General features: G+C 44.9%; 1 protein-coding gene across 1 annotated transcript; it reads right to left on the bottom strand.

Annotated features, from left to right (window-relative positions):
* Positions 1–33,230: 33,230 nt before the first annotated feature.
* Positions 33,231–141,095, bottom strand: PIP4K2C (phosphatidylinositol-5-phosphate 4-kinase type 2 gamma). Its single transcript, XM_069758569.1, has 10 exons — positions 140,748–141,095; positions 111,659–111,756; positions 101,370–101,466; positions 97,254–97,400; positions 95,219–95,365; positions 73,412–73,450; positions 65,735–65,848; positions 57,958–58,204; positions 47,696–47,799; positions 33,231–36,113 (listed from the first exon to the last, which is right to left on the bottom strand). The coding sequence occupies exons 1-10, from the start codon at positions 141,093–141,095 to the stop codon at positions 36,033–36,035; spliced, it is 1,422 nt and encodes a 473-aa protein (XP_069614670.1). The 3' UTR covers positions 33,231–36,032.
* Between the last annotated feature and the right edge of the window lie 3,084 nt (positions 141,096–144,179).

Raw genomic sequence — 144,179 nt, 5'->3', positions numbered from 1 at the left:
GCCACCCCCCACCATCAAGGTGATAAAGGGATCCAAACCCTAACCCTAGGGATCCAAACCCTAACCCTAGCCCTAACCCTAACCCTAGGGATCCAAACCCTAACCCTAACCCTAGGGATCCAAACCCTAACCCTAGCCCTAACCCTACCCCTAACCCTAACCCTAGGGATCCTAACCCTAACCCTAGGGATCCAAACCCTAACCCTAGCCATTTCTATTTATAGTGGGTTTTTTAGTTGATTTTTATGATTGGCAGCTGTCACACACTAAAGACGCTTTTTATTCCAAAAAATATTTTTTGCGTTACCACATTTTGAGAGCTACAATTTTTCCATATTTTGGTCCACAGAGTCATGTCACACGCCCTCTGTAGTCCCATTGGCGGTGTCTGGATCTTGATTTTTCTCTTGTGAAATTTCTCATCATGCGTATCAAAAACGCAAACGCAGGAAAAAACGCATGTAAACGAATAAAAACGTGGCTTTTTTTACCACATACGAAAACGCATGCGTCTAAAAAATGCAGCGTTTGTACGCGTTTACATGCGTTTTTTTCACCACCTGCGGATGCGTTTTAAACGCTGTGTTTTTAAACGCAAATGTGAAAGTAGCCTAAAAAAGCCAAACAAAAAACAAGTGTGGGATTTCACTTTTTTTGCAATTTCACAGCACTTGGAATTTTTTTCCCGTTCAAAAGTACCACTCATCTCACAAAAAAAAACAAAGCCCTCACACGGCCATATTGACGGAAAAATAAAAGTTAAGGCTCTGAGAAGAAAGGGAGCGAAAAACGAAAACGCAAAAACAAAAATACCTCCGGGAGTCAAGGGGTTAAACTAGAAAGTGGTAACTTCACCACAGTAGAAATAGTCTAATAGGGACCAACAGGTCTTCCACTACACCCAATCCAGCAGATGGACACCCACCCAGGAATGTTCACATTTCCAAAAATTAATGGCAGACAACACCAAAGTGGCATCAATTTCACCACAGTAGAAATAGTATAATAGGGACCAACAGGTCTTTCACTACATCCAATCCAGCAGATGAACACCCAAGCAGGAGTGTTCACATAAAAAAAAAATGAGGGCCCAACAGCACTGGAGTGGAATAACTGTCACGAGAATAGAAATAGTATAATTGGGATGGCACGTATTCCACTACAGCTAACCCAGCAGATGCAGACCAACCATGACTGTTCACATTTCCACAAATTTGTGTTAACATCCGCAGCAGCCACACTAAAGATATCACAGAGTGCAGTTGCGTGACCATTTGTTGGCCTAATGCATATTGATCTGTATGTATTGCAACAACTATTGTTTGTTTAATATGATGTGATTTATATATCTGCATGCACATTTTTTTTTTTTTTACTTTGTTGACATGTGAACAGAGTCCTCATTTACAGACAGGATGCTCCTCCTCCCCTTTTTCTTTCTGAGCACATTCGTGTGTGTGCAGCTGAAGCTGAAGGTCACAGCAGCTCTCTCTCTCTCTCAGAAACCAGATTGATCCTGTTCTCATGTTGTAAGCTGGATGTTCTTGATTCTTAATAAATGAACATTCTCTGTTGCTCGTTGTGGACATCACGCTGATTAACCCGCTGCTAACAGGTTATGGGCCCAGGAGTCAAAGCAATCCCAAACCTCCAGAGCACAGAGATAGAAAGACAACAGCAAACTGAGAAGAAGTAAAATGGCCGCCAGCAGCAACTCAACAAAGTTTACAGTGCCAAGCCTGAATAACCAGAACTACCAATCCTGGAAATTCAAGTTGAAGATGCTGCTGATAAGAGAAGGTATGTAGAAATACACTCAGGAGGACCCTAAGCCTGACCCAGTACCACAGGAATGGCTAGAAATGGATCAGAAATCACAGAGCACCATATCACTCAGTATAGAGCAGGGGTCGGGAACCTATGGCTCGCGAGCCAGATATGGCTCTTTTGATGGCCGTATCTGGCTCGCAGACAGGGGGCCCGGGGCCGGCAAGTCAGACGCCCCTGGTCACCGCACTATGTCCGCCTCCTGCTCCCGCACACTTCCGTCACTTACTTCCAGGGGCGGATTATCAGAGGGTCAATATGGGCGGTAGCCCAGGGCCCAGTGGTCTGGGGGGGCCCTGGGCTACCGCAGATTAACCCTCTGATAATCATTTGTGAATGCCGGCCCGTGCCGGCCGCCACCGCCGGCGTTTATGTGCCCCCCGGACCCGGTGGGCGGAGAGAGGGGGCCGCATCGGGCCCCTTCTCATCTGCTCACCGGGCCCCTTGCAGCGCTGCGGCGGTTTCCTATTGATGTGCGGGCGCGCGCCCGCACATCAATAGTTAACAACAACAGCCGCCAGCCAATTGGAGGCTGGCGGCTGATGTCGGCCGCAGCGCACACGTCGCCGGCGTCTGACGTCATTGTCAGTCGCCGGCGAGTGTGCGCTGCTGCAGGGAGCTCGCCGCCTGGAGCGCGGACAGGTGAGGAGACTGCTTGTTTTTGTTTTTTTTTTTTTGGATCAGTTATCGGTGGACACACTGGGGGAGTGGGGGGCAATGCTGGAGGACACACTGGGGGGCAATGCTGGAGACACTGGGGCAGATTGGAGGACACACTGGGGGCAATGATGGAGACAGTGAGGCAGATTGGAGGACACACTGGGGGGGCAATGCTGGAGGACACAGTGGGGCAGATTGCTGGAGACAGTGGGGCAGATTGCTGGAGACAGTGAGGCAGATTGGAGGACACACTGGGGGGGCAATGCTGGAGACACTGGGGCAGATTGGAGGACACACTAAGGGCAATGCTGGAGACACTGGGGCAGATTGGAGGACACACTGGGGGCAATGCTGGAGACAGTGAGGCAGATTGGAGGACACACTGGGGGCAATGCTGGAGACAGTGGGGCAGATTGGAGGACACACTGGGGGCAGATTGCTGGAGACACTGGGGGCAGATTGCTGGAGACACTGGGGGCAGATTGCTGGAGACACTGGGGCAGATTGCTGGAGACACTGGGGCAGATTGCTGGAGACACTGGGGCAGATTGCTGGAGACACTGGGGCAGATGATTGCTGGACACACTGGGGCAATGCTGGATACACTGGGGCAATGCTGGAGACACTGGGCCAGATTGCTGGACACACTGGTGGTAATATGCTGGACACACTGGGGCAGATTGCTGGACACACTGTCTGGGGGCAATATGCTGGACATACTGGGGCAGATTGCTGGACACACTGGGGGTAATATGCTGGACACACTGGGGGTAATATGCTGGACACACTGGGGGCAGGACTGGAGGCATGGGCAGAATGTAGACACGGGGCATGATTGGAGACATGGGGCAGGATGGATACAATAATAAAATAGACAATTGACATAACTGACAATGCGTTGTGTGACATGTCCAACATTCCAGCTTCTTTCTTCTGCGAATGCCTCAAAGCTGGCATTCTCTCAACATCAGGTGGGAAGAATGCCAGCTTCCAGTCATGCGCAGGAAAAAGAAGAAGCCAGACTGCTGGACTGATGTCATGCATCGCAAGCTCACAATGTAAGTTATTTATTTAATTTTTTACTGCTAATTACCATTGTTTCAGTCCAGTTGTGGCTTTATACAGAAGGGAGGAGCATTCCTTGCTGTACTAAGTGAACATTGGAGCGATTGATCTGTCAATGGCCCTTTAAACATATTGTACGGCTCTCGCGGAATTATATTTCAAAATATGTGGCGTTTACGGCTCTCTTAGCCAAAAAGGTTCCTGACCCCTGGTATAGAGGATGATCATGTGCATGTGTGTAAGTGTGAATCTGCAAAGGAAATGTGGGAGCAGTTGCAGAAAGTACATGAGAGAATAAAGTGAAGTAATAAACTCTATCTAATGAGAAACTGTATCAGTCTAAGCTACACAATGACCAGGACATGCAGAACTACATTAGAAATACTCTGGAGACCGTAGAGCGCCTGCGGGGCATTGGGGAAGATATGAAAGACTTCCATGTAGCAGCACTATTACTTAGTGGTCTCCCAGAAAGCTATGACACGCTTGTAACTGCACTAGATGCACGCCCAGATGATGAGCTGACATTGGAATACGTCAGAGGAAAGCTTGTAGATGAATATAAGAGAAAGGCAGAAAATGTGAGCAGCAAGATATGTAACAAGGAAACTGCTTTACAAACACATGATGTGCCCACCAGCAGAAACCACCCTGAAGAGACACGTGAATGTTTTGTATGCAAGAAGCCAGGTCATTTAAAAGCTGAATGCAGAGTCTGGAAAGCTAAAATGAATCAGCTGAAAAAGCAAAACAGCCAACAGAGAGTTAAGAATGCTGTATCTGGAAACAATGATTCGGCAAATACTGAAGCTGCATTCACATCAGTCAATGCATTTAAATCAAAGCATGCGTGGTGTATAGATTCTGGTGCAACCAGTCACATGACCAATGACAGAGACTTCTTTACTAAGTTTAACCAAAATAAGTCAGAGAAAGGGATAATGGCAAACGGTCAGTGCATGAACTCAGAAGGCATAGGAGACGGTTATATTGATTGTAACATCTCTGCAACACAAAGTAGAAGGATCCATGTAAAAGATGTACTATATGTGCCTAGTCTTGAAAGTAATCTATTATCTGTGAAAAAGCTCACAAAATAAGGTAATGAAGTTACATTTAAGGAAGATAGCTGCATCATCTCAAAGGAGGGTCACACATTAGCAAAAGGAAAAATCAGAGATGAACTGTATCAGTTGAAATGAAAAGAGTGTGTATGCACAGCTAAGCAAGAACTGCACAAGAACTGTATTCATGTATGGCACAGGCGGCTTGCGCATAGAGACCCAGAAGCAATAAGAAAGTTATTTCAAGAACAATTAGCTGATAATATTACAATTGATTCATGTAATCAGACAATGAGGTGTTCCAGCTGTATCAAAGGGAAAATGTCCAGAAAGGCCTTTCCTAAGAAAAGTACTACAAGAACAGAACAACCACTAGATTTAGTACACATGGATATCTGTGGTCCAATGCGTACTCAGACCCCTGGAAAGAAGAGATATTTTCTTACATTTATTGATGACAATTCAAGATATACAGTTGTCTATTTACTTCACAGCAAAAATGAAGTTCCAGAGAAATTTGGAATATATCTAGCTGAAGTACACAACAAGTTTGGAAGAATGCCAAAAACTTTACGTCCAGATAATGGAACTGAGTATACAAGTAATGAAACACAGAGCATTTTAAAGAAAAATGGAATCATATTTCAAACTACTGTACCATACAACCCTGAGCAAAACGGTGTAGCAGAAAGAAGCAACCGGACACTCTGTGAAAGCGCAAGGAGTATGTTATTTGATGCAAATTTGCCTACAGTATATTGGGGCGAAGCTATTATGACTAGGGTTGAGCGAAACGGGTCGGCCAGATTCAGAAGTCGCCGACTTTTGGCAAAGTCGGGTTTCATGAAACCCGACCCAACCCCTGTGTGGGGTCGGCCATGAGGTCGGCGATCTTCTGATCTGGAATCGGAATTCCGATACCGAGTTCCGATATGTTTAAGATATCGGGAATCGGTATCGGAATTCATATTTAAGTGTAAAATAAAGAATAAAATAAATATTGATATACTCACCCTCGGAGTCGCCCTGGTTCTCACCGGCAGCCTTCCTTCCTAAGAATGAGCGCCTGAAGGGCCTTCGATGACGTCGCGGCTTGTGATTGGTCGCGTGAGCGGTCACATGGGCGTCACGCGACCAATCACAAGCCGCGACGTCATCTAAGGTCCTTCAGGCGCTAATTCTTAGGAAGGAAGCATCCGAGGGCGCGTCCGAGGGTGAGTATATTCCTAATAGGTATATACTCACCCTCGGATGCGCCCTGGTTCTAACCCGCAGCCTTCCTTCCTAAGAATCAGCACCTGAAGGACCTTAGATGACGTCGCGGCTTGTGATTGGTCTCGTGACGCCCATGTGACCGCTCACGCGACCAATCACAAGCCGCGACGTCATCGAAGTTCCTTCAGGCGCTCATTCTTAGGAAGGAAGGCTGCCGGTGAGAACCAGGGCGCGTCTGAGGGTAAGTATATCAATATTTTTTATTTTGATTCTTTATTTTACACTTAAATATGGATCCCAGGGCCTGAAGGAGAGTTTTCTCTCCTTCAGACCCTGGGAACCATTAGAAACCCAATGCACTGCATTGGGTTTCGTGTTTCGGCCGAACCCGACTTTTCTATAGGATCGGCCGATTTGACTCGACCCGACTTTTGAAAAAGTCGGGTTTTGTGAAACCCGACCCGATCCTATAAAAAGAAAAGTCGCTCAACCCTAATTATGACGGCTTGTTATCTTCACAACAGACTACCAAGTAAAGCGACAGAGAAAACTCCATTTGAGCAATGGAATGGTACAAAACCAAAACTACAACACATAAGGATTTTCGGAAGTAAAGCATTTGCACATGTTCCCAAAGAAAAACAAACTAAGTGGGAATCTCATGCCAAGGAAGGCATCCTGGTAGGCTACAGTGAAACCCAGAAAGGTTATAGAATTTTACACCCAGAGACAAACAAGGTCACAATAAGTAAAGATGTAGTGTTTGATGAAAACTTCGTGTCACCCAAGTTTTATGACATTATGCCAGTAGTCCAGATGAAGCAACAACAACAATCTCAATCACAATTACAAGACAACGAAGAAAAGAATGTAGAAGTCTGGCTGGACTCTTCAACCACTGAAGGAACAACAAAAGGCCTAAAGGTACCTTCACACATAACGATATCGTTAAGGATATCGTTGCAACGTCACGCTATTTGTGACGTAGCAACGATCCCGCTAACTATCTCGTTAGGTGTGACAGCGACCAACGATCAGGCCCCTGCTGGGAGATCGTTGGTCGTGGGGAATGATCAGGACCTTTTTTTGGTCGCTGATCACCCCGGTGTCATCGCTAGATCGGCGTGTGTGACGCCGATCTATTATTATTATTATTTATTTATATAGCACCATTGATTCCATGGTGCTGTACATGAGAAGGGGTTACATACAAGTTACAGATATCACATACAGTAAACAAACTAACAATGACGGACTGATACAGAGGGGCGAGGACCCTGCCCTTGCGGGCTTACATTCTACAGCTCCCCAGGGACCACACAACGACTTACCAACGATCACGGCCAGGTCGTATCGCTGGTCATGATCGTTGGTAAATCGTTTAGTGTAACGGTACCTTAAGTGAACCTGAAATTAGACGGTCGTCAAGATCAAACAAAGGAATACCAGCTAAATGTTTATCCTACATTGTGAAGACACTGCCTGAGTCAGAACCACAGTCATGGGATGAAATGCAGAAACTACCCGCCCATGAAAGAACAAAGTGGATCAATGCCGCGAATGAAGAAATGAACTCAATTCATCAACTTCAAACTTGGAAACTCACTGAGTTACCACAGGATTAAAAAAGCAATTACCGTATATACTCGAGTATAAGCCGACCTGAGTATAAGCGGACCCCCTAATTTTGCCACAAAAAACTGGGAAAACTTATTGACTCGAGTATAAGCCTAGGGTGGAAATGCAGCATTTACCGGTGAATTTCAAAAATAAAAATAGATCATTCTTGCCCCATAGCTGTGCCATATAGTGCTCTGCATGTTCATTATTGCCCCATAGCTGTGCCATATAGTGCTCTGCACCGTTCATATTTCCCCATAGCTGTGCCATATAGTGCTCTGCACCGTTCATATTGCCCCATAGCTGTGCCATATAGTGCTCTGCACCGTTCATATTTCCTCATAGCTCTGCCATATAGTGCTCTACACCGTTCATATTGCCCCATAGCTCTGCCATATAATGCTCTGCACCGTTCATATTTCCCCATAGCTCTGCCATATAGTTCTCTGCACCGTTCATATTTCCCCATAGCTGTGCCATATAGTGCTCTGCACCATTCATATTTCCCCATAGCTCTGCCACATAGTGCTCTGCACCGTTCATATTGCCCCATAGCTCTGCCATATAGTGCTTGCACCGTTCATATTTCCCCATAGCTGTGCCCCATATAGTGCTCTGCACCGTTCATGTTTCCCCATAGCTCTGCCATATAGTGCTCTGCACCGTTCATATTGCCCCATAGCTCTGCCATATAGTGCTCTGCACCGTTCATATTTCCCCATAGATGTGCCATATAGTGCTCTGCACCGTTCATATTTCCCCGTAGCTGTGCCCCATATAGTGCTCTGCACCGTTCATATTGCCCCATAGCTCTGCCATATAGTGCTCTGCACCGTTCATATTTCCCCATAGCTGTGCCCCATATAGTGCTCTGCACCGTTCATATTTCCCTATAGCTCTGCCATATAGTGCTCTGCACCGTTCATATTTCCCCATAGCTCTGCCACATAGTGCTCTGCACCGTTCATATTGCCCCATAGCTCTGCCATATAGTGCTCTGCACCGTTCATATTTCCCCATAGCTGTGCCCCATATAGTGCTCTGCACCGTTCATATTGCCCCATAGATGCTCCACATAAATCTCTGCCATTGCTGCTGCTGCTGCTGCTGCAATAAAAAAAAAAAATGCCATACTCACCTCTCTTGCTTGCAGCTCCCAGCGTCCGGTCCCAGCGTCTCTCCGCTCTGACTGATCAGGCAGAGGGCGCCGCGCACACTATATGCATCATCGCGCCCTCTGACCTGCACAGTCAGTGCAGATAGACGCCGGGAAGATGGAGCGGCGCCCGGCGGCTGGAACGTGGACAGGTAAATATGCGATACTTACCTGCTCCCGGCGTCCGGCTCCTTCTCCCGGACAGCTGGTCTTCGGTGCCGCAGCTTCTTCCTCTATCAGCGGTCACCGTTACCGCTGATTAGAGAAATTAATATGTGGCTCCACCCCTATGGGAGGTGGAGCCGCTTATTCATTTCTCTAATGAGCGGTCCCACGTGACCGCTGAACAGTGGAAGAGCTGCAGCACCGAAGACCGTGGGACAGGCGGGGAGTGCCAGGATCGCTGGAAGCAGGTAAGTATGCCTCAGCGCCCTCACCCGCCGACCCTGCCACCCACCTTGACTCGAGTATAAGCCGAGAGGGGCACTTTCAGCCCAAAAATTTGGTCGCAAAAGGATATTCTCAAAAATATGGCGAAGACTATGATGCTACTTTTTCCCCGGTGGCTAAGCAGACAACATTTAGAGCCTTGTTGGCGGTAGCTGCAGTCAGGGCCGCCATCAGGGCATTACAGCCGTGACTGGCGTATGGGGCCCGGTGAGCAGAGGGGGCCCGCATCGGACCCCGTCTCATCTGCTCACCGGGCCCCCCCTGCAGGCGCTGCGGCACGCTATTGACGTGCGGGCCCGCGCCCGCACGTCAATAGTTAACAGCCGCCAGCCAGTCTGAGGCTGGCAGCTGAATAGGGCCGCAGTGCGCACGCGCCGGCGTCTGACGTCATTGTCAGCCGCCGGGCCCGGCGAGTGCGTCTGCGTGGAGCCTGGAGGGAGCTTCGCCCGGCGCAGGAGCATGGCCAGGTAAGAACTATTGTTTTTTTTTTCTTTGAGAGCAGCGATCCCGACACAGTGGGGCAGAATGCTATAGACACAGTGGGGCAGAATGCTATAGACACTGGGGCAGAATGCTATGGACACAGTGGGGCAGAATGCTATAGACGCTGGGGCAGAATGCTATGGACACAGTGGGGCAGAATGCTATAGACACAGTGGGGCAGAATGCTATGGACACACTGGGGCAGAAATGCTGGACACAGTGGGGCAGAATGCTATGGACACAGTGGGGCAGAATGCTATGGACACAGTGGGGCAGAATGCTGGACACAGTGACAGGGGCAGTATGCTGGACACAGGGGCAGACTGTGAGACCCGGGGGCAGAATGCTGGACACACTGGGGCAGAATGCTGGACACAGTGACAGGGGCAGAATGCTGGACTGGGGGGGGGGCAGAAATGCTGGACACAGTGGGGCAGAATGCTATGGACACAGTGGGGCAGATTGCTATGGACACAGTGGGGCAGAATGCTATGGACACAGTGGGGCAGAATACTATGGACACAGTGGGGCAGAAATGCTGTAGACACTGGGGCAGAATGCTATGGACACAGTGGGGCAGAATGCTATGGACACAGTGGGGCAGAATGCTATGGACACAGTGGGGCAGAATGCTATGGACACAGTGGGGCAGAATGCTATAGACACAGTGGGGCAGAAATGCTATGGACACAGTGGGGCAGAATGCTATAGACACTGGGGCAGAATGCTATGGACACAGTGGGGCAGAATTCTATAGACACTGGGGCAGAATGCTATGGACACAGTGGGGCAGAAATGCTGGACACAGTGGGGCAGAATGCTATGGACACAGTGGGGCAGAATGCTATGGACACAGTGGGGCAGAATGCTATGGACACAGTGGGGCAGAATGCTATGGACACAGTGGGGAAGAATGCTATAGACACTGGGGCAGAATGCTATGGACACAGTGGGGCAGAATGCTATAGACACTGGGGCAGAATGCTATGGACGCAGTGGGGCAGAAATGCTGGACACAGTGGGGCAGAATGCTATGGACACACTGGGGCAGAATGCTATAGACACTGGGGCAGAAATGCTATGGACACAGTGGGGCAGAATGCTATGGACACAGTGGGGCAGAATGCTATAGACACTGGGGCAGAATGCTATGGACACAGTGGGGCAGAATGCTGGACACAGTGGGGCAGAATGCTGGACACAGTGGGGCAGAATGCTGGACACAGTGACAGGGGCAGTATGCTGGACACAGGGGCAGACTGTGAGACCCGGGGGCAGAATGCTGGACACACTGGGGCAGAATGCTGGACACACTGGGGCAGAATGCTGGACACAGTGACAGGGGCAGAATGCTGGACACAGGGGCAGACTGTGAGACCCGGGGGCAGAATGCTGGACATTGGGGCAGAATGCTGGACATTGGGGCAGAATGCGAGACACGGGGCAGAATGGAGATACGGGGCATGATTGGAGACACGGGGCAGGATGAAAGACATGGGGGCATGACTGGAGACAGATGGGGCAGAATGGAGACACAGGGGGCATGATTGGAGACAAGTGTCAGGATTGCAGACATGGGGGCATGGTTGGAGACATAGGGGGCAGAATTGGAGACAGATCGTGCAGGATCATGGGGCAGGATGGCTATGATGGAGACAGATGGGGCAGGATGGAGAGACCACATGGGGCGATCATATGGGGCAGGATGGGGAGATCATATGGGGCAGAATGGATACTCATGAGGGCAGGATGGGAGAACATGTGGCTGACGCCAGGAATGAGACACACGGTGGCCAGGATGGGGAATATTATTACCATAGGGGCTAATTTAGGGATATTATTACTGCAGTGATGTATTTTTTTTTTTTTTTTTGAGGACACGGTTTTAAATGGGGGGGCGGTCCTGTTACTGTGTAGAGTGACACTATGTCGCCTCTTTTTCTTCATGTGGTGTAATGTAGAAGTTGGGAAAAATTAAGTAATGTATTCTACAAGCGGAGCTCGAGATAACTGTGTTATTTCCTGCAGAGAGAAGTCCTGGCTGGATGAAATGATGGCGGTCTGTGCTGGATGAAAGATGAAGGACTTCACCTAGAGACGTCACTGGTGAGTCAGTGTGTTACCTATACACTGACACTATACACTGTATACTGTATACAGAGCTCCTGTGTCTAATTTCACTAGTGATCACTGTATTATCTGTACACAGACACTGCATACTAAGTACAGATCTCCTGTGTATAATGGCATTTATGGTGATAGTATGGTGCTTTTTTTTAATTACTGATCAGAATTGTAGCATTCAGTCACTATGTGGTGGTAATATGTGGTCTGGACATGGTGTTGCGGTATTTGTTCCTTGTATGTGATATTATTCGATCACTGTGGTGGTAATATGCGGTCTGGTCATGATGTAGCGGTATTTGTTCCTTGTATGTGATATTATTGGTCATTTTAAAAATTGAAAAATAAATAAAAATATACCTAAATTGTATTGCATATTTTAACAAATATTTAATAGGTTACAGTAGAGTAGGGCCCGGCCAAAAGTGTCTACCGTGTTATGGTGGCGGCTTAAAAAATCTTTTGGCCAAAACAAAAGTTGCCGGCTATGTATGTGATCTGGTGATGGGAACTGTTAATGTGTGATAGGTGAGAAGTGGAGTTTTTCCAAGAGAGAGCGGTGGGACTGTGGACAGTTTGAGGGGTGGAGCCTGGAGGCGGGGCTGGGGTGGAGCCTGGGCGGAGTCTCAAGGGGCCCCGAAAATGTTGCCAGTATGGGGCCCCGAAATTTCTAGTGGCAGCCCTGGCTGCAGTACAAAGGATGTTTGTCAGACATTTGGATATCAAAACTGCATTTTTTAATGGTGACATTGAGGAGGACTTATACATGACTCAACCTGAAGGTTATGTAAAGGAAGGTGAACAGAATCTTGTTTGCAAACTACAAAAATCTCTTTATGGTCTTAAGCAATCGGCGAGAGCATGGAACACTAAAATGAACAAAGTCTTGTTAGAAGAAGGATTTAAAAGAGGTCAAGCGGATCCATGCCTGTACACGAGATATACAGATGGAAAATGGATGTATATTCTCTTATATGTGGACAATGTAATTGTAGTTCATCAAGAAGAAGCTGAAATTGGGAAAATTACTAAAATTTTGAACCAGCATTTTGAAACGAAAGACCTAGGAAATGTGACATATTATCTAGGAATCCACATCCAGAGAGAGGAAGATGGAAGTTTTCTTTTAAATCAAAGTGCAAAGATTACTTCAATTTTGGATCAGTTCAGAATGACGGAGGCCAAAGGTGTATCAACGCCAATGGAATCATCCTACCTGAAACTGGAAGAAGATGACCTGTTGCCTAACAACAATATTGACAGGCAGTGGGGGCACTTCTATATATATCAACTATGACTCGACCGGATATTACAAAAGCAGTTGGAATATTGTGCAGATATGTGGAGAAACCGCGCCAAAAGGACTGGAATGCCGTTAAAAGAGTTCTCCAATATTTAAAAGGGACATAAGGTGTAAATTTAAAAATATCTGCAGCAGGAAATCTAAAACTCACCGGCTATGTTGACTCAGATTGGGCTGGTGATTCACAAGATCGTAAATCCACAAGCGGATACGTATTTAAACTTGGAGAAAGTTCAATCTCCTGGTCTAGTAGAAAACAAGTATCTGTTGCTTTGTCATCTACAGAAGCTGAGTATGTATCCGCAGCCTATGCAAGTCAGGAGATCATTTGGCTAAGACAACTGATGGACGATCTTGGTAAACCGTTAACTCAGCCCACAGTGATATATGAGGACAACCAAGGATGCATTAAACTTGCATGCAGTGAAAAGATCAGTACTAGAACTAAGCACATCGACGTCAGATGTCATCATCTACGTGATTTAATAGATCGTGGCGTAATTCAATTTGTTTATTGTGAAACTGATAAAATGTTAGCTGATATTTTGACCAAGCCATTGCCACGACATAGGTTCCAAGAATTGAGAACCACTATGGGACTGACAGAATAAGTAGTTGTTGAGTGGGGATGTTGGCATAATGCATATTGATCTGTATGTATTGCAACAACTATTGTTTGTTTAATATGATGTGATTTATATATCTGCATGCACATTGTTCACATGTCAACAAAGTTAAAAAAAAAAAAAAAAAGTCATCATTTACGGACAGGATGTTCCTCCTCCCCTTTTTCTTTCTGAGCACATTCATGTGTGCAGCTGAAGCTGAAGGTCACAGCAGCTCTCTCTCTCTCTCTCTCTCTCTCTCTCTCTCTCTCAGAAACCAGGTTGATCCTGTTCTCATGTTGTAAGCTGGATGTTCTTGATTCTTAATAATTGAACATTCTCTGTTGCTCGTTGTGAACATCACGCTGATTAACCTGCTGCTAACACCATTAATGAATCACACTAAAAAATGCAATATCACCTAGTCTGTACAGTCTGCGATTGGGGTGCAAAAGTCCTTGGAGTTCCATGACTAATCTTAATGAAATTTAGGCGGTCTACACATTCAGGGGACAGCCGTATGCACTTATCTGTCAGGACACCACCAGCAAAGCTGAAGACACGTTCTGAGAGAAGCTGGCTGCCGGGCACAATAAAACCTCCAAAGCTCTCTTAAGGTTGTGTAAAAGCGTGTTTCACTACTCCAGCATTCGTGGGTCTCTTTCTAGGGCCAAAATCATCTATCAAAATTTGGTTTTATAATATGGATCTAATAAAGAGGCAATCCAGTAGTTACCATTATTCCTAATCATAATTATACCGGGATCACATTGCAGCAAGCATTGCAGCAAGAAGGCACTCATATGTCGGGCTCTACCATGAGGTCCGAGCCCATGTTGTGTTGGTGGCTGGGTAACAATGAGGCTCGTTTCCTCCGTCCCCTCCCACCAACCACGAACAACAGAGAGGGGATTATCCTTTTCAACCAACAGTTGCGCGTCCATCACCTCTTTCTCCATTTGTTTCTCGGATCTTACACCGTCGATAACATTTTAACAGTTTGTCTGTTATCACCAGCCCCCCTCGATCGCAGCAATCCACTCTACCTTGGCACCCGCATGTGTGACAACAGTTTTGAACTTCGGGACAATGTTATCCCTTCCACAGCCTCCTCTGCTTCTGGGACCACCATCTCTTCCCGCAGGCTATTCAAAGTCTGCTCCAGCATATAGATGACCGGAATAGCGCTAATCATCTTAGTAGCTAATTTAGAAGGGTGCAGAGGTCCTTAATCTGTGTCCACTGTGTAAATGTGATATGCGTCATGTTTGTACTGCGTTGACCCAGGCTATACGACATGACATACTGCGTCAGGCCTTGTTACTGCTGCCACAGTCGCTGCAACATGTGCAGAGTGGAAATCCACCGTGTCGGCATATCGCATATCAACCTCTTAACTGGCATGGACAAAGACCTCTGTATCGATGCAAGTCGAGGAGCAGAGGGGTGCGAACAGCGGAAATGAGCACACAGCTTACGTGCTTTCTGGAGCAGCTTACCCAGGCCAAGATAGTGGCTGAGAAAACGCTGTACCACCAGGTTGAGGAGATGAGCCATGCAAGGCACGTATGTGAGCTTGCCTTGCCATAGGGCCGCCACCAAGTTCACACCGTTATCAGACACAGCCTTCCCTGGATGCAGGTTCAGTGGAGACAGCCATTGACCAAACTGAGCCTGGAGAGCTTTCCACAACTCTTCAGCTGTATGACTGCGATCTCCAAGGCATATCAAGTTTAAGACTGCCTGATTGTGGTGAGCCCTGGCTGCGCAATACGGAGGTGTTGGGGGTTCGCTCGGCACTGTTGGAGTGCGTGTCTCATTAAGGCAGAGGTTGAGGACGCAGATGGAGGCCCTAGAGGAGGCAGAAGCAGTGGAGGAAGTGTTAAATGTAGAGGTTTGTCCTGCAAACCTTGGGGATTCCAAGACTTGAGGAGCAGCGCCTGACCCCACAGTCACCCAGTGCCCAGTCAGCGAGATGTAACACCCTTGGCCATGCTTACTCGTCCAAGTGTCTGTGGTGAAATGCACCCTGGCAGACATAGATTTTTTCAAGGAATGGGTGATGTTGTCTGTGACATGCTGGTGTAGCGCAGGCACAGCTTTCTTAGCCAAGTAATGGCGACTGGGTAATTGTTACTGGGGGACTGCGATGGCCATCAGCTTTCGGAAACAGTCTGTATCTACCAGGACGAAAGGAAGCATTTCCGTGGCCAACAATTGGAGATGGTGGAGTTCAACCGCTTAGCTTTGTCATGCGTAGGAGGAAACAATCTTTTGTGTGACCACAACTGCGGAACTGTGGGTTGGCTGCAGTTCTGTGGGAGGGCGGAGTACGGTGATCCGGACACACTGTTGGATCATGAGAGAAACCCCTTACTGTATGACATTAATAACTCATTTCCTTGTAAACGTGGAGCTCTTTAATTAAATTTTGAAATTGGGTAAAAATGTGATCTCCCTGGAGTTGTAGTTAAAGGGAACATGTCAGCAGGATTGTGCACAGGAACCTACAGTGTCAGGTCGGCGCCGTTATGTTAAAAATGATACCTTGGTTGATGAAATCCGTCTTGTGGTTGTTGTTTAGTCTTTATTTTTGTGTTAATGATATGCCAGTGCTTCGGGGCGGCCTGTGTGGGGATGTCTTCATGTGGTGCTCTGCTTAGGTATTCATAATGGAGTCGGCTGACAGGTCACTGATTCCTCAGTGACCTGTCCCCTAGTTTGCATAATGAATATATGTACACTACCATTCAAAAGTTTAGGGTCACACAGACATTTTCGTGTTTTCCATGAAAACTTTAACTTTTATTAATCAAATGAGTTGCCAAATGAATTTAAAATCTAGTCCAGACATTGACAAGGTTCGAAAAAAATATTTTTATTTGAAATAATAATTTTCTCCTTCAAACTTGGCTTTCGTCAAAGAATGCTCTCTTTGCAGCAATTACAGCATTGTAGACCTTTGGCATTCTAGCAGTTAATTTGCTGAGGCAATCTGGAGAAATTTCACCCCATGCTTCCATAAGCCCCTCCCACATGTTGGTTTGCCTTGATGGGCACTTCTTGCCTACCATACGGTAAAGCTACTCCCACAACAGCTCAATGGGGTTGAGATCTGGTGACTGCGTTGTCCACTTCATTACATATAGAATACCAGCTGTCTGCTTCTTCCCTAAATAGTTCTTGCATAATTTGGAGGTGTGATTTGGGTCATTGTCATGTTGTAGGATGAAATTGGCTCCAATCAAGCGCTGTCCACAGGGTAAGGCATGGCGTTGTAAAATCCTTCCTTATTCAATATCCATTTTACCTTGTGCAAATCTCCCACTTTACCAGCACCAAAGCAACCCCAGATCATCACATTACCTCCACCATGCTTGACAGATGGCGTCAGGCACTCTTCCAGCATCTTTTCAGTTGTTCTGTATCTCACAAATGTTCTTCTGTGTGATCCAAACACCTCAAACTTGGATTTGTCTGTCCAAAACACTTTTTTTCCCAATCTTCCTCTGTACAATGTCTGTGTTCTTTTGCCCATATTAATCTTTTCCTTTTATCAGCCAGTCTCAGATATGGCTTGTTCTTTGCCACTTTGCCCTGAAGGCCAGCATCCCGGAATTGCCTCTTCACTGACGTTGGCATTGGTGTTTTGCGTGTACTATTTAATGCCAGTTCAGGACCTGTGAGGCGTCGATTTCTCAAACTACAGACTCTAATGTACTTGTCTTGTTGCTCAGTTGTGCAGCAAGGCCTCCCATTTCTCTTTCTACTCTGGTCAGAGCCTGTTTGTGCTCTCCTCTGAAGGGAGTAGTACACACCATTGTACGAAATCTTCAGTTTCTTGTCAATTTCTCACATGGAATAGCCTTCATTTCTAAGAACAAGAATAGACTGTAGAGTTTCACATGAAAGTTCTTTTTTTCTGGCCATTTTGAGAGTTTAATGGAACCAACAAATGTAATGCTCCAGATTCTCAACTAGCTCAAAGGAAGGGAGGTTTATAGGTTCCCTAATCAGCCAAACTGTTTTCAGCTGTGCCAACATACTTGCACAAGGGTTTTCAAGGGTATTCTAACCATCCATTAGCCTTCTTACACAGTTAGCAAACACAAAGTACCATAAGAACACTGGAGTGATGGTTGTTGGAAATGGGCCTCTACACACCTATAAACATATTGCATTACAAAGAAGACGTTAGCAGCTAGAATAGTCATTTACCACATTAACAATGTATAGAGTATTTCTGAATCATTTAATGTTAGCTTCATTGGAAAAAACTGTGCTTTTCTTTCAAAAATAAGGAAATTTCTAAGTGACCCTAAACTTTTGAACGGTAGTATATATAAATATATATCTTCTGCTGGCAGGTACCAGTCGTGGCACCTGTGCTGCAGCAAGCATTATCGCCTAAGCATACTTACAGCTCTGGCAAAAATTAAGAGACCACCACATCAAAACCCTTTCATGGGTAGCCCTATCTCCAGACCTGAACCCCATTGAAGACCTCTGGAATGTAATCAAGAGGAAGATGGATAGTCACGAGCCATCAAACAAAGAACTACTTAAAGGGAACCTGTCACCCTCAAAATCGAAGATGAGCTAAGCCCACCAGCATCAGGGGCTTATCTAGAGCATTCTGGAATGCTGTAGATAAGCCAACGATGTATCCTGAAAGATGAGAAAAAGAGGTTATATTATACTCACCTGGGTGGGCGGTCTGATCCGATGGGCGTCGCGGTCCGGGGTTTCCTATCTTCATAGGATGACGTCCTCTTCTGGTCTTCACGCTGCGGCTCCGGGGCAGGCGTAATTTGTCTGCCCTGTTGAGGGCAGAGCAAAGTACTGCAGTGCGCAGGTGGCGGGCCTCTTTGACCTTTCCCGGCACCTGCGCACTGCAGTACTTTGCTCTGCCCTCAACAGGGCAGAAAAAGTATGCCTGCGCCGGAGCCACAGCATCAATACAAGAAGAGGACGTCATCGTAAGAAGATGGGAAGCCTCTGGGTGAGTATAAACTAACCTCTTTTTCTCATCTTTCAGGATACATCGGGGGCTTATCTACAGCATTCCAGAATGCTGTAGATAAGCCCCTGATATGCTGGTGGGCTTAGCTCATCTTCGATTTTGGGGGTGACAGGTTCCCTTTAAATTCTGGCTCAAGAAGCAGTGTGAAAGACTGGTGGAAAGCATGCAAAGACGCATGAAAGCTGGATTAAAAATCATGGTTATTCCACAAACTAGTGATTTCTGAACTCCTCCTGAGTTAAAACATTAGAATTGTTGTTTCTAAAGGATTCTGAACTTGTTTTCTTTGCATTATTTGAGGTCTGAAAGCAGTGTGTGTTTGTTTGTTTGTTTTTTTAATTTTGACCATTTCTCCTTTTCACAAAAAAATACAAAATGTACTGCTTGGAAATTCGGAGACATGTCTGAAGTTTATAGAATAAATGAACAATATATAGGTATATTTTTTAGTAAAATGTAAAGAGAAAAATCAGACAAACTGAACATTTTGCAGGGATTTTTGTGTACTCACCCTAAAATCCTTCTCTCCAAGCCACTCATTGGGGGACACAGGACCATGGGTGTTATGCTGTTGCCACTAGGAGGCGGACAATAAGAAAACAAAGATTAGCTCCTCCTCCACAGTATACACCCACACACTGGAACCAGTTCAGTGACAAAGCAGTAGGAGATCATGAACGTCACATGAAAGAATAAAATATTAAACCAAAGAATATGCTCAATCCATCAGGCCAACAGGGTGGGTGCTGTGCCCCCCAATGAGTGGCTCGGAGAGAAGAATTTTACAGTGAGTACACAAAAACCCATTTCTCCTTCACCCCATTGGGGGGACACAGGACCATGGGACGTCCTAAAGCAATCCTTGGGTGGGAAAACAGGACAGACAAAACCTCACGCACCAACTGCCTAGAGATGCATTACTGTCGCCTGAAAGATCCATCTTCCCAGGCTCGCATCTGCTGAGGCCTGAGTGTGAATGTTGTAGTGCTTTGAGAAGGTGTGCAGACTGGACCAAGTTGCAGCCCTGCAAACCTGTTCCGATGACGCCTGGCGCCGAATGGCCCAGGAAGCACCCACCAAATGAGTGGCGTGTGCATTAATCCCCACTTTGATAAGCTTGCCTCTGACATGGTAAGACTCCTGAATAGCCGAGCATATCCACCTGGCTATTGTGGACTTGGAAGTGGCTAGTCCCTTCCTGTGACCCTCAGGAAGAGCGAATAAGGCATGTGTCTTGTGGAAGGACGCCGTCCTGAAGATGTATCTTCTGAGAGCCTGTCATGATCCCAATGGCAGGGGATCACAAAAGGACAAGCACAAAAAACAAAACAAGCTCTAGGGTGATGGAAACTGAGCTGACCGCGATCCTGAACCTAAACACACAACTAGCTGTAGCCGGGGAACGTGCCTACGATGATTCCTAGACGTCTCGCGCCAGCCGAAGGACTAACTTCCCCTATTAGAAGAAACACAGACCTCTCTTGCCTCCAGAGAAACACCCCACAGAAATAGCAGCCCCCCACATGTAATGACGGTGAAATGAGAGGAAAGCACATACGTAGTTATGAAAACAGATTCAGCAAAATGAGGCCCGCTAAAGCTAGATAGCAGAGGATACAAAAGTGAACTGCGCGGTCAGCGAAAAACCCTACAAAAAACCATCCTGAAATTACTTGAACTCATGTGCCAACTCATGGAACATGAGGAGTAATATCAGCCCACTAGAGCAACCAGCAAAAAGGAATCACATATCTGCAAGCTGGACTAAGACAAAAATTAAGCAAAACGTGGAACAGGAAAATCAAAAACTTAGCTTGTCCTGAAGATTACAGAAGCGGGAAGCAGAGGTAACAAGACACACTGATTACATTGATAGCCGGCGAGGAAATGACAAGAAAGCCAGGTTAAATAGGAAACTCCCATATCCTGATAGAACAGGTGGACACCAGAGACCGCAGAGAACACAAGTCACCCAGTACCATCTGTAACCACCAGAGGGAGCCCAAAAACAGAATCCACAACAAGAGCCCTCATGAGATCTAGCGTGTAGAGAGCCCTCTCAAAACCGTATTGGTGGCGAGCAAAACGAGGGCATGACAATGTCCCTGTTAAAGTACAAGGAAAAGACCACCTTTTGTAAAAAAGGACAGGGACTGTTGGAGAACCATCTTGGTCTGGTGAAAAAAGAAAATCAGCTCGACAGGAAAGAGAGGCTAGGTCCGATACCCGCCTGATCTAAGCCACCACAACCAGGAAGGTAACCTTCCAGGAAAGGTGAGTCAGATGTCCTACAGCGGCTCAGACGGAGCCTCCTGTGGAAGACCCAGGACCAAGTTAAGGCCCCAGGTGTCCAACAGCCCTCTGTAGGGGGATACTATGTGGGAGACCCCCTGAATGAAGTCTTCGCCTGCAGCTTAGAAGAAATCCAGCACGGAGACAAAACTGATAACGCAGAGATCTGTCCTTTGAGGAAACTAAGAGCTAAGCCTGATTCCAGCCCATTCTGAAGTATCTGCAAAATAGAACAATGGCACTCCCTGAATGCAAAAACTGCTTTCCAGGTGTGGCGATAAATGCGCCCCTATGCAGGTTTCTGAGCGCTAAACATAGTGGAAACCACTTCTCAGGAGAATTCAACTTGGGTTAGGACCCAGGATTCATTGCACAGGGCCCCTGAGATCTGGTGGCAAATCGAACCCTGGGAAAACATATCTGGTTGATCCCGTAGCCGCCAGGGAACGTTGATGATGAGCTGAACCAACTCTGCGTACCACGCCCGGCGAGGCCAGTCCAGAGCGACAAGTATCACCGGAATCCCTTCTGCCTTGATCTTCCTGAAAACTCTCAGAAGTAACTGACAAATCTGTTGATAAGGAACAACTGAATCGCCCGGATCTCCAAAACATTGATCGGAAGAGGGAACTTCTGAGGCGACCAGAACCCCTGAGCCGTGTGATGATGAAAGACAGCCTGCCCCACAAGAGGGCTGGCATCGGTGGTGGTCACCAGCTATTGCACTGGGAGATTTTCCCTGGGTGAGGGAAGACCGTAAAGTTCACCACCTGAGTGCATGCGTGACCTGGGGAGACAAGCTGCATAGATGGTCGAGAAAGAATGGATTCCTGTCCCAGGCCAATAGTAAGGAAATGGGCGACAAAGTGTCTGGGCCCCCTGTTGAAGGGCTAGGTCCGTGTTTCGAGGGCAAATTACCAACCCTCGGGAGGTGTGCAAGGCCATACCTAAAAAGGGATCGGGAAAGATCTGTTTAATTTTATCAGCTAGCCCAGGAGAGAAAATGTGTCTGAAGAGATACGAACGCCTCCGCGCAGGCTTAGAAAGATGACTCCTTGATCAGGAGGTTGTCTAGGAATAGCAGAACGACCATGCCCCAAGTACAGAATGGCCATGAGAACCACCATGAACTTTGTGAATGCCTAGGGAGCGGTGGCGAGGCCGAAGGGCAAAGCTGTAAACTGGAAATGTTCCTCTCGGACGGTGAAGCGTAGGGACCTTTAGTAGTGATGACAGAGCAGAGGGACTCCATCCTGAACTGCCGAATCTTGACGAACTTGTTATTATTATTTATTGTTATAGCGCCATTTATTCCATGGCGCTTTACATGTGAGGAGGGGTATACATAATGAAAACAAGTACAATAATCTTAAACAATACAAGTCATAACTGGTACAGGAGGAATGAGGACCCTGCCCGCGAAGGCTCACAATCTACAAGGGATGGGTGAGAATACAGTAGGTGAGGGTAGAGATGGTCATGCAGCGGTTTGGTCGATCGGTGGTAACTGCAGGTTGTAGGCTTGTCTGAAGAGGTGGGTCTTCAGGTTGTTGAGTAACTTCAGGTACAGGATGGGCTGTACCGTTCCATCCTTCCTTGGGACGAGTGAGATCGAGTAGAACCCCTAGAAACATCTCGCTTTCTGGAACCAGAATGACGGCCACGTCTAAAAAAAGTGATGGCTCGGTAGAAAGGCCGAGCCCACGCAATTGTTCGGGGGATGAGAAGGGAAGAATCGTGCTGGAGGCCAGGACAAAACTATCTTGTATCCAGAAGATACTGGGAACGACAGAGGGCCAGATATATCGAAGTAGGAGTAGACGTCTACCTACCCTCTGGAGTCGACCGGTTAAGACAGTGAGTCATTAGGTCGAAAATCTGTGGGACTTGCGTCCCTTAGATCTAGTTTGCCTGTTCCGGCCCTTCCATGACTGGTTGATTTTAAGCGGGACCTGGGTACTCCTGTCCCCATGAGGGAAATGCTCCAAGCTGGAAGAGGTGGTCGTATTAGTCCAGCCAGAATTGCTAAGAAAGGACCAGAAGTGTGTCTGTTGTTGACGACGAATAAGGACGCCATTTTTTTGCTGTGGAGGGAATTTACATTTCCTCCTGTGACGTCATAGTTAAACTCATCCAGCTTCTTGCTGAATAAACGCCCGCTCTGGTAAGGCAGAAACCTCAAGGACTTTTTTGGATGCAGAGTCCGCTCGCCATTCCCTGAGCCACAGTGCCCATTGGATGGTGATGGCATTTGCAGCTGTAAGCACAGCACAGTTAGCCGTGTCTAGGGACACGTGCAACAAATATTCCCCCGCTGAGATGTGATTGGCTAGTTTTGCTGCTTCCAGAGGAAGGTCACTGTCCTGTATGGTCCTGCACAGCGTATCAGCCCAAGAGACCAAAGCTTTAGATACTCATACCATGGCAAAAGAGGGGGAGTGTGCCAAGCCCGAAACCTCGAAAAACTGAACGGGCCAGGTTCTCTATCTGCCGGTCCGTGGGGTCTTTAATTGAGGAAGCATCTGGTAAGGACAGAAGGGTTTTCGAGGCCAAGCGGGTGACAAGAGGATCCACAGGAAGGGATTCTTACCATTCCTTCCGCAATCAGGGGAAAGGAGTATCTCACCTCTATAGGCTTATGACTTGTGACACGTTTGTCCGGTCGCTCGCTGTGCCAGTGACCCATGTCCTAGCCTTCCATCTACCCAGAGGAGAGAAGGACCATCAGCCTTCCTGCCATCGCCCCTGTTCATCAGGGGCGATGGAGAGGGGGCCGCATGGACGCTGTAAATGCCTCTGGACATCCAAGGGGCTAACACCCTGGAATTAAGCTGGGTGCAGAGGGGGCTACATGGAGGTGACACTCGGCGTTACCGCCTAATGTAGGTTTGGAGAGAACGGAGCCCTTAAGGCACTGTTCCCCAACGCAGATCCTCAAGAGCCACCAACAGGTCTTGTTTTTAGGATTTCCTTAGTATTGCCCAAGTGATAATTGCATCACCTTCACAGGCAATAATTCCATCACCTGTGAAATACTAAGGAGATCCTGAAAACATGACCTGTTGGTGGCTCTTGAGGACTGGAGTTCGGGAACACTCTTAACCCCTTCCCGACCTGTGACGCCACGTAGGCATCATGAAAGTCGGTGCCAATTCGACCTGTGACGCCTATGTGGCGTCATGGAGGGATCGCGTCCCTGCAGATCGGGTGAAAGGGTTAGCTCCAATTTCACCCGATCTGCAGGGACAGGGGGAGTGGTACTTCAGCCCAGGGGGGCTTCACCCCCCCCCCCCGTGGCTACGATCACTCTGATTGGCTGTTGAAAGTGAAACTGCCAGAGTGATTTGTAATATTTCACCTATGAAAACTGGTGAAATATTACAATCCAGCCATGGCCAATGCTGCAATATCATCGGCCGTGGCTGGAAACCCTGATCTGCCCCTCCCCACACCACCGATCTCCTCCCTAGTCCTCTGTCCTGTGCTTCGCTCCTCTCCGTCATCCTGTCCGCTCCCCCCCCGTGCTCCGATCTCCCCCCTCATACTTACCAAGCCTCCCGGTGTCCGTCAGTCTTCTCCATGGGCACCACCATCCTCCAAAAGGTATATTTTGATCACTGATAAAACCACACATCATCACAGTGATCAAAATAAAGAAAATAGTAAATGACACCCCCCTTTATCACCCCCATAGGTAGGGACAATAATAAAATAAAGAAAAAAAAAATATATATTTTTTCCGTTAGGGTTAGGCTATGTGCTCACGGGGCAGATTTGGCTGCGGATCCGCAGCGAATTCGTAGCAGTTTTCCATCAGGTTTACAGTACCATATAAACCTATGGAAAACCAAATCCACTGTGCCCATAGTGCGGAAAATACAGCGTGGAAAAGCTGCGTTGTATTTTCCGCAGCATGTCAACTCTTTGTGCAGATTCCGCAGCGTTTTACACCTCTTCCTCAATAGGAATCCGCAGGTGAAATCCGCAGGTAAAACGCAGTGCCTTTTACCTGCGGATTTTTCAAAAATCGTGCGGAAAAATCTCACACGAATCCGCAATGTGGGCACATAGCCTTAGGGCTAGGGTTGGAAATAGGGTTAAGATTAGGCTTGTGGTTAGGGTTATGGTTAGGGGTGTGTTGGGGTTAAAGTTGTGGTTAGGGTTGGGATTAGGGTCAGGATTAGGGTTGGGATTGGGGTTACGGGTGTGTTGGGGTTAGGGTTGTGGTTAGGGGTGTGTTGGGGTTAGTGTTGAAGTTAGATTTGAGGGGTTTCCACTATTTAGGCACATCAGGGGTCTCCAAACGCAACATGGCGCCACCATTGATTCCAGCCAATCTTGCATTCAAAAAGTCAAATGGTGCTCCCTCCCTTCCGAGCCCTGACGTGCAACCAAACAGTGATTTACCCCCACATGGGGTACCAGCGTACTAAGGACAAACTGGGCAACAACTATTGGGGTCCAATTTCTCCTGTTACCATTGCGAAAATAAAAAATTGCTTGCTAAAACAATTTTTCAGGAAAGAAAAATGATTTTTTATTTTCACGGCTCTGCGTTGTAAACTTCTGTGAAGCACTTGGGGGTTCAAAGTTCTCACCACATATGTAGATAAGTTCCTTGGGGGGTCTAGTTTCCAAAATGGGGTCACTTGTGGGGGGTTTCTACTGTTTAGGCACATCAGGGGCTCTGCAAATGCAACGTGACGCCCGCAAACCATTCCATCAAAGTCTGCATTTCAAAACATCACTACTTCCCTTCTGAGCCCCGACGTGTGCCCAAACAGTGGTTTACCCCCACATATGGGGTACCAGCATACTCTGGACAAACTGTGCAGCAACTATTGGGGTCCAATTTCTCCTGTTGGCCTTGTGAAAATAAAAATTTCTGGCTAAAAAATTTTTGAGTAAAGAAAAATGAATTTTTATTTTACCGGCTCTGCGTTATAAACTTCTGTGAAGCACTTGGGGTGTTTAAAGTGGTCACTGCACATCTAGATTAGTTCCATGGGAGGTCTAGTTTCCAAAATGGGGTCACATGTGGGGGAGCTCCAATGTTTAGGCACACAGGGGCTCTCCAAACGTGACATGGTGTCCGCTAACGATTGGAGCTAATTTTTCATTCAAAAAGTCAAATGGCGTTCCTTCCCTTCCGAGCCCTGCCGTGTGCCGAAACAGTGGTTTACCCCCACATGTGAGGTATCCGTGTACTCAGGAGAAATTGCCCAATAAATTTTAGGATCCATTTTATCCTGCTGCCCATGTGGAAATGAACAAATTGTGGCTAAAAGAATTTTTTGTGAAAAAAAAAGTACTTTTTTATTTTTACGGATCAATTTGTGAAGCACCTGGGGGTTCAAAGTGCTCACTATGCATCTAAATAAGCTCATTGGGGGTCTAGTTTCCAAAATGGGGTCACTTGTGGGGGAGCTCCAATGTTTAGGCACACAGGGGCTCTCCAAACGCAACATGGTGTCCGCTAAAGATTGGAGCCAATTTTTCATTGAAAAAGTCAAATGGCCCTCCTTCCCTTCCGAGCCCTGTCGTGCGCCCAAACAGTGGTTCCCCCCCACATATGGGGTATCTGCGTTCTCAAGACAAATTGTACAATAACTTTTGAGGTCCAGTTTCTGTTTTTACCCTTGGGAAAATAAATAAATTGTTGCTAAAAGATCATTTTTGTGACTAAAAAGTTAAATGTTCATTTTTTCCTTCCATGTTGTTTCTGCTGCTGTGAAGCACCTGAACGGTTAATAAACTTTTTGAATGTGGTTTTGAGCACCTTGAGAGGTGGTTTTTAGAATGGTGTCACTTTTGGGTATTTTCAGCCATATAGATTCCTCAAACTGACTTCAAATGTGAGGTGGTGCCTAAAAAAAAATTTTTTTTTGCAAATTTCATTGTAAAAATGAGAAATCGCTAGTGAAATTTTAACCCTTAAGTTCCTAGCAAAAAAAAAATGTTTCCAAAATTGTGCTGATGTAAAGTAGACATGTGGGTAATGTTATTTATTAACTATTTTGTGTCACATAACTCTCGTTTAACAGAATAAAAATTCAAAATTTGAAAATTGAAAACTGCGAAATTTTCAAAATTTTCACCAAATTTCCATTTTTTTCACAAAAATGCACAAATTATCGACCTAAATTTACCACTAACATGAAGCCCAATATGTCACGAAAAAACAATCTCAGAACCGCTAGGATCCGTTGAAGCGTTCCTGAGTTATTACCTCATAAAGGGACACTGGTCAGAATTGCAAAAAAACAGCCAGGTCATTAAGGTCAAAATAGGCTGGGTCATGAAGGAGTTAAGGGATCTGTCGGCCTTCTTTAGTCCAATGAAAAAGATGTAAAATAAAGAAAAAAAGAAAAGTCAGAGCTGTGGTCTGAAAGTCAGACCACATGTGCCTCATTCTGACGGTCAACGGTGCAGGAGAGGGAACGTGGAGGCGACACTCCACGTTACTGCCTGTTGGTTTGGGGAGATCCGAACCCTGAAGCAATCAGTCGCCCCCTGTAATCCTTGAAAAAGATTAAAGAATAAAAAAAAATGAAAAAGGAGATTTTTGTGTACTCACTGTAAAATCTTTTTCTCTGAGCCAATCATTGGGGGACACAGGACCATGGGTGTTATGCTGCTTGCCACTAGGAGGACACTAAGTAAAACACAAAGAATTAACTGCTCCTCTGCAGTATACACCCCTTGACTGGCCAGTAATGACTCAGTTCGGTAGTAAAGCAGTAGGAGTATAAGAAAAACCAAGACAAGTAAACTATGTCAAAAACTGAGGAACAAACCACAACAACAACCAGCCAATAGGCAAATAGGGTGGTTGCCATGTCCCCCAATGATTGGCTCGGATAAAAAGATTTTACGGTGAGTACACAAAAATCTCCTTCTCTCCTATGCCTCATTTGGGGACACAGGACATCCTAAAGCAGTCCCTGGGTGGGGAGCAATTGCACTGCAAAAACTCCCATGTACTACTGGCGTACTGAGGTACCGCTGTCTGCAGAATGCGCCTGCCAAGGGCAGCGTCTGCCGAAGCCTGGGTATGAATGTGATAGTGCTTCGTGAAGGTATGCAGACTGGACCAAGTCGTAGCTTTGCAAAGCTGTTGTGCTGACGCCTGGTGCCAAATGGCCCAAGAAGCACCGACCGACCGAGTCGAATGAGCCTTAATCCCTGCTGGGACAGGGGTGTGTTCCTGACGCGGTAGGATTCCTGGATAGTCGAGCGAATCCACTCTGCTAGAGTGGCCTTTGAGGCAGGTAGACCTTTCCTATGTCCTTCCGGAAGCACGAACAGGACATCCGACTTACGGATGGGAGCTTTGCGAGATATGTACCGCCGAAATGCTCTAACTACATCCAGAGTATGGAGAGCTTTCTCAATACGATCGGTTGATGCCTGTCAGAATGACAGCACTGTGGTTTTTTTTTTACTTTAACGATGGTAACCAGGGTAAACATCGGGTTACTAAGCGCGGCCCTGCGCTTAATAACCCGATGTTTACCCTGGTTACCAGCGAAGACATCGCTGAATCGGCGTCACACACGCCGATTCAGCGATGTCAGCAGGAGAGCCAGCGACGAAATAAAGTCCTGGCCTTTCTGCCCCGACCAGCGATATCACAGCAGGGGCCTGATCGCTGCTGCGTGTCACACTGGACGATATCGCTATCCAGGACGCTGCAACGTCACGGATCGCTAGCGATATCGTCCAGTGTGACGGTACCTTAAGGCCGCTATTTGGATGTGAATTGCTATGACAAACATCAGGACCACACAATCATGATCTGAGGGCACCAATTTGGATAAAGAGGAAGCCCCCACACTCTGTTAACCATTTATAATGATGTAGTCACTATTGACAGCAGCATCTAAGGGGTTAAACAGAGTTGGACGGTGCAAACACTGATCGTGGCTGATACAGCAAGTTGTCAGCTATAGTGGACAGCCGACAGCTACTGGATTGTCACCTATATGGGGAGGCTATTCTCTTATATCTCAGGTCAGTTAAAAGACGTATTGGCTGTCATTAAGGGGTTAAAAGACACGACGTGTTCCTGAGTGGATACAGATTCCTCGTCCACCATTAGTGTTTTGTTGACTGCCTCAATAAGGGACAAAGGTAAAAGAAGGAGCAGCATCCATTCCAGGTGAATAGCATCCAAAAAGATCTTTATTCTGCCATCATAAGAATACGTTTCGGCCGGCATGGCCTTCCGGCCGAAACGTTGTATTCTTATGATGGCAGAATAAAGATCTTTTTGGATACTATTCATCTGGAATGGATGCTGCTCCTTCTTTTACTTTTGTGGCTATTAGTCCAGTTGGATCCTTGGACTTTGGAGCGTGCACCCTTCATCTGAGTGCTGTTGGTTGACTTCTCTACACAATTTGCCTCAATAAGGGAGTCAAGCGTCTCCTGACCGATCGAGGAGTCTTGGGTTAAAGATTCCTTCGACTCGTATTCCGAGTCATGTACGCTGCGACCCTCGGGGGAGCGAGAAGATGAGCTCGCAGATGCTGAAACTCGAGCGTGTTCTGGGGACGAGGGATGGGTTCTTTTCGTGGAACCCTGAGATTCCCGTAGTACAGTACACCCCCTATGGTCAGACGGCCCCGTACCGGCCCCAGATTCTGTCACGGTCGACGGAGGGGAGTTCTGGCTTAGGGAGGATCCCCAGAAAGAGTCCAATGCCCTGGCCAAAGAATCCATTGAACATGACAGGGATGTGGCCCACTCAGGGGGGTTAGGCCCGACGGGGGTCGGTGGAGACATTGGAGGTGGAGGCAGAAGGCGGCTGCGCACAGGCCGGGTCACAGTTCTGGCACAGAGGGGTATTGTGGGCATGTGGCAACGCAGAATTGCAAGTGGCACATGAAGTAAACAGTGTGCTTTTTATTGCCCATTTTAGCCTCCTTAGGTTGAGACATAGTGTATGTCTATTCTCCAATAACTGCGATAGCAGGGCTATGGGTGAAGAGAAGGGGTTAAGCTTTTCCCTATGGAGTGGAGCAGCTTACCCATGGTCCTGTGCTGGTGTCCCCGGGGAGGAAGAGAGGGAAGGTAGCGTTTTCGGCTGAATTCCCTGCAGAAGTGGAGTCCCAAGATGGCGCTCGAGATTTGCAGGGCTCTTCTCCGTCAGAGCGAGAAGCGTCTGAGTAGTAGGAGGGTCTCCGGCGGTGGGCGGGAATTTTAACTGTGGCCTAGTCCGGCTGAAGAAGCCGGGGACTAAATTTATGGAGCCAGCGGAACACGCCGGCGGCTGCAACGCCGCGCTTAATGACGGCCGCTAGCGTCTAGCCAGCGGTACCTCTCCCCACGCAAGCAGCATGAGGAAGGGTAGTACTCACCGAGGAGGGATGTCGCCTGCAGCTCAATCGATCCTCCCTATGCCGGGGTATGGAGAGCGACTGTGCATCTTCAGATGTGCTTGCCGCAGGGGACCGACGGCTACTGTGGGGACTACATGACGCCGAGGTGAGGGCTTGAATGCCCGGGAGCCTGGGAGATGCACATAAGAGGTATACTCTATGTGCTCGCCATCTTACAGGGGGGAGATCAGGACCATATAGGAACCGTCACCCTAGCGTAGATTAGGCGTGCCCCATTCGTCGCAGGAGAGGCATGGGGAGGTATACTCGCCGCGCTCGCCTGTTGATGGTTCGGGGGAGAGCAGACCCTAGAAAGGAATCCGTCACCCCCTTCACTCCGTTAATTAAAATTTACAGAAAATAAAAATAAAAAACGGTGGGGTCTGAAAACAGACCCAAGTGCCTCCTACAGACACTAAGCAAGAACTGGGTCATTACTGGCCAGTCAAGGGGTGTATACTGCAGAGGAGGAATGAATTCTTTGTGTTTACTTAGTGTCCTCCTAGTGGCAAGCAGCATAACACCCATGGTCCTGTGTCCTCCAATGAGGCGTAGGAGAAATAAAAAATTATGGTCTGAAGACCAGACCCATGTGCCTCCTAAAGACACTAAGCATGAACTGGTTCGGCTAGAGCAAGTGTTTGGGTGTATACTGCAGAGGAGGAGCTAATCGTTTAGTTTTTTCTTAGCGTCAGCCTCCTATAGTGGAAGCAGTATATCACCCACGGTCCTGTGTGCCCCAATAAGTGAAGGAGAAAATCCATTTTAAAATGGCACCAGTGCAGTAGCAGCTATCGGTGTAATTTTTTTTTTTTTTTAAATACGCTGAGGAAATAACATAGCACATTTATTAACTGCACATTAAACATGCGATTATGCTGCAGCTCAGGCAACACAGCTGGCACCTGCCTGCAGAAGGGCTTTCTTTCAATATGTACATATATTCATTATGCAAAATAAGGGGTAGGTCACTGAGGGATCAGTGACCTGTCAGAAACCATAATGATGAATACCTCAAAGCACCACATGAAGACCCCCCCCCCACAAGCCGCCCGAAGCACGCGCATGTCATTAATACAAAACTATAACAGTATAACAGTGCCAACCTGATAGTGTCTGTAGGTTACTGTGCACAATCCTGCTGACAGGTTCCCTTTAAAAGGCAATCGGTCACCAGGATTTTGCCGCCTGAGAGCAGCATAATGCCAGATAGACATGGATTCCCGCAATGTGTCACCTATTTGGCTGCTTGCTGTAATTTTGATAAAATCAGTTTCATCAGCATGAGATTACGACTAGTGGACATATAAACATGCTGCCATGTAGTCCTCCATATTCATAAACGCTGTATAACCCCGCCACCCACCTTTGACTGGCAGATTTCTGAACATGCACAGTGTACACAGAATGTTGTCAATCAATGGTTTGGGCAGGGTTATACAGAGTTCAGCATTAAGAGAACTGCTAGATTTTATCAAAACTGTAGCAAGCAGTCTAGTGATATTACACCAAAATTGGGGACTTTGACCTTCCAGCATTTCACCTTTTCTCGATCCATAGACTTTTATAGGCAGGAGATATAATTTGATCCAGGCAGATCTGTAGACAGATATGAGCAGTTAAGAGTGAATGATCAGTACAGTAAACAAAGTGATGTGGAGTAAGATTTTTTTCATCTTTGGAAATTGTGTCACGCTAATAACACTAGGCATGTTGGACGTTTCTGTTCATTTCACCAGTTCATGTCTGGCATAAATGTACAGAAATATCTTGCTCTGTATGTTAAGGTAGGTGTAAAAAAAAAAAAAAAAAAAAAAAAAAAAAAAACACATTAGTGGACACATAATTGCACTTCTCAGAAAATCAGAAGCAGGAATATTGTACTCAATCTGTTCAGCTAGTAGTAGTAATTTTTCCCCTATGTTTGGTCCATGATGGCGTATGGAAAAGAACAATAAAAACAGAGCTTACTGTTGTACTACTTTTATGACTCAATCTAGGTGCGCACAAGGAAAACTGCTCACTTTTGGTGTTGTGCACCAAACAATACATCAGGGTAGAATGAACTCAGTGCACACAGTACTGCATAATCCCAGGTTATGGAAGAAAGGTGAAAATCAATCTCAAGCACAGTACCATAAGGTAAGACACCTATGAGTTAGGCCTGGTGATACTACTGCCATATATACCTAGATGACTAGAATTAAGTGTCCTTCTTCCCATACTGTTGTGTTAGCTGCCAAAGTGTTGATTGACATATTGTCAAGACTGCAGCATAACGGCTCCTGCCAGCTAGGTCTCTGAATGCTACAGCGGTCCTCTTGGTACCATGGTTAAGAATAATGGTGCACATCTACAACTGTATTATTTCTGCTGTTCTGCTCTAGTATAGGAGCAGAATAGCAAAAAAGGGCAGTGTCAGATCTGCTGGAAGGCACTGACTTATGCCATGTTCTCATATTGCATTTTTTTAATGCAAAATTTAAAAGGGAATTTGTCACCTGAATTTGGCGGGACCGGTTTTCGGTCATATGGACGGAGTTTTCGGGTGTTTGATTCACCCTTTCCTTAAAAACCGGTCCCGCCAAATTCAGGTGACAGGTTCCCTTTAAGCTGCTTACAAAAAGCAGGTTTTGCTTAGCTTGTGTGGTGTTTTATCAGGGTTCATTTGTCTTTTGTGCATGCCGATAAAGAATAGTGTATAAAAAACATCTTCACAGACTTGCATAGACTTTGATGTTGAGCATGGTGCCCCGCACGTTCACATGAGAATCTCCAGCCTCCCTCGTGACATGACAAGTTGCTAAGGATGGGGGAGGATGTCCGTGGATATTTATGGTGCATATTACCGATACAGAAATGGCAGAATTTCTCTTTTAACCACTATGTAATAATGAGGATCTAGAATGGTCATTAGGAAAGATTTAAATTCTACACAAAATTACCAATTCAGGAGCAAATGTTGTTTGGATTCTTTATTCTACTTTTATTCATACATTTTTTTTTACAACAAATAATGGGAAAATACTGTAACTGGCTGTTACCATTCCACAGGCGGATACAGACAGCACTGACTGTACCTTGTCAGCCTATTCAGATTCTCTTTAAGAACACCTAAAACCGGGTGAAATGGAAAAAGACTAAAACACCCCAAAACAGGACATATCACAAAATGTCTTTTGTAACATAAAATAGAAAGACAACATTTTGTTCCAGTTTTAGCGTTGCGATTTAATTGCACAAATGATTATATTTGTAAAGAAGAAAAACTATTTACAGAACGACATAAGGCACTTCTATAGAGAGAACAGTAAGATAGCCACCAGACACACTAACAGCGAGGCCTGCAGACGTGTTTTATGGTGCGATGCATTATGTTGGAAGTCTTGCAAGAAACTGGCTCAAGAGAGCAACAGAGACACATTCGGGAATTACAAAAGGTGAACCAAAAAGTAGGGATTTACATTGCTGGAACTTAGTCCCCATGTATACATATATACTTTTTGAACAAATGAATGAAATCAGAAGCAAATATTTGTGGATATTTTTTGACATATGCCGATATAACACTTAGGATTATGTAGATAACAAGGAGAACTACTTCTGTTTTAGTAGTATATAATCTCATACAGCTCCACTCCTCGCATAAAGGACTACTGGCATATTCAACAATGTATACCTGACAACATATAGAAGTGTTTTGTTCATGCACTGGGACTTCTCCATCCACATGGACGCTTACTAGTGATGAGCGAGCATGCTCTGATAAGGTGTTATCCGAGCACGCTTGTGTCCTACTCGACTATTTTCAGCGTGCTCGAAAAAAAAAAAAGGCTTCAGTTCTCTCGGGTAGTGATGAGCGAATATACTCGTTACTCAAGATTTCCCAAGCACACTCGGGTGACCTCCGAGTATTTGTTATTGCTCGGAGATATAGTTTTCATCCCCTCAGTTGCATGATTTACGGCTTCCAGATACGCTGAATACATGTGAGGAATGCCTGTTTGTTAAGGAATTCCCACATGTATTCAGTGTATCTGGAAGCCGTAAATCATACAACTGAGGCGATGAAAACTATATCTCCGAGCAATAACAAATACTCGGAGGTCACCCGAGCAACGAGCATACTCGCTCATCACTACTCTCGGCTGCATGTATCACAGCCGCAACACATGTAGGGATTGCCTAACAGTCAATGCCTGCATGTGTTACGGCTGTTAACCAGCGGCGGCTCATGCATTCCCTCCCCAAGCATGCCAAAAATACTGGATTAGGACAGGAGCATGCTCGGATAACACCTTATCAGAGCACGCGCGCTCATCTCCTTCTCTATTGCCAACTGCATCATAAAAAGGCAACTGCACATTGCCATTTTATTCCAGGTTTATTAAGGCAGCCATTCTTAATCTTTGCTCAGCTTCAGTGAAATTATATTCTATACACCTTCGACCACCATTTCCCCTTGTATACATGTATAAACTGTCAGTAGCTGATGGGTATATAGACTGTATTCATTTGCAATGTATATCAGAGTTGGTAAAACATTTTTACCAGTAGATTAATTCACATCAATTAAAAACAAAGTTAGGTGCCAGCAGTAAGCTGGTAAGTTAGGGCTGCATGGCAGGTTTAGACAGATGTGGTTTGGCTTCTAAAATAGAAGAAAGTCAGAGCCAGATTGCAAGCAAGTTGCCGTTAACTACAAATTTCATTTGTGGCCTTTGTAGTAAAATTGCATGCAACGCAAAATGCATGAGGTTTAGATATCTGGGGATTGCGGCATTTTGCAGACCTCTTTATACTCATTGGATGTGCTGTACATATTCAGTATCCAAAGTTGCTGTGTAGCCCTAGCCTTCGCTGTATTGGCTACCGAACTCCCAGGGAGAAACCATGGCCTAGAAACAAAATATTTCAACAAAGGAAAACCATTCTTAATCGTCTTAAATATAAAACCCAGACTCCGCATAAATATAGGTTTATATCCTCTAAAATACAGCACAATAAGTCAGCTCCAAGTACTGAACCCAAAACAGGCACTCAAAGATAAATTATGAAACATGAATGTGTACATCGATATAAACAATAGTAATAACTAATAACCTACGAAGGAAGAGAAGGATTCTGTTTCCATATACCAACCCCAGTGCACGGGCACATAAAAAACCCAGAAAACTAGGAGCATCCATAGAAGTTAATGATGTGTATACACAGCTGTATTTTTGGCCTTTGATCCCATCCTTTTTATTTTGCCAAAAACAGAACTGTGGTCTCAGCAGAGAGAATGTGGAAAAGTAAGCGCTAACCCAAAGCAAAATGACTAAAATCAGAGAGGTAGAAAACTACCTCCCATTAGACTGTAATGTTTCCAAACATGGTCCTCCACCATTGGTAATCTGTGTGGCCACTCACTCCAGAACATAAGAAACTGGATATAGCACGTACAAAAATGGCAGATTCAATTCATGCACATTGCTGCCGTCTTGCAAAAAAAATGGTGGAAATGTAAAGGAAGTGTGAAAATACTTTAACTGTGTGCATAGAGCATTTTTTATGTTCAGTGAACATATTTTTTTCTTGCTCCAACTCTAGTACCCATAATGGCCTCATGTACTGATTTATGGCTATTTTGCCAGTGTTACTGTGACAACATCCACAACGCCTCCAGGATAGCATCTAAATTGGGGTGAGCACAGATGAGGAATCCATGTTCAATTCAGTCAGACCAATAAATCCACGTGAAAAAAGTCTAGAGTGACGTTTTATGCAAAGATGTTTGTGACAAACTCCAAAAATCGCTTTCCATACTGATCTGGATGCACAGTAGAAATCTCAGCACCAGCCTAGACCAAAAAAAAAAAAAAAAAAGACAGGAAAAACTTGTAAGATATTTTACAAAGGCAAAAACAGTAATGAAAATGAATAAGTGAATGAATGAATGAATGAATGTCTAAAAACTGAAGTGAAATAGTAAATGGCCTATACCGCAAACTGGAAGCGTTCACAGTCACAGGATCCCCATAGAAAAACACGGTTGACTTCAACAAACATTAAAAAAAAAAAAATTGTAAGAAGAGTATTGTATGAAGGGGCGTCCCCAGCATGAGGCATTTTCCCCCAAACTCTCCAACCTCCTGTGGTGCCCATAGCTGCCTCCATTATGCAAGTCAGGCCATCTTGTAACTTTTCTCTCCAGGGCTTTGTCATTTCTCTAGCGGTTAGAGGGGAAAATGAACGGTCCAGCACAGCTTGCTATGTGACTACCAATGTTCATTTTGGAAACTACAAGTCCCAAGCAGTAGCATGTGTCTCTAGGCAGCATAAGGCTTCATAGTCCCCAATCATTTGGTGTCCATGGTGGCCGCCACGGTCTACTCTGTATAAAATAAGGAGAACAAGTTCCTTCTTGGCACAGTCAGGGCGCTCCTCAGTGGGGATTGCATCTCCCTCAGTTTGTGAAGTGCTTGTAGCTCTGATGTGGCTAAGGCCTGTTGTTCACACTACAGTGCTGCTGCCGCTCTTTCATCCACATCTGCCCAATAGCAGGGAAAGCCTGACCTTTCCTCTATAGAAACTGCTGTGCAATATAAGATGGTTGCTACTAAAACAGAGGAGACAGTTTTCTCCTCATCACTCTGCATAGGGACAAAGCTGTTAATGAGGGGAAGAAATGCGCATATTGGACTAAGATCACAGCACAGTGTCACACACTACGGCGTGATGCAGCTTTTGGTCACCACAGTGCACTATTCTCACATCTGACAAGGAACGGTGTAAGCGTCATAGACGCCGGTATAGTTGAATGCGGTGACGGCACTGGCGGGGGGAGGGGCGGAAAGAGTGCAGCGGCCCACTACTGGCACCGGCCCTTCTGGCATTTGCCAGAAGTGCCCGATGGCCAGTCCGGCCCTGCTGGTGAACACCACAAATTGGCTAATGTTCTTTAATGTGAGCTCAGATTAAGATGTGGGCATTACCGTTTAAATTATATACGTAGGAGAGATTTATTAAAGGGAACCTGTGACCCCCCACAGGGCTTATTAATCCCTTCACCCCAAAGCCTGTTTTCACCTAAGTGACAGGGCCAATTTTTACAATTCTGACCACTGTCACTTTATAAGGTCATAACTCTGAAACGCTTCAACGGATCCTGGCGATTCTGACACTGTTTTCTCGTGACATATTGTACTTCATGATATTGGTAAAACTTCTTCGATATGACTTGCATTTATTTGTGAAAAAAACAAAAATTTGTCGGAAATTATGAAAATTTAGTAATTTTCAAACTCTTGGTTTTTATGCCCTTAAATTAGAAAGTTATATCACATAATATAGTTAATAAACAACATTTCCCACATGTCTGCTTTACATCAGCACAATTTTGGAAACATAATTTTTTTTTGTTAGGACGTTATAAGGGTTAAAAGTTGACCAGCGATTTCTCATTTTTGCAACAAAATTTGCAAAACCATTTTTTTGCGGACCACCTCACACTTGAAGTGACTTTGAGGGGTCTATATGACAGAAAATGCCCAAAAGTGACACCATTCTAAAAACTGCACCCCTCAAGGTACTCAAAACCACATTCAAAAAGTTTATTAACCCTTCAGGTGCTTCACAGGAATTTTTTGAATGTTTAAAAAAATTGAACATTTAACTTTTTTTTCACAAAATTTTTACTTCAGGTCCAATTTGTTTCATTTTACCAAGGGTAACAGGAGAAATTGGACCACAAAAGTCGTTGTACAATTTGTCCTGAGTACGCCGATACCCCATATGTGAGGGTAAACCACTGTTTGGGCACATGGCAGAGCTCGGAAGGGAAGGAGCGCCATTTGACTTTTCAATGCAAGATTTGCTGGAATTGAGATCGGAGCCCATGTCACGATTGGAGAGCCCCTGATGTGCCTAAACAGTGGAAACCCCCACAAGTGACACCATTTTGGAAAGTAGACCCCCTAAGGAACTAATCTAGATGTGTGGTGAGCACTTTGAACCTCCAAGTGCTTCACAGAAGTTTATAATGTAGAGCCGTAAAAAAATTTTTTTTATTAATTTTCACAAAAAATGATCTTTTTGCCCCAAATTTTTTATTTTCCCAAGGGTAAAAGGATAAATTGGACCCCAAAAGTTGTTGTGCAATTTGTCCTGAGTACGTCGATACTTCATATATGGGGATAAACCACTGTTTGAGCGCATGGCAGAGCTCGGAAGGGAAGGAGTGCCATTTGACTTTTCAATGCAAAATTGGCTGGAATTGAGATCGGACGCCATGTCGCATTTGGAGCGCCCCTGACGTGCCTTAACAGTGGAAACCCCCCACAAGTGACCCTATTTTGGAAATTATCTAGATGTGTGGTGAGCACTTTTAACCCCCAATTGTTTCACTAAAGTTTAGAATGTAGCATTGTGAAAATTAAAAAAATCATTTTTTCTTTCCACAAAATGATGTTTTAGCCCGCAATTTTTTTTTTCCCAAGGGTAACAGGAGAAATTGGACCACAAATGTTATTGTCCAATTTGTCCTGAGTACGCTGATACCCCACATGTGGGGGGGAACCACCGTTTGAGTGCATGGCAGAGCTCGGAAGGGAAGGAGCACCATTTGAAATGCAGACTTAGATGGAATGGACTGCAGGTGTCATGTTGCATTTGCAGAGCCCCTGATGTACCTAAACAGTAGAAACCCACCACAAGTGACCCCATATTGGAAACTAGACCCCCCAAGGAACTTATCTAGATGTGTTGTGAGAGTTTTGATCCAACAAGTGTTTCACTACAGTTTATAACGCAGAGCCGTGAAAATAAAAAATATTTTTTTTTCCACGAAAATGATATTTTATCCCCTATGTTTTTATTTTCCCAAGGGTAACAGGACAAATTGGACCCCAAAAGTTGTTGTCCAACTTGTCCTGAGATCGCTGATACCCCATATGTTGGGGGGAACCACTGTTTGGGTGCACGGCAGAGCTCGGAAAGGAAGGAGCGCCATTTGAAATGCAGACTTAGATGGATTGGTCTGCAGGCGTCATGTTGCATTTGCAGAGCCCCTGATGTACCTAAACAGTAGAAACCCCCCACAAGTGACCCCATATTGGAAACTAGACCCCCAAAGGAACTTATCTAGATGTGTTGTGAGAGCTTTGAACCAACAAGTGTTTCACTGCAGTTTATAACGCAGAGCCGTGAAAATAAAAAATATTTTTTTTTCCACGAAAATGATATTTTATCCCCTATGTTTTTATTTTCCCAAGGGTAACAGGACAAATTGGACCACAAAAGTTGTTGTCCAACTTGTCCTGAGAACGCTGATACCCCACATGTTGGGGGGAACCACTGTTTGGGCACACAGGAGAACTCGGAAGGGAAGGAGCCCTGTTTTACTTTTTCAAAGCAGAATTGGCTGGAATTGAGATCGGACGCCATGTCGCGTTTGGAGAGCCCCTGATGTGCCTAAACAGTGGAAACCCCCAATTATAACTGAAACCCTAACCCCAACCCTAACCCTAGCCCTAACCCTAACCCCAACCCTAACCCTAGCCCTAACTCTAGCCCTAGCCCTAACCCTAGCCCTAACAGGAAAATGGAAATAAATACATTTTTTTACATTTTATTATTTTTCCCTAACTAAGGGGGTGATGAAGGGGGGTTTGATTTACTTTTATAGCGTTTTTTTGGCGGATTTTTATGATTGGCAGCTGTCACACACTAAAAGACGCTTTTTATTGCAAAAAATAGTTTTTGCATCACCACATTTTGAGAGCTATAATTTATCCATATTTTGGCCCACAGAGTCATATGAGGTCTTGTTTTTTGCGGGACGAGTTGACGTTTTTATTGGTAACATTTTCGGGCAGATGACATTTTTTGATCGCTTTTTATTCCGATTTTTGGGAGGCGGAATGAACAAAAACCAGCAATTCCTGAATTTCTTTTAGGGGGGTGTTTATACCGTTCCACGTGTGGTAAAATGGATAAAGCAGTTTTATTCTTCGGGTCAGTACGATTACAGCGATACCTCATTTATGTAATTTTTTTTATGTTTTGGCGCTTTTACACAATAAAAACTATTTTATATAAAAAAATAATTGTTTTTGCATCGCATTATTCTGAGAGCTATAACTTTTTTATTTTTCTGCTGATGATGCTGTATGGCGGCTTTTTTTTTTGCGGGACAAGATGACGTTTTCAGCGGTGCCATGGTTATTTATATCTGTCGTTTTGATCGCGTGTTATTCCACTTTTTGTTCGCCTGTATGATAATAAAGCGTTGTTTTTTGCCTTTCTTTTTTTTTTTTGCGGTGTTCACTGAAGGGGTTAACTAGTGGGATAGTTTTATAGAGCGGGTCGTTACGGACGCGGCGATACCAAATATGTGTACATTTATTGTTTTGTTTTTTTTTACATAAATAAATGGATTTATTGGGAAATGTTTTTTTTTTTTTTTATTTGGGGATTTTTTTTTTTTACACATTCTATTTTTTTTTTTTTTTTCTACTTTCTAACATTGTCCCAGGGTGGGACATCTCTGTATTAGATCAGATCGTTGATCTGACACTGTGCATAGCACACTGTCAGATCAACGATCTGACAGGCAGTTTAGCTGGCTCTCCAGCGCCTGCTCTCAGCAGGCGCCGGCTAGCCAGGTCACTTCATGACCCGGAAGGAGTGCGGCGGCCATCTTGGATCCGGGGACTCCTTCCGGGTCCCGGAGCAACGCGATCTTATTGCGTTGCTCCGGTGGGAGAGCGCAGGGAGCCCCCGTCCCTGCGCGATCCCCCTTTATGCCGCTGTCACTACTGACAGCGGCATCAGAGGGGTTAAATGCCCGCTATCGGCGATAGCGCCGATCGTGGGCATTGCTGCGGGGTGTCAGCTGTCGTATACAGCTGACACCCGCACCCGATCACCGCGGCGCTCAGCGCGAGACCGCGGTGATCGGTGCGCCGTACTAGTACTGCTGCTGGCACTAATGCAGTGCCGGCAGCGCAGTACTAGTACGGCGCATGTCGCGAAGGGGTTAAAGTAAACGAGCCACCTTCAGCAGCACTGTGGCTGCATTCTGTGAAGGTGGCTCTTATGTTTATTATCCCTAGGAATGCTGGAATGTTGAGTTTTATAAATTTCCCGCCATACCTCTATTGAGTTAGAGAGGTATGTTTTCTCCCCCTGACTCAACCGCCTCGCAGCCATCCATTATCCCCCTCTGGCCTCCGGGCGCCGCCTCCTCTCTTTCGCGTGACGTCACCGGTGCCTGCGTTCTGCAATCAGTTCTCGTGCATGCGCCGTGCGCGCTGCCCGGGATCTTGCATCAGGTGATGTAAGGATATCGCGCCTGCGTGTAACGGAGGCCCCAGATCCCGCCCCGCAGTGTGTTATGACGTATTCACACTGCGGGGCTGGGCATCTGGCGCCTGCGCAGTGGAGCGGGTCACCGTGCTCCATTGAAGACTGTGCCGATGTCTCGCGAAACTTTGGCATTTCTACTGAGGAGCACAGTGACCCACTCCACTGCGCAGGTGCCAGATACCCAGCCGTGCAGTGTGAATACATCATCAGGCGATCTTTACATCACCTGTTGTAAGTTCCCGGGCAGCACGCACGGCGCATGCCCAAGAACTGATTGCAGAGCGCAGGCAGCGGTAACGTCATGCGAAAGAGAGGAGGCGGCGCCCGGAGGCCAGAGGGAGATGATGGATGGCTGCGAGGCGGTTGAGTCAGGAGGAGAAAAAATACCTCCCTGACTCAGAGGTATGGCAGGAAATTTATAAAACTCATAATTTCAGCGTTCCTAGGGATAATAAACATAAGAGCCACCTTCACAGAATGCAGCCATAGTGCTGCTGAAGGTGGCTCTTTTACCCTAATAGGCCCTGGGGGGGGGGGGAGGGGGGGAAGACAGGTTCCCTTTAACATATGTGAACACTGTACCAGTATGTGTAGCCTGCTGATAGAAATGTGGCTAATAAAAGAAAAGTAACCTAGGTGGGATAGTGGCTTAACTGTGTAATAAGCAAATCACACGCGTCAGAGTTTCAATATGACTCAAGTGCTTCTTAAATATGGTGTTTACCCTGAACCATACATTTTTAAATTTACTAATGCTACACTAACAGGCTGGTAGTGGTTGCCGACCTGCTTGTTGTGCCCTGCGTTGTTCTTCGTCGACAGAGTGGTCTCAAAGAGATCATGACAGCGATTCTGCTGCCTCTGCTGACATCACAGGCTTCTTTTCCGCCCTGCTCTGTCGTCGGGGCGCAACTGCTGACGTCACGCTGATTGACAGCAGACTCCCCCCCCCAGAATGTTGAGAGTCCTACCCTGTCAACAGAGCAGAGCAGAAAAGAAGCTGCTTGATGTGGCATCAGCAAAGGCAGCTGAATCACTACCCGCCTGATAGTGCTTAGGCACTTTTTTCTTAAAGTCTCAGATATCCCATTTAAGGGTAGCAGTCACAGCCGCATTACTTGGGCAAAAAAAAAAAATAAATCACGTCACAATGCTCAGACTGGCCTTTTCTCTCCTGACCCAAGCGTGACAGCTGCATAGAAATACATGCTGTCTAGCTGAGGTCAGGAGAGCAGACAACCAATCTGAGGGTTGCGATGCAATCCTTGCTCGTGTAATATGGCAGTCTGACAAAGAACTTAAGCTGTAAAGACATCTATAGAAGACTTGTTCTCCTGGTATCGGCTGCAAGAAAACACTGGCTGTATATCAGAAAGTCAAAAAAGCAGTGCAGAGCTCCTCTCACTATAGGCGCCATAGCCGATTTACAGTCCCTTGCGAAAGTATTCGGCCCCCTGAAACTTTTCAACCTTTTCCCACATATCATGCTTCAAAACATAAAAGATACCAAATGTACATTTTTGGTGAAGAATCATCAAGTGGAACACAATTGTGAAGTTGAACAAAATTTATTGGTTATTTTAAATTTTTGTGGAAATTCAAAAACTGAAAAATGGGACGTGCAATATTAGGGTACTTTCACACTAGCGTTTTTTTAAATCCGTCACAATGCGTCGTTTTGCAGAAAAAACGCATCCTGCAAAAGTGCTCGCAGGATGCGTTTTTTCCCCATACACTTCTATTGACGACGCATTTGCGACGGATTTGCACACTTCGCATCCGTCTTGCGATGAATGCGTCGTGCTTTGGCGGACCGTCGGGAGAAAAAAACCCTACATGTAACGTTTTTTTTCTCCCGACGGATCGCTTTTTCCGACCGCGCATGCGCGGCCGGAACTCCGCCCCCACCTCCCCGCACCTTACAATGGGGCAGCGGATGCGCCGGAAAAATGCATCCGCTGCACCCATTGTGCAATGCAGCAAACGCTAGCGTCGGAATCTCTCCCCGACGCATTGCGACAGGGAGATTCCGACGCTAGTGTGAAAGAAGCCTTATTCTGCCCTTTTACTTTCAGTGCAACAAACTCACTCCAGAAGTTCATTGTGGATCTCTGAATGATCCAATGTTGTCCTAAATGCCTAATGATGATAAATATAATCCACCTGTGTGTAATCAAGTCTCCGTATAAATGCACCTGCTCTGTGATAGTCTCAGGGTTCTGTTTGAAGCACAGAGAGGATCATGAAGACCAAGGAACACAACAGGCAGGTCCGTGATACTGTTGTGGAGAAGTTTTTTTGATTTTCAAACTTTAAACACTCCAAGGAGCACTGTGCAAGCGATCATATTGAAATGGAAGGAGTATCATACCACTGCAAATCTACCAAGACCCGGCCGTCCCTCAAAACTCATCTCAAACAAGGAGAAGACTGATCGGAGATGCAGCCAAGAGGCCCATGATCACTCAGGATGAACTGCAGAGATCTACAGCTGAGGTGGGACAGTCTGTCCATAGGACAACAATCAGTTGTACACTGCACAAACCTTTATGGAAGAGTGGCAAGAAGAAAGCCATTTCTCAAAGATATCCATAACATGTTGTGTAAAGTTTGCAACAAGCCGCCTGGGAGACACAGCAAGTATGTTGAAAAAGGTGCTCTGCTCAGATGAAAGCAAAAAAAAAAAAAAAAAAACGAACTTTTTGGCAACAATGCCAAATGATATGTTTGCGTAAAGGCAACACAGCTCAGCACCCTGAACACACCATCTCCACTGTCAAACATGGTGGTGGCAGCATCGTGGTTTGGGCCTGCTTTTCTTCAGCAGGGACAGGGAAGATGGTTAAAATTGATGCGAAGATGGATGGGGCAAAATACAGGACCATTCTTGAAGAAAACCTGTTGGAGTCTGCCAAAGACCCGAGACAGGGACAGAGATTTGTCTTCCAACAAGACAATGATCCCAAACATAAAACAAAATCTACAATGGAATGGTTCACAAATAAATGTATCCAGGTGTTAGAATGGCCAAGTCAAAGTCCAGACCTCAATCCAATCGAGAATCTGTGGAAAGAGCTGAAAACTGCTGTTCACAAACGATCTCCATCAAACCTCACTGAGCTCGAGCTGTTTGCCAAGGAAGAACGGGCAACAATTTCAGTCTCTCGATGTACAAAACTGATAGAGACATACCCCAAGCGACTTGCAGCTGTAATCACAGCAAAAGGTGGTGCAATAAAGTATTAAGTTAAAGGGGCCAAATAATATTACACGCACCACTTTTCAGTTGTTGAATTTCCACAAACATTTAAAATAACCGATACATTTTGTTCAACTTCAAAATTGTGTTCCACTTGTTGATTCTTCACCAAAAATTTACATTTGGTATCTTTATGTTTGAAGCATGATATGTGGGAAGAGGTTGAAAAGTTTCAAGGGGCCGAATACTTTCGCAAGGCACTGTATGGTCTGCTGATTTTGAAGGTACACAACTATTGAAAAGAAAGGAAAGAGCATATGCATTGCTTATTTTTTCACACACAAGACACAATTTTACCACCATAGAAAATCCAGTATACTGTGCGATGTAAAGTTTATAGTCTTTATTGTATTACACTAAACAGTGTTTAGAATTATGCAGTACAAAAATTCAAGATAAATCAGAAAAAAAATTACTGAAACCATTCAGGTCACTACTTTAACAACAATGGGGAAATCCTCCAACACCCACATGACCAAACCCCATCTATGTAGTGCTCAATATGTTTGTACAATAGAGTCCTACAGATTGTGATATATCAGCTGTATGCTATGTGCATGTCAAAACCAGACTCATATCTCTATATGCATAGCACTTACATTAGGGTGGTCGCCTCCTGACGAAGGGACGAAACGCGTGTTGGGGCGCTTCAGGGGATCATCACACACCACGGACCACCCTAATGTAAGTGCTATGCATATAGAGATACGAGTCTGGTTTTGACATGCACGTAGCATACAGCTGATATCACAATCTGTAGGATTGTACAAACATATTGAACACTACATAGATAGGGTTTTTACATTGCACAGTATACTGGATTTTCTATGGTGGTAATATAACGTGCATCAGTTTTTTCTGTGCCCTACTTATGGGGAGATTTTTGTGGTAATGACAAGACATAATTTGCGTAAAGGTACCTTCACACTAAGCGACGCTGCAGCGATACCGACAACGATCCGGATCGCTGCAGCGTCGCTGTTTGGTCGCTGGAGAGCTGTCACACAGACAGCTCTCCAGCGACCAACGATGCTGGTAACCAGGGTAAACATCGGGTTACTAAGCGCAGGGCCGTGCTTAGTAACCCGATGTTTACCCTGGTTACCATCCTAAAAGTAAAAAAAACAAACGCTTCATACTTACCTTCCGCTGTCTGTCCTCGGCGCTGTGCTTCTCTGTACTGGCTGTGAGCACAGCGGCCGGAAAGCACAGCGGTGACGTCACCGCTCTGCTTTCCGGCCGCTGTGCTCACAGTGAGTGCAGGAAAGCACAGCGCCAGAGGACAGACAGGGGAAGGTAAGTATGTAGTGTTTGTTTTTTTTACTTTTAGGATGGTAACCAGGGTAAACATCGGGTTACTAAGCGCGGCCCTGCGCTTAGTAACCCGATGTTTACCCTGGTTACCAGTGAAGACATCGCTGAATCGGCGTCACACACGCCGATTCAGCTATGTCAGCGGGAGAGCCAGCGACCAAATAAAGTTCTGGCCTTCTAGCCCCGACCAACGACATCACAGCAGGATCCTGATCGCTGCTGCGTGTCAAACTGAACGATATCGCTAGCCAGGACGCTGCAACGTCACGGATCGCTGGCGATATCGTTTAGTGTGAAGGTACCTTTATTTATTAAAACTGTATCAGGACAATATGCATTATCGCACGTGGCAACCAGTCACTGTGCAGACTTCATTTTGTTAGATCAGTTTTAAGATATGATTTTGTTTCCGAATGCAATCAATTAAAACTTCCTGGTGAACAATTGTTTGGGGAAATGAAGCCCATTAAGGGAGGTGTTAATATTGGCGCACAGGAATGGCTTAAGGTACCGTCACACTAGACGATATCGCTAGCGATCCGTGACGTTGCAGCGTCCTCGCTAGCGATATCGTCCAGTGTGACAGGCAGCAGCGATCAGGCCCCTGCTGTGCTGTCGCTGGTCGGGGAAGAAAGTCCAGAACTTTATTTGGTCGCTGGACTCCCCGCAGACATCGCTGAATCGGCGTGTGTGACACCGATTCAGCGATGTCTTCGCTGGTAACCAGGGTAAACATCGGGTAACTAAGCGCAGGGCCACGCTTAGTAACCCGATGTTTACCCTGGTTACCATCCTAAAAGTAAAAAAAACAAACAGTACATACTTACCTACAGCCGTATGTCCTCCAGCGCTGTGCTCTGCTCTCCTCCTGTACTGTCTGTGTGAGCGTCGGTCAGCCGGAAAGCAGAGCGGTGACGTCACCGCTCTGCTTTCCGGCCGCTGTGCTCACACAGACAGTACAGGAGGAGAGCAGAGCACAGCGCTGGAGGACAGACGGCTGTAGGTAAGTATGTACTGTTTGTTTTTTTTTACTTTTAGGATGGTAACCAGGGTACACATCGGGTTACTAAGCGCGGCCCTGCGCTTAGTTACCCGATGTTTACCCTGTTACCCTGGTTACCGGCATTGTTGGTCGCTGGAGAGCGGTCTGTGTGACAGCTCTCCAGCGACCAAACAGCGACGCTGCAGCGATCCGGATCGTTGTCGGTATCGCTGCAGCGTCGCTAAGTGTGACGGTACCTTTAGCCTCAGCCCACAGAGACCAGATTCTAGAACTAGAGTCAGATGGTTTCGGGGCACAGCTGCTCATTTACACTAGTTTTATACCAGTTTTTCCCCATTGTCTTGACAATACATGCAAACTCTGTCTGCAAAACATCAGATAAACAACAAACATTAGTGCTAATCAGTATGGCCCAAAATGGGCAGAGCAGACGTCTCCTGCTAGGACCCCTGGGAAACCATGAAGTGCACAGATTCACTAGTGAACGGCTACATAATTACCCCATGCTTCACTGTTTTGGCTGCATGAGCGGCTTTCTTTTTTGCATCATACTGTGTTAAGATGTCAATCAAACCCATGAAGTAGACTTCTTTTTGGGGAGCACCTGAATAAAGACATAAACTTGATTCAATGATTTTTGAAAAGCATAAAAGTTTACAAAAAACTAAGAAGATTGAAAAGAGAAGGAACCTTTCTCCCCTGAAAAAAAAAATCCTTGCGTTGTCTTGCAAATGTACATTATTAAATTGTACTAATGTACTTTAAATGGAATCAGACAGCAGGGTTTTGCTATATAATCTGAGAGCAGCATACTGTAAGGCAATTAAGTCTGATTCCATGGATGTGTCACTTTCTGGGCTGCTTGGTGTAGTTTTCATAGTATCCCTGTTTTGTCTTCTGTAGATGTAGCAGAGCCAAGACTTCTGAGCTGCGTACAAGAATGTCCACACCCCTGACTGACCGCTACCTGTGTACACTGGGAATTGTCAGCAAGCTGCTAATCATCACACCCCTCGAAGAAGTATTAAGCGAAACGCGCGTTGGGGTCCCTTCCTTCCCACGTCCATAGCAGCAGGTTGGTTCTAGACACCTCTCTCTCCTGTTTATACTCTTCCAGCTAGCTCAGCCTGTTTATGTGAAGTTCCACATTCAAATGGAGAGTTCCCTTTTTGAGGTACTTATATTTGCCTATGCCTATACATATTTTTGGTATCTTGTAATTTACTATTTAGTCCCCCCCCTTTTTTGCACCTCATTGCGAGTTAAATAATATTTTATTTGGCATTGATCCTGCATGGCAGTCAATATTTAGGTTGTATTAAAACACTATGCACTTTACTGTATTATTTTCAATGCTGCTGTAATATAGATAATGATTGAATTTACGCTACTTTTTGCAAATATGTGCATATACCAAATACTCTATATAATCAAATATTCATTATATCGTACCATACTGTATGCACCTAATTATTTCCTTTATTACTATCTATATTTAGTAGATTGAATGTGTTCTTATATACTGGTGCAATATCTTTTATACCTCCTGCCTCGACGTGGCACTTGGATATCGTCTTTCACTTTTAATTGTTTAGGTCTTTACATATATTTTTAATTTTTAGTTATTTGTTAATAAATTTGCAATATTTTGATATTTTTTGCTCTGTGTCCATTCTCTTTTGGTTTTCTAATCAGTGGCGGGGTAACAAATTATCACTGCAAGACTACAGCTCACATGCAGACCAGTCAGGCTAATCTCCCGCTGATAAAATACTGATTGTATTGATACTACAGCATACAGCCTAATAAAGGGACATCTCTGGAATCAGGTTTTCTTGTCCTAGATTATGTTGCTCTCAGCTTAAGGTACCGTCACATTAAGCGACGCTGCAGCGATAAATGCAACTATGCCGATCGCTGCAGCGTCGCTGTTTCGTCGTTGTGTGGTCGCTGGAGAGCTGTCACATAGACAGCTCTCCAGCGACCAACAATGCCGAAGTCCCCTGGTAACCAGGGTAAACATCGGGTTACTAAGTGCAGGGCCGCGCTTAGTAACCCGATGTTTACCCTGGTTACCATTGTAAATGTAAAAAAAAAAAACTACATACTTACATTCCGGTGTCTGTCGCGTCCCTCGCCATCACCTTCCCTGCACTGTGTAAGCGCCGGCCGTAAAGCAGAGCGGTGACGTCACCGCTGTGCTCTGCTTTACGACCAATCCGGCGCTGACACAGGATGCAGGCGGAGTGCAGGGAAGCGGACGCCGGGGAACACGACAGACACCGGAATGTAAGTATGTAGTGTTTTTTTTTTTTACATTTACAATGGTAACCAGGGTAAATATCGGGTTACTAAGCGCGGCCCTGCGCTTAGTAACACGATGTTTACCCTGGTTACAAGTGAGGACATCGCCGAATCGGCGTCACACACGCCGATTCAGCGATGTCAGCGGGTGATCCAGCGACGAAATAAAGTTCTGGCCTTCTAGCTCTGACCAGCGATCTCACAGCTGGATCCTGATCGCTGCTGCGTGTCAAACACAACGATATCGCTATCCAGGACGCTGCAACGTCACGGATCACTATAGTTATTGTTCTAAAGTCGCTCAGTGTGAAGGTACCTTAAGGCTAGGTTCACATTGCGTTAGGGCAATCCGTTTAGCGCACAGCACTAGCGGATTGCGCTAACGCAATGTCTCTAGAGGGATCGCGTTTGCCATCCCGCTAGCGCAGATCCCCGATCTGCACTAGCGAGGAACAGACCTCGGACGCTGCAAGCAGCGTACGAGGTCCGTCCGAAAACACCAGGGTTACTTACTGGTAACAGGTTTTTCCGGAACCCATGACGGCACACCTGAGAGAGGGGATCCGCCCAGCCAGGACAGGAAACCCTACTGAAAATAAAAGGGCGGTGCCTCTCCCTCGCTTCAGTTGGTTTTCAGAGCATGAGAGGCCCCCCTGGTTAGTACACATGGCAATCCAACACCACATCATATTAACTAAAAAAGCACCCAAAACAATAGTGCACACCGAAAAGGTGATAAAGGGGGGGAATATACAGGTGCCGTCATGGGTTCCGGAAAAACCTGTTACCAGTAAGTAACCCTGGTGTTTTCCCTTCCCCCATGACGGCACACCTGAGAGACTTTTGTAGAATGAAACCTTAGGGAGGGACCACCGCTTGGAGTACCCTTCTACCAAAGGTTAGGTCAGCAGAGGAGGAAAGGTCTAGCCGGTAGTGCTTGAAAAAAGTTGAAGGTGAGGACCAGGTAGCAGCCTTGCAAATTTGATCAATTGATACCTCAGCCTTTTCCGCCCAGGAGGTAGCCATGGCTCTGGTAGAGTGAGCCTTGATGCCTTCAGGAACCGGAGTGCCACCCGCAGAGTAGGATAAATTAATGGCCTCCCTAATCCATCTAGCAATAGTACTTTTAGCTACCCCACACCCTCTTTTGCTACCCTGAAAGGCTATGAATAGGGTTTGCTCTTTCCTCCACTGACTAGTCATAGATATGTACTGTAACATAGATCTTCTCACATCTAGCATGTGGAACTTTTGTTCCCCTGGATTTTTGGGATTACTACAGAAAGATGGTAAGGTAATCTCTTGACTCCTATGGAACTTTTGAACCACCTTGGGGAGATAAGCCGGGTCTGGTCTTCGAATGATCCTGTCATCAAAAACCTGAGTATAAGGAGGGGATATTGATAGGGCTTGCAAATCACTTACCCTACGTGCCGATGTTAGGGCTACTAGAAGAACTGTTTTAAGGGTAAGTAACTTAGGTGATAACTCCTGTAAGGGCTCGAAAGGGTATTTAGTTAGAGCTTCTAAGACCAAATTTAGATCCCAAGGAGGGATTTTTGGGATAACGACCGGCCGAGATCTACTGCAAGATTTTATGAATCGTGAAACCCATCTATTTGAGGCAAGATTACAGTTATACAGGGCCCCCAAGGCTGAAACCTGAACTTTAAGGGTGCTGGTTGCTAACCCAAGATGTAATCCTGCTTGCAGAAATTCTAGGATAGGACCCACTGGAGCCACCTCCCCCAATGGTTCACCCAGGAAGTCAAGAAATTTTTTCCATGTCCTACCATAGATTCTAGAAGTTATGGGTTTTCTGCTTTTCAACAGGGTGGAGATTAATCCTGGTGAGAATCCATGGCGACTTAGTAACGCCCTCTCGAATTCCAGGCTGCCAGATGGAAGCCCTTCACCTGAGAGTGGGTTACTGGGCCCTGGGTTAGTAGGTCCGGAATTTCTGGCAAAATCCATGGATCTGTTACCGACATCTGCCTTAGAAGGGAGAACCATGGTCTCCTTGGCCAAAATGGAGCTATGAGGATAATTTTCGCCTGATCCTCTCTGATCTTCCGGATCACAGCTGGGATCATCACTATCGGGGGGAATGCGTAGGCTAGAGAAAACTTCCAAGGTATTAGTAGGGCATCTACTGCGAAGGGATGTTCTTTTGGATTTAAGGAGCAGAACTTTCTGACTTTTTTGTTGTGTGAGTTGGCAAACAAGTCTATTTCTGGTGAGCCCCAGGCTTGGACTATTTGCTGAAATATCTGGGGGTTTAAGGACCATTCCCCCTGTCTTAAGCCTCTGCGACTCAGGAAGTCTGCTTGAGTGTTTTCTATGCCCCTGATGTGTAGTGCCGACAGAGATAACAGGTGTTGTTCCGCCAGTTGGAAGAGGAGTTTTCACGCATTCATGAGGCCTTTGGACCTCGTTCCCCCCTGATGATTGACATACGCCACCACTGCTCGATTGTCTGTTAGGATTCGAGTATGGCGACCCTGGAGTAAAGGGAGAAAATGTCTTAGGGCTTTCTCCACTGCCCATAGCTCTTTTTCGTTTGATCCATAGTTTTTTTCTCGTATGGACCAGGTACCTTGTACAGAGTGAGATCTCAGATGAGCTCCCCAACCTGTACCGCTTGCGTCGGTCGTGATGATGTCTATGACCGGATTTTTCCACCGGACCCCCTTTGTCAGGTGGTGTTCTACAGTCCACCAAGCTAGGGAATCCCTTACGCTCAGGGAGAGACATAGATTTCCTTCTAAATGCCCTCTTAACAGTCTTTGAGCTGAGAGAACTTCCCACTGTAGATGTCTTAGGTGGAATTGTGCCCATTCTACTGCCGGTATACACGATGTTAACGAGCCTAGAAGGAACATCGCCTTTCTGAGAGTCATTGCGGGTTGACGTATTGCTGTACTGGTCCACTTTGTTTTGTGGAAGGAAGCAGAGCTGACGCTCGGAGTCCAGTATTAACCCCAGGAAGGACTGTATTTTTACTGGCAGTAGTCTGGATTTGGGGATGTTTATTATCCAACCCAGCTCCATTAGAGTTGATGTTACCACTGATACTTGATGAGTGCAGTGGGACTCTGACCTCCCTATTACCAGGAAATCGTCCAGATATGGGACAATTACTACATCCCGGGACCGGAGGTATGACATTAATTCCACCATCACTTTGGTGAAAACTCTGGGGGCTGTAGACAGGCCGAATGGAAGAGCTGTATATTGATAATGCTTTACCTGATTTTGAATATAGAGAGCTACTCTCAAGTATTTCCGATATTCCTGATGTATTGGTATATGGTAGTAAGCATCCTTTAAGTCTATTACTGCCATGAAGCAGTGTTGGAAGAGAAGTTTTATGGTCGTGTTTATAGACTCCATCTTGAAAGTGTAGTTCTCTATGGATTGGTTGAGCTTCCTTAGATTTATAATAGTTCTCCAAGAACCATCCGGTTTTTGGATCAAGAAGAGGGGGGAGTAAAACCCGTCTCCCTCTTCCTGAACCGGGACTTCCTGAAGAACCTTTTTGTGGACAAGTCCCAAGATCTCGGTTTCTAGGGCAGATTGTTCCTGCTGAGACTTCCGACGAGGAGTTATTATGAAGTTTCGTCTGGGAGGACAGACGAATTGTATTTTTAGGCCGTCTCTGATGATGTTCGTGACCCAGATACTGGGGGAGATATTTACCCAGGCCGGAAAGAAGAGGGAGAGTCTTCCTCCCACTTCTGCCGTAATGTCATTGGGGGGATTTTTTTGCCGATGTGGAGGGGCCTTTAAACATATAGCCCGATCCTCTTTTATCTCTAAAGTCCCAATTTTTCCTCTCCCCTGGGGGGCGACCTCTATTATATCTTCTCCTCCGAAAAAAAGTTTTTTTAGGATCTTTAGGGATGTTGGGAAAACCTTTCTTCTTATCTCCTGCATGTTCCAGGATGTCTTCAAGTTTTTTCCCGAAGAGAAGTTGGCCGTCACATGGAATAGAACACAGTTTGTGTTTAGATGGCAAATCCCCCGGGCAGCCTTTGAGCCAAAGGGCTCTTCTTGCCGCGTTGGACAAACCCGCGGCTCTTGCGGTTAGTCTTGCGGAATCCGCAGAAGAGTCTGCCAAAAAAGCTGCTGCTCCTTGTAGCAAAGAAATATTTGCAAGGATGTCAGTTCTGGGTACTTTGTTTTTCAGCTGATCTTCTATCTGTTGTAGCCAGACCATTAGGGCACGGGCCGTACATGTTCCCGCAATCGCCGGCTTAAGGCCCCCCGCTGAGGCTTCCCAGATGTGTCTCAGGAAACTATCTGCTTTTTTATCAAGCGGGTCTTTGAGAACACCAGAGTCCTCTAACGGAAGGGATGATCTTTTTAAACATTTGGCTACTGCCCCGTCAATCTTAGGGATTTTCTCCCAGGACTCGGAGTCTTTATCCTCAAAAGGATATCTCCTTTTGGATGAAGAGGGTAAGGAACCCATTTTTTCGGGCTTTTTCCACTCTTTGTCAATTAATGCTTTTATTTTTGCATTAACCGGAAACGTGCGTTTCCTTTTCTCTTCTAGGCCACCAAACATGACATCTTCTAGAGACCTAGGTGTCTTCTCCTCTTTAAGCCCCATTGCAGATCTAACTGCTTTAACCAATTTATCTACGTCCTCAGTTGGGAAACATGGACGACCTCCTGAATCACTGTCCGAGGAGGAATCTGAAGACTGGACAGAGGCCGAGGAGGTAGAGGGAGACCGGGATGTTTTATGACTCCCCTGTCTCTGAGAGGCATCTGAGTCTGTGGACGCCTTACGGCTTCTCCTTCTTGGTTCGCTAAGGGCCAATTTCAAGGAGTCTTTTATTTCAGCCTGTATTATGGCTTTTAGGCTAGTGGCAAAATTAGGGGTCTCTTCTTGTATGGTTTTAGTAATGCAGTCAGCACAGAGATCCTTCTGCCACTGAACTGCAAGCGGGTTTCTACAAAGGGCACACTCTCGGTTCTTTGTTTTACCAACCGCTTTCCTGGACCCCTAGTGATCAAAACAGACAAAAATGGACCCTGTTACCATAAGGGTGACATTCACGTAGATCACTCACCACTACCGACAATCAAGGGTACCGATTTTGGAGGCTGGACAGATGCACGTGAAACGTCCCTCCTGGACGCCGACGAATCCTGCCAGACAGAACGACTGCTGTTTCTACCACTTGAGCGGCTGCTCTTGGTATGCTGGTGGCTCGGCAAGGCATCTGGTGAGAGCTCCATTTGCTGCTGCTGCTGTGAAGGCGGCTGCTGCTGCTCCTGTTGTCCTACTTCCATGGTGAAGTTTATGGACATGAGCGCGTCTTCTGTGGTCTAACCCCCTTTTATGGGGGGACCACTGCACTCCCCGCCTCCTTCGGTGCCCAAATTAACCCCCTCCCACTCTCTGCCGTGCCGCCGGAGTTCCCTTTCACCGGCCGGCGTTCTCATCATGGGCGCCGCCATCTTGGATCCGGCGCCCGCCCCCCGACGTCACGCGGGCACGCCCATTCCCAGCGTGCCTTGCGCGTGACATCAGACGAGCGACCCGGAAGCGGCCACCGCACCTGGACGCCGGCAAAGAGGGGAGGGCGGCGTGGCAGCCATGGAAGGGAACCCAGCCCTCTGACCACGCTGCTCAACGCCCGCTCGGACGCAGAGACCCGGAGGACCTGCGGACGGCGCTTCCAGACCCCCGAACCCGACGCACAGGCGCTGCCTGTTCTTCCACGCTGGGACGGGACCTGGGTAAGTGAACCGCCGTGTTCAGTAAGAGGGTCCCTGTCAGGACAGGAAACTCAACTGAAGCGAGGGAGAGGTACCGCCCTTTTATTTTCAGTAGGGTTTCCTGTCCTGGCTGGGCGGATCCCCTCTCTCAGGTGTGCCGTCATGGGGGAAGGGAAAATAACGGCACATCGCTAGCGCGTGCCGAAAATGGCATGCGCTAGAGATCCTCAGCATATTGCCGTCAACAGGTGCGCTAACGGACCCGTTGCATGGCGTTAATTGCGACAATTTCACCATGTAACGGAGTCTGCTAGCGTTAACCCATTAACGCTATGTGAACCTAGCCTTAATTAGCAAAACATACTGGCAGATTCCCTTTAAATTTGAAAATTGCAACTTATTAGCTAAGCCAGCCTACTTGTCCATCAAAGCTGTGTCATGGACAGAAAAAGGGGATGGCTTAGTTCAAGAACTAATGTCTTTTAGTGTTTCCACTAGCTCAAGTGAAGTATTTATTGTCTTTATTCCACAGCTCAATTGCTTAGTGCTGTGGAATATGTTCTACACCTGTAGACACAGAAGGGGTTGCTACAAAGCTCTCTACCAGTGTTGGAATGACAGCAGCAGCTCTCTCTACTAACAGGACAAGGAGTAGTCAGTTATCGGACTTTCAGAATTAAAGTATTTTAGTTTGTTTTATTAATTTACATTTGCAAAACTCCTCAAATAATACAGTGGGTACGGAAAGTATTCAAACCCCTTTAAATTTTTCACTGTTTCATTGCAGCCATTTGGTAAATTCAAAAAAGTTCATTTTTTCTAATTAATGTACACTCTGCACCACATCTTGACTGTAAAAAACAGAAATGTAGTAATTTTTGCAAATTTATTAGAAGAGAAAAACTGAAATATCACATGGTCATAAGTATTCAGACCCTTTGCTCAGTATTGAGTAGACGCACCTTTTGAGCTAGTACAGCCATGATTCTTCTTGGGAATGATGCAACAAGTTTTTCACACCTGGATTTGGGGATCCTCTGCCATTCTTCCTTGCAGATCCTCTCCAGTTCCGTCAGGTTGGATGGTGAACGTTGGTGGACAGCCATTTTCAGGTCTCTCCAGAGATGCTCAATTGGGTTTAGGTCAGGGCTCTGGCTGGGCCAGTCAAGAGTGGTCACAGAGTTGTCTGAAGCCACTCCTTTGTTATTCTAGCGGTGTGCTTAGGGTTGTGTGTCCACTGTCCGTAATACTCGCTCCGCCCAAAAAGCTGCCCCCTTTATATGCACGTTGATTCCGGATGTGTCATTGTACACATCCAGAATCTCCGCACCCTGTGATTTACCTTGCAGCGACAGAGCGTCGCCGCAAGGTAAACAGCCATGCTGCGTTCTAAGAAAGCGACGCATGTCCGTAAACGCAGGACCGCTGCTTGTTCGCACGCATAGTGGAGATGGGATTTCATAAAATCCCCTCCACTATGCTGTAACATCTGGATGCTGCGGGGTGAACGCTGCGGTTGTACACAGCGTTCAATCCGCAGCTATTCCGGAGGTATTCCGGCCTGTGGACACATACCATTAGGGCCATTGTCTTGTTGGAAGGTGAACCTTCGGCCAAGTCTGAGGTCCAGAGCACTCTGGAAGAGGTTTTCATCCAGGATATTTCTGTACTTGGCTGCATTCATGTTTCCTTCAATGACAACCAGTCGTCCTGTCCCTGCAGCTGAAAACACCCCCATAGCATGATGCTGCCACCACCATGTTGCACTGTTGGGATTGTATTGGACAGGTGATGAGCAGTGCCTGGTTTTCTCCACACATACCGCTTAGAATTATCACCAGAAAGTTCTATCTTTATCTCATCAGACCAGAGAATCTTATTTCTCATAGTCTGGGAGAGATTCATGTGTTTTTTTAGCAAACTATGTGGGCTTTCATAGGTCTTGCACTGAGGAGAGGTTTCCGCCGGGCCACTCTGCCATAAAAGCCTGACTAGGGGAGGGCTGCAGTGATAGTTGACTTTGTGGAACTTTCTCCCATCTCCCTACTGCATCTCTGGAGCTCAGCCACAGTGATCTTGGAGTTGTTCTTTACCTCTCTCACTAAGGCTCTTCTCCCACGATTGCTCAGTTTGGCTGAGGTCTAGGAAGACTTCTGTTGGTCCCAAACTTCTTCCATTTAAGGATTATGGAGGCCACTGTGTTCTTAGGAACCCTGAGTACTGCAGAAATTATTTTGTAACCTTGATCTGTGCCTTGCCACAATTCTGTCTCTGAGCTCTTTGGTCAGTTCCTTTGGTCTCATGATTCTCATTTGGTCTGACATGCAGTGTGAGCTGTGAGGTCTTACATAGACAGGTGTGTGCCTTTCCAAATCAAGTCCTATCAGTTTAATTAAACACAGCTGGACTCCAATGAAGGAGTAAAACCATCTCAAGAAGGATCAAAAGGAAATGGACAGCATGTGACTTAAATATAAGCGTCTGAGCAAAGGGTCTGAATACTTACGACCATGTGATATTTCAGTTTCTGCTTTTTTCCAGTCAAGATTGGGTGCAGAGTGTACATTAATGAGAAAAAAATGAACTTTTTTGAATTTACCAAATGGCTGCAATGAAAAAGTGAAAAATTTAAAGGGGTCTGAATACTTTCTGTACCCACTGTAATGTGTGGCTGGAAAACCCCTTTAAGACATAATATAAAACAAAATGAAAATGTAACCCGTACACTCAGAGCTTTTGATGGCATAAACATCGATGCCGGGTTCAAATTCTCCAGGCCCTAGAGGTTTATGGGAGTTTAGGTAGCCAGCGATTCCTTCAGGGGAGGTCCCATAGGAACCTGTTGCATGAATCGCTCCCTCATTGTCAGTTTCTTCCTCCTCAATCTCCTCTTCCTCTTCTTGCTCTGCTCGAAGGACATCATGAATTCCCAGCAAAAGACTATAGTCCATGATTTTTAACTGCACCAGAAACTAGAATACAAACACCAACATGTGATCATTAGCTAGGAACATAGCGCTTACACCACATTAATGTCCTGGTAAAGTATATAGGGGAATAACAAGACTGGACACACGATGCTTCACAATTACTATACACACATTAATAACTGGAACTGCAAAATGGAGGAGCACAAGAACTAACAGATACCAGTTACTTCAGGTGTCCATGTGAACCAGACTGGAAGAAACAGAAGTATATTAAATAATACCAAGTCTACAAATGGAAGATGTGAAAAAAGTAATACATAAAATACCGGTAATAATGAATTAAAATGGATGATGCTAAACAGGGCTGTGGAGTCGGAGTCTGTATAATATGGACAAACTCCAACAATGTGTAATAAATTGGGTACAGTAGTACAATGCAAGTTGTGCTGAATATTTTTTCATAAGAATTTGGGAAAGTTCTAAAATGTTCTATAAATGTCTGTTCTGTAAGGATCTGGGCTTTTAGTTGAGATGAATCTGTGCTGTACTTTATGTCCATGATCAGTAGTGACCAGTGCTGTGGAGTCGTAGTTGAGATGAATCTGTGCTGCACTTTATGTACATGCTCAGTAGAGACCAGTGCTGTGAAGTTGCAGATGAGATGAATCTGTGCTGCACTTTATGTCCTTGCTCAGTAGTGACCAGTGCTGTGGAGTTGGAGTCAGGGAAATTGAGGAGTCGGAGGTTTGGCTTACCGACTCCACAACCTTAGTTGCAAAACTAGATATAGCCTATGGTCAAAAGAGTGGCCATATTTTCTAATATTATTCAACCTTCTGAAAAAATTCCCATGAGAGGAACCCCTATCTCAGCCAGGCTTTATATGGAAATTTTATATACCTTATTGCTGTGGGCAGATGTTCCTCTCCTAGTTATAACTTATTGCCAGGGTTAAAAGATATCAAACCTCTGTCGATTAATTGATCACTGGGCCAGCTCTTATCATACATTGCTTATATAGCGCCATCGTATGCCGCAGCACTTTACATATATAATCATCACTGTCCCCATTGGGGCTCACAATCTAGATTCCCCATCAGTAGGTCTCTGAAGTCTCGAAGGAAACTAGAGAACCCAGAGGAAACCCACCCAAACACGGGGAGAATATACAGACTCCTTGTTAAGAGGCAGTGTTTAGGAGACTGATCACAGTTGCAGAGTAGTGCAGCACAAGCTCAAAGATGCATATATAAAAAAAAAACAAAACCAAGCGCTTTTTACTACACATTAAGACTATGCTCAAACTATCAGTAGTTGTAAGTTAAAACCAGGAGAGGAACAATCAGAGGAAAGTATAATAGAAATTTGCCACCACACCATATTGATAGTGTGAACGTAGCATTATAGCAAGTTTTGGATGAGTCTGTATATGTATACTATTCTGACTCTCTACGTAGATGCCTATATGAAGTAGGGCATGAGAATTGCCAAATGACAAGACCTTCCAATCTTTAAATTGCAATGGTATGAAAACAAACAAACAAAAAAAAAAAAACAACCACCCACAAACAAAACAAAAAACACTGCAGACATGCATAAGACATCAATTTCCTCAAGGACAGAACTAGCGCATCAGCATCACAAGACTCAATTATCCAGACGCTTGTATAATAAGAACATTTTGCTTGAAGAATAAAACGAAGAAACAGAAACATCAAATGAACCAGCAGACATGGAAAAAGAACAATGTAAATAAGCAATGCCATCTTTCACCACAAGAAAAATCCACTTGCATCTCCAATGCAGTAAATACAAGTGACGTTCTGTGCTGCAACAAGAGATCTAACCTTCATCTCTGTACTTAATTATGTACTGAGGCACTTTAGACCACGAGTGATTACCAGCCACGTGGTATAGACAGACCTCAAGTGTTCACACACATCCAAAACAGCTGCAGGTTATTAAATATTATATCGCCTAAATTTTAACTATAGCTTCTTTTCAGAAAGGAAGAGGACCAGAACTCTAGGACCACCAACTGGAAGTAGCAAATCTAAAAGAGAATAAAGACCCTTGCCACATGATTTAGGACACCGAGCACAACTGTAAACTCCATTTTCAGACATGTTTCAACGTGCTTTCCCCTCATCAGCGCAAAGCAGGAGAAATGATTTGACTGGGTGTGTGGCCTCTGATAGGGATCCAAAAGTTACAGAGTAACTTTTTTTTTTTTTTTTTAATTTATTCTGTGTTTTCAAAGTTTTGAATCTCTGTAATGTAATAAATTACCTTATGTTGCTTCCTGTTCTCACAAACGCCATGCTGAAAGGGCAATATGAACGGCATTGCACAAGCTCTTAGAGTAGATGGATTGAACTGCAGATCTAGCAACATAGGTACCCCAGTGGCAGCTCTCATGCTCCGATACCCCATGCTAAGGCCCCTTTCACACAACAGTTTTTTGTCGCAGATTGTGAAAAACTGATACGACGGTTTCGTTTTTTGACGGATCCGACTAGCGGATCTGGCTGAATAAATCGGAGCATGCTCAGTTAAAAAAAACGGAATCAGTCGCCGGATTCCTTCATTTGACGGTTCCGGCACCCATAGGCTTCCATTCCGAGCAAACGATGAACGGTGACGAATCCGTCACTGTCCGCTTTTTTGATGTACATAAAAAAACTTTACTTTGTCAGTTGTCTCTGGCCGCCGGAAAATTTTTTTTTGACGGATCCAGCGAACGACGGATGAAACGTGAGGCCATCCGTTGCAATCTGTTGCTAATACAAGTCCAAAAACCAAAGAAAAACAGAACACCGCACTAACAGCTGGTTCTATCACCTGGATAAATTAAGCATGATTCTTGACCCGTGGAAGCGCAGCAGCGCGAAACGGCCGTCTTGTGGAAGCCCGTGTTTCCCTGCCTGTCCTGCATTTGACATGTCAGAATAAAGTTTGGATTTTATTTGGATGGTGAGTGCCCACATTTCTTCTATTTTCATGCAGTGTTGCTAATACAAGTCTATGAGAAAAAAAAAACAGATCCAGCGGCATCAGTCGCTGGATTCTTTTTTTTTAAAAAAAGTTAAACAGATTGCGACTGATAGCAGGATGCGTTTTTCCCCCTAAACGACGCATTGCGACGTATTGAAAACAACGCTAGTGTGAAAGTAGCCCAAGACAACTTACAAGACTCAGTTGTCACTGTCTGCGTTTACTTTACGTTTCTCCTTGTGTAGAGAGACAGATACTCGTTTGGAAAACTTCTAGACTATGCAATGTTCCCCTGGGAATTTAAATATGCAAATAGGTTCTTCAGAGAGGAAGAAGACTGTAAACTCTATTGGAGGCAACAATCCTAAGGCGGTGTCACACGTTGCGGTTTTTTCACGGTTTTTCCCGATAAAAACGCTATAAAACCGCAAAAAAAACGCATACAATAAGCATCCCATCATTTAGAATGAATTCCGCATGTTTTGTGCACATTATGCTTGGTCTAGGGGAAAATGTGTGTAAATGGGTTAGTAACTGGCTTAGTGATAGAAAGCAGAGGGTGGTTATAAATGGTATAGTCTCTAACTGGGTCGCTGTGACCAGTGGGGTACCGCAGGGGTCGGTATTGGGACCTGTTCTCTTCAACATATTCATTAATGATCTGGTAGAAGGTTTACACAGTAAAATATCGATATTTGCAGATGATACAAAACTACGTAAAGCAGTTAATACAAGAGAAGATAGTATTCTGCTACAGATGGATCTGGATAAGTTGGAAACTTGGGCTGAAAGGTGGCAGATGAGGTTTATCAATGATAAATGTAAGGTTATACACATGGGAAGAAGGAATCAATATCACCATTACACACTGAACGGGAAACCACTGGGTAAATCTGACAGGGAGAAGGACTTGGGGATCCTAGTTAATGATAAACTTACCTGGAGCAGCCAGTGCCAGGCAGCAGCTGCCAAGGCAAACAGGATCATGGGGTGCATTAAAAGAGGTCTGGATACACATGATGAGAGCATTATACTGCCTCTGTACAAATCCCTAGTTAGACCACACATGGAGTACTGTGTCCAGTTTTGGGCACCGGTGCTCAGGAAGGATATAATGGAACTAGAGAGAGTACAAAGGAGGGCAACAAAATTAATAAAGGGGATGGGAGAACTACAATACCCAGATAAATTAGCGAAATTAGGATTATTTAGTCTAGAAAAAAGACGACTGAGGGGCGATCTAATAACCATGTATAAGTATATAAGGGGGACAATACAAATATCTCGCTGAGGATTTGTTTATACCAAGGAAGGTGACGGGCACAAGGGGGTATTCTTTGCGTCTGGAGTAGAGAAGGTTTTTCCACCAACATAGAAGAGGATTCTTTACTGTTAGGGCAGTGAGAATCTGGAATTGCTTGCCTGAGGAGGTGGTGATGGCGAACTCAGTCGAGGGGTTCAAGAGAGGCCTCGATGTCTTCCTGGAGCAGAACAATATTGTATCATACAATTATTAGGTTCTGTAGAAGGACGTAAATCTGGGGATTTATTATGATGGAATATAGGCTGAACTGGATGGACAAATGTCTTTTTTTGGCCTTACTATGTTACTATGATGCGTTTTTTTCCGCAAAAAAAACGCATACCGCACAAAATCCGGCCATGCTCTACCTTTTTGCGGTTTTTTTGCGGATTTCCCACTCCAAAATGCATTGGGAAGTGTCCGGAAAAAACCGCGGCAAAAACGCGTCAAAACCGCATGCGTTTTCTTGCGGATTTCTTGCAGAAAATGTCCGGAATTCTCAGGAATTTTCTGCAAGAAATCCTGAACGTGTGCACATAGCCTAAAAGTCAATATCGACACTGTAAAAGGGGCCTTACCACATGACTTGGGACTAAGAAGCCAAATCAGGAACTCCATGTGCAGAAACATGTTTTGTGGCGTTTGCCCCTCTTACAAGCAAAGCAGAAGAACGGATTTGGCTGACTGAGAGGTGAGGGGTTAACCAAACGGTTTAGTCCTTTGTTGTGGCGAGAGTAAGGTTGATTAGAGCTCAGGACATATTTACACCATTGCTCCATTTCATACAATCTTCTTTGCTCCTCAATGACAGAAGAGTGTAGTCTACACTGCCCATTTCCACTGCCACAGATCTTACCATGTAAATTGCAATGGGTAAAATTGATTGATTTGAAAATGGGCCCAGTGTGAGGGTTAAAAAAAAAAAAAAAGAAATTCCTTTACAAAATATGCCATCGTACTGCAAGTTTTTGGTTTATAAGTCATGTGGCCATGGCCCAACACAAAAATATATATATATATTTTTGGAGGAAGATTGCCTTATGGACAAAGTTTTTATATATATATATATATATATATATATATATATATATATATATATATATATATATATATATATATATATATATATAGATATAGATATAGATATAGATATAGATATATATATATAGATATATATATAGATATATATATAGATATATATATAGATATATATATATATATATATATATATATATATACACACACATATATACATATATATACACATATACATACATATATATATACATACACACACACACATACATATATATACATACACACACACATACATACACACACACCGTACAGACCAAAGGTTTGGACACACCTTCTCATTTAAAGATTTTTCTGTATTTTCATGACTATAGAAATTTTACATTCACACTGAAGGCATCAAAACTATGAATTAACACATGTGGAATTATATACTTAACAAAAAAGTGTGAAACAACTGAAATTATGTCTTATATTCTAGGTTCTTCAAAGTAGCCACCTTTTGCTTTGATGACTGCTTTGCACACTCTTGGCATTCTCTTGATGAGCTTCAGGTAGTCACTGTGAATGGTCTTCCAACAATCTTGAAGGAGTTCCCAGAGATGCTTAGCAATTGTTGGCCCTTTTGCCTTCACTCTGTGGTCCAGATCACCCTAAACCATCTCGATTGGGTTCAGGTCAAGGTCATATCATCTGGCGTAGCAACCCATCACTCTCCTTCTTGGTCAAATAGCCCTTACACAGCCTGGAGGTGTGTTTGGGGTCATTGTCCTGTTGAAAAATAAATGATGGTCCAACTAAACGCAAACCGGATGGAATAGCCTGCGGCTGCAAGATGCTGTGGTAGCCATGCTGGTTCAGTATGCCTTCAATTTTGAATAAATCCCAAACAGTGTCACCAGCAAAGCACCCCCACACCTCCTCCTCCATGCTTCACGGTGGGAACCAGGCATGTAGAGTCCATCCATTCACCTTTTCTGCGTCGCACAAAGACACGGTGGTTGGAACCAAAGATCTCAAATTTGGACTCATCAGACCAAAGCACAGGTTTCCACTGGTCTAATGTCCATTCCTTGTGTTCTTTACCCCAAACAAGTCTCTTCTGCTTGTTGCTTGTCCTTAGCAGTGGTTTCCTAGCAGCTATTTTACCATGAAGGCCTGCTGCACAAAGTCTCCTCTTAACAGTTGTTGTAGAGATGTCCCAAAACAAAGAAAAAAAGAAAAAAATGGAGTGCACGTTGAAGCGCAGTAGCGTGAAACGGCCGTCGTCCTTCTGTTCCACGTTCTCCCAGTGTACCTGCACATGTTTTGATTAAAGGACTGTTTTCATTTTGGACCGGTGAGTGCACTCCATTTTTTTCTTTGTTTTGGATTATCATGGACTGACAGGCGTGCACCCAAGTATCCAGCAGCAGGCATATAGGCACAACAGCTTGGAATTTCTGTGGTGGTATTAGAAATATTTAGTAGCAGTGCCATGCATCACTTTTTTTCTCTCTATATCTATAACATTCAAAAAACTGTTGTAGAGATGTGTCTGCTGCTAGAACTCTGTGTGGCATTGACCTGGTCTCTAATCTTAGCTGCTGTTAACCTGCGATTTCTGAGGCTGGTGACTCGGATAAACATATCCTCAGAAGCAGAGGTGACTCCTGGTCTTCCTTTCCTGGGGAGGTCCTCATGTGAGCCAGTTTCCTTGTAGCACTTGGGGACACTTTCAAAGTTTTCCCAATTTTTTTGGACTGACTGACCTTCATTTCTTAAAGTAATGATGGCCACTTGTTTTTCTTTACTTAGCTGCTTTTTTCTTGCCATAATACAAATTCTAACAGTCTATTCAGTAGGACTATCAGCTGTGTATCCACCAGACTTCTGCTCAACACAACTGATGGTCCCAACCCCATTTATAAGGCAAGAAATCCCACTTATTATACCTGACAGGGCACACCTGTGAATTGAAAACCATTCCCGGTGACTACCTCTTGAAGCTCATCAAGAGAATGCCAAGAGTGTGCAAAGCAGTCATCAAAGCAAAAGGTGGCTACTTTGAAGAACCTAGAATATAAGACATAATTTCAGTTTCACACTTTTTTGTTAAGTATATAATTCCACGTGTGTTCATTCATAGTTTTGATGCCTGCAGTGTGAATTTACAATTTTCATAGACAAGAATATACAGAAAAATCTTTAAATGAGAATGTGTGTCCACATATACTGCACTGAGAGCAGATTCACACTACCTCAACATCCCGCTTCAGTTTCTCCATGAAGACTTTCTTTTGTTCTTCATCCACGTACACCTTCTGGCTCTTGTTTAGGAAATCCATGTCCTTCAGAGTTGGGAGTTCCTTTATCTGATGACAAAGTGAACAATGAGCACCCAATAAATAGAGGTCACCAAACACCCTAAATAGAGTCCTAATGTGTGTCGGGGTGTCCAGATTCACCCCTGACAGAACTCAGAAGAAAGAAAGTTCTGGCATGCTAGACTTTAACATGCTGGACTCTGTCCCTGATGTGAGAGGAGTAAGAGTGAACGTAGACTAGCTGGCAGCCGAATACTCGTTCTATTGGCAGTCATCTAAGGTTCATTAAAGGTTGTCCAGAACTTTATTAATGACCCATCTCCGGAAAGGTCATCAACTATTGGATCAGTGGGTTTGCAGCACCCTCACCAATCAGCTGTTTCCGAAGGTGGATACTGCAAATCCACCCTCCCCCCATTTTAATCAATAAAGGTAGGATGTGCAGTACCTGGCCACAGTCACTATGTAGCTGACATAGCTGTGTAGCTCTGCCGCCGCCAGGAACAGCGGATAGTCAGGGGCGCAGAGTGTCACACCCCACCAATAACATTGATGACTTATGGTAAGATTAGGACATCAACATAAGAGTCCCAAGAAAACCCCTTTAAGGTGAATTTGCTGCACTTCATGACGTAAGGCTAGGTTCACATTGCGTTAGTGCAGCAATGTCCAAAAAGGGATTGTGTTTAGCGATCACGCTAGCGCAGATGCCTGATCTGTGGTAGCGAGAACGGACCCAAAAACGCTGCAGACAGCGTTCGAGGTCCGTCACAAAATAACGGAACATCGCTAACGCATGCCAAAAATGGCATGCGTTAGGGATGCGTTACATACATTGCGGTCAATGGGTGCGCTAACGGATCCGTTACATTGCGTTAGTAGCGCTATGTAACAGATTCCATTAGCGGATACCCACTAACGCAATGTGAACCTAGCCTTACAAGTATTGTGGTTGATTTCATGGGCAAAATAAATATGTCTGAAAGAGCCCTAATTATGGGGAAATTGTCAGGCTCGCTATAACATCTAATAACTATAGCTCTCACCTTGTAGAAATTAAATCAAACATTTCTCTAAGCAAAAAAGAAATTGATACCAAAGACACGAGGGACCTAGACTATAATGACTCTTATCAGAGAACAGAGGCAGTGCTTTCACCACATAGAAACGCTCCAAAAGTGATTTCTGGAATTTCTGCTATGTTACATTTATAGCCGAGTGTCCTCAACCTCAAACTCGGAGATCCAAATAAGGCTTCAGGTCATTTACTCCAAGCATCAGATAAAAAAAGAGGAATAGCGTGCCCAGAACTGAGCGAGCACCGAAATAATGCCCTGACAATCCGAACACAAGCAAATGGAACGCTTCATGACAACCTGGACTATACTAAAATCTGAAAACCCAATTAAAACAAACAACTTTTTATGCATTGAAAATGCCCCATATGTAGTGACATGTGGCTTGTTCTGCAACATATTGCAGTTTTCACACCATCAGGTTATTATTAACAAGATTCCCATTTTCTGAACTTAACTACCCAACAACTGCATTAGGGCTTGTTCACACATGTGCTCGTTCCGTAAAGAAAACAAGGGGTGCATTTTTACTGTTTTTTTTTCCCCCAAATGAGATCAATATTGGCTAGCCACAAAAAAAAAAAAGAAAAGAAAAAGAGCAAAAGTAGTTTGCGCTGTGGTTTTCTCACCCTAGTCTGCATTTTATGCAAAAAAGAAATACATCAAGCAGGCTGCAGCTGAAAAATAGGGATTTTTGTGTACTCACCGTAAAATCCTTTTCTCCGAGCCATTCATTGGGGGACACAGACCGTGGGTGTATGCTGCTGCCAATAGGAGGCTGACACTAAGTGATACAAAAAAAAGTTAGCTCCTCCCCTGCAGTATATACCCTCCTGCTGGCTCTCAGCTAACCAGTTCGGTGCAAAAGCAGTAGGAGATCAATAACAATATATGAGCGTATAGCATGTCATATTCTAAAAAACAAGCATAAGCTAATAACAGGGTGGGAGCTGTGTCCCCCAATGAATGGCTCGGAGAAAAGGATTTTACGGTGAGTACACAAAAATCCCTATTTCTCCTTCGCCTCATTGGGGGACACAGACCGTGGGACGTCCCAAAGCAGTCCCTGGGTGGGGACAACAATAGATCAGGCCCTGTGTAACCGCTACTTACAAGTGCGCCACCGCGGCCTGCAGAGTCCGCCTGCCCAGACTCACATCTGTGGAAGTGTGGGAATTATAGTGCTTCAAGAATGCATGCGGACTGGATGAATCCACAAGCTTGCAGGCGTGCCTTGCTGACGCCTGGTGCCTAGAACCCTTGATAGACAGGGAGATAGGCTGACATCTAGCATGGAAGGACTCCTGGATGGTGAAAAGAATTCACCATGTTATCATGGTCGATGAAACGGCTAAACCCTTCCTGAAAATGACAGGAAGCCCAAATAAAATGTCCAACCTTCAGAAGGACGCTGTCCTCAAGACGTACCTACTCAAAGCACTCACTTCGTCCAGAATATGGGGGATCTTATTCCATTTTGTGGACTGGAGCCAAAAGAGATGAGGGAAGAACTATGCCCTTATAACAGTGGTAATACAGTACCACCTTGGTAACAAGGGATGGAGATGGCCTGAGGACAACCTTGCCTCGAAGGTAATAAGGGAAAAAAGTCTGAAAGAGCAGAGAAGCTAGCTCCGAAGACTCGTCAGAGTGAGAATATCGCAGAGGAGAACGGGACGACTTTCCCTGATAGTAAAGTCTGCCCGGATGAAAAAGGAGCCTACTGTAAGGCTCCTAGGAATAATAAGGTCCCAATGATCTAACGGTATGCGATAGGGAAGAACTACGTGTGAAAACTCCCTGTGAGAAAGTCCCTACTTGCAGTTGTGCTGCGATAAGGCGAGAAGATACTAGCTCCGCAAACAAAAAATGGACGTGGTCAGTGCGGATCTCTGAGGATCACTGGGGCCCCTTTCTGCTTCCGAAAGGCTTTCGGAAGCAGTGGAAGGGGAGTTATGGAAACTGGTACCACGGCAGAAGCAGAGCATGGAGAGCGATGGCTCTTGGATCTCGAGGCCGAACCACGAACTCGAGTACATTGGCCTTCAGTCTGGATGTCATCCCACCTACAACTGGAGAGCTCCAGTAAGGACAGATCTGATGGAAGACTTCGGGGTGAAGTTCCCACTGACTTGAGGCGGAACCCTGATGGCTGAATTTGTTTGCCGTTCAGAGTTCTACTTCTGGGATATATACTGTCGAGATCACCGAATAATAGACTTCGGCCCATCAGAGAAAGTGAGGTACCTCGGTCATGGCGCCTGATCGTGGGAGAAGAAGACTGGCATTGGTAGTTACTAATAACCATTGAACCGGGAGAAAGGCCCTGGATAAAGAAGGAGCTCAGAGACTATTGTCTGAAAGTCTATTTGACTTGCTGAAAACGAGCGGAGCGAAGGAAACAGTTTCCATTGTCGTCACCATTTTTGCTCAGAACTCTTAGCAAATCGAATGAAATGAGGGGGTGAGTAATCAAGTCCTCAGAACTCTCCTTGCGCAAGCTCCCTGTTGAAGGGCCATGACCTTGTCTCGAGGAAGAATTACCATCCTTCTAGAAGTGTGCAGGATCATCCTCAAAAAGGATATCTGCTGGGCTGGAAATGAGGAGAACTTGTCTAAGTGTAGCTGCCAGCCCAGGAGAGAAGGTATCGCAAGAGATATAGACGACTCCGCGTAGTGCTGGAAGGGTGGCTAGACAGACCAAACAGGGCAGGACGAGCACGCCTCTAGAGTGCAAGAGAAACATGACATCCGCCATGACCCGAGCGAACACTCTGGGTGCGGAAGCAAGGCCAAAGGACAAGGTTGTGACATGAAAATGCTGTTGACGAATGGAAAGGCGAAGGAATTTTTGCAGAGGGCAAGCAACCCGAATGTCGATGGATGCCGGAAACTGCACCTTTTTCTGTTTAAGTAATGGCTGAGCGGAGGAACTCCATCCAAAGAAGGAGGACCATGTCAAAGGTTGTTAGAAGTTTGAGGTCCAGGGTCGATCTTACTTTTCGTTCCCCTGTTTGGAACCAAGATCCCTTAGATCTAGACTGTGCTGGACAATCCTTATACAATCCTTTGTCAGTCTCCCGCTCAAAGGATTTGATTGGCCAGTTGTTGCTGGTGTGAATCAAGGTAGTTAGGGTCTCCAGCCAGGAGACCATTGCTCTAGCAATCCATGCGGCCGCTAGGGAGGATAGAGCGCTGGACTCGAAGCCGCTAGACGGAATTAACCAGATTTGCTATCTGACAGTCCGTGGTATATTTAATTGATGACCCATCAGGTAGGGATACTGGTAGGAATACCACAGGAGATTCTACCCGGTTAATCTGCCCCATGGCAGAATGTGCGGCTGCATCCAGCAGGTCATAGTCTCTTGCCATCTCCTCTTTTCACGGTGCAGAGATAAAAATTAGGCACCCTCGATCCATCAACCTCTTAACAGGGAAGTGGAGAGGAATTGTCCGCCTTCTTGCATCATCCACTAAATAGTGGTGATGCAGAGGGGGGAGCTCGTACGCCAAAAATGGTGCCTCTATATGTCCACAGAGTTCAGGTCTCCAGGTGGACAGGACAGGTTGTCTAGCGTTAGGCCTGGAAGCAGAAGAGGAAACATGGAGACGACACTCCGTGTGCTCGTCTGTTGATGGTGTGGGGAGATTGTTGCCCTTTAAAAGGACCCGTCGCCCTTAAAAAACAGGCCAGGCATGGCATCCCACGTAGAGGCTTCTGTCCAGTGAATCGCTTATCCAAATTGAATGGCAAATGCTCTCGAGGGAGTTTAGTCTCTGAAGCTCTGGCAAGCTCAGGCAATATCCAATCCATATTCAGAGCCTTGTTGTCATCAAATCATTGGTGAGGGAGCAGGAAACGAAAAACTTCCGTTTTCTAGATGCCTGTATGTTTCTAGACGCCTGCACGTTTCTAGAATACTTGCGGCCCCTGCTAGCCGACGGCTCCCATGTAGGATAGGGACCATGTATATTGGTCCTGCGAGCACTCCAAACACAGAGGGTACACAGAGGGATTCAATCTCTTGGTCAGAGAACCATGGATTGGTCAGTGAAGAAGTCCACTGAGGGGAACTAGAGGATAAAGCTGGGGTCGGCGGCGGAGGGCTCCTCGGACTGATCAAGCGCCTTTAAGACCAGGAAATATTGGTCATACGCCTTTAAGACCAGGAAATACCGGCAATGCGCCTTTAGAATCGGAGAAAACCGGCCATGCGCCTTTAAGACCGGGGAATACTGGTCATGCGCCTTTAACACCAGAGCATACTGGTCATGCACCTTTAAGACCAGAGAATACTGGTCATGCACCTTTAAGACCAGAGAATACTGGTCATGCACCTTTAAGACCAGGGACTACTGGTCATGCGCCTTTAAGACCAGGGAATACTGGTCATGCGCCTTTAAGACCAGGGAATACTTAAGACTGGGAATACTGGCCATATGCCTTGCAAAAATACTGTCACCCCAGTGTGAGCTGGCCGGGTGGACCAAGATGGCCACCGGGAGCTGCAGAGTTGATAAAATCTCGCAGAGAGCGAGAAGCGCCAATTTGGGGGGCAGAGCCACAGACACGATGTTGAATAGGCCCAAGCCGGGGCCTAAATTTCTGTAGCCGGCGGGCGACACCAGCGGGGCGTTCCAGGCAAGACTTCCAGGATGCGGCCTACAAATCGGCCGAAGCCGGGGACTAAATTTTTGCAGCCATCCAGAGCGTTACCTCAGAGAGGTGGGCCACAGGGAAGTGGCTGAGGCTGCCTGTCAGCATGTGGATATCCCACTGAAGATGGATCCACTCACCATTGATGCGCGTCCCGGCATGGAGCCGCCGCGGATGTGGGTTTCAGCGCGGTTCTGTGCAGCGTGGACGGTGCAGGGATAAGCCTCAATCCATCATCCGTTTGTTAGGGAGGTGGAGAGGACCCGTCCGCCTCCTTGTGCCATCCGCTTTCACAGTGGTGGGACAGTGGGGGCTGCTCGGACGCCATAGAGAGGGGCCTCTGTACAGCCACGGAGTTTAGTCCGGGTGGACAGGGCCAGTTGTCCGGCATTAGGCCTGGCTCCAGGAGAGGATACATGGAGGCGACACTCCATGTGGTCGCCTGCTGCTGGTGTGGGGAGATCGGGACCATGAAAGGAAACGTCGCCCCTGAAGTGAGCTCAGGCATGGCTTCCCACATCGCAGGAAAGGGTACGTGGAGGTATACTCGCCGTGCTCGCCTGTTGATGGTTCAGGGGAGATCGGAACCTTGAAAGGAACCGTCGCCCCCTTCACTCCGTTAATTAAAAAATAAAAATTTACAGAAAAGTAAACAATAAAATAAAAACGTTGGGGTCTGAAACAGACCCATGTGCCTCCTACAGACACTAAGCAAGAACTGGTTAGCTGAGAGCCAGCAAGAGGGTGTATACTGCAGGGGAAGAGCCGAGAGCCAGCAGGAGGGTGTATACTGCAGGGGAGGAGCCGAGAGCCAGCAGGAGGGTGTATACTGCAGGGGAGGAGCCGAGAGCCAGCAGGAGGGTGTATACTGCAGGGGAGGAGCCGAGAGCCAGCAGGAGGGTGTATACTGCAGGGGAGGAGCCGAGAGCCAGCAGGAGGGTGTATACTGCAGGGGAGGAGCCGAGAGCCAGCAGGAGGGTGTATACTGCAGGGGAGGAGCCGAGAGCCAGCAGGAGGGTGTATACTGCAGGGGAGGAGCCGAGAGCCAGCAGGAGGGTGTATACTGCAGGGGAGGAGCCGAGAGCCAGCAGGAGGGTATATACTGCAGGGGAGGAGCTAACTTTTTTTTGTATCACTTAGTGTCAGCCTCCTATTGGCAGCAGCATACACCCACGGTCTGTGTCCCCCAATGAGGCGAAGGAGAAAACATTTATGGTGAATTTATACCAGTAGTTCATCGTCAAATAAGCGTTCATAAAAACACTAGTTACTGATTATCGGTCCGCCATAAACATGTCTGCGATCACCCAGCCTTAAGTGAAATGCTCTTTATCAGGATAGTCAAATCATTGAAGCCAGCAAGAAGAAAAATGGTTACAGAAGGAAACTGCCCCGTCTAAACAGGGGATGTGCTGCTGATAAATTATATATTGCATGGGGACAGAACGATCTTATCAGCAATGATTCTGTTATCATTATTTGTCGGTCTGTGTAAGCTAAAAATACATTTTGTGGGGAAAAATAAAAATGACCAAACTAAAATGATGTGGAAGCAGAAGTGTGAGCGCTGATCGACACTAAGAGTGCCCTGATGGGCTGGGGTTGCTCGTCTAAATGCCATTTTAATGAAAAGAGTATTTTCAGTGTAATTATAATTTTGGATATTTATATAACCTCTTATGGTGCTTAATTTTACAATTTATATTTGGTAAAAAAACAAAAAAATGTTTGTACCTACGATCTTGACTAGAGAAAAAAAAAAAAAAAGGCAAGCTTAATACCCAATAGTTATATGCAAAGGAGGAAAAACCGAAGAAAATGGTGCTAGAAGTGCATTGTATGTATGCTTTTAAGTGGAAAGGAAAAGAAATATACCTTCTCTTTATCACTAGCCTCTCGTGAAACCAAAGATCCCTGTGAATGATATAAAGAAAGAGAATCAGTAAGGAACAATGCTCAACTAAAATACAGTGATATCGGAATCCAAACAGTGCAAAACTTTACAAAAGAAAGTCGTTACTGGAGGTCACACTGCATAGTTTACTGTCCTGTTGGCAATTTGGAGGAGTTATGTTTTTAAGCCGTAGCAAATCCAGGTGCTGATGTGTATCTTCCAAAGCGCCTCTGCTGGCCTAGGAAGACACGGACAGGGCAGGGAGTAAGAAACAGCACGTATATAGACCATGCATGTGACATCAGCTCCTTGACCCACTATGGCTTAAAAGAGGTTGTCTGTGCCCAGGAGATGGTTGTCTGTGCCCAGCAGCACTCAGCAGCGGATGCAACATATTGAAGAGTTGCAAAGCGCAGCTATAATCCACATGTTTACATCAGATTTGATGCTGGGCCCTCCCCAATCTGATGCTGATGATATAGCATATTTATAGTCCATCAATTCCTGGACAGACCATACTATAGACTCAGTGAGTATTCATTGTACATACGCCATCTGCAGCCTCTTCTATACGGAGCTCCAGTGCTTCACCTCCTTGCAGGGGGTGGGAAGGGTTTGGAACCAGGAGCCATTCACTTTTATCTTAAAGGTACCGTCACACTCAGCGACGCTGCAGCGATATAGACAACGAGCCGATCGCTGCAGCGTCGCTGTTTAGGTCGCTGTAGAGACGTCTAACAGCAACTCCAGAACGATGCAGGAGCGATCCTGTGACGTAACGGCGACTCACTTCTCGTTCTCGCTGGTTGTTAGCTCCATGTAAAACATTGCTGGCATCGTAGCTTTTGATGTCAAACATGACGATACACGCTGACCTGACGACGAAATAAAGTTCTGGACTTCTAGCTCCGACCAGCGATGGCACAGCGGGATCCAGATCGCTGCTGCGTGTCAAACACAACGAGATCGCTATCCAGGACGCTGCAACGTCACGGATTGTTGTCGTTCTCTTTGCAAAGTTGCTGAGTGTGACGGTACCTTAAGTCTGGGAAAAGGACAACAGATCACATCCCGGGACTACCACCTCCTCTGGGATCATGGCTCTCTTCTTCACCAAGCACAACTTCACTGTGTCCAGTATCCTAAGACCGACTTCACACTCAGCGTATGAAAATACGGTCCGTATATTACGGCCGTAATACGCTGAAAAGTCCCGAAAATAGTGGTCCGTAGCTCCTCCGTAGGCAGGGTGTGTCAGCGTTTTTTGCGCATGGCATCCTCCGTATGTAATCCGTACTGCGTGGTTTTCTCGCAGGCTTGCAAAACCAACATACCGCTATAGAAGTGATCCATGTGTCCCAAAAAGAAAAAAAAAACAAAAAAAAAACAAATCATATATATATATATATATATATATATATATATATATATATATATATATATATATATATATATATATATATATATATATATATATATAAATAATCAGTGAGACACATATGTATATATATTAATATTTTTTCCAGCGCTATTACCGGCTTTTTCTTTCTCCTTCCTAAACCCCCGACATGATTTGAGACATGGTTTACATATAGTAAACCATGTCTTCTCTCCATTTTTTTTGCAGATTCCACACTACTAATGTCAGTAGTGTGTATCTGCAAAATTTGGCCGTTCTAGCTCTTAAAATAAAGGGTTAAATGGCGGAAAAAATTGGCGTGGGCTCCCGCGCAATTTTCTCCGCCAGAGTAGTAAAGCCAGTGACTGAGGGCAGATATTAATAGCCTGGAGAGGGTCCATGGTTATTGGCCCCCCCCCCCGGCTAAAAACATCTGCCCCCAGCCACCCCAGAAAAGGCACATCTGTAAGATGCGCCTATTCTGGCACTTGGCCACTCTCTTCCCATTCCCGTGTAGCGGTGGGATATGGGGTAATGAAGGGTTAATGCCACCTTGCTATTGTAAGGTGACATTAAGCCTAATTAATAATGGAGAGGCGTCAATTATGACACCTATCCATTATTAACCCCTTCATGACCGGGGGATTTTTCATTTTTCCGTGTTCGTTTTTCGCTCCCCTCCTTCCCAGAGCCATAACTTTTTTATTTTTCTGTCAATTTGGCCATGTGAGGGATTATTTTTTGCGGGACGAGTTCTACTTTTGAACAACATCATTGGTTTTAGCATGTCGTGTACTAGAAAACGGGAAAAAAATTCCAAGTGCGGTGAAATTGCAAAAAAAGTGCAATCCCACATTGGTTTTTTGTTTGGCTTTTTTGCTAGGTTCACTAAATGCTAAAACTGACCTGCCATTATGATTCTCCAGGTCATTACGAGTTCATGGACACCAAACATGACTAGGTTATTTTTTATCTAAGTGGTGAAAAAAAATTCCAAACTTTGCTTAAAAAAAAAAAAAAATTGCGCCATTTTCCGATACTCGTAGCGTCTCCATTTTTCATCATCTGGGGTCGGTTGAGGGCTTATTTTTTGCGTGCTGAGATGACGTTTTTAACGATAGCATTTCAGTGCAGATACGTTCTTTTGATCGCCCGTTATTGCATTTTAATGCAATGTCGCGGCGACCAAAAAAACGTAATTCTGGCGTTTCGAATTTTTTTCCCGCTACGCTGTTTAGCGATCAGGTTAATACTTTTTTTGTAATTGATAGATCGGGCGATTCTGAGCGCGGCGATACCAAATATGCGTAGATTTGATTTTTTTTTATTGATTTATTTTGATTGGGGCGAAAGGGGGGTGATTTAAACTTTTAAGTTTTTTTTATTTTTTTCACATTTTTTTAAACTTTTTTTTTTTTTAACTTTTGCCATGCTTCAATAGCCTCCATGAGAGGCTAGAAGCTGGCATAGCACGATCGGCTCTGCTACATAGCAGCAATCTGCTGATCGCTGCTATGTAGCAGAATTGCACGTGTGCTGTGAGCGCCGACCACAGGGTGGCGCTCACAGCGACGGGCAATCAGTAACCATAGAGGTCTCAAGGACCTCTATGGTTACCATTCACAAGCATCGCCGACCCCCGATCATGTGACGGGGGTCGGCGATAACGTCATTTCCGGCCGTTGGATGTTCATAGATCGTGGGAACTTTCCTAGAAAGCCTAGGAGCTTTCCAGGTAAGTTCCCACGATCTATGAACATCCAGCAGAGGGTGCCTCACCGCAAATGAAGCTAAATATAGATCATTGATCTATATTTAGCCTCATTCCCCGGGGTTTTGCAGCAAGGAGCAGCCTGCATTAGCGCAACTACTTGCTGCAAAATGTTTTAACCCCTTCAGAAGGATTTACATCGTTGGACGTTACAGATCTGCGGAGGGTAAGTATATTGTTGGTTTATTATGTTTTTTTACTTACAGAACGAGGGTCTTCAGTGACTGGATTGGGCGTAGAATAAAATACTCCAACAACCATTGTTTTTATTTAATTAAAATAATTTTAAATAATGTGTTTGTGTTTTATTTAACCCTTTACTACAATTGGATTAATAATGGATAGGTGTCATAATTGACGCCTCTCCATTATTAATTAGGCTTAATGTCACCTTACAATAGCAAGGTGGCATTAACCCTTCATTACCCCATATCCCACCACTACACGAGAATGGGAAGAGAGTGGCCAAGTGCCAGAATAGGGGCATCTTACAGATGTGCCTTTTCTGGGGTGGCTGGGGGCAGATGTTTTTAGCCAGGGGGGGGGGGCAATAACCATGGACCCTCTCCAGGTTATTAATATCTGCCCTCAGTCACTGGCTTTACTACTCTGGCGGAGAAAATTGCGCGGGAGCCCACGCCAATTTTGCCGCCATTTAACCCTTTATTTTAAGAGCTAGAACGGCCAAATTTTGCAGATACACACTACTGACATTAGTAGTGTGGAATCTGCAAAAAAAATGGAGAGTAGACATGGTTTACTGTATGTAAACCATGTCTCAAATCATGTCGGGTTTAGGAAGGAGAAAGAAAAAGCCGGTAATTGAATTACCGGCTTTCAAGCTGTATAGCGCTGGAATAAATATTAATATATATACATATATGTGTCTACTGACACACATATATATATATATATATATATATATATATATATATATATATATATATATATATATATATATATATATATATATACACACACACACACCTATTCTATGTGTACACATTTATTCTACCTATTGGACTGTAAGCTGTCAGTGTGATTTTACTGTACACCGCACTGAATTACCGGCTTTTCTCTCTAACAGCGCTGCGTATTTCTCGCAAGTCACACTGCTTGTCCGTGTGTAATCCGTATTTTTCACGCTTCCATAGACTTTCATTGGCGTATTTCTTGCGCAGTACGGTGACAAACGCAGCATGCTGCGATTTTGTACGGCCGTAGAAAGCCGTATAATACTGATCAGTAAAATACGGCAGATAGGAGCAGGGGCATAGAGAATAATTGTGCCGTATTTTTTGCGAGTTTTACGGACGTAGTTTCTGCGCTCTTACGTCCGTAAAACTCGCAAGTGTGAAGCTGGCCTAATAGTTTTATTAGCTCCAATTGATCTCCCAGTAGATCTTCCATGGAATGTCTGTCTCTCTGAGCTAAAAAGTGAATGAAGAGCAATCTGCGGCAACATGGTGACATTATACAGCAGAGCTGGGCCATGTTGATCTGAATCAATGTGAGGTAAAACACTTGTTACAGAGCTCTGCACGACTTTTCTGTCTGCGATCAAGATCAGAGCCATTTACCTCAGCAATGACCAGGCACATTTTCAAATCTTTTCGAACATACGGTTTAAAGGGAACATGTCAGCAGAATTGTGCTCAGTAACCTACACACAGTGTCAGGTCGGCGCCATTATACTGATTAAAATGATGCCTTGGTTGATTAAATCCGTCATGTGGTTGTTTCTTCATCTTTATTTTTGTGTTAATGATATACTCGTGTCCTGGGGCGGGGTTCACGTATGTGGTGCTCTGATTATATATTCATAATGCAGGCTGCTGACAGGTCACTGACCCCTCAGTGACCCGCCCCCTTGTTTGCATAATGAATATACGATCACATGCTGAATAAAAAAACAAACAAAAAACAAAAAACACTTCTGCAGGCAGGTGCCAGCCTTGGCACCCGCACTGCAGCATAATCGCATGTGTACTTTGCACTTATTCCCATTTGCAGATTTACTTGGGCAAAAAAAAAAAAAAGTAAATAAAAAGTCATTTTGAAAATGGCGCCCGCCGCACCTGCGCAGTAGCAGCTATCGGTTTGTATAGAGATCCGATAGCGCCGCCGGTGTACAACAGCAGCTACCTTGCTGAAGGAAAAAAAAAAATGTCCTCCACCAAGATGGCACCGTCCGTGCTTGCGCAGTAGCAGCTCTAGGAGATCGCCGGCAGCTGCTATTGCGCATGCCCCAAAATGTATTGTGCAGTTTCTCCTGACCACGCAGATACCTTATTTGTGGGGGAAATCTACTGTTTGGGTGCACAGCAGTGCTTGGAAGGATAGGCGCACCATTTGTCTTTTTGAATGTAAAATTTGCTGGAATAAGGAGCGGATGCCATGTCGCGTTTGGAGAGCCCCTTATGTGCCTAAACAGTAGAAACGCCCCACAAGTGACACCATTTTGGAAACCACACCCCTCACGGATTTAATCCAGGGGTATAATGAGCATTTTGAACATACAGGTACGATCTAATTTTATCAAATTCTGTCGTCATATTGAATGTTGTCATTCATGTTGAGCGCAAGTGCTCGCTATTAGAGTTTGTGTCGGGTGTTCTGATATGCACTGACTATCACAGGTGCTCAAGTGACATGCACGAGTCCCTGTCCCCCATGTTTTGCGGCTGTTTGACACCCCCAAAAAAACAAACAAACAAAAAAACACATGCAGGGATCCGTGATACTCCATGCATATTCGATGAAACAATGCAAACTCGAGTATAGAGCAGTTGCGCTCAACAATGTCATATCGTTTTTTTTTTTTAAATTTTGACCAAAAAAAAAAAAAAAAAATCTAACCCCAACCCTAATCCCAACTGTAAAGGATGGAAAAAATATTTTATAATTTTTATCTAACTAAGGGGATGACAAAGGGGAATTTGATTTACTATTTTTTTTTTTTTTTGCTTTTGATCCCAGCGGTGGGAGACGGGGGGCAGGCGGAGGGAGACGGGGGGCAGGCGGGGGGAGACGGGGGGCATGCCCGAGAACTTATTGCAGAGCACAGGCGCCGGTGACGTCACGAGAAAGAGAGGAGGCAGAGCCCGGAGGCCAGAGGGGGATGATGGACGGCTGAGAGGCTGTTGAGACAGAGCGCGAAAACATACCTCCCTGACTCAGAGGTATGGCAGGAAATTTATAAAACTCATTATTTCAGCGTTCCTAAGGATAATAAACATAAGAGCCACCTTCACAGAATGCAGCCTTAAGGTACCTTCACAATGAACAACTTAACAATGATAACGATAGCGATCCATGACGTTGCAGCGTCCTGGATAGCGATATCGTTGTGTTTGACACAGCAGCGATCAGGATCCTGCTGTGACATCGCTGGTCGGAGCTAGAAGGCCAGCACCCTATTTCGTCGCTGGATCACCCGCTGACATCGCTGAATCGGCGTGTGTGATGCCGATCCAGCGATGTCTTCACTGGTAACCAGGGTAAACATCGGGTTACTAAGCGCAGGGCCGCGCTTAGTAACCCGATGTTTACCCTGGTTACCATTTTAAAATGTTTAAAAAAACCAAAACACTACATACTTACATTCCGGTGTCTGTCGCGTCCCTCGCTGTCAGCTTCCCGCACTGACTGAGCGCCGGCCGTAAAGCAGAGCACAGCGGTGACGTTACCCGGGGACTTCGGCATCGTTGGTCGCTGGAGAGCTGCCTGTGTGACAGCTCTCCAGCGACCACACAACGACTAAACAGCGACGCTGCAGCGATCGGCATCGTTGTCTATATCGCTGCAGCGTCGCTTAATGTGACGGTATCTTTAGTGCTGCTGAAGGTGGCTCGTTTACTTTAATAGGCCCGGGAGGGGGGGAGGGGGAGTTTTTATATTTTTGTGCATTCATTTCTTCCATATCGTCTTCCAAGTCCTAACTTTCTTCCATTTCCATTGACAGACGTATGAGAGCTATTTTTTTGCGAAATAAGTTGTACTTCTCAATGTCAATTTTACAATATGATGTACTTAAAATGGGAAAAAAAATACAAGTGGCATAAAATGGCGAAAAAATGCAATGCTGTCATTGTTTTGGGGGGGGTATTATTTTTACAACGTTCATTGTGCTGCAAAAAAACAAAAACAAATGGAAACACCATTGTGAAGGTCATTCCAATTATGGAAATCGCACACAAGAATAAATTTCTTCCTATACAAGTAGTGAAAAAATATTCTTAAAAAAATATTGTTTTGCTGTGTTGCGATTTTTTTCCTGAGACAAAATTTTTATTTTTCTATTGATATGGCTAAGTGAGGCTATGTGCACACGTTGCGGATTAGGCATTTCTGGTGCGGATTCTGCCTCTCCTGGCAGAAAACGCACCTGCGGATTTGTCGCATTTTTTGTGCGGTTCCACAGCATTTTTTGTGCTTTTTTGCTGCGGTTTTCTTGCGGATTTGCTGCGTTTTTTACCCCTCCGGTTTTCTATAATGGAATGGCTACAAAAACGCTGCAGATTCACAAAAAAAGTAGTGATATGCTACTTCTTTTAAACCGCAGCGTTTCCGCAGCGGATTTTCCGCAAAGTGTGCACAGCATTTTTTTTTTCTCATTGATTTACATTGTACTGTAAAATCAATTGCGGATCTGCAGCATTTCTGCACTGCAAAAAACACTGCGGAACCGCAGAGAATCCGCAACGTGTGCACACTTTTTTTGCGCACTAAGCTGAAGTTTTTATTGATACATACAATGCTTTGATTTTTTATCAATACATTTTTTCTTAGGGAGGTGAAATAACCAAAAACAATTCTGGCATTTTGATTTTCTTTCTCTCCTTACAGTGTTTACTGGGTTAATTAATCCATATTTTAGTATACTGAATTTTTACGAATGCAGTGATACCAACTATGTTTTTTTTTTAATTTTTAATGTTGAAAAAGCGAGTTAATATGAATTTTTTTTTTTTTTACTTTTTTTTTTAGTCATTTTTGGGGACTGTAAGCTGTGGTCGTTTGATCACTAATACCAAAGCTGTAAAAGACATGGTACGCATATCCAAGACTCCTATTGATCTAATGCTGTCAGGCAAAAATTTATTTACAAAACAGAACATGAGGTTCTTCGTTTAACCCCCTTAGTGACAGAGCTCATTTTGACCTTCATGACCAGGCCAAATTTTAGAAATCATCTTTATTTTTTTCATCTTTATTTTTATATAGCGCTAACATATTCCGCAGCGCTTTACAGTTTTGCACACATTATCATCACTGTCCCCGAAGGGGCTCACAATCTAGAAGTCTGACCAGTGTCACTTTATGTGGTTATAAACTACTAGATGGTGGCCCGATTCGAACGCATCGGGTATTCTAGAATATGCATGTCCATGTAGTATATTGCACAACCCACGTAGTATATTGCACAGTCCACATAGTATATTGCCCAGCCACGTAGTATATTGCCCAGCCACGTAGTATATTGCACAGCCCACGTAGTATATTGCCCAGCCCACGTAGTATATTGCCCAGCCACGTAGTATATTGCCCAGTCGTGTAGTATATTGCCCAGCCACGTAGTATATTGCCCAGCCACGTAGTATATTGCCCAGCCACGTAGTATATTGCCCAGCCACGTAGTATATTGCCCAGCCACGTAGTATATTGCCCAGCCACGTAGTATATTGCCCAGCCACGTAGTATATTGCCCAGCCACGTAGTATATTGCCCAGCCACGTAGTATACTGCCCAGTTACGTAGTATATTGCACAGTTACGTAGTATATCGCACAGCGACGTAGTATACAGCACAGGGCCACGTAGTATATTGCCCAGCCACGTAGTATATTGCCCAGTTACGTAGTATATCGTACAGCGACGTAGTATACAGCACAGGGCCACGTAGTATACAGCACAGAGCCACGTAGTATATTGGCCAGTCACGTAGTATATTGCCCAGCTACGTAGTATATTGCCCAGCCACGTAGTATATTGCCCAGCCAGGTTTGTCACAGGTGCAAAAATAAAAAATAAACATATACTCACCTTTCCGAAGGCCCCTTGTAGCCCACGGCAGCTTGCGGTCCCAGGGTTGGTATGAGTGCAGGGCCTGTGATGACGTCGCATGACCGTGACGTCATGGCAAGTCCTTCTGCCATACCAGCTTTGCCGCCAGAAACTGCAGCGGAAGATGGCGGCAGGCGGGAGCGGCTCAGCAGACTACGGAGGGTGAGCATAGCAGGTTTATTTTTTTTTAAATTTAAATAGATTTTTATTAAGAATAAACATAGACATTACATTTTATCCATCTTCCAATTTGTTACATACAAAGTTTTCCCATTTTCAAAACCCCAAACAATCCCAACAAACCCCAACCCCCCCCCATGACAGCTCCTCTCCAATGGAACTTCTATAACTAGCATTGATGACTCTATGAACCGCTTAACTCCCTTATGACCGCTTATTCGTCTAGCAGTTTCCACCATTCAAAGGCCCTCAGCCTCCCATTTCCTTTACGTACTCATCCCATCTCGAGCCACGGAGACCACATTGTCAAACTTTTCTATTTTCACATGTCTCTTGTAAACCCCCTTTTCCAGTTTGAGACCATGTTTTACATATTGCAGGAATTCACCCCTTGCAGGCGGTTCCTCCTTGATCCAGTTCCGTGCTATCACTTTCCGAGCCATATATAATAGCTTTTAAATTATTTTCAACATTACATTTTTTTACTATTGATGCCGCATAGGAAGCGTCAATAGTAAAAAGTTGGGGACACACAGGGTTAATAGCGGCGGTAACGGAGTGCGTTACCCGCGGCATAATGCGGTCCGTTACCGCCGGCATTAACCCTGTGTTAGCGGTGACCGGAGGGGAGTATGCGAGCGACAGGCACTGACTGCGGGTAGTAAGGAGCGGCCATTTTCTTCCGGACTGTGCCCGTCGCTGATTGGTTGCGGCAGCCATGACAGGCAGCTGGCGAGACCAATCAGCGAATGAATAACCGTGACAGAAGGACAGACAATTATATAGTAGATACATACAGTACAGACCAAAAGTTTGGACACACCTTCGCATTTAAAGATTTTTTTTTATTTTCATGACTATGAAAATTGTACATTCACACTGAAGGCATCAGAACTATGAATTAACACATGTGGAATTATATACTTAAATAAGTGTGAAACAACTTAAATTATGTCTTATATTCTAGGTTCTTCAAAAGTAGCCACCTTTTGCTTTGTTGACTGCTTTGCACACTCTTGGCATTCTCTTGATGAACTTCAAGAGGTAGTCACCGGGAATGGTATTCCAACAATCTTGAAGGAGTTCCCAGAGATGCTTAGCACTTGTTGGCCCTTTTGCCTTTACTCTGCGGTCCAGCTCACCCCAAACCATCTTGATTGGGTTCAGGTCTGGTGACTGTGGAGGCCAGGTCATCTGGCGTAGCATCCCATCACTCTCCTCTTGGTCAAATAGCCCTTACACAACCTGGAGGTGTGTTTGGGGTCATTGTCCTGTTGAAAAAGAAATGATGGTCCAACTAAACGAAAACCGGATGGAATAGCATGCCGCTGCAAGATGCCGTGGTAGCCATGCTGGTTCAGTATGCCTTAAATTTTGAATAAATCCCCAACAGTGTCACCAGCAAAGCACCCCCACACCATCACACCTCCTCCTCCATGCTTCGCGGTGGGAACCAGGCATGTAGAGTCCATCCGTTCACCTTTTCTGCGTCGCACAAAGACACCGTGGTTGGAACCAAAGATCTCAAATTTGGACTCATCAGACCAAAGCACAGATTTCCACTGGTCTAATGTCCATTCCTTGTGTTTTTTAGCCCAAACAAGTCTCTTCTGCTTGTTGCCTGTCTTTAGCAGTGGTTTCCTAGCAGCTATTTTACCATGAAGGCCTGCTGCACAAAGTCTCCTCTTAACCCCTTCAAGACCCAGCCTATTTTGACCTTAAAGACCTTGCCGTTTTTTGCAATTCTGACCAGTGTCCCTTTATGAGGTAATAACTCAGGAACGCTTCAACGGATCCTAGCGGTTCTGAGATTGTTTTTTCGTGACATATTGGGCTTCATGTTAGTGGTAAATTTAGGTCAATAAATTCTGCATTTATTTGTGATAAACACGGAAATTTGGCGAAAATTTTGAAAATTTCGCAATTTTCACATTTTGAATTTTTATTCTGTTAAACCAGAGAGATATGTGACACAAAATAGTTAATAAATAACATTTCCCACATGTTTACTTTACATCAGCACAATTTTGGAAACAAAATTTTTTTTTGTTAGGAAGTTATAAGGGTTAAAATTTGACCAGCGATTTGTCATTTTTACAACGAAATTTACAAAACCATTTTTTTTAGGGACCACCTCACATTTGAAGTCAGTTTGAGGGGTCTATATGGCTGAAAATACCCAAAAGTGACACCATTCTAAAAACTGCACCCCTCAAGGTACTCAAAACCACATTCAAGAAGTTTATTAACCCTTCAGGTGCTTCACAGCAGCAGAAGCAACATGGAAGGAAAAAATGAACATTTAACTTTTTAGTCACAAAAATTATCTTTTAGCAACAATTTTTTTATTTTCCCAATGGTAAAAGGAGAAACTGAACCACGAAAGTTGTTGTCCAATTTGTCTTGAGTACGCTGATACCTCATATGTGGGGGTAAACCACTGTTTGGGCGCACGGCAGGGCTTGGAAGGGAAGGAGCGCCATTTGACTTTTTGAATCAAAAATTGGCTCCACTCTTTAGCGGACACCATGTCACGTTTGGAGAGCCCCCGTGTGCCTAAAAATTGGAGCTCCCCCACAAGTGACCCCATTTTGGAAACTAGACGCCCCAAGGAACTTATCTAGATGCATAGTGAGCACTTTGAACCCCCAGGTGCTTCACAAATTGATCCGTAAAAATGAAAAAGTACTTTTTTTTCACAAAAAAATTCTTTTAGCCTCAATTTTTTCATTTTCACATGGGCAACAGGATAAAATGGATCCTAAAATGTGTTGGGCAATTTCTCCTGAGTACACCAATACCTCACATGTGGGGGTAAACCACTGTTTGGGCACATGGTAAGGCTCGGAAGGGAAGGAGCGCCATTTGACTTTTTGAATGAAAAATTATTTCCATCGTTAGCGGACACCATGTCGCGTTTGGATAGCTCCTGTGTGCCTAAACATTGGCGCTCCCCCACAAGTGACCCCATTTTGGAAACTAGACCCCCCAAGGAACTTATTTAGATGCCTAGTGAGCACTTTAAACCCTCAGGTGCTTCACAAATTGATCTGTAAAAATGAAAAAGTACTTTTTTTTCACAAAAAAATTATTTTCGCCTCAATTTTTTCATTTTCACATGGGCAGTAGGATAAAATGGATCATAAAATTTGTTGGGCAATTTCTCCCGAGTACGCCGATATCTCATATGTGGGGGTAAACCACTGTTTGGGCACACGGCAGGGCTCGGAAGGGAAGGCGCGCCATTTGACTTTTTGAATGGAAAATTAGCTCCAATTGTTAGCGGACACCATGTCGCGTTTGGAAAGCCCCCTGTGTGCCTAAACATTGGAGCTCCCCCACAAGTGACCCCATTTTGGAAACTAGACCCCCCAAGGAACTTATCTAGATGCATATTGAGCACTTTAAACCCCCAGGTGCTTCACAGAAGTTTATAACGCAGAGCCATGAAAATAAAAAATAATTTTTCTTTCCTCAAAAATGATTTTTTAGCCTGGAATTTCCTATTTTGCCAAGGATAATGGGAGAAATTGGACCCCAAATATTGTTGTCCAGTTTGTCCTGAGTACGCTGATACCCCATATGTGGGGGTAAACCACTGTTTGGGCGCACGGCAGGGCTCGGAAGGGATGGCACGCCATTTGGCTTTTTAAATGGAAAATTAGCTCCAATCATTAGCGGACACCATGTCACGTTTGGAGAGCCCCTGTGTGCTTAAACATTGGAGATCCCACAGAAATGACACCATTTTGGAAACTAGACCCCCAAAGGAACTAATCTAGATGTGTGGTGAGGACTTTGAACCCCCAAGTGCTTCACAGAAGTTTATAACGCAGAGCCATGAAAATAAAAAAAAAAATTATTTTCTCAAAAATGATCTTTTAGCCTGCAATTTTTTATTTTCCCAAGGGTAACAGGAGAAATTTGACCCCAAAAGTTGTTGTCCAGTTTCTCCTGAGTACGCTGATACCCCATATGTGGGGGTAAATCACTGTTTGGGCACATGCCGGGGCTCGGAAGTGAAGTAGTGACGTTTTGAAATGCAGACTTTGATGGAATGCTCTGTGGGCGTCACGTTGCGTTTGCAGAGCCCCTGATGTGGCTTAACAGTAGAAACCCCCCACAAGTGACCCCATTTTGGAAACTAGACCCCCAAAGGAACTTATCTAGATGTGTGGTGAGCACTTTGAACCCCCAAGTGCTTCATAGAAGTTTATAATGCAGAGCCGTGAAAATAATAAATACGTTTTCTTTCCTCAAAAATAATTATTTAGCCCAGAATTTTTTATTTTCCCAAGGGTTACAGGAGAAATTGGACCCCAAAAGTTGTTGTCCAGTTTCTCCTGAGTACGCTGATACCCCATATGTGGGGGTAAACCACTGTTTGGGCACACGTCGGGGCTCAGAAGGGAAGTAGTGACTTTTGAAATGCAGACTTTGATGGAATGGTCTGCGGGTGTCACGTTGCGTTTGCAGAGCCCCTGGTGTGCCTAAACAGTAGAGACCCCCCACAAGTGACCCCATTTTAGAAACTAGACCCCCCAAGGAACTTATCTAGATATGTGGTGAGCACTTTGAACCCCCAAGTGCTTCACAGACGTTTACAACGCAGAGCCGTGAAAATAAAAAATCATTTTTCTTTCCTCAAAAATTATGTTTTAGCAAGCATTTTTTTAGATTCACAAGGGTAACAGGAGAAATTGGACCCCAGTAATTGTTGCGCAGTTTATCCTGAGTATGCTGGTACCCCATATGTGGGGGTAAACCACTGTTTGGGCACACGTCAGGGCTCGGAAGTGAGGGAGCACCATTTGACTTTTTGAATACGAGATTGGCTGGAATCAATGGTGGCGCCATGTTGCGTTTGGAGACCCCTGATGTGCCTAAACAGTGGTAACCCCTCAATTCTAACTCCAACACTAACCCCAACACACCCCTAACCCTAATCCCAACTGTAGCCATAATCCTAATCACACCCCTAACCGCAACACACCCCTAACCACAACACTAACCCCAACACACCCCTAACCCTAATCACAACCCTAATTCCAACCCTAACCCTAAGGCTATGTGCCCACGTTGCGGATTCGTGTGAGATATTTCCGCACCATTTTTGAAAAATCTGCGGGTAAAAGGCACTGTGTTTTACCTGCGGATTTTCCGCGGATTTCCAGTGTTTTTTGTGCGGATTTCACCTGCGGATTCCTATTGAGGAACAGGTGTAAAACGCTGCGGAATCCGCACAAAGAATTGACATGTTGCGGAAAATACAACGCAGCGTTCCCGCGCGGTATTTTCCGCACCATGGGCACAGCGGATTTGGTTTTTCATATGTTTACATGGTACTGTAAACCTGATGGAACACTGCTGCGAATCCGCAGCCAAATCCGCACCGTGTGCACATAGCCTAATTCTAAAGGTATGTGCACACGCTGCGGATCCGCAGCAGTTTCCCATGAGTGTACAGTTCAATGTAAACCTATGGGAAACAAAAATCGCTGTACACATGCTGCGGAAAAACTGCACGGAAACGCAGCGGTTTACATTCCGCAGCATGTCACTTCTTTGTGCGGATTCCGCAGCGGTTTTACAACTGCTCCAATAGAAAATCGCAATTGTAAAACCGCAGTGAAATGCGCAGAAAAAAACGCGGTAAATCCGCCATAAATCCGCAGCGGTTTAGCACTGCGGATTTATCAAATCCGCAGCGGAAAAATCCGCAGAGGACCAGAATACGTGTGCACATTCCTAGCCCTAACCCTAGCCCTAACCCTAGCCCTAACCCTAACCCTACCCTTAACCCTAACCCTATTCTAACATTAGTGGAAAAAAAAAAAATTTCTTTATTTTTTATTGTCCCTACCTATGGGGGTGACAAAGGGGGGGGGGGGGGGGGGTCATTTATTATTTTTTTTATTTTGATCACTGAGATAGATTATATCTCAGTGATCAAAATGCACTTTGGAACGAATCTGCCGGCCGGCAGATTCGGCGGGCGCACTGCGCATGCGCCCGCCATTTTGGAAGATGGCGGCGCCCGGGAGAAGACGGACGGGACCACGGCTGGATCGGTAAGTATGATAGGGTGGGGGGGGATCGGAGCACGGGGGGGGGGGGGGGGAATCGGAGCGCGGGGGCGTGGAACGGAGCGCGGGGGGCGTGGAACGGAGCGCGGGGGGGCTGGAATGGAGCACGGGGGGGTGGAACGGAGCACGGGGTGGGGTGGATCGGAGTGCAGGGGGGGTGATTGGAGCACGGGGGGAGCGGACACGAGCACGGGGGGGAGCGGAGCACTGGACGGAGGGGAGCCGGAGCAGTGTACCGGCCAGATCGGAGGGGTGGGGTGGGGGCACACTAGTATTTCCAGCCATGGCCGATGATATTTCAGCATCGGCCATGGCTGGATTGTAATATTTCACCCGTTATAATGGGTGAAATATTACAAATCGCTCTGATTGGCAGTTTCACTTTCAACAGCCAATCAGAGCGATCGTAGCCACGAGGGGGTGAAGCCACCCCCCCTGGGCTAAACTACCACTCCCCCTGTCCCTGCAGATCGGGTGAAATGGGAGTTAACCCTTTCACCCGATCTGCAGGGACGCGATCTTTCCATGACGCCACATAGGCGTCATGGGTCGGAATGGCACCGACTTTCATGACGCCTACGTGGCGTCATGGGTCGGGAAGGGGTTAACAGTTGTTGTAGAGATTTGTCTGCTGCTAGAACTCTGTGTGGTATTGACCTGGTCTCTAATCTGAGCTCTGTTAACCTGCGATTTCTGAAGCTGGCGACTCAGATAAACTTACCCTCAGAAGCAGAGGTGACTCTTGGTCTTCCTTTCCTGGGAAGGTCCTCATGTGAGCCAGTTTCTTTGTAGAACTTGATGGTTTTTGCCACTGCACTTGGGGACACTTTCAAAGTTTTCCCAATTTTTCGAACTGACTGACCTTCATTTCTTAAAGTAATGATGGCCAGTCGTTTTTCTTTACTTAGAATTTGTATTATGGCAAGAAAATAGCAGCTAACAGTCTATTCAGTAGGACTATCAGCTGTGTATCCACCAGACTTCTGCACAACACAACTGATGGTCCCAACCCCATTTATAAGGCAAGAAATCCCACTTATTAAACCTGACAGGGCACACCTGTGAAGTGAAAACCATTCCCGGTGACTACCTCTTGAAACTCATCAAGAGAATGCCAAGAGTGTGCAAAGCAGTCATCAAAGCAAAAGGTGGCTACTTTGAAGAACCTAGAATATAAGACATAATTTCAGTTGTTTCACACTTTTTTGTTAAGTATATAATTCCACATGTGTTAAATCATAGTTTTGATGCCTTCAGTGTGAATGTACAATTTTCATAGTCATGAAAATACAGAAACATTTTTAAGGTGTGTCCAAACTTTTGGTGTGTACTAATATATATATATATTTTTTTATCTAAGTTGATGACACGGGGATGATTTACTAATTAATGGGCCTTTGATCACTTTGATCATTGTGATGGGGTCTATTAGATTGATCAAAACTCTGGAACCTATAGCAAAAATCCCTGCTGGTGCTGACCGGCAGATCTCGAAAATTGATAGCGGTATTTAAATGGTGAATAACCATGCTTGGAACTCTGCTTTAGCTGTGGTGCTTCGAGACAGATAATGGCTATGTAATAAGGCCGGCATCAGCCGTGTGTGGAGGCAGTTCATCTTCTGAGCCCCATCCACACATGCGGACCATTTCCCAGGATGTTAATCCACATGTAATGTGGAAGGAGTTAAGCTGGGAAAAGGTGCAGGCTCTGCAGACCTAGCAGCAGTCTAAGGGCCCCTTTCCATTTGTGAGGAAAACGGACGAGTGCAATCCGATAAAAAATCGGATTGCACTCGGACCAATGTTAATCAATATGTGACACTCCATTTGCGATTTTTTTCCCAGCCGAAATCGGACTGAGAAAAATCTGTGTCGGCTGAGAAAAAAAATCGCAGCATGCTGCGTATTGCTGAGATTCTCGGACGAGACTCGCCAATGCAAGTCAATGGGTGCGAGAAAAAAAACGCACAGCACTCGCACCATGCGAGTGCTGTCCGATTTTTACGCACCCGTGTCCTTAGAAAAGCCGGCAATTCAGCGCAGAGTACAGTAAAATCACACTGACAGGTTAGATGAGAGTAGATATATACACATAGAATAGGTATATATACATATATATATATATATATATATATATATATATATATATATATATGTCAGGGAGACACATATACATATATATATATATATATATACACATATACATATACACATATATACATATATATACATATATATACATATATATATACATATATATATATATATATATATATATATATATATATATATTTAATGCAGTGTGAGATAGCTTTAAAGCTGGTAATTCAATTACCGGCTTTTGCTTTCTCCTTCACAAACCCGACATGATATGAGACCTGGTTTACATACAGTAAACCATCTCATATCACCATTTTTTTTGCATATTCTACACTACTAATGTTAGTAGTGTGTATATGCAAAATTTGGGCATTCTAGCTATTATATTTAAGGGTTAAATGGCAGAAAAAATTGGCGTGGGCTCCCGCACAATTTTCTCCGCCAGAGTAGTAAAGCCAGTGACTGAGGGCAGATATTAATAGCCTGGAGAGGGTCCATGGTTATTGGCCCCCCCCTGGCTAAAAATATCTGCCCCCAGCCACCCCAGAAAAGGCACATCTGGAAGATGCGCCTATTCTGGCACTTGGCCACTCTCTTCCCATTCCCGTGTAGCGGTGGGATATGGGGTAATGAAGGGTTAATGCCACCTTGCTATTGTAAGGTGACATTAAGCCTAATTAATAATGGAGAGGCGTCAATTATGACACCTATCCATTATTAATCCAATTGAATGAAAGGGTTAAATAAAACACAAACACATTATTTAAAATTATTTTAATGAAATAAAAACAATGGTTGTTGGAGTATTTTATTCTACGCCCAATCCAATCACTGAAGACCCTCGTTCTGTGAAAGAAAAACATAATAAACCAACAATATACTTACCCTCCGCAGATCTGTAACGTCCAACGATGTAAATCCTTCTGAAGGGGTTAAAACATTTTGCAGCAAGGAGGTTTGCTAATGCAGGCTGCTCCTCACTGCAAAACCCCGGGGAATGAGTCTAAATATAGATCAATGAGCTATATTTAGCTTCATTTGCGGTGAGGCGCCCTCTGCTGGCTGTTTATAGATCGTGGGAACTTGCCTAGAAAGCCTGGGAGCTTTCTAGGAAATTTCCCACGATCTATGAACAGCCAGCAGAGGGCGCCTCACCGCAAATGAAGCTAAATATAGCTCATTGATCTATATTTAGACTCATTCCCAGGGGTTTTGCAGTGAGGAGTAGCCTGCATTAGCAAAGCTGCTGGCTGCAAAATGTTTTAACCCCTTCAGAAGGATTTACATCGTTGGACTTTACAGATCTGTGGAAGGTAAGTATATTGTTGGTTTATTTTTTTTGTCACAGAACGCGGGTCTTCACTGAGTGGATTTGGCGTTAAATAAAAAATTACAACAACCTTTGTTTTTATTTCATTAAAATAATTTTTAATAATGTGTGTGTGTATTTTTTTAACCCTTTCTTTCAATTGGATTAATAATGGATAGGTGTCATAATTGACGCCTCTCCATTATTAATTAGGCTTAATGTCACCTTACAATAGCAAGGTGGCATTAACCCTTCATTACCCCATATCCCACCGCTACACGGGAATGGGAAGAGAGTGGCCAAGTGCCAGAATAGGCGCATCTTCCAGATGTGCCTTTTCTGGGGTGGCTGGGGGCAGATATTTTTAGCCGGGGGGGGCCCAATAACCATGGACCCTCTCCAGGCTATTAATATCTGCCCTCAGTCACTGGCTTTACTACTCTGGCGGAGAAAATTGTGCGGGAGCCCACGCCAATTTTTTCCGCCATTTAACCCTTAAATATAATAGCTAGAACGCCCAAATTTTGCATATACACACTACTAACATTAGTAGTGTGGAATATGCAAAAAAAATGGTGATATGAGATGGTTTACTGTATGTAAACCAGGTCTCATATCATGTCGGGTTTGTGAAGGAGAAAGCAAAAGCCGGTAATTGAATTACCAGCTTTAAAGCTATCTAGCGCTGCTATATATATATATATATATATATGTGTGTGTGTCTCCCTGACATATATATATGTATACAGGTCCTTCTCAAAAAATTAGCATATAGTGTTAAATTTCATTATTTACCATAATGTAATGATTACAATTAAACTTTCATATATTATAGATTCATTATCCACCAACTGAAATTTGTCAGGTCTTTTATTGTTTTAATACTGATGATTTTGGCATACAACTCCTGATAACCCAAAAAACCTGTCTCAATAAATTAGCATATTTCACCCATCCAATCAAATAAAAGTGTTTTTTAATAACAAACAAAAAAACCATCAAATAATAATGTTCAGTTATGCACTCAATACTTGGTCGGGAATCCTTTGGCAGAAATGACTGCTTCAATGCGGCGTGGCATGGAGGCAATCAGCCTGTGACACTGCTGAGATGTTATGGAGGCCCAGGATGCTTCAATAGCGGCCTTAAGCTCATCCAGAGTGTTGGGTCTTGCGTCTCTCAACTTTCTCTTCACAATATCCCACAGATTCTCTATGGGGTTCAGGTCAGGAGAGTTGGCAGGCCAATTGAGCACAGTAATACCATGGTCAGTAAACCATTTACCAGTGGTTTTGGCACTGTGAGCAGGTGCCAGGTCGTGCTGAAAAATGAAATCTTCATCTCCATAAAGCATTTCAGCCGATGGAAGCATGAAGTGCTCCAAAATCTCCTGATAGCTAGCTGCATTGACCCTGCCCTTGATGAAACACAGTGAACCAACACCAGCAGCTGACATGGCACCCCACACCATCACTGACTGTGGGTACTTGACACTGGACTTCAGGCATTTTGGCATTTCCTTCTCCCCAGTCTTCCTCCAGACTCTGGCACCTTGATTTCCGAATGACATGCAAAATTTGCTTTCATCAGAAAAAAGTACTTGGGACCACTTAGCAACAGTCCAGTGCTGCTTCTCTGTAGCCCAGGTCAGGCGCCTCTGCCGCTGTTTATGGTTCAAAAGTGGCTTTACCTGGGGAATGCGGCACCTGTAGCCCATTTCCTGCACACGCCTGTGCACGGTGGCTCTGGAGGTTTCCACACCAGACTCAGTCCACTGCTTCCTCAGGTTCCCCAAGGTCTGGAATCGGTCCTTCTCCACAATCTTCATCAGGGTCCGGTCTCCTCTTCTCGTTGTACAGCGTTTTCTGCCACATTGTTTCCTTCCAACAGACTTACCATTGAGGTGCCTTGATACAGCACTCTGGGAACAGCCTATTTGTTGAGAAATTTCTTTCTGGGTCTTACCCTCTTGCTTGAGGGTGTCAATGATGGCCTTCTTGACATCTGTCAGGTCGCTAGTCTTACCCATGATGAGGGTTTTGAGTAATGAACCAGGCAGGGAGTTTATAAAAGCCTCAGTTATCTTTTGCATGTGTTTAGAGTTAATTAGTTGATTCAGAAGATTAGGGTAATAGGTCGTTTAGAGAACCTTTTCTTGATATGCTAATTTTTTGAGACAGGTTTTTTGGGTTATCAGGAGTTGTATGCCAAAATCATCAGTATTAAAACAATAAAAGACCTGACAAATTTCAGTTGGTGGATAATGAATCTATAATATATGAAAGTTTAATTGTAATCATTACATTATGGTAAATAATGAAATTTAACACTATATGCTAATTTTTTGAGAAGGACCTGTATATACCTATTCTATGTGTATATATCTACTCTAATCTAACCTGTCACTGATTTTACTGTACTCTGCGCTGAATTAACGGCTTTTCAAAGGAGACCCGTGCGTAAAAATCGGACAGCAATACGGATGTCATACGGATGTTGCGATAAAAAAAAAAAAAATCGCATGACACTCGCATGGCACTCGCAGACGTTACATCAGTTTTTTCGGTCCGTAAATCGGACCGTTTTTTTCTCACACAAGTGGAAAGGGGCCCTAAGAGCTGTCATTTACATGGATCCATAGAGACAAAGCCTTGCTGCAAAAACACACATACTAATCCTGCAGAATGTAAGCCCACAAGGGCAGGGTCCTCGCCCCTCTGTATCAGTCTGCCATTGTTCGTTTGTTTACTGTAAGCGACATCCACAATTTGTATGTTACCCCTTCTCACGTACAGCACCCTGGAATCAATGGTGCAATATAAATAATAATTAAGAAAATAAGGCTTCCAGAATAATCTGAAGGAACACAAGCTCACCTTAAGATCATACTTCCTGTGAACAGTAAGGCGATGGCTGAACATATTTCTCATTACCAGCATATAGGAGTCTTCATTGTCTACACTCAGACGATACATCCCCAAAAACTGAGGAAGAAGTGTGCTACCGTGACATTTCACAATATGCTAGAAGACAGAGAGAAATAAAGATCAGTCTACAAGGATCTCATATTTGCATACCATTTTATCTGCAAGGTAACACCCATACTAATATACAGCACATCACAACTATATTTATTAGTTAATATATTTATAAAACACTGGTGACTAGGAAATACTGATACAGTAGCATTATTTCATGGTAATCTCTCAAAAAGTTTAGCTAATAAAAAAAAAAAAAAAAAATTACACTAAGCAACCTGGGAATAATACTGGAAAGTGTGTAAGATGCCACAAAAATAAGAAAGGTTTCAGGTTTCAACAACCCTCGATATGTTGAATTTTTGATCTAGGTAAAGGGGTATCCCAGCCTAAACAAGTTATCATCTAGATAGGCGATAAAAGTTAGATCCATGCGAGTCCCACACTATGAATCATGATTGTGAGAACTGGGGACTAATCTCCACTGTTCACTCTTGGCAGCAACATCACAGATAAGAGGTGACCAGTGCCGTAAATTGATCTTATGACCCGCCATCCCATTCAATGCCAACAGAAACCATAGATATCAGCTCACAGACTTAGGGTACCGTCACACAGTGCAATTTTGATCGCTACGACGGCACGATTCGTGACGTTCGAGCGATATAGTTACGATCTCGCAGTGTCTGACACGCTCCTGCGATCAGGGACCCCGCTGAGAATCGTACGTCGTAGCAGATCGTTTGAAACTTTCTTTCGTCGTCTAGTGTCCCGCTGTGGCGGCATGATTGCATGGTGTAACATATATCGTATACGATGTGCGCATAGTAACCAACGGCTTCTACATCGCACATACGTCATGAAATTATCGCTCCAGCGTCGTAGATTGCAAAGTGTGACAGCAGTCTACGACGCTGGAGCGATATTGTTACGACGCTGGAGCGTCACGGATCGTACCGTCGTAGCGATGAAAATTGCACTGTGTGACGGTACCCTAATATGTATAGAGCATCTCAAAATGTCGGGGAGGGATCCGGCATGCCGAATTACAGCATCTGATCCTTTTGCTCTCCCTGGACAGAGGCGACTGGCCGTAGACCTCTCAGAACACAGGAGCGCCCAGCTGAACTAAGCATTCCTGTGTATGTAGGATTGAGGGAGACAGCGGTCTTATGTGTACGAGACCCTTAACAGGGTTATTTCTAGATTGTTCTTCAGGAACGCACCCCTCTCTGCTTATCTGGCATGTACTGTGCGCTCTCCAGCGCGGCTAGCCTTAGCAGCTTTGCCTCTGCATTATCGGATGAGCGCAGGGTTGACAGTGTTTGCAAGAGCGTGCTCCCTGCTTATGAAACTGTAGGGGTGACCGGTAACCTACAAAACAAACTATGAAAGTTAAAATCCCTTCATTGTTGAGAACAGAGAGGATTTTTAATAAGAAGTAAATAGCAAAGTTGCTCATTTTTACAAAACACTTTACAAATTTAACAATTTACTAACATGAGACAACTCCTTTAGGACACTGAAGATATAACCAAGTCCTGCAGGGCTCTCCGCCATCTTGTTCAGTGTCATAGACTTGAATGAAGATGTCGGACATATGCCACTAAATGCAACTAATCTAAGTTATCACTAACCCCGTAAATAGATTTGCTTTAAAGGGTCATTCCAACCTAAGGAAGTCATCACCTTTCTCCCAGGTTTTAGTAGTAACTCATTTATTATTTACATGCAAACAGCTGTGAGGACTCCGAGAAAGAGTGATTGACAGCTACCAATCTGCAATGGTGGTGGGGGGTAGCAATACTATTTCTGTAGGAAATCACAGAATCCTAAATATACCCCCTGCACCATACACGGACATCACATAGAAATACGAAAACACACAGCAGCATGAAACGCCAATACGTTCTTCGACTTTAGCTTTACTTACTTGGTGGTAGTCAGAGAGGATACTGTGCATGTCTGCCACATCTTCACTGGAGATTTCCTTAACTGCCAGAGTCCTGTCATAAGCCAGAAGAAATCGGCCATCATGAGCTTCACTTTCAGTGTATGGAGAACTACGTGTCAGGGACACCTAAAATAAAAACTTAGAAATCAGATGTCAGGCACATGTAATTAATGAATGAAGATGAGGGGGGAAGTAAACGGTCATACCACAATCAGACAACATTGTTTAATCCCAGCATAGATCAGAAACTGGATACAAATGCCACTGATGCATATCAGTACAACCTATTTACTGGGAAACACCCTATAATGGACCTGAACAATACCAGGGCACTACTCCAATATACAATATATCCTACAGAAAACACTCCGGAGTATCAGAAAACCCGACAAGATATAAAAAATGTAACAAATTTTTATTAAATAATATACTCACAATACAGTAATACATATTACAGACAAGGAACACGTGTAATACATGTACGGCAGATCACTACCACTGCAAATAGCACCATGGGTATACGAGAAGAGCAATAGCTCAATACTGGCTAAAAAAGCACATAGGTCTGTCACTACCTAATTAGTAAAGTGCATAGTGCCTCTGGGGTGCATACCAAGACCTCAAGTCGCCATATATCTCTCATAATCAAACCTACAGTAGGTGAATATAACAATAGCCAGGGCTTTGCCCATCTTACCCAACATCTGATGGTGCCAGTGTGTGTCTGAAGGCCCCGACGCGCGTTTCGCGTAAGCTTCCTCGGGGGGTCATTCATGTCTTCTCGTATACCCATGGTGCTATTTGCAGTGGTAGTGATCTGCCGTACATGTATTACACGTGTTCCTTGTCTGTAATATGTATTACTGTATTGTGAGTATATTATTTAATAAAAATTTGTTACATTTTTTATATCTTGTCGGGTTTTCTGATACTCCGGAGTGTTTTCTGTAGGATATAATATATAGATCAGAAACTGGTATGGCCAGCAAATGTAACCATAGTCTGGTCAACTAAGTAGTCAACAATGTTCATTTTCCAATGACATAACTTTACCTGGGCTCAGTGGAGGGAACAAAATCTGGACACTGCGAAATGTAAAACTACCGTAGGTGTAATTCGGACTGCATAGGAGGATCATGGCCAACATCACATCATACAGAAAGCCAGCCAAATTTAAAGTGGTTCTACATCTCTAGAAAATACTGTCTAGCTGCTATAATATTCCATTACTTTGATTTCCAAGGAACGAACAAACCTCAGAATAAGGAACTGCTGCGACCTCATCACAGATTTCTCTAGGCTCGTCCATACAGCCTGCCTAATAGGCACATAGGCCTCCTGTCCGGAGCGCACAGCCTCCTATCATCAGTCCGGGCGTTGTGGTCGGGTTAAGAACCACGACTGCATTTAACTTCCCATTATGGTAAAATAAAAATACAATGGATTTGTTCTACATTATAACATGCCTACATAAAAGCATCTTTCCCTATTGCCGCTCTCACACAGGAGCCTTTAGAAATTCAAAGACATTTCATTGTACGGTGATAAGCAGATTTGCCTTAAGAGGATTTTATGGATTCTTTTCTAAAAAGTAAGACTCATGAATATAAAGTACTTGGCGCTCAGCTTCGGTAATGTTAGACTGTAAAGCCCAGCACCAAGTTACAACCAGGCAGTTCCATCTCACGCAGGAAACTCTTCTTCGGTTCTAAAAGCTGAGAATTACGGGTTTTCATTAGATTTTTTTTTCACATCTTATATTTCACGGAGTTTGCAAAAACTGGTAAATAGTTCTGGAGTAAGCAAAGTGCTATTCTCACCTGTGTTTGTGAACAACAGATGCGTCTCACAAAATTAGAATATCATCAAAAACCAGTAATTTCAGTTCTTCAGTAAAAAAAAAAAAAGTGAAACTCAGTATATAGCGTTATTACAAACAGAGTGATCTATTTCAAGTGTTTATTTCTGTTAATGTTGATGATTATGGCTTACAGCCAATGAAAACCCCAAAGTCATTATCTCAGTAAATTAGAATACTTTATAACACCAGCTTAAAAAATCATTTTAACCCCTGGAGCTTTTTCGGTTTTTGCTCAGAGCAATAACTTCTTTATTTTTTGGTCAAAATGGCTGTGTGAGGGTTTGTTTTTTGCGGGAGTTGTATTTTTGAACAACTGCATTGGATTTACTATGTCGTGTACTAGAGACCGGGAAAGAAATTCAAAGTGCGGTGAAATTGCACAAAAAGTGCAATCCTACACTTGTTTTTTGTTTGGCTTTTTTACTAGGTTCACTAAATGCCAAGTCTGGTTTCACATTTGCGGTCATGTCCGCAGCGTTTTGGACGCATATATCCACATGCGTCTTGATTTCATATCTTTTACATTGTAGACGCAGGTGCATACGTTAGTTTGCGTTTGCTTACAAATGCGTATTTTGGCGGTGAGCAGCTGGGCGAGGCTGACGCACCATGTTAGAATTTTTGTGGCAGCAAATTTCTTCCCCCATACGCATGCAGACGCTTGCGGAAGGAGTGTGTCAAATAAAAGCATTAGTCTATGGGGACCCATGCCTACGCAAGGACATGCGTTCGCTTGCACAAGGGCTTATATAGAGAAATCCCATGAGCCACGACTACTTGGTGTGGCTGGTGTCAAGGAAATTCTCCTTGAAATTTTTTCCCTAACACATGCGCATAAAAAAAGCGAACGCATGCAAAAACACATACAAACGCGTGCAAACGTTGCGTTTTTTTATCCGTTATGCGTAAGCCGATGTGGATAAAAAAACGCAGCGTTATCATGCACGAGGTGCTGCGGACTCAATCGCAAATGTGAACCTAGCCTAAACCTGAGCTGCCATTATAATTCTCCGGGTCATTACGAGTTCATAGACACCAAAGTCGTCTAGGTTCTTCAAAACTATGTTAAAAAAACAAAACAAAACTAAATTGCGCCATTTTCCAATACCCGTAGCGTCTCCATTTTTCGTGATCTCAGGTTGGGCGAGGGCTTATTTTTTGTGTGCCGAGCTGACATTTTTAAAGGGAACCTGTCACCCCGTTTTTTCAGATTGAGCTATAAATACTGTTAAATAGGGCCTGCGCTGTGCGTTACTATAGTGTATGTAGTGTACCCCGATTCCCCATGTATGCTGAGAAATACATTACCAAAGTCGCCGTTTTCGCCTGTCAGTCAGGCTGGTCTGGTCAGGTGGGCGTGTTCACAGCGCTCTTTTCTTCCCCAGCTTTCCGTTGGTGGCGTAGTGGTGTGCGCATGTCCAAGGTCCGAATTCCCTGCGCCCACGTGAAGACACAGCGCGCGATGTGCGCTGTCATCCCTTTCATCGGTGGGGGCGGCCATCTTCCTGGGGCCGCGCGTGCGCAGATGGAGTGCTCTGCTGCACAGGGCTTCAGGAAAATGGCCGCGGGATGCCGCGCGTGCGCACAAGAGATCGCGGCGGCCATTTTCACAAAGCAGAGTTTGCATCTCGGCTTTGGGAAAATGGGCGCCGCGATCTCTTGTGCGCACGCGCGGCATCCCGCGGCCATTTTCCTGAAGCCCCGTGCAGCAGAGCACTCCATCTGCGCACGCGCGGCCCCAGGAAGATGGCCGCCCCCACCGATGAAAAGGATGACAGCGCAGATCGCGCGCTGTGTCTTCACGTGGGCGCAGGGAATTCGGACCTTGGACATGCGCACACCACTACGCCACCAACGGAAAGCTGGGGAAGAAAAGAGCGCTGTGAACACGCCCACCTGACCAGACTAGCCTGATTGACAGGCGAAAACGGCGACTTTGGTAATGTATTTCTCAGCATACATGGGGAATCAGGGTACACTACATACACTATAGTAACGCACAGCGCAGGCCCTATTTAACAGTATTTATAGCTCAATCTGAAAAAACGGGGTGACAGGTTCCCTTTAATGATAACATTTTGGTGCAAATACGTTTTTTTGATCACCCGTTATTGTATTTTAATGCAACAGAGCAGGAATACTCAATTAGTTGTGCTGCAAACAATTTGCAAGGAAAAAAAAAAAAAAAAGTGTCTAACACTTTCCCTGGTTTATATTAATAAGTATAAACTTACCTGATAATCAATGTCATCTATTCCAAAACGCTCACGGAGATTTCGGAAAACTTGTGGACAGTATTCTTTAAACTTAAAGTGACTAGGTAAATTCTCCCTAAAATATTTAAAATTGAAAACATTTTTTTAATAGAAATAAAAGATATAAAAAAAACAGAAGGAGCAAATAATCACAACTAACTTGCCCAAGACGAGATTCAGGCGATGCATTGACCGGGCCATTGACTACTGTACACAAGCTATGTAGCTATAAGATGTAAATATGCACAGAACATATAGATACAATGCAAAATGTTACTTGGCGGTACAGCACAGCCACAGTATATATCAACACAACAGTAATGTCATGTTATTACATAACCAGGATATGTTGCTTTAGTGAACTCTTTAAAAACCAAACCAATTTCGGGCTTCACGACCAGAGATCTTTTTGAGCTAGCCTCCCTGTATTCCCTCAGCGACACTATTCATGTGCTGTGACATCTGTGGACTTCTGATTGTGAGATAAGCTGGAGATAAAATGCTGCAATTCTCTGTGTAACACTCGGGCAATAAAGCTGTGTAATATTTCATATTCCTGTCAGTGCAGAGATATCACGACAAGTGGTGTCACTGTATAGATGTAAACTCTGCAGTGTATTACAGTAGAAAAGTGGATGACATTTTACCAATCATCCACAAGCTATAAAAAAAAAAAAAAAAAATAGCTGTGTGGATGTTAAAAAGATTCTCCACATTTTCTGTTCATGCATCTAAACACATGATCTAAGATTGCCGATTTTCACTGTTTTTAAGCCTACAGCACCATAAATATGTCAGATCGTTCGGCTGTGTACAGCACCCTCTTCAGGGCAACACAGATTTTCAATTGGATTCAGGTCTAGGCCATTTCAAAACTTTGATCTTTTCTGGTGAAGCCATTCTGTTGTTGATTTGAAAGAATGCTAGGGGTGGTCGTCATGCCGAATGGTGAAATTCCGTTTAATCTTCAGCTTTTTAGCAAACATTTGTTCCAGCTGTCAAAAAAACAAACCCAAAAGGAAATTGCTGCCTCCACCATGATTCACTGTGGGTATATGTTCGTTTGGTGATATTCAGTGTTGGCTATCGATAAATATTCCTTTTGGAATTATGGCCAAAAAGGTCCACTTTGGCCTCATCAGTCTCAACAATTTTTCCCATATGCTTTTGTCAGATGACCTAGGTTATGACAAAACAGTCAGCCAGGATGTTTTTCTTTGTAAGAAAAGGCTTCGTTCTTGTCAAACTACCATATAGGCCAGACTTCAGAAAAACACGGGAGATTGGGGGCGTGGCCTGAACGTCCATGTGAGCGGACGTGTGACAGAGCGCTCCCGCTGCTAACGCTCAATTTATCCTTATAAGCCGCAGCTGAGCGGCGATTCAAGGCGCTTACCGGCTGCAGGAAAGTCCCGGGAGTGCGGCGGTGAATAGAGGCGGCCTCGAGGTCAACAAATATGACCAGGAGGAGGCAAAGAGATGCAGGAGCCGGCGAGGCTGGGATCAGCCAAGATGGCGCCGACGCCAGAGAGAAGGCGGAGAAGGACAACGCGGCATGCCAGAAGAGAATGGCGGCGGCGGCAAAGCTCCAGCAGTTTGCTAGAGTGGAGGCCGCAGGGAACACAGGAAAAGCAGAGGAGGATGCCGGAGCAGACACAGACACAGAAGGAGAGGAGGAAAGCCCAGCAGAGGAGCAGGAGGTACAACAGGGGAGCAGGGATGGTGACATGGCAGTGGTAGTAGGGGGATCTGAAGATAAGGAGTCAGGAGCAGAGCCCACCCTTAGAGATGTCTTTGCATTGGTATCATCATGCAAGCAATCCCTCACCCAGCAGCTACAGGAGGTCAAGGGGGATACAGCCCAGATAAATGCAGCCCTGCAGAAGATTGACAAACGTGTGGGGGCTGTGGAGGAAAGAGTGAGCACGGCAGAAGACCATATAGTGCAGCTGCAGAAAGCGGAGAGGAAGTTTACTCAGGCAATATCGGAGCTGGCTGCAAAAAATGAGGATCTGGAGAACAGGTCCAGAAGAAATAACATTCGTATAGTGGGTGTCCCTGAAAAAATTGAGGGGAGGAATCCCACGGAGTATATTGAAAGCTGGCTCCTTGAGACCTTTGGTGATGCAGCACTGACAAAAGTATTTGCGGTAGAAAGAGCCCACAGGGTCCCACCGAAACCACCTGTCCCTGGAGCAAATCCCCGTACCATGCTTGCCAAAATCCTAAACTACAGAGACAGAGACATTATCCTGAGGAAAGCTAGAGACATGACGGATCTGACAATTGGAGGTCAAAGAGTTGCTATTTACCCTGACTATTCCGCCCTGGTACAGAAACAACGGATGATGTTCACGGGTATCAAGAGACGGCTGAGAGAACTGGGAGTGCAATACTCCATGATGTTTCCGGCACGACTGAGAGTGGTAGCGCTGGATAAGATTCATTTTTTCCAGACGCCGGAGGACGCTACCCAGTGGATAGATCTTAACGCTAAAAAGCTTAAAGGGAAAGGAGATTGAAAATGTGGGGTGGGTTAGTCGGGAGGTATTTTAATTCTTTCAAAAAGGGGAAAAAGAGATGGACTGACAGTACATTGGTAATTGAAATGTGAAGGTTGGAGGGTGGAGCTGGGTATTATTCAGGGAATGTACTGGGTGTGCTGATGCGGCGGAGAAGTACGAGGGAGGAAGGGTGTGCAGCGTACTAAAAGTTTATTTAGTTTCTTGCAGTTGTAATTTAATACAGGTTGAATTATATTGTTCTTCTAAGAATTGCGCCGAATTCTGTTATAAACGGTAGCGGGAGGCGGAAGGAGAAGGTTACGTTAACAAGAGTGTTCGCAATGGGTGATGGTGCCCCACTCTTGATAAGAGGCAGAATGTATAGTATTGGGGGGTGTGGGGGAGGGGGGGTAGGGGTAAGGGTGGGGAGGGAAGTTAGACAGCTCAGAACGGGGAGTAAAGACATAACTAAAGATGATGAGTCACATAATAGGGGACCGCTTTAAGATTTTGAGTTGGAATGTGAGAGGTCTGGCGGATAAATCTAGGAGAGCTGCGAGCTTGCAGTATGCGAAGGATCAGCGGGCTTCTATGATATGCTTGCTAGAGACGCACTTGATACAGGAGAAAGTGGACGTACTGAATAGACGTTGGATACAGAAAGGGTATCATTCTACCTTTTCGACGTACTCAAGAGGTGTGTCAGTGTTGGTGCCGGTGGGAGTGCAGTATGAAGAGGTGAAAGTATGCGTGGATGCTGAGGGTCAGTATGTGGTGATACAATGTATATTGTATGGAGTGAGATTGTGTGTGGCGGCAATGTATATTCCACCTCCATATTCAAGTAAGAAGATCAGGGAGGTGTTGGAGAGGGTGCAACGATGGGAACCACTACCACTCTTAATTATTGGGGATTTGAACAATATCTGTGATGACTTTTGGGATAAAAATAAGAACACCCAGAACAGGTCGGAGGGGCACACTACAACATTTGGTACCTATGTGCGTGAAATAGGCATGATTGATCTATGGAGAGTTAGACATGTTGGGGAGAGAGGGTACTCGTGCTACTCGCCGGCTCATGCTACGCTATCCAGAATTGATATGGCGTTGGGTAACCGCCTGTTGGACACAATGGTGGGAGAGGTGCGTTATCTGCCGAGGGCCCTTTCGGATCACAGTCCAATTGAGGTGGAGGTTAGGTTGTTGGGGACACGGACCGCAAGTGGGAGAGAATGGAAGATCCATCCTAACTGGTTACAGAGTATTGATTTGGACGGTATAGGGAAGGAGGTGACGGAATTCTTTGCTTTAAATGATGGGAGTACAGATGCTCTAACTGTTTGGGATGCAATGAAAGCGTACCTGAGAGGGTTACTATTTAGAGACATTAGTAGGTGTAAGAGGAGGACAAGGGAGGCGGAGAGAGTGGCGATGGAGGAGCTGAAAGCCGCAGAGGACGAGATGGTAGTGCTGGGGACTTCTGAGGCAGAGAAAAGGTTGAGAACAGCGCAAAATTGTATGGAAAAGATTCTGCTGGGAAAAGCTGAAAGGAAGCGGGAGTTTCAGAGGGTGGCTTATTTTCAGGAGGGAGAAACAGTGGGACACATGCTATCGGTGGTAGCCGCGGCTCAGCGTGGTACCTCGTATGTACATTCGTTGGTTTCAGATGGTGGGAGCAGGGTATCTGAAACACCTGAAATTATAAAGGTCTTTGCGGACTTTTACGCGGACTTATATTCCTCCAGGGTCAATGAGTCAGCCGGAGATACGGAGACTTTCCTTGAGAGTCTGGGTCTTCCGAAATTGAGTGAGGAGGATGGGGTGAGCCTCGATGCCCCTATCACCGAGGAGGAACTGAGTCGGGCGCTGAAGTCTATGGCTAATGGGAAGGCACCTGGGGTTGATGGGTTACCAGCCGAAATCTATAAAAGTTTGGAGGAAGTGCTGATTCCCAGATTAAAGTTAGTACTGGAGGAGGCTGGATGCCAAGGGTATCTCCCAGCATCTATGAGGGAGGCTATTATAGTGGTTATTCCGAAGGAGGATAAGGATCTGGGGAAGCCTGAGTCATATCGACCAATCTCTCTGTTAACCATCGATGTCAAACTCTTGGCCAAGGTGTTAGCTACCCGTTTGTCCAGCGTCATTGCTAGCCTTGTACATCCGGATCAGTCTGGTTTTATGCCTGACAGGTCTACAGCGGTTAATCTGCGGAGGCTGCATATGAACCTACAGCTGAAGTCTGACAACTGTGGCCGAAGGGTTATTGCATCCTTGGATGCCCATAAGGCGTTTGACAGTGTGGAGTGGGGATATCTCTGGCGGGTGTTGAAGTGTATGGGTATTGGTCCGCAATTTGTGGCATGGACTCAACTGTTATATTCACTACCAACAGCTAGAATTAGAGTGAATGGGGAACTTTCTCAGCCTATAAAGTTGGCCAGAGGTACGAGGCAGGGTTGCCCACTGTCGCCCCTTCTGTTTGCCTTAGCTGTGGAGCCACTGGCCGCTAAGATCCGACAATCGGATGAGGTTCCTGGGTTCAGATATGGGAGTGTTGAGGAGAAGATCGCGTTATATGCAGATGACATCTTACTGTTCCTGGCGGACCCGGATGAAGCCTTGAATGGGGCTATCGAGATCATTGGGAAATTTGGAGCCTTGTCGGGATTGAGGATAAATTGGGATAAATCGGTCCTCTTCGAGGTGGATGGGGTGGAGGAGAGCAGAAGTGAGCCATTGGGAGAGGGGCGGCTTAAGGTGGCATCCCTTTTCAAATACCTGGGAATATGGATCTCGATGCCAGTTACAGAGTTTTTGTATAGGAATTTGACTCCTCTCATGGGCGCCCTTAAAGCAAAAGTGGATGCGTGGAATAAATTACACCTATCGGTGGTGGGTAGGGTTAATCTCATTAAAATGGTTCTGATGCCCAAATTACTTTACGTCCTACATAATGCGCCAGTTTGGATTCCACGTGGGAAATTCCGGCAGATTAATGCTCTTTTTAGAAGCCTGATATGGGGGAGGCGGTACCCACGTATTCGCCTGGAGACGCTTCAGCGACCCAAGGAAGATGGAGGATTGGCTTTACCCAATCCTGAGTTATATTTTCTTGCAGCCCAGAGCCAGCATTTGAAGGGCTGGGCGCGGGGAGCGTCTACCAGTGCGGTACAACACTTGATGGAGAGGGTGACAAACCGAAGACCGGTGGCGCAGTGTCTGGAGGATGGCTCCTTGGGAGTATTGGGGAAATTATACCCAACTATGTTTTTGATACATAAATTATGGACCAGACTGCGACATATTCGGGGGGTTACGGGGCTGACTAAATTTACACCGATATGGCTTAATAATAATTTGGTTGAGTTTGCGGCTCTTGGAGTGCTGGCGGAGTGGCAGGCCAAAGGAATCCACTTGGTGGCTCAGATAATTCAACAACAAGGATTAAAGTCCTTTTCGCAGCTGCAGGGGGAGTTTGGATTGAGACCGACTGGGGAGTATCAATATGCTCAGATGAAACATGCCTTTAAAGCGCAAAACAAGGGCGGTGGTATTGAGATCCAGGAGGACATAGTTCTGGAATACGTATGTGGGGAAGGGTCCACAAGGGGAGTCATTACCACCCTTTATAAGGACCTTCTACATGCATATTTACTAGACTTCCCTCTAAAAGCGAGAGCGAAATGGGAAAGAGATTTAGGCCCAATGGAGGATGAAACCTGGGAGTCGGTGTTGGAGTGGGTTCCACGAGTGTCACTGAGCGAGCCGTATAGACTATCGCAGCTGTACATCTTGCACAGAGTCTATAAATCACCGGAAGTGTTGCACAGAGCGGGGTTGCGTGCGGACTCTGAATGCCCGAGATGTAAGACTGAGAATGCAGGAATATACCACATGATGTGGACATGTCCAAGACTGGTTGCTTTCTGGTTGGTGGTAATGAGCCGTGTGGAAGGGGCGTATAAATGCAGAGTGCCGAGAGATCCGATAGTGTGTATACTGGGACATGTAGAGGAAATTAGAGTGGATAACACCTGGAAGATAGCAATAGCTAGGCTATTATATATGGCAAGGAAGGTAATAGCAAGGAACTGGATCAAGGATGAGCCGCCTATAAGGGGTGAATTCCTGAAATATGTTAAACATGGTCTCAATTTGGAAAAGGGGGTATACAAAAGACGTGGGAAAATAGAAACGTTTGATAAAATGTGGTCTCCGTGGCTCGAGCTGGGATAGTAGGTATGGGAAATGGGAGGATGAGGGCCTCTGAAAGGAAGAGAGTGCTAAAGAACAAGCGGACATAAGTGATTCAAATGGCTCAAAGAGCCATCAATACTGGTAACAAAGTATAACTGGGTATGAGCTGTCAGGGGAGGGGGAGGTTTGGGTTTTGTTGGGATTGTTGGGGGTTTGGAAAATGTAAAAATTTTGTAATATACTGGAAAATGCATAAATTGTATTGTTCATATTCGCTTTCAATAAAAATCTATTTATAAAAAAAAAAAAAAAACACGGGAGATTGCTGTAAACATACAGAACACAACAAAACGACGCGAGTTAATGGAAGAGAAACCTAGATCAAAATCAATATTTGGGGTGACCACCTTTTTGTCTTTTTGCAAAAAGCATTAATTTTTCTATGTACACAGTTTTTGAAGTAGAGTAACTATTCAGGGAGATCGATCCAAACATCTTGGGAGAATTGACCACAGATTTTCTGTTGGCATCCACAACTCCATTTGCTGAAAAACAGCCCGAACTTGCAAGGAAGCTCCTTGTTGCATCACTGTTGCCTGTAGATGCTCATTATTGTACTGGTTTTCAGCCCGATGGCAATCAAAATACTTTGTTACAGAAAAATATTTTCATTTTGACTAATCAGTGAGGAGCACCTGATGACATTTTTCTACACCTCATTTCGAATGTTTTCGTGCATAGTCGAGTCATTTGGAATCAATACCTCGATATGGAAATGTTTTTTGGCCACAATTCCTCTGAGAAAACTACTTCTGGCCAGATTTCTCCAAAGATAGATCAGTGTCGCTGTGTCCTAACAGGTTGATGCCATTTCAGAGATGATGGCTCTGCTGGACATATTTAGTTTTTTGAAGGGAAGCAAAAATGATGTGCCTCATCTGCTGCACTAAGTTTCCTTGGCTGACAACTGCCTCTACGGTCCTCAATATTGCCCATTTGTTGGTGTCCGCAATGCCGACAACTATAGGCAGACTTTATCCATCATGCAATACAATAAACCAAAACATGCAGCCAATGTCATTAAGAGTGCTCTTCTAGGACGCCTTGTTTTCACATGGATATGGCCCCCACAGAGCCATGGTGATGTTATCATCATCATCATCATCATCATCATCATCATGTCTGGGGTTACATGAAGAGACAGGAGGATCTCACAAGCCTAAATCCACAGAAGATCTGGGGTTAATTGTCCAAGATGACTGGAACAACCTTTCTGTCAAGATCTTCAAAAACTTTGTACATGTGTACATAGAAGAATTGATGCAGCTTTGAAGGCAGAGGGTGATCACACTAAATATTGATTGTATTTAATCTTTTAGTCATTCATTTTGCATTTTGTTAATTGATAAAAATAAAATAACACTTTCAGTGTATTCTAACTTTGCAGCTTATTTTCCACACCTGCCTAAAACTTTTGTATAGTACTGTATATACGCACTGTTGGCGCAAGCAAAAAATACGTACCTCAAGTATACAACATGCATATACAGTACTGGTCAAAAGTTGGACACACTGGTTCATGCATTGGTTTTCCTTGTACTTACTGGAATGTGCACACTGTAGATTCAGACGGAAGGCAGCAAAACCGCGAAGGGACGCATCTGAAAACAGTGTGCCAAGGGTGTATACAGCAGACATCAGCGTAAAAGGGGAGGATGTTGAGGAACACAAGGCTTTGTATCTTTACTCCATGTTTCCATGCGTGTTCCTTCATGGTTTTGACCGTTCCGTTATTAGAAACGAGTTCCTGATGCTCGGTTACCTTTGAACATTATGTTAGTGTATGTATACATATGTATTAGTGTTCTGTTTTGATATTTCATGTTGGTACAGTCCTCGGCATTGTTATTCAAATAAAATCCAAGCAATGCGTCCAAGTCTCAGTAATGGTATTGCTGCATATACAGTATATTAAGAGGAATGCAACTGGGGATCACTGAACAGGCCCCTAAGGAATGAAAAAGCGGTCATGGAAATCTCCTGAGAGACTTGCACATCCACTTGTCAGCATGACTGGCATTGCAGATAACGGGCCTCACACGAGGATTCCAAACATTGCTGGGAGAGGATGTGGCAGATAATGAAACAATATGTATAGTATTGTGATAGAATGAGCCTAAAGAGCTAAGTGTCTAAGGGTTGTGTTTCATCTGTTTGCCAGACACACAAAGCTGCCAAACGCACATACATGAGGGAACGGAGAATTGGGGGCCGCTGAAGTGTGTGTCACATGTGTGCATATACACATCGCTCTACATACTTAAAGGGGTAATTGGGTTTCAACCACTACTGCATCTGCTGGGTAACACTAGTCACTAGAATAGGACAGGTACATGATGCCTGCCGCTGAAATGTATCTATACATGTGACATTATTGGGCCCGCTCACCTCCGGAGCCTGATTAATACAGAGTAACTATTGGGGTAAAGAAACATGTCTATTGCCCAAACAATCTAGAGTGTACTGGGATCTACATAAAACAACTGGTGGACCATGTAACCCACAGTCAGAGAGCTCATAACTCCTACAGTGGTGTCCGCTTTGGCCCCTCTGCGTCACAGGAGAGAAGACACTACACAATTTACATTAATTGGCTGTGATGAACAGACCTATGTAGACAATCTTTGCTCTGGTTAATAGACTTTTAGGCCAACTTTCAGTTGGACATTCCTATTTTCTGTTCCACGAAGAAGAACAAACGAACAAAAACCGATATGTTGCATAAAGAATGTAAGCCCTCAAGGGCAAGGTCCTCTCCCCTCTGTACCAGTCTGTCATTGTTACTTTGCTTACTGTAAGTGATATCTGTAATTTGTATGTAACCCCTTCTCATGTACAGCACCATGGAATTAATGGTGCTATATAAATATTATTAATAAGAGGCAGAAGCAGTAGTAACGCATTTACTTATTATGGGGTTCATTTGGGCTTCATCATGTCTTTAGAATGAAAGAAAAATGTACCGTTTAAAAACCGTACCTATAAAGGAATGCAGGAAGATCCCATAATCATCAATATATATTTGTTCCATCAACCAAAAGCCCCTTTAAGAGGGATTAGGAGACCACGGAGGCCAGTGAATGGCTGCAGCTGTCATATGGGCATGTTCAGCACATCACTGCAGGAGAAAAATCAGCTGGGGGCTCTGGATTGGTGAGAGGGGGAGATCAGTATAAGGTTTTTTTATTTTATAACATTTCCTGCTTTTATTTCATTTTAGGACTTAGTCCCTTTAAGGCAACGAGAAACAAGATGATGAAATGTTACTGGAAAAAAATTAAATATTTGCACATCTAGAAATAGTAGTCATGCTTGGAAAAAAAAATGTTTTTCTTCTCAACATATTAGTAATGGCTGATGGGGCCAAGCAGACGTGGTAGAGCAAACCTCAGCAATCCCGAATCCGCTGCCATTAGCTGATAAATGTGACAACACTTCTGGCCGTGGTGATCTCTCTACAGCACAGATGAATTGTTTACTGATAACTATGTGACAACCGACCTGTTAAAGAGGTGATTAGTGACCTTAATTTTTGAGTTGGCCTTAAAATCATCTGGTAAAAGCATCACCGGAACAGGAACTTGATTGAGCTCATTGACCTAAAAAACAACAAACACACAACATAAACATATATAATCAGCAGAAACTAAATGTCTTAAAGGCAATAGCTTGTGTGTTCAATTTTTGTTTCAATAAAGGGATAATCCAGGACGATTTTATTTTTCTCTTACGGGCTAGTACTTACAGGTAGGTGGTACCCAGCACCGATTTCTGCCGGCTCAGAGCAGTCGCAGACCACTAGTACCAATGATTCTGTGGCTTTCAGTGACGTCACATCGACAGGGCAGCTGCTTCTCTCCTAGTCTGTTGATGGGGAGTGGCTAGGGAGCCGGCAGCCAATCAGCATGACATCAGCAGTCACGCCCTGTGGGCAGAGCAGACTGGAAGAGGAAGAGCTGCTCTGTTCTAAAACAGCAGAATCGCTGGCAGGAGTGGTCAGTGCGCACTCATAGCCAGAGTTGGGCAGAATTTTCTTTCTTATTTACAGTAGTCTAACGCAGAGGTCCCCAACTCCAGTCCTCAAGGCCCACCAACAGGTCATGTTTTCAGGATTTCCTTTGCATTGCACAGGTGATGCAATTATTACCTGGGCAAAACTAAGTAAATCCTGAAAACATGACATGTTGGTGGGCCTTGAGGACTGGAGTTGGGGACCTCTGGTCTAACGCATTTAGAAAGGAAAAAAAACTCCAGAAAACAATCCCTTGGACACAGCTATAGGCTTTGTGCAGACGTTCAGTATTTGGTGGGGTTTTTTACCTCCGTATTTGTAACCCAAAACCAGGAGAGGGTGAAAAAAGCAGAAGTGGGGACGTGTTTTCATTATACTTTTGCAGTCCTGGTTTTGGCTTACAAATACGGAGGTAAAACACTGACTAAATGCTGAACGTGTGAACGAGGCCTTAAGCTCACATAAAATAAGTCTGTTTGGGTGGATAAAGTAGGAATGAGATATCGAGGAGGCAGAAGGAGGAAGTTACACCGAGTTAGGAAAGATAAAAACAGCCAAGTGAAACAACTCCCTAAAGTTACACACCAGCCGCTCTTTTTAGGCATACTGGCAAGATTATTCCTGGGACCTGTCCAAGAACTGGTGAGGTTTCAGTTTATAACTTACAGTAAATGTGGATACTTCTCCACAAGGTCAGACCCAGAGCAATTCTTTATATCATCATATATACGTCTCTGTCCCCTAGAGACGTACAGATGGTAAGTACACGATAAAGTGCCAGCAAACTGCTAAATGCTTACACGGATGATGAGAATGACTGGCACAAAAAGGGATTATTTGCATGAACTAACAACAAACCACAACTACAGACACCAAGTCACATAAAACAATTGTTTGAGCAGCTGGAATGGGCAACACGTTTCAGCAGCGATACTCTGCGGAAACGAGGAGCGCACATATTAGTGTAAAAAAAAAAAAAAGTGCGCCAAAAATTGAGCACAAATGCACAGCACAAAATACAAAAGGGGTGTGGATGCAGGGCGCACATATACGTAAAAGGCACCAAAAAAGTGCGCTAAAAAAAGCAGTTGCTGAGTGGGGGGGGAGGGATCTGAAACACGGATTTGGGAACTTCTGCTGCTGTGATCACACAGATTAGTCACACAGTACCACACCAGAGACACATTTGAAGTAGGAGATCATGCGGACCACCAATGATTTTTTTTTTTTACTGACAGGTATACAGCTGCTCTGCAGGCCAGATCTGATGAATAGATGGTGTGCAGAGTGGTGATCGTTATTTTAGATAAACCCTTTTGGTGCCATTTGGTCAGTAACTATTGGTCAGCCAATCGGTGACAAAAGGGTTAATCACCAAAGGTATTGTCGCGATCACCCCATCCATTGTGACTGATGTGACTGTCTGGGACAGCACCAATCACAGTGTGTCTTTTTTCTTTTCTTTATAACTATTGTCAAATTGTTGTGATTGGCTGATCAGCATTGATCGGCAAACATCCGCTATCACAGGGGGATACAGCCAACCACAGCAAAGTGCAGGGATGGTCAGAGACAGAAGCCATCTTAACTCAATCATTGCGCGGTGACCGTAAACAGCGGCTCCATACATGTACAGAGGATGTCGTGAAAAAGTGCAGAGATATCAAATACATACATTTATACACACCTCAACAAAAACCCGGCAACAGCAGGAATTGTTCTTATTGGTTCATTTTGATCACTGTAAGATCATATCACAGTGATCAAAAACTAATAATTTGTATGTCACCCCCTCCAGTGTCATCCCCTTAGTCAGATTACGCAGATTAATTTTTTTTTTAAATTTATCACATTTATTTATTTGATTCTTTGCCATTAGGGTTAGGCTAAAGTTAGGGTTAAAGTTAGCATTGGGGTTAAGATTTTTTTTTTTTAAGTTATGACGATAAGACGACTAGTGTTGAGTACAAGTGCTCGCTACTTGAGTTTGCGTCGGGGACGCTCAAGCACCCGCGATAATTGCATACCAAAGCACATGATGCAAACTCGAGTAGCAAGCACTTGCGCTCAACACTAATGACGACACATTCAATATGATGACCTAATGTTAAATTCTGTGTAGTACATGTGGGTTTAAAATCCTCACTATACCCCTAGATAAAATCCTTGAGGGGTGTAGTTTCCAAAACAGGTCACTTGTAGGGGATTTCCACTGTTTAGGCACATCAGGGGCTCTCCAAACGCAACATGGCGTCCGCTAATGATATCAGCCATTTTTGAGTACAAAGTCAAATGGCGCTGGTTCCCTTCAGAGCTCTGCCGTATGCCTAATTAGCAGTTTTCCACTACATATGGGTATACTAAGAAATTGCACAACAAATTTTGGGGTCAACTTTCTCCAGTTACCCTTGTGAAAGTAAAACATTTGGGGCTAAAGCAAAACTTGTGAAAAAAAGTAAAAATGCAAATTTTTTCTTCCACATTCCATTAATTACTGTGAAGCACCAGAAGGGTTAATTAACTTCTTGAATGTGGTTTTGAGGACTTTGTGGGGTGCAGTTTTTAGAACTGTGACACTTTTTGGTATTTTCTGTCGTATAGGCCCATCAAAGTCACTTCAAATGTGAGGTGGTCCCAAAAAAAAAAAAAAAAAAAAAAGGTTTTGTAAATTTTGTTGGAAAATTGAGAAATCGCTGGTCGACTTAATCCTCCTAACCTTCCTAAAAAAAAAAAAAAAAAAAAAAAAAAAAAACACGTGCTGATGTAAAGTAGACATGTGGGAAATTTTATTCATTAATTATTTTGAGGGGCATAAAAATGATAACTCTGAAACGGCAAAATTTTCAAATGTGTCAAATTTTCATAAATAGACAAATTACATCAACCATCATTTACCACTATCAAAGTACAATATGTCACAAAAAAAAATAAAAAAAATCTCACAATCACTGGGATTCGTTGAAGCGTTCCAGAGTTATTACCTCAAAGTGACAGCGGTAAGATTTCAAAAACTTGACCTGGTCAAGAAGGTCAAAATTATCTCCATCACGAAGGGGTTAAACCTCCTAGAACCTCTCTCTTAAAATTCCTTTACAGAATGAACTTCTTCATCGACAAGATTCAAGTCTCTATACATCCCAGAATTCCCAAAGATTTATTCTCTACGTTCAATATTTAGTCAGTATTTCACATTAGTATTTGCAGCAAAACCAGGAGTGGAACAACCAGAGAAAAGGTATAACAGAAACACGTTTGTATTTATCACAAACTTCTGGTTTTGACTTACAAATACCGCTATGAAAATAGTGAACATGGCCCAATTTTTCCACTTTCATGCCAATATTAAAAGGGGTGATTAAAACAAAAAGTCTAGCCAGTAATTGCTTGTGTCCTACACCATTATCTTCCTAGAAGCCATATTCTCAATTTCAGTTACCCTACAATCAAAGGCTTCATCAATGTTCTCTTACCTCTATCAAAAAACATCTTTATTTTGCCACAGGAGCAGTAGTTCTGAATAAATATCGCTGATTGGCTATTGCGTTTCAGGCAGACCTGTTTCTCTATTCCTTTTTAATTTTGCTAATAGTTAGGAGTGTCAACCTACTAATGAAACACAAGTGTGTAATCTTCTGTCTTAGTGATAGATCGCATCCTAGTCCTTTTATAAAACGTAGCCCATTCATTTGACCCTCCACCGTTTCCCACTTCCTAAGCCTATAGTTAGTTATTGCCTATTTGGACATTAATACCATGATGCACAGATATTTATAGAGTAACGCCCCTCTTAATTTGCCCCAACTGTTTCATAAGTCTAAACTCACACACTATGATGTTTGTTCATTGACTAATGAACTGCTGGGTTCAGTATTCTATCTAGTCTTTTAGTATTTGTGGCAGTCCAGTGCCTCTTTGCTAAAAAAAAAAAAAAAATATGAATATTGTCATGAATATGCGGCTCCACCTCCCATAGGGCCGCATATTAATCACTGTAATCGGCGGCTCCACGTGACCGCTCATACAGGAGAAGGTGCGGCGAGGACAGGACGCTGCGAGGGAGCCGGGTGAGTATTTTATTAACAGCAGGGGGGAGCGCAGGGGGTGGGAGGGGGTTGGGGACAGAGATCTTTATTTTAAACACGAAAACAAAAAAAAACAAAAAAAAGGATTTTTCATATCTTCTAGCCAGCGAACGCTGCTGGAAAGATGATATGAATGGCGGCTTCAGCACCAGATGCAGGGGACAGCGCTTACTTGTAGCGCTGTCTCCTGCACGGTCCGTGTGGTACCCAGTTGGCACACGGCTGCCGCACGTGTGCCACACTGATGTTCACGGTAAGCACACGGACACGGATAATTCCGGTACCGATTTTTCCGGTACCGGAATTATCTGGACGTGTGAGACTGGCCTGAGACAGGGGGCAGGGGAAATACATTTAATGCCCCATTCAAGAGGTGCAATAAAAAACCCGCTGGACTGGTGCTTTAAGCAGTTTCTGTATTTAACCCCTTTTATTTTAATGCAGTTTTTTTCTTGCATGTGTTTTTATTTAATCTTTCTGTAAGCTTTTTAAGCACTGTAGCTTTTGTCATATATTAAGTCTAAAATTTAATAAGTTTGTTCCTGGCAGCTCTAAATGAATAGCTTTTAAAGAGGTTAAGTATAGCTTAGTTGTGCTAACCCTGTGTATGTCCGAGTGCAAGAAAACTATCAGGAACTTGGAAAAGGTGGGTATGCATGTGTACTAGTGTGTCCCCCCAATGCAGGCATCTCGCTGACATATCAGAACAGTGGCGGCACAGGGAGTGTGGCTGTGTGAGCAGACTGTATGGTGCGCTTAGATCATGGTTACCCTGTTGTGATAGGCGAGTGGATGAATGAGAAGAAGGGGACCTCTTTCCGGTAATATCGGAGACACGTGTGCAGCAAATGGGAGGCGTTGGTGATAACTAGAAGGAAAACCCTGACATCTCAAGGATTTAAAAAAATCTTTTCTTTATCGAAATCAGGCATGATACGTAGATTCTGCAAAAGTTTAAACATCCAAACCAAACGTAAAGAGAATCAGTCAGTAGGATCAACTCCGTAGAACTGAACTTTGTCTCCTTACAAAAAACATTTGCTGCATCTCTCACAGCTCTGCCGTTTTGCAACTCTGCCTGTGAGATGGAAGCGTAAGCCTTGAACCTGCAGATGCGTCAGTCATCAGCTTTCCATAACCCTATACACTTTGATTCTGCTGACAGATTCCCTTTCATATTCGATCTACCGTATATACTCGTGTATAAAAAGTTTTTCAGTACATTTTTTTGTGTGCTGAAGATGCCCCCTCGGCTTATACACAAATCATTGTCCCGGTTTACAGCAGGGGCGGGGGAGCGGCAGGTCACAGGAGGCAGGAGCCAGCCGCTGCGGCCTGTGCCCGCTGCTAAAAAGAAATTAATATTCAATGCACTGGCAATAAATATTCATTTCTCTTATAGTGCGCAGTGTTACATCTGCAGCCGCCGGCTTCCAGTATAAATAAACAAAACAAAATCCTACCTACCGTCCCTGCGTGCCCTCGCAGCATCTCTTTCCAGCTTCCAGCAGCTCCTGCGGCCGAGCAATCATGTGTCACCACTCACTAAGGGAATCTTCTAAAGCGATAGCAAAAAGCACGCTGGGGTTTTTCCCTCCCAAGCGCCTTCACTCACAGGTACTGGCAGCACTTTTTGGTAACCCCTTTGCTGTGACTCCATTGTTGCAATGGTCTTCATGCACCTTCAAGCACTTGCACCTTAATATATTTATACTTTGTTGGGCATATGTTTCTCTTACCTCACCATGTGCAATATAATACTTTAATACTTATGACCCAGGTTTTGAATGAGATCACACAACACATATATACATAGATCTTGTATCAGTGTGTTGCCAGCATACTTGTATACCTATATGTTTTTTTTTTTTTATATACCACATCTGTGTTGAAAGTAATCTTGGGTTGATATTATAAATTCATTCACAGCATTCGGTTATGATTTTTCCTTGATATAATGTGTGTATTTACCTGTTTCACTTGATTTTTAATTGGCTGCTTGGAGGTCACTCTGCTTAGGGTTCTCCATCCCCCCCCCCCCCCCCCCCCCGTTGTATTGTTTATATATTTTTCTCTAGAATCTGTTTTTATCGGATTCATTCCCTTCTTTTGGGTATATCATTCAATTTTGGAAGTCTCCCTATACTCTTATGGTCCCTTAATTTGTTTTTTTTCTACTTACCTTCCCTGCACGCCCTCACAGCATCTCATTCTGGCCTCCAGCAGCTCCTGCGGCCGAGCGATCACATGTCACCGCTCATTAAGGGAATGAATATTCATTCTACTCCACACCTATGAGAGTGATGAGGTGAATATTCATTATCTTAATGAGCGGGGACACGTGTTCGCCCAGCCGCAGGAAGCAAGAAAGCGATGCTACGAGGGCACGCAGGGAAGGTAAGTAGGATGGTTTTTTATGCTTTTCTCATGGGGGCCATACATACAAGGATGGGAATAAGGAGCCATGCAGACAAGAATGGGGATGCGGAACCATGCATACCAGAATAGGGATTAGGAGACAATGCATACCCGGCTTATACTCGAGTCATAAGTTTTCCCAGTTTTTCGATGCAAAATTAGGTGCCTCGGGTTGACTTATACACGAGTATATATGGTAATTTGTGGACCGAAGGCAGTATATTAATTTCTTCACAAACATAAGTTTCCTGAATATATTTATACCTAAATGAAGTTTTCACCTTTATTTATTAAGTTAACCCACAGACACCAGATCCCTTTCTTTAACCCCTTCATGACCCAGCCTATTTTGACCTTAAAGACCTTGCCGTTTTTTGCAATTCTGACCAGTGTCCCTTTATGAGGTAATAACTCAGGAACGCTTCAATGGATCCTAGCGGCTCTGAGATTGTTTTTTCGTGACATATTGGGCTTCATGTTATTGGTAAATTTAGGTCAATAAATTCTGTGTTTATTTGTGATAAAAACGGAAATTTGGCGAAAAATTTGAAAATTTCGCAATTTTCACATTTTGAATTTTTATTCTGTTAAACCAGAGAGGTATGTGACACAAAATAGTTAATAAATAACATTTCCCACACGTCTACTTTACATCAGCACAATTTTGGAAACAACATTTTTTTTTGCTAGGAAGTTATAAGGGTTAAAATTTGACCAGCGATTTCTCATTTTTACAACAAAATTTACAAAACCATTTTTTTTAGGGACCACCTCACATTTGAAGTCAGTTTGAGGGGTCTATATGGCTGAAAATACCCCAAAGTGACACCATTCTAAAAACTGCACTCCTCAAGGTGCACAAAACCACATTCCAGAAGTTTATTAACCCTTCAGGTGCTTCACAGCAGCAGAAGCAACATGGAAGGAAAAAATGAACATTTAACTTTTTAGTCACAAAAATGATTTTTCAGCAACAATTTTTGTATTTTCCCAATGGTAAAAGGAGAAACTGAACCACGAATAGCCGTATTACTTACGGTAATGCTCTTTTAATGAGTCCATGACAGCACCCACTGGAGAGATAGGGATCCGCCCCAAGGAACAGGAAACCTACAGAGACATAAAAGGGGGCGGTCCCCCTCTCCTCCTCAGTTTAATTTCAGAGTACCCGGAGGACCGCCAGTGTTAGTCATATATTGCAACCTATCATCAGGTTATAAACTTCATAGAAGTAATTACATTGGCTTTTATCTATTTAGGGAGGGATGTGACTGGGTGCTGTCATGGACTCATTAAAAGAGCATTACCGTAAGTAATACGGCTATTTACCCTTCGCCATGACAGCACCCACTGGAGAGATTTCCAGAGACCAACACCTAGGGGGGGACCACCGTGCTGAGGATAGTCCTGCCAAAGTGTAGGTCAGAGTCTGATGAAAGATTAAGCCTGTAGTGATTATAGAAAGTGGAAGGAGCCAACCAGGTTGCGGCCTTACATACGTCCTCAATTGGAACGTTCCCTTTTTCGGCCCAGGAGGAAGCCACGGCTCTAGTGGAATGTGCTTTAATGCCCTCCGGAGGTTCTATATTCTTGATGGAGTAGGCCAACCGGATAGCATCTCTTATCCACCTGGACAATATTGCTTTCGTGACTCCATACCCTTTCCTTCTTCCCTGAAAGGAAATGAACAGAGCCCTACTCTGCCTCCAACTACTAGTTTTTTCAATATATTGTAAGACTATTCTCCTGACATCTAAAGTGTGAAATTTTTGTTCTTCAGGAGTAGAGGGGTCTTTAAAGAAAGTAGGAAGGTGTATTTCTTGTGACCTGTGGAATTTCCCTGCTACCTTAGGAAGGTATAAGGGGTCTGGTTTTAAAACTAGTCTGTCATGAAATGTGAGAAGGTAAGGTTGATCTATCGACAAGGCCTGAATGTCGCTGACTCTTCTAGCCGATGTTAAGGCTACTAAGAAGGCTGTCTTTAGTGATAAGTGTTTCAGGGATATTGTGTCTATAGGCTCAAATGGAGGATCCGTTAGAGAGTCTAGAACTAGGTTTAGGTCGCAAGGAGCTATTCTAGGTATGTGGACCGGAGTAGCTCGCTCACAAGCCGTGATAAATCGGGATACCCATTTATTACCCGCAATATTATGGCCATAGAGGGCTCCCAGAGCGGACACCTGAACTTTTAGTGTGTTAACTGACAGACCTAATTCTTTCCCTTTCTGTAGAAACTCTAGGATAGATTTTATTGGAACTTCAGAGGGATTTGAACCTGTATGGAACTGAAGAAACTTTTTCCATATCTTGGTATAAATTTTAGTTGTAGATGGTTTCCTGCTAAGCAGGAGTGTATCAATGAGGCCTTTTGAGAACCCCCTGGAATTTAGTATCTGCCTTTCAAATTCCAGGCCGTCAAGTGGAGGCTGTCCACCTGAGGGTGGAAGAAAGGTCCCTGAGAGAGAAGGTCTGGGATTGAGGGAAGGACCCATGGATCCGTCACTGACATTGACTGCAGACACGAGAACCATGGTCTTTTGGGCCAGAATGGTGCGATCAATATTATCCTGGCTTGTTCTTCCCTGATCTTCCGTATTACTTGTGGAAGCAGAATTATCGGAGGGAAGGCATATGCCAGCTTGAATTGCCAGGGTGTTTGAAGAGCATCTAGAATGTCCGGGTGGTCTGCACGGAACCGAGATGCAAATTTCTGAACTTGTCTGTTCTGTTCCGTAGCAAACAGGTCTATCTGGGGCCTGCCCCATAATAATGTCACTTTGTGGAATATGTGAGGATTTAGACACCACTCTCCTTGATGTAGAGTGTGTCGACTTAGAAAGTCCGCTTGTTGATTGTTCTCTCCTTTGATGTGGACCGCAGAGAGGGACAATAGATGATTTTCGGCCAGGGTTAAGATATTCTTTGCGGAAGACATTAGAGCGTCTGATCGTGTGCCGCCTTGTTTGTTTAAATACGCCACTGTCGTAGTGTTGTCTGAACAGACTCTGACGTGGTTTCCTCGTAACTGTGGGAGAAATTGACGCAGTGCATAGTTTACTGCCTTCAATTCTTTTAAATTTGATGAATCTAAAATCTCCTTCTTATTCCATATTCCCTGGCAGAATTTATCCCCCATGTGTGCACCCCACCCGTGGGGACTAGCATCAGTGGTTACCGTGTGGGATGGTGTTATCACCCAAGGGACACCTTCCGTTAAGTTTTTGCTATCCAACCACCATGACAAAGAAGATAACACTTTCCCTGATAATGTTATTTTTGATTCAAGGTGCCCTAAAAATTGCCTCTGTTCCCGAAGTATCTGATGTTGCAATGTTCGGGTATGAAGTTGTGCCCACTGAACAGCTGGAGTACAGGAGGAAAGGGATCCTAATAAGGACATTCCTGCCCTCAAGGACATCTGGGGTTTTTGAATGGCCGCCGCTACTTTCTCCTCTATTAGTGATACCTTTACTTGTGGGAGTAGACACTTATTTTGTGGAGTCTAAATTGAAACCTAGGAATGTCTGGAGAGAAAGTGGGATGAGTCTGGACTTTTCATAGTTGATGATCCAGCCCAGGTTTTTTAGGGTTGAGACAGTGTCAGCTAACCGCTCAGCACACTGAACGGACGAATTTCCAACTACCAAAAAATCATCCAAATAGGGAATGATTAAGGTGTCTTTTTGGCGGAGGTAGGCCATCACTTCTAACATAACTTTGGTGAAAATCCTTGGAGCTGTGGAGAGACCAAAGGGCATGGCTGTGTATTGGAAATGATTAATCTCCCCCTCAAGAGTTACCGCCACTCTTAAGTATTTTTGATATCTGCTGTGAATAGGGAGATGGTAGTAGGCATCTTTTAAATCAATGCCGCCCATTTTACAATTTGGATAGAGGAGTTTAATGGCAGATCTAATAGATTCCATTTTAAACGTATAATTTTTAATAAACGTATTGAGTTTTTTAAGATTTATAATTGTTCTAAAGGAACCATCGGGTTTAGGGATTAAAAATAACGGAGAGTAGAACCCTCTACCCTCTTGTCCCTTCGGCACCCTAACTAAGACATTTTTTACTATGAGATTTTGGATTTCCAGTTCAAGAGCCCTTTGTTGAACTGGTGAGGAAAGGGCTGTTAAAACAAAAGAATTATGGGGAATTTGGAGGAATTCTATTTTCATTCCTTCTTTAATAATATTCAGAACCCAGGAATTTGACGTAATCTTTCGCCATTGGGGAAAGAAAAATTTTAACCTGCCCCCTACTGGGGTAACTGGTACATTAATATTTGTTGTCTCTACGGAAGGGGGGCCCTTTAAACATAGTGCCACTCTGTTTTCCCTCTTTTGTGGCCCACCGTGATGGTCTTTCATTTTGCGTTCTTTTCCCGAACGGTCTTCTCCTAAAGGTCTTCCTATAGAAAGGAATCGGGGGGTCAGGGAAGGCTTTTTTCCCTCTCCTTTGCTTTTTTGAGGATATCATCTAAAGCTTTTCCAAACAGAAACTCACCGTCACACGGGATACCACAAATCTTAGCTTTCGAATGTGTATCCCCCTTCCAACTCTTCATCCACAACGCACGTCTGGCATTATTCACTAGGCCTGCTGACCTTGCTGCGAGGCGTAGAGTCGGCTGACGCATCGGCCATGAATGCTGCTGCTCCTCTAATTAATGGCAGTGCATCCCGCAATTTTTTTCTGGAGACCCCCTGCTCAATCTGTTGATCTAACTGGTCGATCCAAACAAGCATGGATCTAGCTGTGCACGTGCTGGCAATCGTTGGCTTAAATATGCCCGTGGAATCTTCCCATGACCTTTTCAGTGACGACTCTGCTTTTCGATCTAGAGGATCAGAAAGTAGGCCTGCATCCTCGACTGGTAAGGCTGACTGTTTAGAAGTGGAGGCCACAGCTGCGTCCACTTTAGGAATTTTGGTCCATATATTCAATTCCTCGTCACTAAAGGGGTACTTCCTTTTGGAGGCTGATGGGAGAAAACCCCTCTAGTCCTGTTTTTCCCATTCCCTCCTTATTAGTGCCTTAACGGCAGGAATTACTGGGAAGGCTCTTCTCTTCCTTTCTGCCAACCCTGCAAACATGATGTCTTGTGCAGTTTGGTCGTCATTTGTATCCTCACAACCTATCGTATTCCTGATGGATTTTACCAGGTTGTCAACCCCATCAAGGGGGAAACAAGCTCGACCTCCGATGTCAGATTGTGTGGAGGAAGAGGATGATGAATGTGAGGAATCTGAGTGGATGACGCCTTCCTCATCGGACTCAGAGCTGGATACAGCCTTGTCTTTACTGGATTTTTTAGGGGGTGCACTGGCTTGTGTAATGGCCTGCAACTCTTCCCTAATTATGGCCCGTATATCCGTAACTGACATAGATGGACTCTGCATTGTTTCGGTGATACACTGGTTGCAGAGTTTTTTGGGGTGGGCATCTGGGAGAGGCTCGTCACATAATGCACACTGTTTGTGCTTAGATTTTTGTCTCTTTTTGGCCTGGGTGAAAAAGATTTGAGGGAAAGTGTGTCAGCTTTATAGGCAGAGGGGTTTTAACACTCACCCAGTGAAGCTGCACGGTACCGGATCAGGTTGCTGAAGCGCCTTCCTGGATCTGGAACCTGAGGCTTCGCTTCTGCGGCTGGCATCCGAGGACCTCCTGCTGGGTGGCTCCCCTGCTGGGTCCGCCTGGGGACGACATGTTGCATCGCCTGTGCGTTTGCAACCATCCCCTTTTTATAAGCCAAGATCCGGCCATTCAGCCCCACACCGGTGTACTGCGCCTGCGCGAACCGCGCTTCCCCTCACCGCTGTGTGAGTGACGCGGAAGTATACCATTACCTCCGGGTTAGCCAGGGGAATCTTCCACCGCTCCGCGCATGTGCGGCCACCATTATTCCGGCTGCAGCTGGGAGCGGTGTGCCGGCTGCCGCTGCTGCAGAGCCACAAGTCACGGACCTCCTATAAGCCGGTCCGCGTCTGGCGCCTCCTTCGGCCGCACTCCCGCAGCGTCGCACCGGGATTCGGCCAGCCCCTATGGACCCAGCCATCCCACATGCCGGCCAGACGAGGGGGGAGCCGTCTAACGGAGTCTCCCCCGACGCTGCTTCAGGACCGCATCCCCTGCCGTTCCCGCAGAGACCGCACAGGCGGATGCTTGAGGCCCAGGTATGGTTGTAGATTTTCCTTGGAGAATCCAGCGATCCTGTCCCCTGGGAACAGGAAACCTAAACTGAGGAGGAGAGGGGGACCGCCCCCTTTTATGTCTCTGTAGGTTTCCTGTTCCTTGGGGCGGATCCCTATCTCTCCAGTGGGTGCTGTCATGGCAAAGGGTAAAAGTTGTTTTCCAATTTGTCCTGAGTACGCTGATACCTCATATGTGGGGGTAAACCACTGTTTAGGCGCACGGCAGGGCTTGGAAGGGAAGGAGCGCCATTTGACTTTTTGAATGAAAAATTGGCTGCACTCTTTAGCGGACACCATGTCAAGTTTGGAGAGCCCCCGTGTGCCTAAAAATTGGAGCTCCCCCACAAGTCACCCCATTTTGGAAACTAGACGCCCCAAGGAACTTATCTAGATGCATAGTGAGCCCTTTAAACCCCCAGCTGCTTCACAAATTGATCCGTAAAAATGAAAAAGTACTATTTTTTCACAAAAAAAATTCTTTTAGCCTCAATTTTTTCATTTTCACATGGACAACAGGATAAAATGGATCCTAAAATTTGTTTGGCAATTTCTCCTGAGCACACCGATACCTCACATGTGGGGGTAAACCACTGTTTGGGCACATGGTAAGGCTCGGAAGGGAAGGAGCGCCATTTGACTTTTTGAATGAAAAATTATTTCCATCGTTAGTGGACACCATGTCGCATTTGGAGAGCCCCTGTGTGCCTATGCAATGGAGCTCCCCCACAAGTGACCCCATTTTGGAAACTAGACCCCCCAAGGAACTTATCTAGATGCATACTGAGCACTTTAAACCCCCAGGTGCTTCACAGAAGTTTATAATGCAGGGCCATGAAAATAAAAAATAATTTTTCTTTTATCAAAAATGATTTTTTAGCCTGGAATTTCCTATTTTGCCAATGGTAATAGGAGAAATTGGACCACAAATGTTGTTGTCCAGTTTGTCCTGAGTACGCAGATACCCCATATGTGGGGGTAAACCACTGTTTGGGCGCACGGCAGGGCTCAGAAGGGAAGGCACGCCATTTGGCTTTTTAAATGGAAAATTAGCTCCAATCATTAGCGGACATCATGTCGCGTTTGGAGAGCCCCTGTGTGCCTAAACATTGGAGATCCCCCACAAATGACCCCATTTTGGAAACTAGACCCCCCAAGGAACTTATCTAGATATGTGGTGAGCACTTTGAACCCCCAAGTGCTTCACAGACGTTTACAACGCAGAGCCGTGAAAATAAAAAATAATTTTTCTTTCCTCAAAAATGATGTTTTAGCAAGCAATTTTTTATTTTCTCAAGGGTAACAGGAGAAATTGGACCCCAGTAATTGTTGCGCAGGGGCTCGGAAGTGAGGGAGTACCATTTGACTTTTTGAATACAAGATTGGCTGGAATCAATGGTGGCGCCATGTTGCGTTTGGAGACCCCCTGATGTGCCTAAACAGTGGAAACCCCTCAATTCTAACTCCAACACACCCCTAAACCTTATCCCAACTGTAGCCGTCACCCTAATCACAACCCTAACCCCAACACACCCGTAACCCCAACACACCCCTAACCCTAACCACAACCCTAATTCCAACCCTAACCCTAAGGCTATGTGCCAACGTTGCGGATTCGTATGAGATTTTTCAGCACCATTTTTGAAAAATCCGCGGGTAAAAGGCACTGCGTTTTACCTGCGGATTTACCGCGGATTTCCAGTGTTTTTTGTGCGGATTTCACCTGCGGATTCCTATTGAGGAACAGGTGTAAAACGCTGCGGAATCCGCACAAAGAATTGACATGCTGCGGAAAATACAACGCAGCGTTTCAGCGCGGTATTTTCCGCACAATGGGCACAGCGGATTTGGTTTTCCATAGGTTTACATGGTACTGTAAACCTGATGGAAAACTGCTGCGAATCCGCAGCGGCCAATCCGCACCGTGTGCACATACCTTTAGAATTAGGCTATGTGCACACGGTGCGGAAAACGCTGCGGATCCGCAGCAGTTTCCCATGAGTTTACAGTTCAATGCAAACCTATGGGAAACAAAAAAAAAAAAAAATCGCTGTACACATGCTGCGGAAAAACTGCACGGAAACGCAGCGGTTTACATTCCGCAGCATGTCACTTCTTTCTGCGGATTCCGCAGCGGTTTTACAACTGCTCCAATAGAAAATCGCAGTTGTAAAACCGCATTGAAATGCGCAGAAAAAACATGGTAAATCCGCAGCGGTTTAGCACTGCGGATTTATCAAATCCTCTGCGGAAAAATCCGCATAGGACCAGAATACGTGTGCACATCCCGAACCCTAACCCTACCCCTAACGGCAGATTCGGCGGGCGCACTGCATATGCGCCCGCCATTTTGGAAGATGACGGCGCCCAGGAAAGAAGACGGACGGTCCCCGGGAGGCCAGGTAAGTATAAGGGGGGGGGGGGGGGGGAGGATCAGGGCACGGGGGGGGGGGGGGAGGGGCGTCGGAGCACGGGGGGGGTGGATCGGAGCACGGGGGGTGGATCGGAACACGGGGGGGTGGATTGGAGCACGGAGTGGGGGATCGCTGTGCGGGCGGGCGGATCAGAGCACGGGGGGATCGCTGTGCGGGGGGGGGGGGGGGATCGGAGTGCGGGGGGTTTGATTGGAGCACGGAGGGTGTGATTGGAGCACGGGGGGTGTGATTGGAGCACGGGGGGAGTGGGCAGGAGGACGGGGGAGCGGAGCACAGGACCGAGGGGAGCGGACCACAGATTGGGGGGCTGGGGGGGCGATCGGAGGGGTGGGGGCACATTAGTGTTTCCAGCCATGGCCGATGATATTGCAGCATCGGCCATGGCTGGATTGTAATATTTCACCATTTTTTTAGGTGAAATATTACAAATCGCTCTGATTGGCTGTTGAATGTGAAACTGCCAATCAGAGCGATCGTAGCCACGGGGGGGTGAAGCCACCCCCCCTGGGCTAAACTACCACTCCCCCTGTCCCTGCAGATCGGGTGAAATGGGAGTTAACCCTTTCACCCGGCCTGCAGGGACGCGATCTTTCCATGACGCATATGCTGCGTCATGGGTCGGAATGGCACCGACTTTCATGACGCAGCGTATGCGTCAAAGGTCGGGAAGGGGTTAATGGTAAGGCTGTGTGCACACGTTGCGGATTTTTCGCTATAAAAATGCATAAAAAACGCACACGTTATGCATCCAATCATTTAGAATGCATTCTGCAATTTTTGTGCACATGATGCGCTTTTTTCTCAGTAAAAAACGCATCATGTTCATTAATTTTGCAGATTTTTTGCGTTTTTCCTGCTATTTAATGCATTGGGAAGCTCCGGAAAAAAAAAAAGCGTCAAAAACGCACAAAAAACGAGACAAAAACGCATGCGGATTTCTTGCAGAAAATGTCCAGTTTTGCTCAGGAAATTTCTGCATGAAAACCCTGAACGTGTGCACATAGCCTAATGGTTATTTTTGCCTAAATAAGATGCTTTTGTTATTGCGTTTTTTTTTTGTTTTTTTTGTTTTTTATGGAGGAGCAGTAATCAAAAACATCCGTTAAGGAGTTTCAATTTCTTTTGCCTTTTATAGCATTTACTATATGGGATAAATTAAGATTTTGTTGGATCAAACTTAAAAAATGTATACTAAATGTGTTGAATTTTTACATCTTTATTTTTAAGGGAGAGAAGGGATAGATGATATTAACTCTGTCCCTTCACTGACAGTAGATCATCTTTCTGTATACACTGCAAAACTAAAGTATTGACAGAATACAGAGAAAATCTGCTCCTGCCATCTACTCACCTCCCTAAAGCTGAAATCTTGCTTTCCATGTGCAGCACCACAATAATGCCTAGGCAGCAGGTGCACTCTCTGGGTGTTATGTTAGACACCAGTCTTTTATTCACCCCTATATACAATCTCTTGCCGCTTGCCCCTAAATAACATCTCTAGAATCAGCCCCTTTCTCACAATGGAAACAACAAACCCTCACTGTTGCCCTGATCCACTCCCGCCTTGACTACTGTAATTCTCTATTAATTGGCCTCCCCTTCACTTGACTTTCCCCTCTCCAGTTCATCCTTAATGCAGCAGCCAGGGCCATCTATCTGGCTAATCGTTATTCATATGCCTCTGCTCTGTGCCAGTCATTGCACTGGCTGCCCATACCTTACTGTGGGGCTAAGGCTACGTTCACATTTGCGTTGTTGGGCGCAGTGTCGGCGACGGATACCCACGCATGCGTCATGCGCCCCTATCTTTAACATGGGGGGGCGCATGGACATGCGCCGGTATGCGTTGTCATGCGTTGTATGACGCATGCGTTTTTTTTGGCGCACCAGACAGGGCGCGGACGACGCTACAGGTTGCCGTTTTGATGCATCACATTTCCGAAGAAAAACACATGCAACGCACCTTCGTCGTAAATGCGCCAAAACACACATTAGTGTCTATGAAAAACGCATAGGGTGCAGGTGCCTGCGTTGAGCCACGTTTGACTTAATGTATTTTTTGGGGGCGTTTTTGATCTTCAATTGTATAGGACAACACATGCGTCAAAAAAACACTGCGTTGTGTATGCGTTTGACGTGTGTTGTGCGTTGACGACGCTGCGCCCAACAATGCAAGTGTGAACGTAGCCTTACAGGATCCCATTTAAACTGCTTGTTCTTACCCACAAAGCTCTCCAGTGCGGCACCCCCCCTACATCTTCTTCCTCATTTCTGTCTACCATCCTACTCGCTTGTTAAGCTCCGCAAGCGACCTTCCGCTCAACTCCAAGACTTCTCCCGAGTTGCGGCAATTCTCTGGAATTCTCTACCCCAAGAAATTAGGACTAACCACAACTTGCGCACTTTTAGACACTCCCTAAAAACACATCTGTTTAGAGCAGCCCATCACATACTCTAATTGAAGTCCTTTTATATATAGTCCATTCTCTACTTCTCTGATCATAACTCTCCAACAAACTCCATCATTCTCAAAAGCACCACACATACTGGCTGGTGAGCAGCTCATGCAGCCTTTAACCATCCCCCATTCCCTCAAGATGTATGGACCATCACTGTAAATAAGCACCTGTACTTTGTCATCCCCTCCTCATTGTAGATTGTAATCTCTTATGGGCAGGGTTTTCATTAGCTCTGCATTAATTATGGTATTATCATTAACTTTGTTATATCTGTTGCATACGAACTGTTGAATTGTAAAGCGCTGAGGAATATATTGGCGCAATATAAAGATTATTATTAAAATAACATTGTCTTATAAAGGCCAATGGCTGAGATGGCGGCCATGGAGGCCTTTAGCAGGCAACCAACTACCATAACAAGCCCATCGGCACTGCGTCAAAGGTGGATGTGGGTGTGAGGAGGGTGACGAGAGCCAGTGCATGTGCACAGTGGCAAGCAATCATATACATGCTGTCAGATATTCACACTGACTCTAACTTTACAAAACATATATATGTTCTGTCATTAATTCATACGACTTTAGAAAAGTGGAGACGTATTAATATAAATATACTAGGTTATTCAGTCTAATGTCTCTATAAAAGATTTAGAAAAAATACATAGAGGAGTTGGAACTTTGGCTTACAGACGCCACAGCCCGGCCTGTACACTGTGTTCCTGATCTCAGCATCAGGACTGCACACACCAGCACTGTAACCTTATAAAGCAGCGGCCTAAGCTCATCTCAGATAGAACACTGCAAAACCATCCATAGCTCATTACACTAATTTAGCATGGGCTCATAACTGTACCTGGTTGGGTTCTGTTTGTACTGGGGCCTCATTCACACTTACATACTGGTATTTGATCAGTATGTTGTTCCAACCCACCCCCACAAAAAAATAAAAAATCAGTGAAGGATGCACACATGTAGACACGTATTGCATATTAGTTTTTCTGCGTTTCAGAAGAACTTCTGGTTTGAAGGATGCAAAATACTGATCAAATAGGAAAGTGGGAATGAGACCCGATGTTCCCAGGTCTATATGCTCTTCATGGTTATACAGGAAGTCTTTCACCCTTTAGCCAAGACCAACTGTATGTATCCATCACATAAGGAATAGCATCTAGATCCCTGGGGGTCTACCTGTTGGGACCCCCACCAATGCAGAGAACAGAGACTGAGAATGGAGCAGTGTTGGATCATGAGCACTTCCCCTCCATTCACTCTTAATGACACTACCAGAGATGGAGGGAAGCAGTCGGCTGATATTCAGCATTCCCATAAGAATGAATGGGGTAGCAGCACACTATATTTATATAGAGCTCGTCAGAACCCCAGTTCTCTGGATTGGTGGGGATGCCAGCAGTCAATCCCCCAGAGATCGGGAGGTTATCCCTTATCCAAGAGACAGGAGAGAAATTCCTTCCAAACTTGAATGTAACCCCTTTAACAATTAACACGGATATACTTCAATTAGTTAAAATGAGAGTTGATATCAGTTAATTTTAAAAGTGTATTTTTTTTTAAAGGGAAGATAGTATGAAAAAATTACTGTGTGTTAAAGGGAACCTATCACCATCAAAAAGGCTATTAACCTGCAGATATGTGCTTAATCTGAAAATGAATAGCGTTACCAACCTGCCTGGCACCTGAACGATGCTGGGTGAAAATGTTCTTTATGCTCCCCAGCAGCATTCTGTTTCAGCCAACGCTCCGAGTATACTGAGTGGCCGCTATAACCGCTCCCCCAGTCCGGACCAACACTGGCTCTGCATTAGGTCCAGCTGTCAATCAGGACCGGTGGCGAGCTTACAATAGCCGCTCTGTAAACTCAGGGCGGTGACTGAACCGACACCTAGGCATCGGGGTGGCACGAAACCGAATGCTGCCAAGAAGAATAAAGGTCATCATCTTCCCGCAGCGTTCGGCTACGGGCAGCATAATAATGCTATTAACCCCATATCTGCAGGTTAATAGTGGTTTTTGCTGGTGACAGGTTCCCTTTGAAAGGGATTTCACCACTATTGACAGTGATCGTTGACCAACAAACAATTAACATTGGAGACTGGGGTAATATTTGTTATTCCGTACACTTACTGATAAGAATGTAGTGGAGCCTAAGCACCTGATGCTCATAGAAAACACATTTTTGTCATTGGTGCACGAGATGGAGTGCACTTTTTTTTTTGTTGGGGAAAAAGAATGTACAGCAGTTACCAAAGTAGTGACACTGACAGGTGCCCCTAATGGTAACTTTCATATTGACCACTGACATCCCATACAGGATTATCAGTCTGTGTCTGGAGTACTGCGTAATTGGGAAAACTCCCCTTAATGGAAAGTGGACTCCAAATGCTCTTACATACCTAATATAATAAGTAAATCAGTTACTCACCCTCCCCAGGTCCACCACCTGCTCAGGTTCCTGAGTTTTGGTTGCAGAGGTGATGTCACATTGACAGCTTGAATCACTGCTGCAGCCAATCACTAAGCTCAGTAGCTGTGTCACTGCTGTGCGAGCTGCTGAGCTCAGCGATTGGCTGAAGTGGTAAAATGCATCACCAATGCAGCCGAAACACCAAAACCCAAGCACACAGACAACGCTGGACTCGGGGAGGGCAAGTAACTGCTCTGTTATTTTAGGTATGAAAGCGTTTCAAGTCCATTTTATTTGAAGGGCATTATTATGACACTTCCATAAGATTTCCAAGGCCTCGTGGGTATCAGCATGGCATTAAGCAACACTACTTGGTGTGACATCACTGTGCTGCCCTAACCAGAATATTTTTACAAATGACTCTGGATACTTCAGGAACAAGTGAACAAGGTACGGCAGGAAGGGAACAGCTCTGCATCACTGACTTCGAGCTATGTACCCCCTCTGCCCCCACCAATTATGGTACATACAAAGTGATTATTTCTCAGATTAATGATAACAGAGAAACAGCTACTGAAAAAATGTAAATGGCTGACCCCAGAAACTGGCATTTCACCTTGAGTAACAGAGGGCCTGCATACAGGCTAGAAAACATGAAAAAAGAAAGCTGTGCAACAATGGGACAAACACCAACCAAAAGGGGCACAGGCCAAGTCTGGTGCACAAGACAGATGCATACCCTAACCAATACAATACGGTCCCTGCTAGAAAAGTCACATTACACAATAGCGTGTGTAGTCTGGGACTTCTGGGCTTATCAGAGGTTCAATTATCATCCCAGATAGGATTCTGTGTTCACATTACAGACTATAACCAGGTATGTAAACTGAGAGCCCCTCCCCCCGGAACAACCAGCCGCAGGAGAGGCCCGGGAGCCCTCAGGGAACAACTAGCCGCAGGAGAGGCCCGGGAGCCCCCAGGGAACAACTAGCCGTAGCAGAGGCCCAGGATCCCCCAGGGAACAACTAGCTTCAGCAGAGGCCCAGGATCCCCCGGGAACAACCAGCCGCAGCAGAGGCCCAGGATCCCCCGGGGAACAACCAGCCGCAGCAGAGGCCCAGGATCCCCCGGGGAACAACCAGCCGCAGCAGAGGCCCGGGAGCCCCCAGGGAACAACTAGCCGTAGCAGAGGCCCAGGATCCCCCAGGGAAAAACTAGCTTCAGCAGAGGCCCAGGATCCCCCGGGAACAACCAGCCGCAGCAGAGGCCCAGGATCTCCCGGGGAACAACCAGCCGCAGCAGAGGCCCAGGAACCCCTGAGGAACAACCAGCCGCAGCAGAGGCCCGGGAGCCCCCAGGGAACAACTAGCTGTAGCAGAGGCCCAGGATCCCACGGGGAACAACAAGCTTCAGCAGAGGCCCAGGATCCCCCGGGAACAACCAGCCGCAGCAGAGGCCCAGGATCCCCCGGGAACAACCAGCCGCAGCAGAGGCCCAGGATCCCCCGGGGAACAACCAGCCGCAGCAGAGGCCCAGGATCCCCCGGGGAACAACCAGCCGCAGCAGAGGCCCGGGAGCCCCCAGGGAACTGCCAGCCGCAGCAGAGGCCCAGGAACCCACGGGGAACAACCAGCCGCAGCAGAGGCCCGGGAGCCCCCAGGGAACTGCCAGCCGCAGCAGAGGCCCAGGATCCCCCGGGGAACAACCAGCCTCCCTGGGGATCAACCATATACATGGTATATGTAATACATATACCATGTATTACAGTAATATCAGAAAACAGGTGTAGATTACACAATGCACCAGAGAAGTGTTATGGTATACAGTGCTGTGCAAATGTTGTAGGCAGGTGTAGAAAAAGTACACAAAAATAGAAGTATTAATTACACTTTGCTAATTAGTAAAAGAAAGTAAGTGAAAGAACAAGAGAAAAAACTAAATCAACTCAATATTTGGTGCGATCACCCTCAACATTCATAACGGCATCACCTCTTCTAGGTACACTTGTACAAAGTCAGAGATTTTGAAGGATGAGAGTCAGATGTGCAAGTAAACAATTATACCAAACTGTCAATATTTATCATAATATTAACATGTAAGTTCAAGTACAGTCATTAACTGAAACAAACCTGTGTAGGAGGCTTAAAACTGGGTGGGGAACAGTTAAAACTGAAAAGGTGAGGTTGTGGAAGACAGCTTCATGACACAGGTTATAAACTGAGTACAGCAAAAAAACACAAGGGAATTACACAACATGCCAAGGAAACTTAGTGCAGCAGATGAAAGACGTGTCACACTTGCATTCACGTTCGGAAGAAGTCCAGCAGTTTCATCAGTTTAGAACTGGCAGCAACCAGCAAGACCCAGCTACACCCATCTACTGTTTGGAGAAGGCTAGTTAGAAGTGGTCTTCATGGGAGAATTGCCCCCAAAACGTTATATCTTCCAAATGAAACCAAGGTTAAAGGGAACCTGTCACCCCCCCAGGGAGTTTTTAAGTAAAAGAGCCACCTTCAGCAGGACTTTGGCTATGTACACACGTAGTCTGGGTCCACTGCGGATTTTTCCGCAGCGGATTCCAGCAGATTTGATAAATCCGCAGTGGAAAACTGCTGTGGATTTACCGCGGATTTTCTGCGTATTCCATTGCGGGTTTACAACTGCGGTTTTCCATAAGGGCAGTTGTAAAACCGCTGCGGAAAACGCACAAAGAAGTGACATGCTGCGGAATGTAAACCGCTGCGTTTCCGCGTGGTTTTTTCCGCAGCATGTGCACAGCGTTTTTTGTTTCCAATAGGTTTACAGTAAACGCATGGGAAACTGCTGCGGATCCGCAGCAAAATCCACATCGTGTGCACATAGCCTAAGGCTGCATTCTGTGAAGGTGGCTCTTATTATTTCAGCATTCCTAGGGATGCTAAATATGATTTTTATAAATTTGGCGCCATACCTCTATTGAGTCCGGGGGGTATTGAGCGCTGTGAGACACTTTAGTCAGGGGGAGAAAACGTACCCCCCAGACTCAATAGAGGTATGGTGCCAAATTTATAAAAAAGTGATCATTTCAGCATTCCTAGGGATACTAAACATAAGAGCCACCTTCACAGAATGTAGCCTTAGTGCTGCTGAAGGAAGCGCTTTTACTTAAAAACGCCCGGTATGGTATGAGTATGGTATGGTAGGGTTTGAAGGAACCTCCTGGGTCATCTGGTCCAACCCCCTGCTCAAAGCAGGGATTCCCTAAATTATCCCAGACATATCTGTCCAGGCACTGTTTGAAGACTTCCATTGAAGAACTCACAACTTCTCATGGCAGCCTGTTCCACTCCTGATCACTCTCACGGTCAAAAAGTTTTTTCTAATATCTAATCTATGTCACCTCCCATTCAGTTTCATCCCATTGCTTCTAGTCTTTCCTTGTGCAAATGAAGATAAAGATGATCCTTCTACATTGTGAAAGCCCTTGAGATATTTGTAGACAGATATTAAGTCTCCTCTCAGTCTTCTTTTTTGAAAGCTAAACATTCCCAAATCCTGCAACCGTTCCTCATAGGACATGGTTTGCAGACCGGTCACCATTCTGGTCGCTCTTCTCTGAACTTGCTCCAGTTTGTTGATGTCTTTTTTAAAATGTGGTGCCCAAAACTGGACACAGTATTCCAGATGAGGTCTGACCAAAGAGGAGCAGAGGGCAATAATGACTTCACGTGATCTAGACTGTATGCTTCTGTTAATACATTCCAAAATTGTATTTGCCCTTTTTGCTGCTGCTGCATCACACTGTTGACTCATGTTCTGTCTGTGATCTATTAGTATACCCAAGTCTTGTTCACATGTGCTGTTGCTTAGCCCTATTCCTCCCATTCTGAATATGCCTTTTTCATTTTTATTGCCCAGATGTAGTACTTAGCATTTTTCCCTGTTAAAAACCCTTCTGTTAGTTGCTGCCCACTGCTCCAGTTTATTTATATCTTTTTGAATCCTCTTGCTCTCTTCTCTAGTATTAGCTATCCCTCCTAGCTTTGTGTCATCAGCAAATATAATCAGTGTACCCTCAATTCCTTCATCTAAATCATTGATAAAGAAGTTAAACATCTATGATTCTATGGTTGCAGCATTTCAATGACAACATACTTTGAAAAGTCGTCCGGAGACTATGTGGCTAAAGTGCAGCACAAATTCATCTCAACTACGACTCCACAGCACTGGACACTACTGAGCATGTGCATAAAGTGCAGCACAGATTCATCTCAAATATAAGCCAGCACCGAGTCTAGATGGGATTACATGAAGAGACAGAAGGATTCATGCAAGCCTACATCCACACGAGATTTGTGGTTAGTTCTCCAAAATCGTTTAGCGCAGCCCTTCCTCCATTCAAAAACTGTGTGCAGGTGTAAAGAGAAAACCTTATGCTGTATTGATAAAAAATAAAGTTATCACACCAAATATTGACTTAATTTAGTTTTATAATTTTGCTTTGCAGCATTTCCCACCTGCCAAAAACATCTGCATGGTTTTTTTTCCTTTTACTGTATTTAAAGGGACACTGTCACCTGAATTTGGAGGGAACAATCTTCAGCCATGGAGGCGGGGTTGTTGGGTGTTTGATTCACCCTTTCCTTACCCGCTGGCTGCAATATTGGATTGAAGTTCATTCTCTGTCCTCCGTAGTACATGCCTGCACAAGGCCAGATGTTAGTGTGTAGGCCGGTATAATATCGGCGTGCACTATGCTATGTGTAGGGTATGTATAATATCAGGGTGCACTGTACTATGTCTAGGGTCTATAATATCGGGGTGAACTATACTATGTGTAGCATATGTAATATCGGGGTGCACTATACCATGTGTAGGCTATATATAATATCGGGATGCACTATACCATGTGTAGGCTATATATAATATCGGAGTGCACTGTACTGTGTGTAGGGTATATATAATATCGGAGTGCACTGTACTGTGTGTAGGGTATATATAATATGGGAGGGCCCTATACTATGTGCAGGGTATATACAATATCGGGGTGCACTATACTATGTGTAGGGTATATATATCGGGGTGCACTATACCGTGTGTAGGGTATATATAATATGGGAGGGCACTATACTATGTGTAGGGTATATAATATCAGGGTGCACTTTACTATGTGTAGGGTCTATATATATGTCGGGGTGCGTTATACCATGTGTAGGGTCTAAATATATAATATCGGGGCGCACTATGCTATGTGTAGGGTATATATAATATCGGGGTGCACTATACTGTGAGTAGAGCATAATATCGGGGTATACTATGTGTAAGGTATATATAATATCGGCGTGTACGGTGTATAGGGTATATATATCGGGGTGCACTGTACTATGTGTAAGGTATATATAATATCCGGGTGCACTATACTATGTTGGAAACAGGAACACATGGGCTACTTGCACAGTGAACAAGTCTGTATGATCATGTTCACACACCACCAAGAAACCTGAAGACACAAAAGAGAATAGTAAAACCAAAAACACTCAGTTTGTGTAGGGTATATATATCGGGGTGCACTATACCCTGTGTAGGGTATGTATAATATCAGGGTGCACTATACCATGTGTAGGGTATGTATAATATCGGGGTGCACTATACCATGTGTAGGGTATGTATAATATCAGGGTGCACTATACCATGTGTAGGGTATGTATAATATCGGGGTGCACTATACCATGTGTAAGGTATATATAATATCGGGGTGCACTGTACTGTGTGTAGGGTATGTATAATATCAGGGTGCACTATAATATGTGTGGGGTATGTATAATATCGGGGTGCACTATACTATGTGTAGCCATAGAATGTAAGTCCGCAAGGACAGGGTCCTCTCCCCTCTGTACCAGTCTGTCACTGTAAACTTGTTTACTGTAAACAATATCAATAACTCTGTATGTAACCCCTTTCTCATGTACAGCACCATTGAATTAATATTGCTATATAAATAAATAATAGGGTATGTATAATATCAGGGTGCACTTTACTATGTCTAGGGTCTATAATATCGGGGTGCACTATACTATGTGTAGCGTATATAATATCGGGGTGCACTATAACATGTGTAGGGTATATATAATATGGGAGGGCACTATACTATGTGTAGGGTATATATAATATTGGGGTGCACTATACCGTGTGCAGGGTATATATAATATAAGGGTGCACTATACTATGTGTAGTGTATATATATAATATGGGAGGGCACTATACTATGTGTAGGGTATATATAATATCGGGGTGCACTATACTATGTGTAGGGTATATATATAATATCGGGGTGCACTATACTATGTGTAGTGTATATATAATATGGGAGGGCACTATACTATATGTAGGGTATATATGATATCAGGGACCACCATACTATGTGTAGGGTATATATAATATCGGGGTGCACTATACTGTGTAAGATATAAACATATATAATATCGGGGTGCACTATACTATGTGTAGGGTATAAATAATATGGGAGGGCTCTATACTATGTAGCGTATATAATATCGGGGTGCACTATACTATGTGTAGCGTATATAATATCGGGGTACACTATACTATGTGTAGGGTATATATAATATCGGGGTGCACTATACTATGTGTAGGGTATATATGATATCAGGGACCACCATACTATGTGTAGGGTATATATAATATCGGGGTGCACTATACTGTGTAAGATATAAACATATATAATATCGGGGTACACTATACTATGTCTAGGGTATATATAATATCGGGGTGCACTATACTGTGTGTAGGGTATATATAATATCGGGGTGCACTATACTATGTGTAGGGTATGTATAATATGGGAGGGCACTATACTATATGTAGGGTATATATAATATCAGGGGCCACCATACTATATAAAATATCAGGGTGCACTACACTGTGTAAGATATAAACATATATAATATCGGGGTACACTATACTATGTCTAGGGTATATATAATATCGGGGTGCACTATACTGTGTAGGGTATATATAATATCGGGGTGCACTATACTATGTGTAGGGTATGTATAATATGGGAGGGCACTATACTATATGTAGGGTATATATAATATCAGGGGCCACCATACTATATATAATATCGGGGTGCACTATACTATGTGTAGGGTATATATAATATGGGAGGGCACTATACTATGTGTAGGGTATATATAATATGGGAGGGCACTATACTATGTGTAGGGTATATATAATATGGGAGGGCACTATACTATGTGTAGGGTATATATAATATGGGAGGGCACTATACTATGTGTAGGGTATATATAATATGGGAGGGCACTATACTATGTGTAGGGTACATATAATATGGGAGGGCACTATACTATGTGTAGGGTATATATAATATCGGGGTGCACTATACTATGTGTAGGGTATATATATAATATCGGGGTGCACTATACTATGTGTAGTGTATATATAATATGGGAGGGCACTATACTATATGTAGGGTATATATGATATCAGGGACCACCATACTATGTGTAGGGTATATATAATATCGGGGTGCACTATACTGTGTAAGATATAAACATATATAATATCGGGGTGCACTATACTATGTGTAGGGTATATATAATATCGGGGTGCACTATACTGTGTGTAGGGTATATATAATATCGGGGTGCACTATACTGTGTGTAGGGTATATATAATATGGGAGGGCACTATACTATGTGTAGGGTATATATAATATCAGGGTGCACTATACTATGTGTAGGGTATATATAATATGGGAGGGCACTATACTATGTGTAGGGTATATAATATCGGGGTGCACTATACTATGTCTAGGGTATATATAATATGGGAGGGCACTATACTATATGTAGGGTATATATAATATCAGGGGCCACCATACTATATATAATATCGGGGTGCACTATACTATGTGTAGGGTATATATAATATGGGAGGGCACTATACTATGTGTAGGGTATATATAATATGGGAGGGCACTATACTATGTGTAGGGTATATATAATATGGGAGGGCACTATACTATGTGTAGGGTATATATAATATGGGAGGGCACTATACTATGTGTAGGGTATATATAATATGGGAGGGCACTATACTATGTGTAGGGTATATATAATATGGGAGGGCACTATACTATGTGTAGGGTATATATAATATGGGAGGGCACTATACTATGTGTAGGGTACATATAATATGGGAGGGCACTATACTATGTGCAGGGTATATATAATATGGGGGTGCTCTATGATACATGTACATCTATATATATTGTACATGACATTTTTAGTTGTGCTGTAAGACGATGAAGTAGCACTATCCGCAGGCTGTGAGACTCCTGGGACTTGTAGTTCTTTATCTACCGTAGAGCCACAGGTGGTATAATGTCTATGTGATGTGTGCACCATGGGACCCGACAGACCCCGGCCCTGCTGCGCCCCCTTCCCACCGTCTCGGCTGTGCCGCCCCCCGGGCACCAGGTCAGGGACCCCGCTCCGGCACCGTCCCGCACTTTCCCCGTCACCCGTGGCCGCAGGCCGGGCCTCACCGAGTGATTGACTCCCCACATGAAGACACTGACGAGCGGGTCGCTGGCCCGGAACACCTTCACTTTCTGCTGCACGAAGTGTTTCTTCTTGGTCTTAGTCTTGGCTGTCGTGGTTGGCAGAATGCTGACAGCTGCCGAGGAAGTAACGGGCACCGCGCTGGAAGACATGTCAGCCCCACGGCGCCGCCAGCCACCACGACCCCCGAGCCTCCTCCTCTTTTTCTTCTTCTGTCCCAAGCCGGTGCTCCCCCGCCCGCTGGGACTGTTGGTTCTCTCCGCCCCTTGCAACTCACCTGAGCGCCGGACGCGCCTGCGCAGCAGCACCCTACCTCCACCCTGCCGGCTCATGGGTCATGTGACTGAACGCCAGGCGCGCCCTCGTCGCCATGGAGATTTTATTCCGAGAAGCTGGAATGCCGTACAGCAGCAGCCATTTTGATTAGTGGCAGGAACAGGGAGTGTCACAGATAATGCGAAGTGTTCTCCAGGGTTATGTCACTTAATGTCTACAATGATGTGTGCACATACGCCCAGGTTTTCACACAACTCCTGTCCCTTCTTGCGCCTGAAATATCCCACTCTGGCTATGCTCATACATGTTGGTATTGTAGTCACATCATCATTGTGAAAGAAAGTATAACAATCCTGCTAAATAATAATGTCTGCTAGGTGAGGCACACCGGGACCCTTGCCTTTGGGAGATTGGGGGTCCCACAATTCTAATCTGATGCCTGCAGTTGCCAGACACTTAAAGGGAACCTGTCACATGAAAACCGCTATTAGCCTGCAGATTTAGGGTTAATCTGCAGGTTAATAGCGTTCTGACCATGCCCGATGCGCACACGGATACCCTCTGCCAGGAGGAAATTAACTTTATTCTCCCCAGCAGTGTTCGGCGTTCAGTCAGGGGGCAGCACCGGTGCGGGTTCAGTCATGGAGGCAGCAACGTTGTGGGTGCAGTCATGGGGGCAGCACCGGTGCGGGTTCAGTCATGGGGGCAGCACCGGTGCGGGTTCAGTCATGGGGGCAGCATCAGTGCGGGTTCAGTCATGGGGGCAGCATCGGTGCAGGTTCAGTCATGGGGACAGCATCAGTGTGGGTTCAGTCATGGGGGCAGCATCGGTGCAGGTAGTCATGGGGCAGCACCGATCTGGGTTGTCATGGGGGCAGCATCGGTGCGAGTTGTCATGCGGGCAGCATCGGTGCGGGTTCAGTCATGGGGGCAGCACCGATGTGGGTTCAGTCATGGGGGCAGCATCGGTGCGGGTTCAGTCATGGGGGCAGCACCGATGTGGGTTCAGTCATGGGGGCAGCATCAGTGCGAGTTCAGTCATGCGGGCAGCATCGGTGCCGGTTCAGTCATGGGGGCAGCATCGATGTGGGTTCAGTCATGGGGCAGCACCGATGTGGGTTCAGTCATGGGGACAGCAGCAGCAGTGCAGGTTCAGTCATGGGGGCAGCATCAGTGCGGGTTGTCATGCGGGCAGCATCGGTGCAGGTTCAGTCATGGGGGCAGCAGCAGCAGTGCAGGTTCAGTCATGGGGGCAGCAGCAGTGCAGGTTCAGTCATGGGGGCAGCAGCAGTGCAGGTTCAGTCATGGGGGCAGCAGCAGTGCAGGTTCAGTCATGGGGGCAGCAGCAGTGCAGGTTCAGTCATGGGGGCAGCAGCAGTGCAGGTTCAGTCATGGGGGCAGCAGCAGTGCAGGTTCAGTCATGGGGGCAGCAGCAGGGCAGGTTGGATAGCAATCATTTGATGATCAGTGATACATGTCTACAGCCCAAAATTCTGATATGAAGACATCAGCTGTATTCACGAACTGTCAAATGATGATAATTACAGTCAAATTAATCTGTTTAAGTTTCTTCACCTTCAAAAAAATCTAGAACACTTTATATTTTTTTTATGGACAGGTCAAAAAGTGCCCTATTTTTATCGACTGTCCTGGCATTTCTGGATGGTTGGCAGCTCAGGCTCGGAGTTACATTGGTGGTGGAACCGATGATACGGCCATTTCTCCAAAGTGTCGCAGGAGGCGTTTTTAAAAAACACAATGACAGGCTGTATGTTATTCCTGCCACTGTGCACAGCCGGCGTATCCTAAAGGTGATACCATGCCTGCAGCGTCTCTAGACTTGTCTCCTATCAAGCACATCTGGGACGTCATTGGTCGATAATTGTAAATGGAGCCGCCAGCAGTGAACCTTGAAGATTTGCCCAAATGCCTTCAGTGTGGCAGAAAAATCCATATCCATTAATAACCTCATCGATAGCAGCCCAGGTGTGTATGTGCCAGTATTTTTGTATGTTGCGTTCTTACTCCATACTGGAAAAATCCAGATGTTTAAACATTGTTTCCATATTTTCATCATTAGGATATCATTAACCCCTTCATGACCCTGGGCATTTCATTTTTTTTGTTTTTCACTCCCCTCCTTCCCAGAGCCATAACTTTTTTATTTTTCCAAAAAAAGAGAAAGGTAGAACGGCACTAGGTAAGGCGAAAGTCAAGAGATGGTGAACGAAAATGCTACACAGACAAATGTTTCATGTGACCATGAAGCGGTGGTGGTTACAACTCGCACTGTGATGCTCGACCAAAAAGTGATCCATCATAAGAAATGCGAAGAAAAAAGAAATAGTGGCACTCACCAAGCGATGTATTTAAAAGTCCTTTTATTCTCCCACTTAGCGGGGTGAGGACATACCTCTAGGGCGGCGGGTATACATGAAGGACATGTCCTGTCTGCTCCTTGCACCTTCATGTATACCCGCCGCCCTTGAGGTATGTCCTCACCCCGCTAAGTGGGAGAATAAAAGGACTTTTAAATACATCGCTTGGTGAGTGCAACTATTTCTTTTTTCTTCGCATTTCTTTTTTTATTTTTCCTTCAATATTGCCATGTGAGGGCTTGTATTTTGCGGGACGAGCTGTACTTTTAAACAACTCCCATTGGTTTTACCATGTCATGTACTAGAAAATTGGAAAAAAGCGTGGTGAAATCACAAAAAAAAGTGCAATCCCACACTAGTTTTTTGTTTGGCTTTTTTGCTAGGTTCACTAAATGCTAAAACTGACCTGATATTATGATTCTCCAGATCATTACGAGTTCATAGACACCAAATATGTATAGGTTCTTTTTTATCTAAGCAGTGAAAAAAAATTCCAAACTTTGCTAAAAAGGAAAAATTGTGCAATTTTCCGATACCCGTAGCGTTTCCATTTTTCGTAATCTCGCGTTAGGTGAGGGCTTATTTTTTGCGTACCGAGCTGACATTTTTAATGATACCATTTTTGGTGCAGATCGCCCGTTATTGCATTTTAATGCAATGTCACGGCGACCAAAAAAATGTAATTCTGGCGTTTCAAATTTCTCGCTATGCCGTTTAGCGATCAGGTTAATCCTTTTTTTATTGATAGATTGGGCGATTCTG

This window comes from Ranitomeya imitator, chromosome 3 (genome assembly GCF_032444005.1).
Source record: "Ranitomeya imitator isolate aRanImi1 chromosome 3, aRanImi1.pri, whole genome shotgun sequence".
NCBI lineage: Eukaryota > Metazoa > Chordata > Amphibia > Anura > Dendrobatidae > Ranitomeya > Ranitomeya imitator.
This window is presented reverse-complemented; position numbering and strand designations above follow the sequence as displayed.

What these genes read in the sequence shown, in the direction of transcription:
- PIP4K2C (XM_069758569.1), bottom strand. Translation starts at nt 141,095, where the DNA reads ATGAGCCGGCAGGGTGGAGGTAGGGTGCTGCTGCGCAGGCGCGTCCGG. An exon ending in TAGATGACATTGATTATCAG is followed by an intron (nt 97,401 to 101,369) that starts GTAAGTTTATAC and finishes TTTTTATTTTAG; the next exon opens with GTGTCCCTGACACGTAGTTC. An exon ending in TCCTCTCTGACTACCACCAA is followed by an intron (nt 95,366 to 97,253) that starts GTAAGTAAAGCT and finishes TCTGTCTTCTAG; the next exon opens with CATATTGTGAAATGTCACGG.